General features: G+C 42.9%; 6 protein-coding genes and 1 long non-coding RNA gene across 8 annotated transcripts; 2 read left to right on the top strand and 5 right to left on the bottom strand.

The window, feature by feature from the left end:
- Window positions 1-9,576: 9,576 nt before the first annotated feature.
- LOC120790159 (myoblast determination protein 1 homolog) lies at window positions 9,577-11,629 on the top strand. The gene is made up of 3 exons (XM_040127510.1): window positions 9,577-10,110; window positions 10,713-10,785; window positions 11,382-11,629. Exons 1-3 carry the CDS (start codon window positions 9,577-9,579, stop codon window positions 11,627-11,629), a joined length of 855 nt encoding a protein of 284 aa, XP_039983444.1.
- A 1,100-nt stretch (window positions 11,630-12,729) lies between these two features.
- Window positions 12,730-27,252, bottom strand: LOC120790167 (troponin T, fast skeletal muscle isoforms-like). The gene is made up of 12 exons (XM_040127521.1): window positions 27,042-27,252; window positions 21,074-21,091; window positions 20,753-20,773; window positions 19,963-19,981; window positions 19,813-19,858; window positions 17,740-17,856; window positions 17,547-17,624; window positions 16,210-16,323; window positions 15,991-16,100; window positions 14,712-14,802; window positions 13,892-13,932; window positions 12,730-12,927 (listed from the first exon to the last, which is right to left on the bottom strand). The coding sequence occupies exons 1-12, from the start codon at window positions 27,250-27,252 to the stop codon at window positions 12,891-12,893; spliced, it is 903 nt and encodes a 300-aa protein (XP_039983455.1). The 3' UTR covers window positions 12,730-12,890.
- A 12,166-nt stretch (window positions 27,253-39,418) lies between these two features.
- LOC120794578 (lymphocyte-specific protein 1-like) lies at window positions 39,419-71,728 on the bottom strand. Of its 2 annotated transcripts, XM_040135765.1 has the most exons (14): window positions 71,494-71,728; window positions 62,808-62,948; window positions 58,933-59,188; window positions 57,699-57,835; window positions 57,263-57,512; window positions 55,403-55,531; window positions 53,981-54,004; window positions 53,785-53,826; window positions 53,042-53,073; window positions 52,550-52,634; window positions 51,934-52,074; window positions 51,131-51,229; window positions 49,409-49,514; window positions 39,419-39,721 (listed from the first exon to the last, which is right to left on the bottom strand). In XM_040135765.1, exons 1-14 carry the CDS (start codon window positions 71,550-71,552, stop codon window positions 39,696-39,698), a joined length of 1,527 nt encoding a protein of 508 aa, XP_039991699.1. In that variant the 5' UTR covers window positions 71,553-71,728; the 3' UTR covers window positions 39,419-39,695. The 2 variants fall into 2 exon arrangements, with proteins under 2 accessions (XP_039991699.1, XP_039991708.1); XM_040135774.1 differs by lacking the exon at window positions 62,808-62,948.
- Window positions 71,729-77,136: 5,408 nt separating this feature from the next.
- On the bottom strand, window positions 77,137-78,410 carry LOC120795526. The gene is made up of 3 exons (XR_005708237.1): window positions 78,337-78,410; window positions 78,161-78,254; window positions 77,137-77,841 (listed from the first exon to the last, which is right to left on the bottom strand). It is a non-coding gene; the product is annotated as an uncharacterized LOC120795526 (long non-coding RNA).
- A 5,760-nt stretch (window positions 78,411-84,170) lies between these two features.
- foxr1 (forkhead box R1) lies at window positions 84,171-87,905 on the bottom strand. The gene is made up of 7 exons (XM_040130382.1): window positions 87,647-87,905; window positions 87,273-87,365; window positions 86,415-86,665; window positions 85,728-85,796; window positions 85,223-85,350; window positions 84,723-84,955; window positions 84,171-84,265 (listed from the first exon to the last, which is right to left on the bottom strand). The coding sequence occupies exons 1-7, from the start codon at window positions 87,765-87,767 to the stop codon at window positions 84,237-84,239; spliced, it is 924 nt and encodes a 307-aa protein (XP_039986316.1). The 5' UTR covers window positions 87,768-87,905; the 3' UTR covers window positions 84,171-84,236.
- Window positions 87,906-89,287: 1,382 nt separating this feature from the next.
- On the bottom strand, window positions 89,288-96,232 carry LOC120795995 (V-type proton ATPase subunit d 1). Its single transcript, XM_040138288.1, has 8 exons — window positions 96,003-96,232; window positions 93,663-93,834; window positions 92,578-92,756; window positions 92,345-92,424; window positions 91,923-92,000; window positions 91,463-91,639; window positions 91,012-91,089; window positions 89,288-90,652 (listed from the first exon to the last, which is right to left on the bottom strand). The coding sequence occupies exons 1-8, from the start codon at window positions 96,127-96,129 to the stop codon at window positions 90,491-90,493; spliced, it is 1,053 nt and encodes a 350-aa protein (XP_039994222.1). The 5' UTR covers window positions 96,130-96,232; the 3' UTR covers window positions 89,288-90,490.
- A 7,512-nt stretch (window positions 96,233-103,744) lies between these two features.
- On the top strand, window positions 103,745-109,098 carry LOC120790178 (high choriolytic enzyme 2-like). Its single transcript, XM_040127530.1, has 9 exons — window positions 103,745-103,798; window positions 104,005-104,017; window positions 104,136-104,186; window positions 104,660-104,791; window positions 105,936-106,056; window positions 106,728-106,906; window positions 108,133-108,214; window positions 108,657-108,781; window positions 108,994-109,098. Coding segments are annotated over exons 1-9 (759 nt in total). The 3' UTR covers window positions 108,996-109,098.
- The last annotated feature ends 34,501 nt before the right edge of the window (window positions 109,099-143,599 follow it).

Here is a 143,599-nt window from a genome sequence, read left to right on the forward strand (position 1 = left end):
GCCCCGCTTTCCATCTAATTTATACCCTGACGGCCTCCAACGACACACAAAAGCATTTTATAACTGACATTAGCGCCTAGCACGAGGAGGGGAAAATATTTAAGACTTCTGTAAATGAAGTTCAAGACTTATGATGCGTTTTAAGGCCTTTTTAGTAGCAAATAAATTCCCTGCTTTTTAACTCTTTTCAAGATGTGCAGATACCTTGTGTTTGGTGATTTCAAGGCTTTTCCAAGGATGTGTTTATATATTTGTCCACCACTGTGGTTACAGCGGTGATGCTACAGCTACTGTCCCAGTAGCGTTCATTCATTGCATTACTCCCCAGCCTGACCTGCTTTTCCTGCCCCGACTGAGAGTTAAAGTGTAAAGAGTAAAAGTGAAACTTCTTGTGTTTTGTGCAAGAGGTGAAAAAAAAAAAAAGCTTTTGAAAGCAGCTTCGTTTAAAAAAAACAAACAAAGCTGTTTTAGTTGACGTGACAGGATTTTAAACTCTCTGGCTGGATGTTTTCTAACCAAAATGCATGTTTGGAGTCTTAGCTAACGTCTCCCCTCATTTTTTAACATACACAGGCTTGAATGTTTGAGAAGCACATTTTCCAGCCCAGTTGTTTTTCTTTCTGTTTGGTTCAATCTGATGATTAAGGCGGGAGATTTGCACGTACATCCGAGGCCTGAGATTGTCCGATTGCCAGTTGACTAACATTGTCCATTCAATGCTAGATGACTGATAATTTATAGTTAACCCTGCAGATACGATGTGACGACCGCGTCTCAACAGCACTGCCGGGAGTGAAAGGGAGAGGCACAGCATGGTTAACCAATCTGTTAGCATGTGTTTGTGTGTGTGTGTGTGTGTGTGTGTGTGTGCGCGCGCTTATCTGTGCGTCCCAGCAGGGTATTTACATCCTATTAGAGCAGTTAGTCATGCCCATCACAGTGTGTCCAGAGGTCAACCACCTCGCCATGCAACAGGAAGTAGTAATTCCCAGTCAGGCAGCGGCAGCGTTACTCAGCCTGATCAGAGAGAAGTTGTACACCTGTCAAACCCCACCTTCAGTCCTCTGTCGCATCACTTCGCGACACAGCAGCTGTCTGCAAACACTGCCTGAACTTTCTGGTTTAGTTTGGTCTCCTTGGATTGGAACCAACATGGCCTCTGATCATTTTAGCTGCTCTGACTGTTCTGCACTGGTTGACTCTACTTTGTCTGCTCACTACCACATGTTTGAACCAGTTTTTGTGTATTTTATGCATTTTTGAATGAATACGTTACGCTTTTGTTTTTGGTTTGTGGTTTGTTTTTTTTTGTTTTTTTTACAAATTTCACAGAATTTTCCAGCTTTTCAAGAAGCAGCTGGCTCCAGCAGATTTTGATTCTGTGTTCCCATCCACTTAAATACTGATCGACGCAATTTACAGTAAATGAGGTCTTCTTGTGCCACTGACAGCTCAGAAAATGCATCTGGTCATGAAGGGGACAGATAAGTTGCAGATAATGTGCCAGAATCTAAAAAATGTTCACTTTTCACTTTTTTTGCCTGGTTTTAATTTAACTGTATCGACGTCTTCACCTGCAAATGTCCAAATCAGTGGTTACTGGGTAGTAAACAGGTTCATCCATGAATGGAAGTAAAACAATAAGCTTTTACTTATCCTCCCAAAATATTAAGCTGTCGGCTACATAAAGCTGATAACTTGAGAAATCAAGAAGTGTTTTTACTTAACTAAGTGTGATACTTGTGTTGATACTACATGTGTATTTTTAATTATACCAACATGTATGTTGTATCATGACAATAGCAGTAATGAAAAATAACTTGGAGATTATAAAGAGTATTTAAATTGAATTGCAAGAAAAAAACTAACGCTAACAGGCACTCAAAGTTGTGTAAGTTTGTTAAACTGCAGCAGTGAGTCTCTTCAAATTCTGCAGGCGGCAGGAATCAGGAGTGATATCCGCAGGTTAAAAAGTGAACAAGCACTGAGTCTGCTGTCGCAGAATAACGAATCCGTATAATAATCCGTATCAGTATAATTTACATTTTAAAATCCAAAGTTATACATGATGTGTTTTTCAAGGCTGCTAAGTTTTAGACTAAGTGTCTTTAAGTTTGATCAATTCAAAGGCCAAGAAAAATATAGTAATGTATAAATGACTGAATGAAATAATTCAAGAAATTATTCTGGAGTTGTAAAGAAAACTCCTAGAGAACAGCTTTAGATCTCCGTGTAAATGAACTGTGGGAAATAAAGCGGTTTTTAAATGAATAAAATGGTTTTTACAAAACAATACAATCGAACAATTGAATGTATTAAACAGCGAAAAATTTCCAGGTCTCTTCAAAATTTCCCAGGGGGGCTGCTTGAACTTAAGGCTGAGCTGTGCTTTAAGAAACAAACTGGTTCCAACAAAGTGTTGTCTGAATACATCGCAAGGCAAAAGTCATGGACAGGAGTCATAAAACAGAGGAGGGGCAGTGGTGTTTGGTGTGTTTGTGTTTGGGGAGTCCCTCTGAGCCCTGATCCATCTGGAATCTTCATCCAGGTCCAGTGGGCTGTCGCCCTGTTCTGCCTGTCCCAACATGTCCGCTCGGAGCAGATAAGATCAGATTGAGGTTTCATGGTTTCGTCGTTTGAGCTTTGATGAGGACGCCGACGACAGGTGACGGGAGCGAAGATTTACTGTTTGTTTGTTTTCACTTGAAAGAAAAAACAACAGCAGCAGTTGACGGAGACAGACTTTAACAAAACATTTGAGCTGAATTTGGTGAATCGATTAAGATGATCAGCACAAATCAATCAAATCCGTGAACTATCAAGTACAAAAACCAAACATCTACACCTTCAAAAACGTGTTTGTTTAGTTTTTTTTGGGGGGGGGGTTGTGACTGCTGAGAAAAAACTACAATGAGCAAAGGTGTTATGGACTAAATGATTAATGTCTCTATCATAATTATTAGTTGCAGCTGTTATAGACAACTGTAAGAAATCTAAGAAATCACCAACACAACAGCAGAAGATGCTACTCCCCCCTCCGCCCCCCTTCACTACACATAAGCTGCTTTCACACATGCACCGCAACCCTGAACTCCTCCAGACATTACCCGGGGGATCCGTATGTGTGAACTGGACATTAGATAGACTTGACCCCGCCAGCTTCCGAACTACAAAGTCCATGTAATGTCCAATTCAACCGGTGAGTAGAGGTCATTTTGCAGGAGAATTCACATAGATTCACATTCACCAACATGCCCAACATGGGCATGTTGGTAGTCCTTTGCGCTCTACCCAGGCGCCACCCCTCGCCTAAACCAAACTGAGTATTTCCAGTGGGTGTGAACGCGTCTCATACGGACAGTTTCAGGTCGTGTGCTGCGTGTGTGAAAGGGCAACTCCGGACAATGCCTGGACCTGATTCTCCCAATTCACATGTGAAAAACAGCTATAGACTTTAACAGCCTAATGAAAATATCCTTTCCTGGTACCCGACGCCATAAACTTATCTGGCATCGGTCCCTGGTAGGACACCGAGGGTGCTTATGAAACGTGAAGCATTTGTTGTAACACAGAGCAGACAGAAATGGGATTAAGGGCTCCAGCCGAACTCGAAAAGCAAAGAAAATCTAGCCTGGGGAAAGACGATACGATAACACGGCCAGCTGGGAAATGACTGTGATGGTTCAGCAGAGCTACAGAACAAACTCTCCAATTTCTCTCTTACTCTTTAGTCCAAAGTTCTGTTTTAAAAATGGGATTTCCGCTACTTTAGAAAGTGACTCCTGTAACTGATTGGCATGAATGGGGTAATTAAACTCTGCAGAATGGATCTCTTTTTATTTTAGTGAGATTCAATGGTCAATTTTCATCGTTTTAGCTGGTTACATTAGAATGGAAATAGTATTTAATTTAAAAAATACTTCACTATGGATTCTTTTCTTCCCTGTGTTGCTTCAATAGCAGTTCTACTAAGATCAGGCTGGGCCTCTCATATTTAGCATACATTGGAGTCACAGAGGTAATTATCAGTTTCCCCAAACACGCTCCACCAAAACATAATTAACTAGTGATGTTAAACCCAAAAGGTAATTTAAAAGCACTGTTCTGATGTCATTTTCAGAATCCCCAAACTATTCTAAGACTCTCAGAATCATCTAATTATCTGGATGAATAAATAAAAGATTTTTAATGTAAAAAGATTTTTGACCTGTTTCCCAACTTCCACCTCTGTCTCCAAATCAAAACAAAGATGCCAGCCCACCGGGTACATGGAAGCAGGTTAAAAATAATTTTTATTGTGCAGCTTGCCTCAGGCTGTTGGATTTGTACCTCATATTTTATAGCTTAACACAGGCTAATTTTACATTAGCTTTGTGTCAACTGATGTTAGCCAAGCTAATGTTACATTAGTTCTGTTACCTGATGTTGAGCGCCAATAGATCACCTCAGACAAATTTCATGTGAGCCTTGTGTCCTGTTTATCGATATTGAATTTGTGGTAGCTTACCTCAGGCTAATGTCGTGTTACCTTTATGCCATTTTAGCTGATATTTTAGTATCTTAACTCCATGTGCCATGTTAGCTGTATCGGGTCACTGGTAGCTCTACGCAGGATCAGTTTACGTTAGCTTTGTGTCAGCTGATGTTGGATTGGCGGTGGCTTGGCCCAGCAAATGTCACATAAGCTTCACGTTCTGTTACCTGATGTTGAGCGTTGATAGATTACCTCAGGCAAATTTTACGCTAATCTTGTATCCTGTTACCTGATATTTTTCCACCAGTATTTCAACTCAGGCTAATGTTATCTTAGCCTCGTGTCTTGGTAATAAATGTTAAATTGGTGTTAGCTTTTCTTACACTAATGTTATGTTAGCTTTATGCCCTTATATGTTATAACCAGTAGCTTGACGTGGGCCAATTTTACATTAGCTTTGTGTCAACTGATGTTAGCCAAGCTAATGTTACATTAGCTATACGTTCTGTTACTTGATGTTGAACGGCAGTAGATAACCTCAGACAAGTTTTACGTTAACGTTGTGCCCTGCTAGCTGACGTTAGATGCTATCATTATGCTAGCTTTCTGTACTGTTAGATGATGCTGGGTTGGCTGTAGCTTAGCCCTGCTAATATCACGTCAGCTTTATGTCTTGATCTATTATAGCTGTAGCTCCGCTTGAGTAATGTTAGCTACCTTCTATGTTTTGATAATATTTCTTTTCCACTCTGTATCCTCTTTGCAGAAATGTATTATAGCCGTCATCATAATCTCACAGTGTGTTTGGATGTTTGCAACATTTTTGTTTCTATTGAATTCTTTCTTTTCACGTCCTTTTGTTGACTCCAAGTTAACTGGCATGCACGCAATAAACACTGAACACCAGTCTATCTAAATATCAAAACAAGTGTAGAAGAAGTGTAGTAAGAGAGAGAGGAGAAGTGTAGGGGAGTATTGTTCTCAGCATCACACTCATACATGTGTGATTTGGATTTCGAGGAATTAGGGAGGTGTGTTGAGGCTCACATTTAACAAGAAGTCTGGAAAAAAGAGCATTTCTCCACAAATCAGCACAAAAACATCAAAACACCCGTCGACTATTGCAAGATCAGGAGGAACTTGATCAGAATGTCGGTCTGACGTAAATAAACGCTGGAACAGAAAGTTCAGTTGCTGGTTAAAATAGATTTTTGGCATTTTTCTGTTTTTTTTTCTCATTGGAACTGTAGTTTTTCTGTGCTAACAAAGTAATTGTTGTTTAACTTTGCCAAAATCATGACGGTTTCAATTTCTAATGGCAACTGCTGTAGTGGATTGAGGCTTGTCTTAGACTACGGAAAGTAAACTTCAGAAACACACTTAATTTTTTTCAGAAAGACCAAGGAGAGGAATGCTGAGTGAGATTTCCACCGAGTTACCCTGTGGAACAGAGGCTAGCCCGGATGTGACAAAGACCCGACTTGGATATTCATTGGTATTTTCCCATTGCCACTATTGTCTTTGGAAGAAAATATATAAGTTAATTATGTAAGTAAGAAAATAAAATATAAATATTTAAAAGAAATAAATATTTAAATACGTTGGTGTAAAATGGGGTCCTTTCCCCCCCAAAGAAGAGAACAGCCAGTACATAATCAAAATGAATGCAGATGTAAACAGTCAAATTATCCTTAAGGGGATGGCAAATGTAAAAAAAAATGAATGAAAGCTTGAAATTTGTCTTCAATGTTCATCCACTTGCATATGTGTGTGTGTGAGGTACTGATATACGGTATGTAATGTGTATGAAATAGTACAGCGTAGGCGGTTTTAAATTGTAGATGTACATTTATCCAGTGTATCGCTGGTATTACGGGGTCTGACAGCTGCTGGACCGGGATTGATCTCTGCCTCGATTAGTGTTGAATCAGAGGCAGTGGCCACAGCGACGGAGGAAAAGTGACTCTGTTCTCCAACTCTAAACTAACCTCAGCCAGTTTCAACATGTTAACGCGTAAGTGTAAATGCAGATGGAACCATGACACTATTGCCATGTCATTCCCATATCCACGCGCAACGCTCGATACAAATGGCGTTTGTGATACCCACGGATGAATTATGAGAAATTAGGCCCCTGGGCGAAGACAAGGTAAAAGGCCCCCACCCCTCCTATACAGGGCCCCCGGACCTAAAGTCTGGTTGTTTTGCTTTTTCTTTTGGTCATTTTGAATCTCTTTGGGACAGTCACTTAATACAGGGGAAGCTTGTCATGGACAGAATGCAATTTTGCAACAGTTTGTGCCACAAAATGCCTCTTGGGATGCCGAGGAATAGTTGGTCAGGTTTGTGACATTGCCTCTGATGTACTGTACAGTAAAAGACTGTCTACATTATGTGGGATATTGTTGACTCACCGTGTGAACATGCTCCGGTACATCTGCATATAATGGTTAACTATGGTGGAAAAATTCAAATTTATGCCAAGGGTGACACCCTCATCGCAGCATTTGATTCCGCTGCTATCAGGTTCGTGTTCTTTTGGTCCTTTTGAATGCGTCCCAAAGAACGGAGCAGGGTGTGAGAGTCGGGGGGGGGGTATTCCAAAATAAGAAGGGCACTTGTCTTATATTTCACTTTCATTTTCACGCTGCTAAATTTAACGCAGTGCCCTCCCATTAAGCCGTGAGGAGTCTGCGCTCTGAGCTGCTCTGCCCCACATCCACGACTCTACGCCTCCGAAGCTGTGAAAAATCTCACATTTACGAGACAACGGATAAACACAAAAAGACGTCAAATGAAAATATCCAATCTAAACTGTACTGTTCAGTCTTAAACGAAGACCGGGATTTATGTGAGACTTAAATCAGCCACTATTTGGACAGGTGGAACCCAGCATATTCTCATCCAACAAAACAGCATAAACTTCTAAATTCCTATCTTATGAAAAGCAATGATTTTCTCTCTTTTTTTAAACAATGATACCAAATAATTTAAATCGTCATCCAATAACAATAAAAATTACCATCACACCTATTCAGGTCAATTTTCTGGCAGTTTTTTAGGGTTTAAGGTTGGTTAAAATTTGGTTATGGTTGTGTTATTTTAGTTACATTTAGATTACGAGTTTGGTTAGATTATGACCAAAGTGTAAAGAAATCTAGTCGACTTTAGACCATAATCTGCCATTTCTCTTTGTGCTGATAAGTGCAAATTTGCCAAGAACGGGCTCAGTAGAAGAGCAATGTTATGTACAGTATATCCATTTAACAAGTTTCTACATAGGAAGAAACTGAGACAACACCGACAACAGACAAAAAAAAAACAAAACCCAAAAAACAGATGACCACTTCAAACAAACTTTAAAACAAATGACAGTGATTAGTCCGTCTGTGAGCTGAGATCGTTTCACCTGTTTGGACAAATTGTCTTAAACTGTTGCCCAGTGATGACCCTAAAACCCCTAAACCCCGTCCTCCTCAGATCGGGGACACGACTGCTTTGTGACATTATGACCTCCTCAGCAGGACAGCGGACTGGGGCACTTAGCTGGTCGCAGGGATTTTACTTTTTCAAAGAATCACAAATGCATTAAAGGTAAGTACACACGCACTCGTGTGAGTAATTAACAGGACTGTTCAAAAGGTTTTATTAGATTTATTATTTGTATTTTTTAATTAGAGCCCGAGGTAGCATTTAAAGACATGAAAACACCATAGAATCAGATAGTGTCGTTGTTGAACTGTCTTAAAGCATCAAACATCTGTATGTGGTGAAAGACTGTGCTAAAAACACCTATAAAGAAATAAATAAATCTTATTCCAGTGGGATTTTAAACACACAGGGCTTTTTTTTTTTTAATGCTCAAATTGATAGAATGACTATTGCTTCATTTCTGCTACTCTGCCACTGTTGCTATCCTATTACTGTTAATGAGAGTTATGACGATGACTTGGTGTAGATACAAATCGTTGGAGAAGCGCTTCACCAACTGCAACGCTGCCGCTTCAGCTGAGGGCTGACTGTCTGCTGCTGCAGCGCGAGCAGACGTTCGGTCTCTCACAGCTTGTCTCAGGACTGGTTTTTACATGTATGTTATCGTCACATGTGATTAGCAGGTGAAAATGTGACAAAAGCTTAACAGGTGGTTATAAAAAGGGCCTGAAAACTGTATTGAAAGTTGAACAGAGGTTCTCACACGTAGCTCTCTGAGGGCTTCGGTTCAGTTGCTCGGATAATGAAATTATAATTAAACTGCACTGCAAACTGTTTCTTTTAAATGTGTCATGGATTGAGGTGAGGTATGGCTTCTTGAACATTTGATCCACATTATCCTGTAACATTGTGATGAGCCATTCTAGTTTCACACTGAGTCTCAACCTTTTATTTTTACTCGAACAAGTTTGACTTGAGTTCACAGAAGACGAACCGACTTCCTAGAACATCAGTCCTGGATTTTGTTTCTTGATTTAAGAAAAAAGTTAGGAAAACTTAAACAATGCAATTGAATGACCTTATATATATATTTGTGTATGAATCAGTCAGAGAGGAATATTTATTTATGAGTAACCAATCAAACATTAGACTCAACTGCAGACTGAATGAGTTGTTAAAATGGACTTAATTGCTTTTTTTTATTGCTTCCTTCTTGTTGGTGAGTGTCACCTCATTGACCCCACCACACCCTACACACACACACACACACACACACACACACACAGAGCACACCTCTCAGCCCATTGGTCACTTACACCACAGACCCGCCTACACATGCACTCCTTTATAAAGATAAACCAAAGCCCGGGGAGCTGAAGTTACACAGTTACACAGACTGGCCCTTTAAAACCCTCACTTCTCTCTAGACTGTTTATACTTTTTGTACTTTTCTAGTCATATCAGCTGATTTCGACAGGAGACTGTTAAGCGAGAGCTCTCTTTCTCTTCCCTCCTCTTTTTATACTTTTATACTCTTTTTAGTTTTAAATAAACAAGACATTTTTGGGAGACTTTCTTCTTTCGTGTTTAGTTATTAGAGGGACTTTTGGAGAAGCTTTTTTCTCCTCTTCACCCTCCTGTCTCTCTCGGGGAATCCTCTGCAGAGGCCGATGGATCTGTCCGACCTTCCCTTCCCTCTCTCCTCGGCCGACGACCTCTACGATGACCCCTGCTTCAGCACCAGTGACATGAACTTTTTTGAGGACCTGGACGCTCGGCTGATGCACGCCGGCCTGCTAAAGCCGGACGACCATCTTCATCACCATCAAAACCACCACGTCCCCAAGGATGAGCATGTGAGGGCTCCTGGGGGCCTCCACCAGGCAGGGCACTGCCTCCTGTGGGCCTGCAAGGCCTGCAAGAGAAAGACGACCCACGCCGACAGAAGGAAAGCAGCGACGATGAGAGAAAGGCGGCGGCTCAGCAAGGTAAACGACGCCTTTGAGACCCTGAAACGCTGCACGGCCTCCAATCCAAACCAGCGGCTGCCCAAAGTGGAGATCCTGCGTAACGCGATCAGCTACATTGAGTCCCTGCAGGCGCTGCTGAGGGCCGGCCGGGACGACGGCTTCTACCCACCACTGGAACACTACAGCGGGGACTCGGACGCCTCCAGCCCCTGCTCCAACTGCTCCGACGGCACGGTGAGTCCGAGAACAGCTGAAGCGTTAATGTGCTGCCTCGTGAAATGTAAAGAATGTGTCTGGGTGTATTTATTTCTGGCCGCCGCGGTTAAATTTTGATGGATTTGAAATGTCCGCTTCAAATGCTTAGAATAAGACTTAAAATAGAATTGCTATACATTGGTTACAGTTTGGAAAGAATTTGGAAATAAAAGCACAATCAGATTTTCAAACATATAGCAGACATTTGCTTCAGATGCATGGCTCAAAATATATTTATCAATTTACCAGGGCATCTGTTTTATTTTGTGTTTAACCTTTGATACGTCAGTTCTTTTTTTGAACTCTGTTCTACTTAGTTTGGTGTCAAAAACTAGCAGCAGGTATGAGAAGATCAACAGTTGAAAACCTGCCTGGCTTTATACACGTCTCAGATTGTGTCAACTTTTGCTGATAAACGTCAAAAGAAGAGTAGCGTTGATGAGGTGAAGTCTTTTTACAGACTGAGAGGACTGGATGTTGAAAATCACAGACAGACACAGAGTCTTGATTTACTGTTGGAAAAAAAAACAAAAAAACTGCGTCTGCTGGTTGATGACCGACGTTTGCTCTGTGCTTTGCAGATGGATTTCATCTCCCCGTGTTCGGCCAGGAGCGAGAGCAGTGACGGTTCCTACTGCGGCCCGACAGCAGACGGTCAGTTTCGGTTTGGGGTTTTTCTAGCTTATCACGACGTGTCTTCTCGGTTTCTTTTTCTAGTTAAATATGACTTGTCTCTGATAGCGTGTAAACATGTCTGCTTTCTCTTTTAATGTATCCAGCTACTTTAATATGACCAGTGTGTCCTCTGAAACGACCATAATCTTCTTGAAAATGAGTAGTTTCCTCATAACAGATGTGTCTTTCAGTATGAGCAACCTGTCCTTTAATGCCACTTGTCTCTCCTTTAAAATGTCCACTTTGAGCGTCACTCTCAGTATGACAGCTTTTCTCTTTAGATATTTCTGTATTTACGACTCGGTTCTTCGTTAAAATGACTGGTCACCTTTGTACCTAATACAACACGACAGATTGGTCCTTTAACAAGACCAGTCTGTCGTTTAATTTAACTACGTTTTGATCAGTTTCACGTCTAATGTGACCAGTTTTTACTTTAATGTGACTATTCTGTACTTAAATACGACCATTGCCTCTTTCAGTACGACCTGGTTGTTTAATATGACCAAAAAAGATTTTTTTAAAAACTAAACGTTTTAAGCAGAAAGTAAGGTTTCCTCTTTGTTTTCTTACAGATTCCAGCAGCACCAAACCGTCCCTCATTTCCAGCTTGGACTTTTTGTCCAGCATCGTAGAGCGGATCAGCAAAGACCAGGCTGTGGGCCCCCCGGGCGACACATTGGTCCCCCGGGGCCCCGGGTCGCCTCATGACAGCCCTGCAGTCCCCGCTCTCTACCGGGTGCAGCCAAGGACTCAAATTCCTCAGAAAGACAGACTTATCTCCCACATTTTTACGGAGGAAAGTGCGGATGAAGCCTCGTGAAAAAAACAAAAACAAAAACTGAGATATTCCTTCTACGGTTGGAGCTGAGATATTTTTCTAGAATCCCTCTAAATTGGTAAGATTTTGTCTCTTTGTGTGGGTGAAGACTTTTCTCCTGACGTTTCAGCCGTGTTCTTTTCAGACCGGTTCTTCAGTTTTCAGCCTCCTGGGTGAAATGAAGGCTGCTGCATGTCGGATGAATCTAAAGAAGGAGCAGAAGACTTTTTTTCCCCCCCTGATTTCTGCCGCAGACATAATGACCAAGGACCATTTTGTAAATAAGAGTTGCTTGTTCATAGTATGCACAAGGGATGCTGGGTTTGTTGTGTCATGTTTCTATGTATAATTTATGAGGGAATGACATTTTAATAAAGAAATATTTATATTCTGACTTCCTCTCCTGAGTATAATCTTTCCATGGCTTTTAGCGCTAATACACATACATCTTTAATGCAGCCTGTGTTCTAAGGCCGGACAAAGTGAAATGTTTTCTTCAGGCATCTTGGGACATTATTGGGGCCGACCTCTTCGCCCGTCCTCACGAAGGAGGTTGTATGAATTGGAACGAGTTTCGTGATTTTTTTTTTACCCAGTTATTCCGTTTCTGATAAAGCTTTGTCAGTAGTCATTCATTGCAAAATATTTCAGAAGCAGATATTTAATTTGGAATCGAATGTAGGCTCAATAATAATTATTATTATTATTGTTTTTGTTATTATTATAATGATAATAATAATAATAATGATAATATTATTACTGCATAATTAAAAAATAAATGTGTAGTATAATATAAAGCAACAGTTCTGGGGGATTTTTTCATAATTCTTCCAAATTATATAAAAAGTGTATGTATACAATAAATATTTAAAAACAAACCATATTTTCTGGGTTTTCTTTTTTATGTTGGAGCTTTACTGCACGAACCTCTGGTTTGTTCACAGGAAGCTAATCAATTAGATCGATCAGATAGACACCGATGGACAGACATGGACATGCAGGGTGGATGAATAATTCTGGCACTTTATTGTCTGGACCGTCACATTTTTTTTTTATTTCATTTTTTTTACTGACATTTTCAACATTTCTTTCTCGGGGCTAAATTCATCCAGGAAAACCATTTCGCTCGTGCAGACACGGGCGGCGAGGCGTCCACTCGCTGCGGTCGCTCCGGAGCTGCGGGCGTGTCCCCGGGGTTTCGAGCCGCCGCCGTGGCCGGGGAGAGGCGCCCCCGCGTCCGTCCTGACCGGCACCGAGGAGCCGCTCACTTCCTGCGGCGCGTGGCGGCTCCCTTCTTGCTGCTGCAAGGCGCAGAGCGCAAAATAAAACAAAACAGAGTGAGACCCGCACAGGGAGCCGTTAAAATGCCCCAGCATACCGGAACACCAACACATCAAGAGGCACACCGGGGGAACACCGGAGGAGCACCGGGGAGCAGAGAAAACGAGGAAAAACTACATTCAATCTGACCCCTTTCGGACCGGTTGAGACACGAAAGGGGTCAGATTTTCCCTTCGGAGCTACAGCGACCTCCGGTGTCCGGTCGTCCTAGTCCAAACCACGGAACCGTACCGACCGATAACCGATGACGGTTCAGTGAGGAAAAACAAAAAACAGGCAACTGGAGTCGGTGGGAAGCAAAACGGGACCAGGAGTTTAAAAGGGGGGAAGTAGGAACGAGATGTGTGTGTGTGTGTGTGTGTGTGTGTGAGACATGAGACAGACATGCAAACAGAAAATCATGCAAGTTGTGCACAGACAGACTTTGGACTGGTCACAAATTAGAACCACACACACACACACACACACACACACACACACACACACACACACAAAAGAACAATAATCAAACAGTTAAAAGCAAAAAACAAAAAACTGACACCACAGTAGCTCCAGTGATTTGTTATTTCATTTGCTGACACTTGACCTCGTCGTGCTTCTGTGGAGCCTTTACGAGCAGAAGACAGACGTGTCAGAAATGGTTTTATGGCACGTTACCGTGCAGCTGCCAGCAGCTGCGCGGGCTTGTCACGGTCTGTTCTACTGTACTGTCGCTAATGATCGGTTTTATACCGCAGCCTTCGCTACGGGAGGAGCTGCAGGGGTAACCAGTAATTACAACTGCATTATAAAGTGTTATAAACCATGTCTGCGTCGTCATTAAATGCTCAGTCGGGTGACTGATCACTTTTGCTTTCGACATCACACACCCTGGGCTTTTAGCATGCGGACCGAGCAGGCAGCCGCTGCGTTGCGGGCACTTACTGTTTCTGCAGCTCGTCGATGCGGTTTCGGAGAGAGATGACCTGCAAGACAGACAGCCGTGAGGTGTGGGACAGGCGTCGGACAGGTGCGTCCCGCCCGCACACATCCGGGTACCCCCTCCCCCCAGGAGTCCCCAAATCCGTCTAGTACTTCCCCGTGTGCGTGGCGACCGGGGGGTTAGTTGAGGGACCGGCAACAGGACCGGGTGTGACCCGATGGTCCGGAGAGGGTGAGAGGATTTTAGCGGTGTGTAATTAAAAAATAAAAACACACACACAAACATTACTGCAGGAAATTCGTCCTTTGCTTATCTGTGATTCGACCTGTAAACACAAATGATCTTCACCAAAAAAAAGAAAAAGTAGTAGTTTTGATTCATCATATCAATGTTAATATTGTAATTTGTATTTCTCATATTTCTGTGTTTTACCTGAAACAAAATAGATTGTTTTGTTTTTTTGTTTTTATTTTGTATTTTCACCCATAATGCATAGCAGACAGTGTACAGGCAGGCGGAGGGGGAAAGGTCCTAACACTCAAAAAAAAATAAAACCAGCCCACTAAAACCCACTAATGCCAAGACCTGGGCTCTAACCCCGGTTCACCCCTTCGCCCACTAGCTAACTCTGCCACTGCGACAAAATGAGTCATCGTTCGCCCACCGCCGCCACCACCACCACCGTAACCCGGTGAGGAGGTCTGGCGGTCCGGCCTGGGTCACCCGACCCGAGGACTCCCGCGGCAGGCGAGGAGAAAACTCACCCGCGTAAGGGGAGGAGTGGCAGATGCAGCACGTCCCCGTCCCCACTGGCCCACTCACCTCATACCGCTGCCTCTTGAGCTTCTCGCAGTGGTCGTACTTGATGGCCTCCAGGTTGTGCAGCCACTCCCACAGCTCCTTCGCCTTGTCCCTGACAAACACACACACAGCAGGGAGCCACAGATTCAGGGGCGGAAGCGTTAGTCGTTACGGTTAGTACGCCCCTGCTCGTTATATTCAAGTTTTTTTAAGAAATAAATACGAAATTAGGTAGCATGGAAAAGCGGTTCAGAGTTTCACGGAAAGGCTGATAAAAACATTTCACGACTGCTTCGTAACCGGTAAAGATGTTAATTCCCCTGACGTTTTGTGTTGCACATTGGTTGAATTGCCCACGTGCCGGTGTATTTCGGCGGCGCTGGGGAAAACCCTCACTCTTGTGTTTTAAACTGATGACGGGCAACCAATAAAAAACAACTTTACAGCTAAATACCAGCTCACTTTTTGCACATTCATGAGGAAAGTTTCCAGGAGACTAGCCGGAAAAATACAAGACCCGTAAAACGAACCAAATAATTTGATGAATCATTCCTGCAGGTTTCCCAGAATTACCGATCCGTAAAAGACAAACGGACGGACTTGGGGAAATCCTTTGTACCTCTGAGTTCACAGCGTAGAAGAGATAGGAAAGACTACTTTTTTAGCCACGCTAGCAACATAGCTCTAGGGATTGCAATGTCATGTCTAGCTGACTATCATATGGGTTGTGAAGCAATGTGAGACAGACACTCATGCTCCCCTGAGGATGAACCGATTGTGACCAAATTCCTCCCAAACCAGCGACATTTCCATCAGCCTGAATTGAGACCGAGTGCCCCTGATCCCTCAGGCCCCCTGAGTCCTGTAGGCCTGTGTGGTAATTCATACATGGCTCCGGGTCATGTTGATTGATCAAACATATTACTAGAAAAGTTATTGCTATATAAAGCTGGGAAGACCTGACAGATATGTGATATAAATGTCAATAAATTCATGTCCTTAATAAATAATTGTAGGCCTTGTTTGCCTTGTTTTTTCTGTCCTTTTTCAACCATATGACCGTGAACAAGGTACTTAAAAGATCTCAAATTTAATTTGGTGAACACTGCAGAAATGATTTCTCATGTGTGGGCGCATGAGACTAACTTTTTAAGCAGAATTCATGTTAGTAGGTGATAGATTTATCTGCTCACTGAACATTTAAATTTCACCCCAGAGCACAGTAACGAAGGCTCTCTGTGGAGTAATTGCTGTAATATCTGTACAGGGACTTTTCTCCTTGTTTCCTCCTGTGGGTTACCTCAGCATGTCCTCGCTGAAGTTGTCGACGGTCAGGGGTTTGCATCTCTCTGCCAGAATCTTCTTCTTCTTTTCTCTTTCCGTCTGCTTCTTGCCTCTCCTCATGTCAGCCTAGAAAAGTCCTACTAGTTAAAAACTCCATGTCTTCGCAGCGCTTTGTATGCAGTTGAAGCAAAAATGTGAAATCACATCAACAACAACGAAAGAAATAAAGACCAACCCTCTGCAGGAGGCTGCTGAAGCCCGATCCAATGTTGGTTAGCGCTATCTTCTTCTTGGCTTCATCCTCAGCCTTCCTCAGGGCGTCGGCCTCCTCCTTTCTCGTCCGCTCAGCCTGCAAAATGAATTTCAAAATGTGTCTATCTTTTATCAACCCCCCCATCCTTTTTTTCCATTTGTCAATTATGTCCACGAAAAGTGCAAAGAGTAACTTAATGTAAGCTGAAAATATTTTTGCTGCACTGCAACGGCGGAGTCATCACCTTGCTGCAGTTACGTAAAAATGTACTCAGGGTATGGTCAGTAATGATAATAATAACATCTTTATTTATAAAGCACCTTCTAATAACAAAGTTCCAAAGTGCTTTACGGTAAAAATAAAGAATAGAAGTAAATAAAATCCAAAAAATAAAATAAAATCAGAGTAAAGTGTGTTGCACTAGTGAAGCACGGATGACCTATTCTAGCTGTTTTCTAGATCGTCAAGGGAATGAAATGACCTGATCTTGGTTAAATGTCTCAGTTGGACAGAGTAGGACTGCACACGTTTGTCACCTAAGCATCAAAACAAAACTCTGTGTCAAAAATTACATCTAGGTAATTGGTCTCTTTTTTGAACATTATTAGACAAGGCTCCCAAGCTAGATGAGAGATTGTAGAGGCTGCTGGTGCTTTGGCCAGCGGGTGTAATTATAATTATATGTGATTTGGAGTCATTCAACTGCAGGAAAACTTCCTGGACATCCAATTCCTTAATTTCAGCCTGGGCTGGACATTATAAATGACACATTGGTGATGCCAGGTTGTATCGTGACATACAGTTGTGTATCACCGGTGTAGGAATGAAGACTGATATTATGTCTATGCATCGGGAGCATGTGTATAGTAAATAAAAGGGGGCCCAGAATAGACCCCTGGGGGACCCCACAAAAGAGAGGAGCACGAGGAGGACGCATCTCCAAGCATGACTGCGGAAGGACCTAAGTGAACCAGTCCGGAGCCACATCACTGAAGCCAACATAGTTTTTTTTCGACAGTACACTCTGACATTCCTGCCTGGGCAGATGTGCAACAGATGTGAAATTTTAATACAGCAGAGGTCAGTGTGACACTGCTTTTCAGCCTGGCGTTAAATTACTCTTACACGACCCTTTGTGTTCTCCACAGTAACAAGTTCTTACTTGCAAATGACTGCTGTTTGAAATCAATGAATCTACTTGAAAAAGTTCACTACTGCTGAAAAAATGGAAAGAAATGAAGTTACAGACCCAAGTGTGCCGTGAATGGCGCCATTGCAAAAAACACTGTGACAATTCAACAGAGGCAGAAGCTGCGTACCTCCCGCCTGGCCTGCCGCTCCTTGTCCTTCTCAGCACGAATCCTCTGCTGCTCGGCTCGCTCAGCTCGACGCTTCTCCTGGAAAAAAGGAAATCAAAAGACAGGATGCAATGCTTTCTACCATATGCAGAAATCAAGCCGCATAGCCGGTACTGCTCTGATCTCTACGTGTTTTATTTGGGTAAAATCTCACAATTCGTTCTTTGAGAGCAATGAGTTCCTCTTCCTCTTTCTTCCTGCACTCAAAGTGAGCATCGATCAGCGACTGCAGCTCAACCAGGTCTTTGTTTTGACGTTTCTTCTGGATGTCCTGTAAGAAGTAGACAGACGAGCCATGAATAGAGAAATTTGGTCTGTGAAGGTTAATAAACTCTGTAAAAGGCTGGAAAAGAAGCAGTTTTCCGCAGGAGGTTTTTGGTTTGTTGGTTTTCAGTTCATACGTACGTAACCTTCACTTGATCCACTCCAGCAGCTCAGAAAAGATTTTCTGTACACAAACATATTTGTTCTACAATCTCTAAACTCCAACTGCCACAGCAAGATGGTGCTGCATTCATGGACATATCAGACGTATTCTAATTATGGGTCGGGTACACTGTAACAATCCAATAAAGTGGTCGAAATATGAATTTCACGTGACACCCATGACATGTCATTGTCAGAACTGGTAAATTAATAATAAGGGTTCATTAGTTAAACAACCTTTTCACATCCTGCCTGGTCCCAGTTTCTTCCTTCCCGCCCTTTTCTGGTCCCGTGACCTCTGTTGTTTCCAAGTCTGTACTGTCTCAATCTCAATTTAATTCAAAACAGTTGTGTTTCAAGGTTCATATAGGTTGAATTTACAGTGATTTGGATTTTTCCTATGCGAGTTAACTATTGGACTTTTGGATGGGATATCTTAGTCTTATCTAAGTCTCAGATTTGGATGCACAAGCAGTTTTTTTTACGTTTTCTTTTAGACTCTCTAACGGAAAAGTAAACGTCTCGGGCAGACCTTCAATCCAAGGTGAGCTGCTGTTTATACCTTAAAGGGGAACTGCACCAGTTTCCCACATCAGTGTCTGTTTCCAGATGTTTGGGGGGGGGGGTTACTTTTGCATGTGTGAGAAAGTAGTATGAAGTCTTTAGTGTCTCCAGAGGGAGCTGCGTGAAGTCTGGTAAATGTCCTCAACTGATGTCACTTGAGTCAGCGTCGGTTGGGTTTGAAGACTACAAAATTGAAAATTAATTAATAATCAGGGGGTTGGAGTTTGAAAGAAGTGAGATTACCAGACTCTGTAGCCTGCTCTTAGGTGATCTTAGGCTACATTAGCTGCTACTAGCGTAGTATCTGAATCTCCGCCAGTAATGTTTGCTACCGAGTTGCACTGTGGGTAATGTAGGCGTCAGGTCTTGACAAGGAAGAAGAATGTGTGTAGTAAAAAAGAATATCTCTAACAATATCTCTGGTTCTGCTGCATCGTGAGTCAGACAATGTTATAGGATTATATGATTTTTTTTTAAAGGCCAAACTTGCCCTTACCCTGCTCGCTTTTACTCTTGTTTACTGTTGTTGCGATTCGTGATATGGTTGAATAATCCTCACCAAAGTTCAGGTCTTTGCACCATTGCTAGGAAACTAGGTAGACCCCCATTTTGAGATATGCAGGGAAAATGGCAAAACCCCGTCTCCTAAGAATGACGCTTCTGTACAACTAAACTACAACAGAAAAATTCTTACATTCGTAAGAAACCTAATTAGACCTGATTACGTTTTCTATTAACACACTGAGGATATGTTGTTTATTTACGTGTTTGGAACGTTGCAAACATGTTGATACTGAATGTACGATGTAAATTTGTTGTACATCAGTGTGCAAACCAAACCAGTATAATCAGAGACGTTCGAAGTGCTAATCAGGATCAGTACGCTGTGTTATATGTCTAACAGAATGTCACATTACACTATCATGACACGTGCAAAGTATTTTTTTTTTTTCCTGTGGTAGCATTCTGACTACATGATGGACCACACCAATATTTGACTGGATCTGATCTCAGACCACCTTGTTCAGGTAGACAAAAAGCGTACAAAAGCTTTAGGCGAACTGCCTCTGGATTTGGACTCAACTGCTATTGTGGAAGAAGCCGCGATAACGCATGTCAGTCGTACACTGTCGCATAGCATGCCATGTACTGTAAACATCAGGTTTGAAGGGAGAAGGGCACTTCAGTTAACTTTCCCTGGACAGATATATCGGTCAACAAAAACACGTCAGCTTACGTCAAAGTCCACTTTTTCGCCATCAGGGATCTTCGGAGCACTGTGTCTGTTGAAAGACATAAGATGCAAATTGTACCAACGAATAACTTACAGGTATAAAGTGTGCGAAAACGTAATGTTTCGGCCACAGCTCGTAGACAGTGTACTCACTTGAACCTCGGCTTCTCCTCTGGTTTTTCAGCATCAAAACAGCAACAGGGAGAGAGGAGAGATATCAAACTGTTAGAGACACAAAAATGGAAGGAGGCGAAGTCCAAAGAGTAGCTGGTTAATCGGGGGAAAAAATCCATGTGGACAAGCCGAGTTACGTCTCAGGGCCGTGAGTTGTTTCAAACCTCCAACAGATCACCGTAATGTGAGTGTGAGCCTTAACTTTAGCAATACTTTCCATCATCAGTGGCCTAATTACTGTGCGTTAGCCTCTGCTTCAAGTGTTTTAAATGCACAGCAATACTGTTCGAAATCAGTGCTCCTGAAGTGAGAGCGGACTGCAACTTAAAACATCAGTCATTCTCTTTATTACTGTGCATTTTGTCTTTCAAGTAAAGGTTAGTGCACAGGAACGAGGCCACTGTAAAATAAGGTGTTACCTCACTTATCTGTTTCACAATGTTAATTTGTTGTACATTAGTGTGTAAATTGAACAAATATGATCAGAGACACATAAAGTGCTGAGTCATACATCACAACATAAACTATTTAATAGTTTAATTTTCTGAACATACGTCAGCGCACACTTTCACAATGGGGCACGGAAGACTTTGACTTTGTAATTGCTGTTAATTGTTTTTCGAGGTAAAAACACAACTGGGGTTGGGAGGTTTGTAATTAGCTTTTTATATTTTTATGGGACCCTCACACTAAAAAACAACCAAAAACAGACAACACGGGAGGAAAACGCAGGCAAAGCAACAGCGACTCAGCAGGAAATACAAACTACCATCTTGATCTCCCTCCTCCACTGGCAGGACACATTCATGCAAAAAAGAGAAGAAGCAGAGATGAGCAGTGGGGCCCGTAATCATGACTCAGCATTTCCGAATCCTTCACCCTGTCCTTCCACGTCAGCTTTGTTGGCTGACGCGGTGACAAAAGCGAAACAGGCTTAATTCTGCTTTGCTCTCAAGGTAGATCCGTGAAAAAACAAATCGGACACAGTTTGAATTATTCATGTGTGAAAGGTTTGAAAGACTCCCCAGCCAACGGGGGAACAGATAACAGGCCCAATTAGAAGAACAGAGAAGAATTCAAATCAACATACCTTCCTCTTCATAGGCCTCTGCATGCAGCAAGCGTCCAAAGGGCAGAACAGAAATCATTAGTGAAAGGAATGGGCAGCCTTTTGCTGACCACTTTATGGTGCACAGTTTATGAAGCACATTTACCAGATTGGGGTGTTCAAGTTCTTATTGCAGAGGCACTGGCAGCCACTGCACAAGTCCCATGTCACGCACTGATCCTGCATTAACACCGCAGGCGGCTCTTTGATTCCTCTCGTTTGCGTTTGGTGAGGAAAACTCACTGCATGTTTCAGACTGCATATTCAAAAGGACATTCATGTGAACTTCTTTCGAAGTTCATTTCCTAAATGACAGCCTTCTGATTACATGTCATTTTACGGCGACGGATCGTCTTTATTGGCTACATTACAAATCCCCAGTTATGTTCTATGCTGCCACGGACCGATAACATAGAATGGACATTAGGTGGATTTCACACCAAACGTGTTAGCATCCAACATGCAGACAGAGCTCTTTTTGCTGTGTGGCTGTGCTCTCTCAAATAGCACACCACTTTCATACAGTATTATATCACCTTTTGGCCAAAAGTGGTGGAAAGTAACGAGGTACATTTACTCAAGCACTGTACTTAAGTTCAATTTTGAGGTACTTGTATGTTCCTTGATTGTTTCCATTTTATGCTGCCTTATACTTCTACTCCACTAAAGTTTGGAGGCAAATTTTATATTTTTTACGCCACTACATTTATTCGACAACTTTAGTTACTAGTTACTTTAGAGATTTAGACTATTAATAAAACTAATAAATTATAATGCATAGATGAGGCTACCCAGCAATATATGAAGTCATTAAAATTAGCGCCACCATTACCAGCTGCAGCAGTAGTGCTGGTCAGTCAGTGCATCAATAATTATAAATCAAATATCCCATCCATATTGTTCTAGAATGGAGAATTCTGCACAATGGATATTTTGATCTTTGTTACTTTAAATATATTTTTATCCTAATACTATATATACTTTTACTACTAGTTTCAATGCACGACCTTTACTTGCAACTTTTTTTACACTGCTACTGTAAAATTAGCAATATCACAGACTAAAGAAAACATCTGAGCACTTCTTCCATCATTGGTGCCAAGTGTTCAACTTGTGTCCAACACTATAATTACGCCGTCCTCAGCGGGAAAAAGGCAGCATTGGTTGCTCAAACCATTGTTTGACCTGTGTTTTCCTGACAAGTCAGAGTCACTAAGATGGAAGCAGCGTCACATTTTGACACCTCTTTAAAGCCTCGTAGGGCAGGAGGTCGAGTGGATGGTTCGACTTTTAAACCTGGAGGTTATTGTTTGTGTCCCTCCCTGTCCTTAGCCAAGTAAGTGGAAGATCAGAAAGTGCTCGTGAGTTGTTTTAGAAACGATTTTAAGGGTTGTTTTGGGAAGCACTGATTAATGACCTATTATGACTTATTTAGTTATTAAGACTTACTGAATAAAAAACTGGTGAATTCCAAATAAATGCCCATTTTTGTCTGGTCCTACTCAATATTTAAATAGACAATTCTTTGCTAACCTAGCCATGAGAATTCATGGCGAAAGGCTCGTTTTGGTTTGTTTCTTTGAGTTTCATCTGGGGTCTTTCTTCCCGATAGTGGTGAGTAACTGCAACCCAAAACCCTCAACCAACAATGTACCAGACTCTACCTTTCTGAAACAGCAAAACATGATTTTCCTAAACCGACAGTGCTGATCAAAGCAGTGACGTCGAAAGCACTAGTTTAGCAAATGTACATTAAAACATGGGACTTCTGCAGTGACTCCACCTGGATGTAGATACAGTTTGCAGGGATCATAAAAGCATCTGAACTAAACAAACATTTCCATGGAGGGTTTCAATAGTGAGGATGATTGCGTTGCATTGTAACACCCCAATGTAAATGCTTTAGAGCAGTTTGCCAGTCTCACTCTTCATATACACAGAAAAAATATGCTAAACATGAACTGAAGGGAGGTGAAGAAAAATGGCTTTTACATGACTGAAATTACCCATCATCCTTTCTGCTATGGCCTTGAATATGCATTAGTTTGCCAAAATGCAAACACTGGAAATGGTCACTGACGACAAAAAGAGACACAAAAATGGATAGAAGGCCGCAGATGAGACAGGGAAGTCGATTCATGTAAAGGCACCTGATTTTCTTATTCTTCCTTTCAACATTTATATGCACAGCTTATTCATAACACACATCTGACACTGAGCACTAATGATGGAAACAGGAAACAATAATGTTTTGTTCTGACTGCGTGTCAGCTAACAGTGATGGTGATGTGATGCGATAACTGTGGACATTCTATAAAGCAAAGCCCAGATGTTTGCTGCAGTGCACTCGGAAAAACAGGGGTTCACTGGGGTTCTTCCGAGAAGCCCAAAGACACCAAAAGGCACTTTGGGGTTCTTCACTGGAACAAGCCTAAAGTGCAACACACACTGGCCTTGTTGTGCCACAGCTATCCGCAGAGTGAATTAGATAAAAGAGCTGGTTTTCTGGAGATGTGATGCGGGTCGATGTTAGGGAATAGGGTAGTATCACGACGTTGATGCTGCCAGTGTGCCTGCTTACATACAAAACAATGGGTACAAGGGTTTCGGAAGTGTTTGGACATGTCCTTCACTGCTGGTGCGTGTTGACACTGGCATGAATGAACAAACTGACGATTTTGCTATTCTTAGAGTCTACAGCAGTGACGTTATAATTGTAAAAATTTGTTTTGAGGGTTATTAAAAGGGTTTATCTTGTTAAATATTCACAGCAAAGAGCTCATGGCAATACACCGGTTAAATAAAGATATCTTGTGTTCAGTTAAAATTTTGACCTGAGGGTGGCACTGGGAGAAAGGTCATAGATCATCCAAAATGGAAAGGGCTCAACTTCTGGGGAGCATTGATGTGCTCAGTAAATTTTAATAGCAATCTGCCAAAAAAACGTGATTGATGGTCTCCTAGAAATTACATTTTGAAGGAAATGTAATGCCGACAGGATTACCTTTCTTTTAAACATGATGAGGAAATGTTAATTAATGCATTTGGCAAGTTGCAAAAATGCTGATTTGTATTAATGCATTTCACTTGTTTTCCACCCAAAAATTCAATTTTGAAAAACTGCATCCGCTTGTAGAGACTACAGTATTATTAGACACTCGCAGCACCTTGTTAAGGTTAGGGAAAGTTTGTGGCCTGGTGTAATACAGAAAATGTCCACAGGTACTTGAGACACAACTTGTTTATTAACATTTATCCAAAACCACCATCTTTCCTCAACCTTAACCAAAGTGCTTTTTTGTTGCCTAAACATAACCACCGACGGGACTGTGGATTCAAACCCTGGTCTCTGGTGCCACGGTCTAGTGCTCTGTACACCCGCCATCTACCCTGCCACCTCCAGGTGGCTCTGGTGTGGCTCATAAATGTAGCACTTTATTCATTCAAAAAAACGTTGCCAGCAATAACATTTGTCACCACAACACAACTGGGAAAAAAATGTAGTGACATATAAATGTTATTTCTAGGAGACAGGGTTGCCACGGTATAATAGAAGAGGCCAGGGATCACCAAAGGTTCTCTAAAGAAACACTGGGATTTGTTTCTAGGTACAATGAATATCCACATCCAAAATTTATGGAAATACATGGGCTTTGGCGAAGCCCATGTCAGGCTTCCCTTAGGTTTTTGTATTTGAAGCACATCTGGGGATTTTGTCAATTCGTTTACTTTTTAGATTCATTTTTTTTGGAGATGGATATGGCGAACTTTTAAGGGTTGGAGAGGCAACAAATCAAAAGATGATTATGGAAAGAGCCAGTTTACTCTGCAGTGTCTGCATCTAGGACTCGTGCAATAAACTCTCATTTCCATGATTTCCCAGGCCATGATGTTAGATTTGTTAGGGTTGTCTTTACAGTCAGGTCATGACAACTTGTTCTCCTGCACAAACACAAGCCCCAGCAGTGAGTGGAACTGATCTGAATGGATCAGTATGCGTAATCCGGACTGTCTTTGCAACTTTGTGTAAACCCAGGCTTTGGTTTGAAAGGGTTTGAATATGGATGTCTCCTTATGTAACCTATGGTGGATACTGCCAGCAAATTTAAGCCCCGTTAACCATTATGTTGACTTATGATGTATTGCATGTTTATGTGTAGGAAAATGCAACACGGCGAAATCATTCCATAATTTGTAGGAGATATGAGGTACTAGCTAGCATGCTACTGTTAAATTCTATCTAGATAACACGTGGGTTTTGTGTTAAGAAAACCTCTCCGCTGCAAATGCATCCTGAAACTTCACAAATTCTTTATTTACTCTGCAGATTCACTTTTGTCATACTGGGCAGTTATGAAGAGGAGGGAACTCCAGTGGAAAGGGCTAAATGGAAGCTAAAGCGAAACTAGATTAGTGAACCTGCAAAAAATACCAAACCTAACAAGACAATTGAGTCTTGAGTCATCACATTTTTCTTTCATCTAAAACAAGAGAAGAAGAAATCTGCCAGTAGAGTGTGAAAGCAGCTCTGTAGAGTATTGTTTAATGCAAAGACACCACCAGAGAACAGATAATATGATTCTGAACTGGAGATGGGAAAATATCTCCACAAACTGGCAGATTTCCTTCCCTGTGTCAAGGATAAGAACATTTTCCACTCCAGGTTTAGTATGATTTGAGTTTCTGCTCTTTTCTAACATTCCTTTACAATTTGCCATCACTTTAAATCCAGCATATCTATTCTGCAAACAATTATGAATTATAATTGACTAGTTATTAGGAGTTCCTTCCAAACAAGAAGAGCAACAGTAGACTCTTGTTGCGGTAAGATAAACTGCAGAGGGTCACGTACCTCATTTATAGGCAAATTTAACGCCAAAAAAAAGAAAAGGCATCTCAAAATAAGAGCTGAGAAGATTGAGGCGAAACAGCATTACATTTTGCCGTGAGTTGGATGGAGTCAATTAAGATATTTATAAAGTCACAAATTCAAAACACTGCATATATCACCTACATAGTTCACATAATCTTGTTGGATGACAAGGCCCCACTGCTGGAACAACATTATTGTTAGCAAACATAGCAGATGAATGTAATTTCAGCCGTCCAGTCAAAAATGACTGTTCTACATTAATGCAATTACTCAATCTAATGTTAATTTTAAATGAAATTTCAATGTTAAAATGAACTTAGCATTATTTTTCATGAGCATGAGACCAGCTGCTGTTTGAAGACATCATGTAGCAAAGACTGTTCTCACCCTTTCAAAAGCTGGCAACCAAATGATAAAATATTATGGGGACTTTGTTGTGCAATCTATTAAAGGCTGTGTGTAGATTTTTGTTTAAAATTTTGCTGTGTTTTGTTTTTGGTACAGCCTCTGGGGAGCATCAAATCCTACACAAGTTTTAAAACCTTAAATGTGTAAAATCTAGCTTCATGTCTTTTCCACAGACCACTGAGGTCTTGCAGTTGACATCACAGCCTGTATAGCATCTGCCGTAGGGGCAGCAGAAAATAAACGTCTTGGCACAAATGGCGCACTGTATAACTGTGTTAAAGGTGACTGCGAAGTATCCTATTAAATCATCTTAACAACTCACTTTGTTGGACAAATATAGTGTAAAAAACAGATACAGAAATAGAAGAAGTTTCTTTTTTTTATATTACCAATTAAAAAGGTGGTAAAGAAATCTACAGATGAAGAGACTATAGGTTGGTTAAACTTTACAAAATCTGGGAGTCACAAAACTAACAAGGCTTTGCAGTGACTGGGAATTGTAAGAGCAAAAACTCAAATCATGCTGAGTTGTCCTGTACGACTCAAAACTTTGACTTGTCAAGCAGGATATGTTTTGCAGCATGTTGATGTCGACAGGACTGACTACTCTAGAGCAGAGTGCTGAATGTCCTGCATGAGAATGGTGAACGGACTGCCCATGCCACATACCTTCCTCCTCATGAACCACCTCCTGCACCACCTCCTCTGGCTCTGGTTCTGGTTCAGGCTCTACCTCTGGCTCTGCTTCTACCTGGGCCTCCGCCTCAGGGGCTACTTCTACTTCTACTACCTCCTCCTGGGCTAGGGGCACGCAGCATGCACCAAACCGCCGGGGAGAGGGAGGGTGTCGGAGAAGGCCGTTAATGAAGACCACAGACATTACAGAGCCATTAGAAACCAAAAGTGAGAGATTACTTTAGTTACAGAATGGATGGATGTTTGAGCGTGGGATAGCGCTGCTGGGGAACAGAGAGAGAGAAACAGATGATGATGAGAGAAAGTCAGTTGACCTTTCATACAGAAGCCATATTGAACTGCTGAGGTGGAAAACTACCTGAAGCACAGACAGTTTTGTGTTGATGTTGTGTACGTCAACACAAAATCCTTAAAATCCAGCCAATCCTTTGACAGCCAAAGGGAAACTGGAACTGACAGCTCAGGTGTAAGAAAGCGTCATTCATATTACCCTAAAGCTTTGTAATAACTCGTACCCCTGAAAATGATTGAACTAACAGGAAAAACAGCCCCTAATCTGACTAGGAGTGTTCACACATTATTCCAACGTGGTTAGCCCTAGTGCTAACCTTGCAGAAGATTAGTGTAAATATTGGATTTATTTTTTAATGGAACTGCAACCCGAATTGGAATTACGAGTGAATTACGCTGACGTGAACAGGTTCTCCTACTTGGGTGCCTTTAATTCATGTTTAAACGGTATGAAGTGAACATGGTATTAGCCTGCAAATGTCTCGGGTTTAAGGGAAATTATGTTTCTTAGAGGCCACTAAAAACAGAAATATTGAATAAACAGTAATATTAGATTGTTTTTCAAATAACTACCGTCCTTATCTAAACACGTGAAGCGAGCCACATGACATACTGTTGAGAAAGTCTCTGTTCCAAGGCTGGAATTTCACTTATTAGCATAGTTAGAAATAATAATGTTCATTTTGAGCTAGTTTTTCTTACTTCCGGAACAGAAACCAGAAACTCTGGTCTCACTTTGGCTCCCTAAGACATCGGAAAAAATTTGCGGGAGCTGTAGGTTCTTGAACGTTAATGTTGTTAATTTTGTTAAAGTCACGAAGGGTTCAAATTCTAGCAAGTAGCAAGCAGATGCTAATTTTTCTTAGTAGATATAGATATTAAACCCGGGAACACGTTTCACTTTTAATGTACAGAAAGACCAATAGAAACCCTCGATAAAAGATTTCATTGAGTCACAAGCTAGTAGAACGACGGCTGGAGTGCTAGCTAGCCAGTATTAAACTAGTACTTCAATGAACTCCCTATTTGTCTTAGTAACTCCCGTTTTATGAAAAATAATCCAGGTAGGTTTCCACCTCCACTGTTTAAAATATGTCCGTTGTGTGAACGAGGTCAATGACAGTTGCATTGATGCGACAGTAACAGATGACCATGTAAACACGTCACATGCCAAGAAAATAAATGTAAAGAACCGAGAGGCTCGAGCACATTTTTTTCTTGACCATGTGAATTGAAAAATCACTCAGTCAGACAGAGTCCACCTTAACTTGGAAGTGTTTGACAGACAGCTGGATGTCAGTTAGCTTTACGCCGCAGTAAACGGAAAAAATAAATGTCCCGCACTCCCTAGATTACAGATGTAATACGAGAAAAGGTTCAGCAATAATAGCCATGCACCCCCACAGAAAAGATAATTATGATATTGTGAAAAAATGGCTATTTTTAATGCAACTGTGGCTAATTAGAGAGACAGCGCTATCCTATTCAACTGAGACTATGCACGGTATCAACTTTTAAACCAAAATCAGGTTTCATGGCATCACTTTGCATTGAGGAAATCCTGCTAAGACTCAAATTAGATGTGTGCGGATATTGAATATCCTGTATAATGAGCAGGTGTCAGTGTCAAACACTTCACTTTAAGGGTGAAAACAGGCAGCTGACAAATTAGTACAGTGGAAAAAGGTCTTAAGTGTCGAGTCGATTCAGTCGTCTTTACCTTCCTCGTCTTCAGTTTTGGAAAGAGAGAGATGGGACAAGAGAAACAAATATTAACACGGTGTCATTTCATTTCATTACATCTAAATATTCTCTGAGCTGACATTTTTTCCAGTGGTGTGGGTCAAGTTACCCACATCAAATCAACTGACATAATACCAAGACATACGTAAATGCTTTGCAAATTGTATAAATTTTATTTGAAGTATTGAATGTCATAATTTCAAATGAAAATGGAGATTATATGCATGGATGGATTACCGAACAGGCCTAGTGGGCACAGGCACATGGGCCCAAGAGGTCCTGGGGCCCCTGGGCCCGAGCCTCTGTATGAAGCCATTGTTAATATTTCTTGTTTAAAACTCGATGAGCACACTTAGAATATTTGCAAAGCAACCTAAAAGACACAAAAATGAGCTAGAATAGATACTAAACCACCTAAGAGACGCAGAACAAGATGAAAAATGACCACTAAGAAACTCAAAACAACCACAAAGGGACACAAACACTATCCCCAAGTGATGCAAAATGACTACAAAGAGGAAAAAATTACAGTAAAGAGACACGAAACAACCACAGAGATATAAAACGACTACAAAGAGATTCAGAACGCCCACAAAGTCTCGGTCTGGGGGTCCTAGATAGGAGGGGTGGGGGGCCTTTTACATGTCTGTGCCCAGAGGCCCATTTTCTCATAATCCGTCCATGTTTATATGCCGTTTGTTCGTTGTGTCGAATTTACAGTACTTGAAACAAACGTGTCTGAAAGGTCGTCACTTACCCTCGTACTGTTCCCTGAAATACACAAAAAAAAAAAACAAGACGTTCAGAAGTCATGTATAAAATCCAACCGGCTTATCCACAGCAGTTTGTTTTAAAACCTTGCGTAAAACACACAAGACGGTAGAGTGTGTCGATACTGGCAGTGTGGGATTCACTTACACTTCCTCAGTGTCAGACATGGTGGCAGCAGACTTCACACCTGAGAGGAAAGACAAAGAGCCCTTTTAGCTTTTCCCAGTGATGGAATGTAACTAAGTACATTTACTCAAGCGCTGCACTCAAGCACAGATTTGAGGTGCTTGTACTCTACTTGAGTATTTTGTTTTCCTGCCGCTTTCTACCACTGCTCCATTTCAGAGGGAAATATTGTGAGATTGTAAGATTTTTGCATACAAAACATAGGAAGTGCTTATAAAATGTGGTAATTTGGTATAAATTAAAGCGCCCGACAGTATATACAAGTAGAGCTGAAATGATTAGTCCACTGATGGATTAGTCGATTGACGGATAATTAATTGGCAACTATTTTGATAATTGTTTAAGCGATTTTTCATTTAAAATACCAAAGATTTCATGGTTCCAGCTTCTCTAATATGAGGATTTGCTGCTTTTCTTAATCATTTCAATAATTTTTAATAATTTTTAATCATTTTGATGGTTTTTTTTCCCTCTGAATTGTAGAAGTATAAAGAAACAGAAAACAGAAATACTCAAGTAAAGCACAAGTACCTCAAAACTGTACTTATGTACTAGAGTAAATACACTTTCCACCACTGATAGTGAAACTATCGTCACCGAAGCATTTTCACACTTGACTTAAATTGAATGTAAAGGGGAAGAAACATTAAAGGGTCAGTTTACCCAAATAGCATAAAACAAAAACCTCACCTCGAGTTGTATCCTACCATGCAGACAATCTTTGGTTTTATTCGCCCGGGTTTTGCGATATCTGTCTCCTTTTTCTATCGAGGTGCTCAGGGCATTTTAGAATATAAAATTTAAAATTACAACAGCAGCTCTTACCCATGATAATCCACAGATAATTCAAAACCGCTCAAAATTTGTTCAAATGAAATGTGTTCACATAAAAGCCCAGTGATATCACCCATACTGTGACCAAAATAGCTCCCCCGTTCATTCCTTCTCTACTCCCTGTAATACACACGAAGTACTTTACTCAGTAGTGAGCATTCAATTCAGGTTTCGGACACTCGAGAATCGTCACCTTTTGACTTCATCAGCGACACGACTGTAATTCTTGCATTTATAGAATACGACACATTGTCTTGATTGTTATCAGAAAGTACTTTGAATGTGCCATTTAAAGCTTATATATACTGCATAAATTCGCATCAGAATACTTTTTGAATTGCCATTTGTGAAATTTTTTTTTTACAGGGCGCTATATACTGCATAAATTTCGCATCAGAATTCAGCTATTCAGATATGGCTAAAGGTAAATATAACACACTATACAGTAAACAGGGAATGATTGTGGATATAGTGGTTTTTTTAATGTTATTTTTTTTCCCCTGCCGTGAGTAGCACAAACTAAACTCCATTCACCTACGTTGTATTGGAGACGAGACAGAAATCTCAGATAATCTCAACACTCCGTCAAATTAAACCAAAACCAGTTGCATGGTTCGATACCACCGGAGTTAAGTGAGAAGATTACAATATTTTTTATTCACGATTTGAATAAATCAACCCTTGTGTTTGACGTGCTCAAAAAATTACACCGTTCAACTTGAAGCGTACAGAGCAATCGTATTTCACTGTTGGTGCAGACAGCCCACCAGATCTGCTTTGATTTGAGCTGAAACTGCGGCTGCTCTCCTGGATTCACCAACAGCTTTCATGTTGCCAAAATCTGGTCTCAAATAAGGGAAATGCCCCTTTAATCAGCCGAAGTGTGAAACAGGCCCTGTGAAGCTCTGCTGACGTCCCAACATCACTGCCAATTAATTCAGGAGGGGGGCGAGGAGCAGCTCTGTTGGAGCCAATGAGGGAGGATTTCTGCTCACTGTATATTCTATATACAACTGTATCATATCTGATATATATATATATATAGATAAAGTGTCTTTGGATGACTCCTTCACACTTAGTGGTGGGCACAGCTGCAGAGGACTTGGAGGATTAGTTCTGGATCATATTTCTAACCATCAGCTGAGGAACGGCGTCCAAATAGCTGCATTAATCCCTCAGCTCGGTCCAGCAGGAGGATCCTCTGCACTCAAACAGCCAATCAGCATCCACCTCCGACGAACGAGCTTTTTGATCAACTTACAGCTGACAGCGTCCCCGCCTGCGTGTGTCCAGCGGTCACTCGGTACATACCGACACTTCAGCACTCTGTATATTTAGTGGACGGTCACTTCATTTCTTCAGAATGAGAACAGTGAATGCTGAGAAGGGCTTCTGAGTCTTTCTGGAACCAAGACTCGGCGCTGAAACTGAAAGACTGATCAAACAGGTGACACCGCAGAGGAGCATCCGCTCCCGAGCCAATCGAGAGCAGATTTAGATTGAAATGTCAACGGGAGACGGATTTATAGACCAATCACAGTCTGGGTGAAGGTTGTGTATTTTGCTTCTGACAGCAAAAGACAAACTCAAAACCTCACATCTCTAAAATGTCAGCCAGGTTTTCAGGTCGACCACGGTGGCTATGTGGAGGTATCAGTTTAAAGTTCAACATACTGAACCAGAAATCCGACAATTCAGCATCTGTTCGTGTAAAACCTGAGCCAGATGCTAGGTATGTAAGTCTGTGAAAAATGCCTGCGCCTCGTGCAGATATTCACAAGCTAACATGTACCTGGGGGGGTAGAACATGCAGGAGACAAAGACCCAAGATGCACCAAAAAGTGGGATAAATATAAGAAAATTAGAAAACAAATTAAATAAACAATCTGTGTGATTTCAGGCTTTGGCCTTTGAAGAATCAGCATTTGTTTGGGGCCCAAGACCAGAGATAAGCAGTACATTTAATTGTGATTTTTTTCTATGGCGTACATGTGGACTGCTCATCTGTGAGCTAAGCCACAAGCACAGCATCCCCAAAAATTCTGCCCATATTGTACAATTCGGCAGGAGACAATGGACGTCCTCTGACAACCTTCAGTCCCAACGCAGCAAGTACGCTATGTGGACGAAATCTGGGTAAAAATGCTGTTTTTATATTAAATATTATAATCTAATTGTGGTTCTGGCAGGTAAAAACGGTCAAAACCAAAATTAAAGAAATAGAAAACTTAAGAACCAAATCACAGCAGAATTTCCATTTATGGCTGTAAAACACAGCTTCCAGGAGTCGAGCACTCCAGCATCACATGAAGTCAGGATGCAACCTGCTCTAATTTCACAGATCACTTGATCTGATTATACGTTATTTGCTTCTGATTACTTATATACATTCATCTGTTTCCCTCCAGAGCTCTAAAGCTTTACTCCATTGACTTTTTAAATTAAAAACATCCGATTGAATTACACAAAATGACATTTTTATGAACTGGTTAATCAATCTGGGCCGAGGAAAATGGACCCCAGCTCTGGAGCCAGACTGTTAACCATCTCAAACATAAACTCCACATGTCTGATACGCAGCAGAACATGTCTACGTCTATTTCAAAAGTCCCTCCTGAGGTTACAGGCTGCAGTGTTGGAGGACAGACGATGATCTCTGTTTTCTGTCTGTCATACAACACCTGGGGCTCTTTTCTCCTGCTGCACACAAATGCAACAAGAGCCCAAATCTACAACCAGCAGATTTTGGCTTAAAAGGAGAGACAAATAGTCACCAACGTGCTGTTTTGTGTTGATAAGTGATTTCAGGGCTGCAGCCTGTCTGCGGCCGTCTTACCTCAGAAGGGAAGAGAAGCTCCTCTGACGGTGAAGATGAAGATCTGTAAGAATCTGCAGGCTCCGCTCAGAGAATAAGTCCTTGTGTTATAGTGATACTTGAGCTCATCAGGCCCTTATTGGCTGTGGGATAAGAGCGAGGTGTGTGTGTGTAGTATATATGTTTATGTGTGGAAAAGGTGGGGACAAGGGGGGGGGGGGCAGCCATGACCCTTGAGAAGGAGATGGATGAAATACTGTGGATGGAAGAGGAGAGGGCTCAGGTTTTGGAAAGGAGCAGCTGAGAAGCCTCTGTTACTAAATTTACGGTGATAGAAGGCTGAGAGGGGGCTTACACATCAGCTTGGCATCCAGACAATGGAGGGAGTGTGTGTGTGTGTGTGTGTGTGTGTGTGTGTGTGTGTGTTTACCCGTCAACCAGTGATTCAATCAGTCAGACACTCAGAGTACACTACAGAGTCACAGAATAATAGAATAATAATAGAAATGGACTAAAAACAGAACGCTCACTAGCAAACAGTCAATTTAAATGTGATTTCTGGAGCGATTAAAGTAGACAATACCAGTTTTAGTAAGTACTAGTACCATTCTTTTCAGATAAACCTGCACTTATATCCAAACTTGTCCTGTCTGGGCCTACAGGTTTTCTGGAGTAGTTTTCTGTAGTCCACCCTACCTGATAGGTCTCAAATAGGTCTACTCATCCACCCAGTCGGATTCATTCTGGCCGGATAAGTAGTTGGTATAGGCTGCTTTTGGGTCTCAGTTTTGGGCCATTGCAGAACTGGTGCCCCCCTTGAACACAGCTGCAGGGAGGTTTTCCATCAGCAGAGGCGATTCAAGGCTTTGCTACCAGACTGTTCGGCCTTGAACTGATGGTGTGTGGGTGTATTACCACGGATGTTACGAGACAGGGGACGAACCGCTTAAAGAATCCTGAATAGAGTAGTCTGTAAAAAGGCTGATGGCTGTTGTATGACACATATCCCACTTCTTCCCCCCCAGAAGCCAATTGTCTGCTTTATAAGAGCCAAATGGGAAACATATCAAGCCAATTGTGTTGTTTCACTGACGCAAACACAAACTTGCGCATGCGTAGCAGAAGTACAACCTTTGGAAAAAATTGTCTTAAACCTTATTTTTGGGCAGTCACCAAACTTTTTGGGTGTTTTTTTTATTATCAGATTTGACTGGTGATTCGGTACGTACAGTATTTATGTCCCGGTGGCTCTCCATCCATTTATCTAGAATAGGGCCTGGTCTTGTTGGTCCAAAATAACTGCCCGGGGACACTGCCAAGATGGCTGCCGAGTGGCGAGGTTTGCCCAAGAGGACTTTGGTATTACCAAATTTTTATTAAATCAAATACATACCATCACACAAGGACATCATTTCCGTTGGGTATTGGGGTTGGACATGTCCCCCTCACTTTAAGGTTTCAGTTTGATTTAGTCACTAAAATGTATCTAACCGTCCCGGTGGCAAAATCCAGAGCAAAGTAGGGAGGAGTTATTACCCCCCGCTTTTAGGAATTCCGCTTTACAAGTAGTGAATGATTTGCAGACTTTTTTGCCACTGGTTTTGCCTCTCAGGCTTACATACCTTAAAGGCTAATGCTCCATCCACTGGTTGGTGGAGGTTATACCTGCAGCAGGACAGGAAGACTTACAGGCACTACTAAGGGCCGTAGAAATACTGCTAAGTCCTCCTCAAGCTTTTCCGGTAAAAATTTAAAGAAAAAGGAAAAAATAAGAATGTATGTTATTGCACGCATTCATGAAAAAGTCAACGGTGACTTTAAGCACGAGGCAGGATATGATGGCTTTATCAACATTTAACCGAAACCAAAGTGATTTTTTTGCTTAGATATAATCTAATGAAAGTCCTGTGCTTTGCGTACCCACAGTCCACCCGACTGGGACCTCAGTTTTACACAAATGAAGCACTCCTTGCACTACAAAAAACACAGCAACTGACTATAATCCAGGAAGAACTTAATTTTCCCTCCAAATGTATCCGGAAAAACAAAATTAGCATTAGCATTATTTGATGTGATCTCTAGGAGACAAGTCTGTAACATCCCACAGCTGATAGGCCATAAGCCACCACTAACCCTTGTGTTGTACACACCAGTGTAGCCCACTGCAGGTCATTTGATATCACATCGAAGGAAAAACATTAAACTCATTTCAGGCAGAGACACGTATGAATTGAACATATATAGCAAACGGTGTCGGCGGAGTAATGGTGCAGTCGGACGGAAATCAGTCTGGCAAAATTTACCAGCACGGTGTGGCCAAAGGAAATAGCGCGGGTTGGGTTTTAAACATAAATCGTGGGAGCTAGCACGGCTAGCGGGCTAACAAAGATGTAAACTATACGGCGTTTTATCAAACATTTTACTGTCATTAATCCCCGTCACTGTCATTGCACTCACTACAGACAATCAGTATCCCTTCTTCTTTGTGCTTGAGTAATTTTGCCATGCAGTCATGAAAGAAGATGAACAATCAGACGGTCCTGATTCTGGACGGTCACAGTAACACCACACCAGAGCTAAAATTAGAGTGAATTTTAGACTTGACTTTGTCAGGAGGACAGAAACTGGAGGCTTAATGGATATTACCAATGCTAATTGTTTGCTAACATATTACATCCTACAACAACTATTTAAGCCAGAGGCAGGGTGGTGTCCCCACAGGCTTGTCCTGAGAAAGGGGACAAGCCTGTGGGGACACCCAGAACTTTATCTGGCCATCACACAGGCTTGTCCCATCTCTGGAAAAGCCTGTGGAAAAGATCCAAGGTGCATAAATTCTCACTGACTGAAGTGCTGCTGCTCAGCGCTGCCACAATACTGCCACCGGTGGTCGGAGACTCTGCTGCAACAACAGCAAAATATTGATTGTCAGTGATCATCAGTGCTTTTTTTTTGCACCTGCTTGAAACCAGACAGTTTCAGAGTTTTGTTCAATTGCACATGACAAAATACACAAAACTATGCTACGCAGTTACATATGTTTGAAATATCTACTGCCTTGTTAGCTGACCAGTGCAATCACAGGCTCCCACTAGAGGGCCCTGAGCGGCTACACCGGTGGGGTAACTGGTGTACATGCCTTGCCTGAAGGCAGATTGACAGACTACCCCATCGTCATTTCAAAGCAGCAATCACCAGGCCCAGCAGACCCACTTCATCTATCTATCTATCTATCAAGACCGATGTGCGAAGCTGCAGCAGGGTGGTTATTTTCCCTGAATTAAAGGTACAGCATCACTGAGGTTGTAATGGTGAACAACAGTTTAATAAGGGCTGGGTTCAAAAACAGTGAAGCCAATTCTTATTGATGTCACGCAAAGGGCTCATGCGTGTGCCCCTGCTTACATACTGGATTCCCCCCCGCTGGGGTGACAAAGATGACCACCTTCCCTCAGGTGGAGATGGCTGCCGGCTGCCTGTAGGGGCTGCAGCTCAGCCATCTCAGGTGGCCTGGAAACCCCCATCTGCCCCTGCAACACACACTGAAGGCAACAGTTTTATTTTTGGAGTGGCCACGGGCACTGTGGCTCGCTCCCTAAGGCTCTAGTTCACTTCAGGATGGGACGGCCCTGTGGCACTCTGAGCCGGAATTAACAAGCAGAGAGCAGTTTGTCCCGACAGCCGCTCGCCGAAGGTAAACCGGTCAAACTCGGTGTCTGTTGAATGACAAGCTGGTGGTGCTGCAGCGTGTTCCTGACCCGCCAGCCAGGTGCTAACCTGCAAAGGGTGCATAGGATTTGATAGTGGCACGTGCACGATCTGAAATCTTAAACGCATGATGCATATCAGACATTATATCCATGAGAGGAAGAGTTTGCAATGCAGCGTTAACCGTGTTGTATGTTTCTGCACAATTTTGTGCCGTGGTAGATAAATGTAAGCATGAGTCAGCGATGAAGGAAACCTGCCCACCAGCACATTGATTATACTTTTATTCCTTCTTTGGCCTTTTTATCCACATTTTGTTGTAAAAAGTTATTGTCTCTACTCCTCCTTTCTTATGCTGAACAGATTTGCAGCCTGTCCAGCAAAACACAAGCAACACCTGTTTCCACCTCAGGTAAGCGTTGCTCCAGTTCATAATGTAGCAACCTGATAATTAATGAAGAGCTCACCCTCCATTTTGTTTGATTGAGGTCCTTAAAGCTAGATAGATAGAGGTCATGGCACAGTTTTATCGCAAAGCTAATCTTACACTTTCCTCTTTTGAGCTGCTCCAGTGGAAGCCTCCCAGATATCCAACCCCAGAGCCTTAAAAGGGGGACTACTCATGTGTCAGCTGGCGTTCTTGTCACTGTAACTCCAGGAGTCACTTTGTCAACAGGGATTCATATTAAACATTTGCTCGAAACCAGACAAACATCTCAGGGTGTTTAAATTTCAAGACAGGGACCACACCTCACAGGAGGCATTTCTATGCCGGGGTTTCTATACTTCAAACATTCGAGTCAGAGATTGTCAAACTTGCAGAAAAACATCCCATTAGATACGATGATCCTGCTTCTCTCTGATCAAACCGACATAAACATGACAAAAAATAAAAATCGAAGAGAATCATTGCTCCGAAACACGTGGCTAAGCTCACAATCAGAGCAGCTCTGAGAGGATTTGGTCCCCGGATCGATTTCCAGCAGACCGAGGCTGTTTGTTGGAGAGCAGGACAGCAGGCAGCAGGTGCTCGGTGTCAGGATGTTTGCTCTTATTTCCCTCCGTCCAAAATTAGACCATGGCCCTTTTCTAGTGTCCGCTAAAGATACTCCAATATTCACAACAGGAAGGGAGCAATTCAGTTCATGTTGCCGCTCGGAACAATCAAGTATATTATATAGTAAATAAAACCAATTGACTATCATAAAATGTGAGTCACATTTGAATATTAATTATCTTCTGAGATATTGTTCAGGTTTTTCTTACAGTATGTGCATCAAAATTCAACTCCCTCAGCAGCTCTGACGCAGCTCTGTCTAATATAATCCTGGATAAACAGGAATGTATGTTACATTTATTGTCGGTTAATTATGCCTCTGAACTTTGACCTCCTTCTTTTTGTTTGCTTGTAACGTCAATGACCAAGGAATGTGAACCCAATTAACTGCTGATCACGTTTTAAGTTTCTTTGGTTATCAACATTAGCTAAATGCCGACACCCCTCCCCCCTGCATGAACCTGGTCACCCTCCTGTATGTTTCAGTCATCTTTCTTTGGGTTTACTTTTATTTCCTGCAGAGGTCATTTTTAAATTTTGACAGTCTCCTTGAGAGACTATTTTCATAAGTAGTTTGTCATCACTTCAAAGTAGGCTTTCCATAAGCGACGGCTTTACGTGCCTTTCTATTTCCAATATTGACACTTCTTGTAGCCATGCTGCAACTTCAAGACCCAATTAAGATTTTTGAAACCTGCTAATGAGCTGGTTGTCACGAGAGCTCATTGTTCTATAAAGTCATCTGCAGACTTGTCTCAAAGCCATTAGCATGGGTTAAATCAGCCCAGTTGTTAAGCAGCTGAATAAACTATTCAGACGACACAGTAGAAGACGGTGAACCCACCCAGACAGTAAATTACAATGAAAGCAAAGACACAAACTTTCTAAGAGCTAAATATTGAGGAATCAAGCACCAGGAAACCTTTTAATTGATTTTATTTCATCATATTCAAAGGTATACCACTGCTGAAGTACATTGAGAGGATGAAATGAATATCTGTCTACTACAAACAGAGAAAAGACTCACTTTTTGCTTCACTACCTTTTGTAAAATGATAACAGAGTGTGGAAGGAAATCTGTCATCACAACAGGATTTACAAGCATTTCCAACCTAAAGCTTGAAATACAGAGAACAGTGAAGTGATTAGTGGCTAAACTTTTGTGCAGTATCAAAGAATTTTTCTTTAATAATCCAAAATTCCTCAAAGTCCAACATGTGTTTCACAAATCCTCATAGAACTGTCCAGCTGTAAAAGAAAAATAATTTATTATCAGCATTTATATTAGTCATATAAACACAATAAATTGCCTTAATCAAATATCATTCATATCTATAATTAATAATAAAAAAACAGACTCAGATTATTTGGCCAGCTGCTGAGATGTCTGGCATTAAAAATGTACTTTGTGGCCTGACTCAGTTTTGGAAAAAATTCCTCAACATTTCCAGCTCCTCGGTGATTGAGAACATCACATAACACGACAGGCATCTCATCAAATTCCTGCTCCTAAGTCTTAATAATTTAGTTCCAGTCTTTAGCAAGGTGATGTGTATCTTCCTCATGAGACATTTTGTGGATCTTGACTGAGATTTTCTCTTTTTTGGGGGAAATTCTGGCTCGAAGAAACCAACTTTTACATCACAGGCCTGTTTGAGGAACAATTTGATTGTTCTGAATCTGCTTTGCTTTTATCATATAAGTAGATTTTCGGCCGAAAATAAATAGATTGACAAGTCTCATCTGTCTTGCAGGAATCTGAAATGCTGATGGAAGTCAGCTATAGTAACGGGCTGGAACCTGACCTCTCCCAGCAATATCCTCCGCCCTTATTGCCAAAGCCAGGCAAAGACAACGTGAGGCTTCAGAAACTCAAGAAGAAGAGAGCCAAGAAAAAAGGCAGTCTATCTCAGACGCCCGTCCCCTTTCGCTCCTGTTTGTCACCTGTCAACGAAGCGAGCACAGACCTTGAGCACAGTGACCAGTCCAGCCCACCAAGATCACCGGATTCAGTCTACACTGCAGACTCATCCAGTTTCCCTTTTGGCTCCCTTTATGATCACTCTGCATCTGCATTCCCCCATCCTCAGAGCAGACCCCATGGCCAACCTGGCAGCTTCCCCCCTCAGTCCTCCACAGCTCAGATCAGGACGTCTGAAGAGCAGGTGGCTCCACTGTACGAGTGCTCATCTTTTTTATTTGATGACACAAATCCTTTAATGATGTCACCTTCGGCTTCACCTCCTCCATCACCACCTGAGCACGTCCCAGCACCACCTCTTCCCTCTGCTTTCAATTTAAACTTGACACCAAATTCCCATGGATCAGTAACAACAGTCTCTCCATTTGCTGTGTCGCAGTCCAGCTCTAAAATATCAACTCACCGCCTGACCCTATCCCCAGCCACCCCCAATTCTGGCCCAGGCCCGGCACCTTCTCAAGTTGCAGACCTACCCCCTGTTCCAGTGCTGCTATCATTTTCAAACACCCAGGCACAACCTTTTATTCCTAGCCAGAGGGAGACAAACTCCAATTCAAAGGACGGTCCTCAAAGCCAGACACTGTCTTGGACTGCCAGACCTACCAGTAATGGCAACTTTGTTCTAAGCCAGATGTCCCCTGAGATAACTGCCTCAAAAATTTCACTTGCTGATGCAGTGAAAGAGACAAGACCTGATGCCCTACAAACCAGGATTTATACTTCAAAGGCAACTTTCTATGAGATCTCTAAACCTCCCTCCATACAGGACCTCACAGAAATAAACCCAAACTACCAGGGAGCATCATTATCTGCCATATACAGGAACAAAACAGCTGTGTCAGTGGTGAAAAATTACCAGAAACAGTCTGTGTCCAGGACCCAAAGTGGAAGACCTAACTCCCCCTCTTGCAGACCGGTATCCACACCCATTTTTGAAATATCAAAACCTAACCCGCTTTTATTTTCTACAAGTTCTGCTTTCAACTGCTCCCAAGATTTACAGGCCCCTGCTATTCCCAATGAGACTCTGCGGCACGAATCAGCAATTCAAACTAGTGGTATACGCAATTACAAAGAGATAGAGATTCAACATACTAAAAGGAGTACAATAAATCTAAGTGGTGCCAATACTGAGCTGTACCACAGAGAGAATTTAGCATCAAGTATCACTGCACCTGAATCTGCTGTGGTCAAACCAACACTGATAGAACCCGTCAACCCAAAACTAAAAACAGACCAAGTTACAGATACTGAAGCTTCGTCTCTGCCAAAGGTTCCATCATTTATTTCTGTACCAAAGACTTTAAATCTCAACCCTACACCAGCGATTTCAATGCAAGCACCAACAAGTCCAAGTCCCCTGTCGTCCGCTAATCGACCTCCTGTGTTCAAGGCACGCAAGTCCTTGACATCACTATTGGAGACTCAAATGTCATTAGCGACCTCAAAGCCCAAATCACGATCCACATATTATGGGCTTACTCCAGCTGAGTATGTTGCCTACGGTGGGATTAGGACCCTGGCATCACATCACAGCCCTGTACCCTGCAGAGTTAATGAAATCTCTTCAAACAAAGCACACTCAGGATCACACATCTCAAAGTCTGAAGCAACAAAACAACTCAATGGGCATCAAGATCTTCCTTCTTCAGTGGATGTTTCTGCTGCTCACAGTTTACAACCACTGTCATCTCCAAAGGATTCAGAGTGTCCAGCTGAATGGATGGTCTCCTGTAGCAAAGATGTGTTTGAGGAAAGTCACTCTGAATTTCACAGTATTGGAATACAATCACTCAAAACGTCTAGCGTGGACACAATAAAACCTGAGTGTCCTCTTGGCTTGGCACAGAAAACAATGCAACAATCTACAAGTGATGTATCCACACCTAAAGCCTCATACTCTGAGGCTCCAATACCAATGCCTAAAGCAGGTGAGGTACACACACAAAGTGTGGCACTACTTTCTATAGAGGCAGCACTAAATACAACTCCTTGCCTGACTAATAGCAGTGGTGTGTTGAGTTCTTTCTCACCCTTAGTGAAAATAGATTCAAATGCAGAAACACAGCATATTGCAAAAGGGATTGATTCCATGGAGAATCTTCAGAAAACACCAGCAAAACGAGAAGCCAAAGTCACACATGCAAAACAACAGCCAGGACTAATAGAGATAGCACTGATCCAATCTTACCAAAGTGCTGTTGGAGTTGGTCCGTCAACAGCCAATGGATTCAGCGTTCAACCCACTGCCAACTCTGACCGTAAAAACCTGGTTTTTCAATCCCTTGCTACAGAGTTAGAGCCCAAATTCTCAGGGAATGCCATGATAAATGGTGAGTTCATTTTAGGAATACAACGAGCCACCAAACTGGTTTCAGAAACACCACTGCCTAGTAAAGTGGCTACTGAAACCGTTTTGACTAAACAAAGGGAAGAGGTTAAACAGCAAATCAAAGCAAGCAGTGAGTTTATTCTACCCAATAAGACAAACGTAGGGAACATTTTGCATTCTATGGCTGCTACTGCAGAACATATCCTTGACAAAAAAAGAACTGAGCCCCAAACCTCAAATATATTCCCTAAAGAACCAGTTGCTGCCAACACAGGATCTATGTTGCCACATGAGCCGGTCACAGCTTCTGTATATTCTGCACAGCCCAGTATCTGCACAGTATCTGCAGCCGAGCAAAGCACAAAATTCATACAGCAGCTCAGTGCGGAAACTCAAATTCACAGTTATAGTCAAACAGTAGAAAACAAGATCCATTGTCCCGGAGCAGGTCTCTCTTTAAAATTGTCTCAACCACCAACTGTACTAAACCCATCTGCTGTGAATACCACACTACTGGGTAAGTCTACCTCAGAAACCAAACTCCCAGGCCTATCCATTATTCCAACCAAATCACCAAATATTTCAGACATTAAATTCCCTTTAGAGACAGACTTATCAAATGTGCCAACAAAAGAGCCCAAAATGCCAACCAAAATTAGTGAGAATGTACTTGGAAACACACAGAGCAGCATAGGATCGAGTGGCCAAGATAAAGTAGTTCAAGGGGCAAATGTCTACACAAATTCAAGCAGAACTACAGTGAAGATTACACAAGCCACTGAAACCACTCTTAATATACCTGCCAAAGATGTGATACTGTCTAGCCACTCAAATATAGAAGCCAATCTTCCGCCTTATGCTACTAGTAACACTAACAGAGTCATCAGCTCAACAGTAGAAACAGAACGGTATCCACAACTCACTAGTGGAAAAGTAGGTTTAGTGACTGGGAAAATGCAAGCAGAGCATCTTCCCACAATGCCTATTAGAGCAGAAAACATTCAAACAAAACCAGCTTCTAATCATTCACAAGGAAATGTAGCACCGACCACGCCTAGCACTGAAACCAAACTGTCCAACGGATCATGTGCAGGATTACTAACTGTCAGCAAGTTTTCAACAGACACAGTCTTACCTGGGCAACCAGGAGGTCTAGAGGTTCAACACAGCAGACCTGCTGCAGAAACTGCAAACAAATCCAGTTTGGGCAGCAATGTTCACAGTATTCCTATCACTGAAAGCAAAGTCATAAAAAAGCTTCACACAGAAACTGTTCTACCAGTGATGACAGATCCAGCAGTGAGCAGTAAACCAATATTTAATACTGTGCAGGTCAGTAAAGCCATCGTCCCATCTAGCCCTACCATGAGGCAGGTCACACCAAAAATCACTCAGCTGAGATCAGAGAGACCTGATAGTCGATCTACAACAAAACTACCCATTGATGCAAAATCTGTTTCTGGCTCTGTTGCCCAAACAAGAGACTACGCAAACTCAAAAGCAGAAAGCAAACAAATCGCCAACCTTCTTGCTGAGCAAAGATCCTCTGAGACATCTGCACCTCAAATTACTACTAAAATTGTTGTAAAAGAACAATCCCCTTTCATCCCCTCTGTTACTACTGTAACATCCAGTACTGAGAGAACAAATTCCATTTCCACTGGTCATATCAAAGCTAACATATCTAATATCAGTGTAGAACAGCAAACCATTACAACGCCAGGTCATATCATTCTGTCTGAAGATAATGTTCAAACCTCAGCAAATTTAGTGAGCTCTCACACTGTAAATGAAAAAAAGAAATCTATAGAAACTAATGCTCATACTGTAATTACTCAAACACTCTCACACCCGGCTTTAAGTAACTACCCTGCTACAAATATTCAGCCAAATATTGATCAATCAAATATTAGTGAAACCACCAGAGATTTTAAAGCCCTACTTAGCCCTCCTACCGTAACTAAACGTTGGACTGCAACAAGAGCTTCCCCTCTACCCGAGCCAAGAGTGTGTAGTACACCTATACGGACCTGTACTCCAACCTTACCCCAGTGCTCTCAAACTCCTGTCTCTTTGGACCATACTACAGAACCAAAACCCTTGTCAGTCATGAAAGACCAGATAAACCCTCCCATTACACCTCTTCCAAATAATACACCTACTGGCACAGTTCAGCCTTCTGCTAAGTCATTCACAGAGAATATCTTAAAACCAGAAATAAAATCACTCACAACTAAGGACACTTCGGTCCCTGAGGTAAAAATACATTCCCAAACACAACAGGTAAAAACAAACATAGCATCATATTCCAGTATGGAGGGAAAACTCTCCCAAATGAAAATCGAGACTAGCGCTCCCATCCATTCTACTCATAAAACCAGTAAACCTACTCTAAGAGCAAAACCTTCCACTAAACAGGTAGAGTCAAGACCTTCCTCTGCCACTACAGAAACAAAACCTTCAGTGGTAAAAACCGATTCTTCAAAGTCGACCCCTGATCTGGTCCAGATTAGCTTGCAAACCAATAATGTTCAGCCTTCAACAGAGCTACCAGCACAGAACATTTCCCCTGCAAAGCCAGCAACAGATACTGTCATGAAACAGTCCATAGTTAAAGCTGCTGTGATTGACTCTGCCACTCCTGCCTCTCTGCCTCAGGCCTCAGTCTCAGTCAAAGCTCCATCCCCAAACAGAGGAACATCACCGCCATCTCAGCAAAAAGCTGGACTCAAAGACAAGGACGTTCTGAAGGCCAAAACTACACCGGCACCGACAGACGCCCTGGCAGCCGAGCTCTCCACGAAGTCAGCGACATCAGCTGCATCTTCAACTGCTGACAAGAAGGTTGTTACAGCGGAGACATCCCCTGCATCTGCTGAAACAAAGGCAGCCCAGAAGCCAAAAGGCCTTAAGGGTAAACTCAGTGGATGGATACGGCTTAAAAAACACATGGTTGTTGAGCCGGAGGAACCTAATTTTCCAGAGCAGGAGGCCAAAGCTCATGTCGATGCCAGTGGCAGCAACGAGAAAACAGATCAAGTTGGTAGCGATGAGTCGCCAGCAGACCAATTTGCCAATCAAGATGTGGTTAAGAACAAAGAAGGTCCCAAGGCGCTGAAGATGTGGGACGCCCTCCTCTTTCAGATGTTCTCCACCAAAGAGCGAATAATGCACCAGATCAACCAGATCACTGCCACCAAGAAAGATTCAGACAAGAAAAAGGCCTCTAAAGACAATCAGGATGAAGTTCCCTCTTTTGTCAATCGCCTGCCAATTTTACTCTACAGCCCCCGTTTTGATGCCAGGAAGCTTAAAGAGGCAGCGGAGAAGCCACTCACAAAAATAGCAGCAGTCTTTGAAAGGGGGCTGATAAAACGCAAATCTCAGGAGGACGAACGCAAGGACTTTAACAGAACAGCCAGAGGATTCGGTTCAATGAAAACTATGGATGTGTAACTTGAGCCGACGCAAAAGTATGTTTGAGACTGGTAAACAATTACTCTGTGGGGTAATTCATCATCAGATAGAAAGATGCAATGGTCTGAGCCAGGTGAGCGAGCCTCTTAGAAAAGGATTCATATGAAGAGAATTTGCAAGAAAATAGATGTAAAACCATTTGTGCATTTCTCCAATAGAATAGCTGAAGTTAATTTTATAAATCAGAGCTGCAGTGAGGAGGCAGATTACTTTTGAGGGGGAAAAAAATTAAAAGGGTGTTTGATTAGTACTTAATGCCCATCTACTTGACCCAATACTAGAGCAAGAACACTGCCATTGGTCTTTAAATTTAAACTTGGAAAGTAACGAAATTTAATTAAAACAAAATTCAGCCCTACGTACAATAAGTTCATACAGTATATGTCTGATGTTCTCGTAAATTGTGGGTATTGAAGATGTATTCTTTTTTTTCTAATCAAAGTGAGGCTCTTAGTGTACACCGCCTGTAGGCAGTTTTTTTGTTATCTGTAATGAATAGGGCTTTTACATTCCTGGACAACGGGGCAGATGGGTTTTGAAAGAATGAAAACAGATGAGTGAAGGGTGAAGGTCTAGTCAGAACAGATTTAGGTTTCTGCAAGTCAGGTATGGAAGGAAATGTGGTTGGACATGTCCGGGCTTTTGATCAGGGCAGGAAACTAAAACCACGCAGGCTGGTACGTTTTGAGGCAGGGCAGCATGTTGACGTCAGTATATGTTTTAAATTCAAGTCATTTTTTATTATTTATTTATTGCGTTGCTAGCTGCTCGAGGGATGGCAGTGTTGGGTCTGTTTGGCGGCTGGTCCGCCTCTTTGGTCTTGACTGAAATATCTCAACAGCTGTTCGATGGATTGCCAAGAAATTGTGTACAAATATTCATCCAGACGATGAATCCTATGGGCTTTAGTAATCCTCTGACTTTTCCTGTAGCGCCGCTATGAGGTTGATAGCCGTGGTGTAGCGTGAAATATTTTGACAACCAACGGATGGAATGCAATGAAATTTGCTACAGATATACATAAGTCTGTAGAAGATTAATTCCTAATGATTTCGGCGATCCCCTGACTTTTCATCTAGCATCTTGCTGTAGACTCTCGGTCTTGTTTCCAGAAGACTACGCAGCAATGGGAGGTCAGGCTGCATTCTGACTGTGCAAACTGACACTATAATTGTTGTTTGGTGTTGATTTAGACCACGACATTATACACTGCCCAGCCGTAATACATCCCAGAAACAAATTCGTGTTTCGTCATATCACCGGTGTTGTGTAAAAAACTCTCCACTTTTTCATGAAGTTAAAGGCTTCGAGCTCTTCTGCCAGCTGAGGAAAGTCTCTGAGATTGAACGGGAAAGAATTGGGGTTGTTTTCGTGTTTCCCTGAAATACATCTTTGAAAAGTTATAGGTATGTATGTGTGAGGCTGTTTGCCTAACGTCCAGAAAGTTTAAACTGGATAATTGTTTTTCATCCAACAGTGATGATATGATGATATTTCCAGCCAGTGTAACAGATAAACGTAGTGACCAGCATTGTTCTGTTGGTGGATAGTGGTTTCCTGCTTTAAGATGTGTAGTCCAGGCCATGAACAATATTACTGGGTTAGGCGTGTAAGTAGGATGTAGAAGTGAATACCAGTGAATGATGACGATAATGGTGAAGAGGCCTGCTGTGGGAGGACAGACTGAAGGAAATGGAGTGACGGTCGGAGAAGGAGGGCAGACATTTATATGTGGCATGTGATATTCCACAGCGTTGGAGGATTTTGCTGCTGCCGTAACAGGTACTAGCATGTTCTTATAGAAGTGATTTTGACCCTTTTTGTCTCTGTATTGGATTTGGAAAATTGTTGTTTTCCACGAGATGACCATCACGATGTAGAATTTCTTTTAGTTGAGGGGGACTTTACGCCTGTAAGTTAACCATGGCTTCAATTATTACAATGCTTCTTAAACTATATTATGTCTCTGTTCACTGTGTGATTCTCAAAAATGCATAAAGCTGAATGTGAAATTCGTGTCTTGTATTTTTCTTTTTCTTTGCTTTTGCTGGCACTGAAAATACCCTAAGAGCAAGTTCCAACCGAACTAATTACAACTACCTTAAAGGTTTAAAAGGTCCTGGTTAAAGGATGAGGCTGGTGTTGTTCTATATTGTTGTTATTGTCATCAAATCCTGTGAAAATACCAAAACCAAGAGTGTCACGTCACCCAGCACTTTCTGACTTCCCTGTTCACTGTTTGTGGCTGTTGGCCCAACCCCTTTAGTTCCCACTGAAGCGATGTAAATCTTTAAAACTGGCTCACAGATATGTAGTTCAATTTTTTTTAAAAGGCTAAATAATTTCCTGCAACAGCCGGGCGCTGTAGTTTTTAGCAAAAGTTAATCAAACAGGAGTGAATAGTCATTTTGTTGGGGGCTATTTTCCGCTGCGGAGTAATCCACATTTGGAGCTACTGGGGCAGCAGGACCGTGTATGTGGGATTAAGGCAAAATAAACTACAGTGTGTTTGTGTTCGTGGTGATGAGGGAACGTGTCGCCCAGTGCAACAGTGAGGCCCACTAATGTGTTTTAATAGTTTCTGGACAACAATGGAGCTCTGCGGCACAGAGGGATAAGAAATATCGGGCTTTGGATCCACACACAATACTTGTAGGAGACGTTCATTTTTGGTTTTGGTCTCTTCATGGGATTTGTCATCCCCTTTTAAATATACAGTAAATCTTTTTTTTTTTTTTCTTTTTAATTCCCACACTTTTTCATAATTATTTCTCAAAGGAAATTCAATATTTCAGTTCGCTACAAAAGCAACTTCTCTTTCGGTGAATGAATTAAAACTTCTCACCGTCTTTGCACATTTATAAAGTCAGAACCAGCATTAGTATCTCGAATTCTTTGTGTTTAAGATGAGACACATCCTTATTTATTGATTTAGAGTTAGTAAGAAAATAATCATGTAAGTACATGTAAACTTAGTAATAATTACAATAAAATGTATTTGTATTCCACGTTTTTGAAAGAAATGCAAAACATACAACACATTAAAAAAAATAAAAATTGATCTAATAATTTCACAGCTGGAAAACATTATTTCCGTCTTCCATTGTTTCCCTACAGAGTTGAGGTTGAGGGGTTTTTCTCTTACCTGACTGAGAGATCCCGTCTTCACCGCAGCCGCTGTCGACAGAAACCTTCTCATACTTGCCGTGACCGGTCACCACAAATTTGTACCTTTTACCGGAGGAGCTCTCCTGAAATTCGGTTGATAAGACAGTATTCTTAACAGACAAGTTCACAGACACTTTGAGTATGATTCTGCTTTTCACTCATCTCCTCCAAAATCTTTGGAGTTTTTTTTCCATCGTTTCCAGCTTTGGTATCTTAGCGGATATTTGATATTTGTTCCCCTTATATTCGTGGTAAACTTTTGCAATATCTGCCAAAAAGTAACAACTTTCTTCCAATAAATAAAAGATCTGAGGTTTAACGCCAAAACTTTATAAAATAGATTTTTGATTTCAGCTTAATTTTAAAGACAGAAGCTAAAGGACTCTGACTGATTTATCAGTTATATGCTTGTGGATCATCAAAATGAGGCTACGTCTACTTGTGATCCCACATCACAGGTTAGGGTGTTACGAGTTGTCAGTAGTTCAACTCAAGAGAGGTTTTTCCTTCTTAGGGATTTTTACAGGCCTAATCATTTTGTTCCCCCTACGAGACCCAACACAAACCATAGCGGGTCACATTTCATCCTCACATTTTTGCAAAATCTGAATATTTTTTCATGGTCTAAAAATTCTCCAATGAAAATACTGTGAGGAGGGAAAAAAAATCACACTTTGCCCGAACTGATCATAAAATACCTCCACACCGAGGCCTTAGCTGGTGACAGCGGGGTCACAAATAGACACTGCCTCATTGTAAGGGGGTCACGAGCCAAAAAGGTCAGAAACCATCCGGGGGTCCCGCTCCCACACCGGGAACCACAGACTGAAATCCCACAGACTTAAATGACTGCGGATGAAGGAACAATTGCAGAATCACTCATTTAAGCTGTTGACTTTCGGTATAAAAAAGTTAAAAAAAAAAAAAAAGTGGAGTCTTTCTTGTGGTCACAAAGTAAAAAGTAAAAAGTTTAGTGTTTAACAAAATACCCTTGAGCCAGTATCTGAACCTGTGGTGCTCACTTACTGCAGGCCACTGTGGGAAAAACACTGTTGGATAAAAAGAGTAGTTCACCAGCGCCCGTCACCAGATTTTGATGTGAATGCGTAACTTCCCATCCCTCCCAGACGGCAACGTGTCCCCAAGATTCTCCCATCCTTTTTTCTTGTTTAAAACCCCGCCGCGTTTAATTTCCTGCAAATACAACAATATACAAGACTGCCATCTCTGCTTTGAGAGATCCCAGTGTGAATGAACTGTGGGAGTGCCGCTCCTGCCCACAGGGGGGCAGGCTTTCACCGGGCGTTTGTCAGAGCGGAGCTGTGCTGGTTTACACCAAGTGAAGAGAGGCCGGGGCGTGGTCGCACCAAGCCAGAGAGGAATAGTGTGGCCTGAAAAAGAGCCATGAAAATAGCCCGAGAATTCCCTGACATACAGTAAAGACCGAGAAACTTATCAGACACGTTGAAGGGAAAAGCCCCTGAGAAGAGAAATAATTGACAGAAATGAACAGTTATTGTGAATCTCACGTCGCGGAATTGAAACTTGGTGGAAAAAAGGTCGACGCAAGGGGAAAAATGTTTTGCGCATCTTGCCAGACGCGTGCGGCGACACAGCAGGTAATGTATGACAGCAATGGCACATTTTCAAACAGGTATTTGGGGGGTAATTTAGGATCAGGTGGTAAATCCTGACTTACTGCTGGTTTGGAGGGTGAGCTGCACCTGCTCCCATCCTCACTTCCTCTCACCCACTGATTGATGAGATCAGCCACACCGACTTTTAAACCGTCCGCATCCTGAGACAGAAATGAAGACATGGTCGCTTTTGAAAAAACAGATACCCGGTTTCATGCGTCTCCGAAAATGCCACCTACATCTACCTTGTGTAGAATGAAGAAATTAAACTTTTTTAATTCTATATGGGACGGGTGGTGCCCTACGTAGGCCTTACAAGGACAACCACGCCTCCCTTTGACACCAGCTTTCAGCTGAGTCAGATTGGTGGGAGGGGGAAATACAGTAAAGATCAGCCTCACACCAATCTGTATTTGCTTTTGTGTGTTCATTTTCCTCCCAAACACAGATTTGTGGAGGTGTGTGTGTGTGTTTTTTTTTTTTTTTTTCCAAATGAGCCGAGCTATTCCACACTGTAAAAAAAAGACGAAGCCGAGACAACTCAAAATTTTAAGGCAACAAACGTCGTAGAAATGTGGAATTAGTCAGTCACTCAGTTAGTGTAAGACTAGCTCCGAGCGACTACTCCTTATGTTTTCGTCATTAGCCGCATGCTGACCCGACGTGGTTGGACGGCGCGTTTGCCGGTCTCCTCTGAGATGACGCGTGAGATGGCCGGGAGCCCAACAGGAGGCTCATCAAACATTACGCTACACACCTCCTCAGTAGAAATGAGAAGAAGGGGCAGTAGTTACTTATCAGGCGGGATGTGAAAAGTTAGATCACGTGACTGGCAAAGTTGACTTCATCAGTTAACATGCTTAACCTTAGAGGCTGTGACGGAGATGGCGTTTTGGTTCCAGGCCTCTCCAGCCTCGAACAGGTTCTTCTTGGAGGCGACAGGTTCAGTGGGACTCGTCAGGTCTGTGAGAACCGGAACGCCTGACCTGCCCTCCTTCGAGGAGACCTGTAAAAAAACGAAGTGAGATTCAGTAAAGCTCAGATGTAACATTGTGATAGTTTGATGCACAGAATTTGAGGCATTTCCTCACCGAAGGTCAGAATTAAGCGCTGGGCCCTTCACACCCATGCTTTGGCCTGAACCTGGGTACAGAAGATCTGGGCCGTGTCCGAAATCACATCCTTTTCAAGTGACTACACCAAAACACAAGTCTCCTCTCTGGTCATGGCTAATTTATTGGGAGAATTTGGCCAGTAGTGGGGAGGTATGTTTTTTTAAGAGCCGGGGAGAAGAAACAGGCCTGCAAGAGTTGCTCATATGATCTTAAAGAGGAAAAATGCACTTGGCAGTGTTGTGGAAGAACTGTCAGGGTGTACCAAAAAAAAAAACCCAAAATCCCCAAATACCTGCTCATTGCTTAATCAATGAAAAGGAAAATTCCCATTCCCATAAAGAAGTGGGTGCCTCAAAGGGGTTTTACCTCGAGCGCGTGTGTGTACTGCTCCAGTTTCTTGTCAATCTTGGAAACGGCAACGGGCGGCAGCGTCTTCTTTATGCTGTTGGTGCTTTAGAAGAATGGATAAACGATCGGATCAGTCCTGGTGAAAGTACAGTACATTTCTTCATATTTTTTTTCGACGCACATGACCCAAATACACCAGAGGGCAAGTTTGGAAACAACAAGTCCCGCTTCTTCCCCGTGGGTCGTCTGTTTAGGGAGAAATCAGATTTTACTCGAAACTGCGCTGCACTGAGGTTTTGCTCCTGCAGACCGCGCTGGATTTTTATCCCTGTGTGGCACTGGAGGCCGGCAGACTCCCAACGGCTGAGCCAAGCTCATAGAAGCAGCAACAGCAGATTTCTGCCGGGTCTGGTTTGCCGCAGCAGTCACTGAGGGTGACTGTCCCGATGCATTATCAGACTGCTCAGTCATGCTTTTAAATCTGTCTATCGAACGTAAACACAGACTCACCTTTTCCTCAGAGACTCGGTTCTCTCTATGATCTGAGGGAAGAATGAAGACAGTCGGTGGTTAAAACTCACACTTGGGACAAGACCTACATTAACGCTGACTTTTTTTTATTGAGGCAGGCTGCAGTTCAGACTTACACACTGACAAAACGTGGTTATTAGTACCAAATAAAAACTGATTTTTTTTCCTTTTTTTCCATAGAGCATATGTTTCTGCTTTGCAGAAACATTTGTTTCTTTACTGACTGGTTTTGGGTGGTTTGACAGAACCCCTCAAATCTGGAACGAACACGGACTAAATTGAAAGGAGCTGTTCAAGGAAGAGACTGTGTCTGTTCATTTGACTGGATTTTAAAAGACATGAGGAAGGAAAAGACAATAGAGAATAACAGAGGCAAAGGATTGGCTAGTAGTAGGGACCTGTAACCTCGAATGGATTATGAAAAAATGGACCCCTGGGCAAGGCCCCCCACCCCTCCTATATAGGACACCCAGACTTATTAAGACACAAAATGATTACAAACATATATTTGTTTTGCATCTCTTTGTTGATGTTTTGTGTCTTTTAACTGAACTCTCTGAAAATATCTACAGTGACATCAAACAGAGACCCGGGCCCAGGGCGCAGAGAGGTCAGGGGCCCCCTGGTGGGCCTGTTCGGTCGTTTATCCACGCCTGCAACCTTCGTACTCTTTAGGCAGCTGCTGACCTCCGACCCCGACCGTGGTCTATGGCTGTACTCACCGTGCATTTACCGTCTGTTGAGACTCTGCTGTTGACTTCATCCTGTAAAGAGAAGCGTGTGCTGAGTGACTGATTACTGCAGGCTCCAGCAGCCCGGACCTGCCCAGTTGAAGTGACCGTCAGTGCAACCGCTTACACGCGGCATGTTTTCTCCCGTTTCAAACGTGAAGTCAGCTGACACGTGCACGCTACTTACCGGGTAGAACTGTATGAGGAGTTTCTGGTGGGACAGCAGGGAGCATGAAAGACACAGATCGAGAGAAAATTATTTTACCACGAGCAGGTCATCACGGGTTATTGGGAAATGCAGCTTTACAGGGAAGCTCCTTCAGATTCTCCGTGGACGTTACCATCGATCTAAACAGTGACAAACATTCAGTCCAAAAACGTCTCCTCCCTCAACCTCCAAGCTTCGCTTCACTAAAATCGAATGGGTTTTTTTCCCCCGACATTATTTAATTTAAATAGGTTTGTTAAAAAAAAGGAAAATATAGACATCAGATCAGCATATGGTATCTGCATCTGTCTACTTCATCGGTATCTACATCAGTCACTCATTACATATTATGTCACTCCACCAATTACTAGACAGCAAAAGTAATAAGTTACATTACTCGTCTCATTACGTGCGTTGCTCGTCACAGCTGTGCCACAGGTGCCGTTACAACACACTCCAAATCCTCCACATCCCCACGTCACATGTTTTGCATTAAACACATGTAGAAACAGAAAATAAAAAAAAAAATAAATAAATAAAAAAATCGTAATCCCTCACACTCTCATCACTGAAAAACACAGTCACACTACTGTAACGTGTCACTGGCCAGAAGATGGGAATCTTATTTCAACCGCTGAATTCTTGGTGCAGATCAGCTTCATCAGCAAAGAAGAGCGAACTTCTCTCAACTGAGCCGATCTGGTCTATTTCCAATCCCCGTTGTTGAATCCTGCCGCAAAGTGGCGGCTTCGATTCAGGGAGACTGACACAAAACCCGATGTTTTCTGGAAACCTCTATCTTTAGTTTTGTGTGTTCGTGTGTGAGTGTAATATGGCCCTTTTTTTTTTGGAGCAGGTCTCCTCCTGAACTTCCCTCAGCTTGGTGGCCTGCAGCCTCCCCCTGACCAGTAGCTCATTTTGGACAGTTGCACACATAGCCCCTGTATTTTACCTGTAGCCCCACCAGCCTTTTTTCCCCCCACAGTTTCATTGTTTCCTACATAAAATGTTTCATTCCTTTTTTATCAATTTGAATCTTTTAGTTACTAATCGACTTAACGTTTAATAAAGTTTAACTATCTTCAGCCTCGGAAACCTTGTCTCTGTTAGTTCCTACTCTGTGTTTTATTCGTTCGAAATATCACTGTCTGAGATGGTTTAATGCCCGAAACCTGGTCACGGAAAAATTGTCCTTTAGTTTGGAGTTAAAAAAAAAAAATTGACAATACCACTGGTGGTGACACAGAGGCTGCCAGTTCATCTCCACTACAGTCACTTTTGGTTACTTTAGACTTACTGATACCGTTTTTAAAAAAAAAAAAAAAAACATATAGTACCTTTCATTCATATTTGAATCAGGAACACTTTACTGTACGGATTGCTTTTGGTTTTACGAGATACCTTGAATGTTGGGCTCATGGGGCCGTAGCAGTTCAACGGCTCCTCGCCTTCGCTGCTGCTGCTGCAGAGAGGACCTGCAGATCCTCTGCTCACCTCCTCGCTCCTCCGGTCTCCGCTTTTCACCGATCTCTAGGACCAACCAATCACACAAATGTCAACCGCTTCGTGGGCAGGGATGTGATCAGACCTGATCAGAAAGTGAGAGCGGGTTTTGAGGCATCAGTCATTTAGTGCTGGTCCAGATTTTCAGTGCCATTCCATAGTGAAGTTCCTTTCATTAATTCAAACGTGGTCACAGGACTGGGTTTTGAAACTATTCAAGCACTGTTATTATTATATAATCTCAAGAACAGTTTCCCCCTATATTTGTTCTTTCTCTCTCTTACATTAGGATTTAAACTTTTCAACCTTGTTCACACTTTTCCCCATTCTGTGTTATTTGGTGGAAAAGACTAATAAATCACCGGCAAATTGCTGGTGCTAAATGTTGGAATTTGTTACAACATCTTACATGTGGGCCAAAGCAGCTTTATTTTCTTTTATTACTTTCAGATTTGGAGCCAGATTCTTCAAACCTTGAGTTTTTATTTATTTATTTATTTTTTTAATAAGCATGCATGTGTTTGATTAAGTATTCTATACAACACTTGGAACATTTTTTGAGTTATATCAGCACACTGCTGCTTAGTAGCAGAGGTGTTTTAATGAATAACAAAAGTCAAAAGTTCTGAATCTCAAATACTTGCACTTTTTAACACCCAACTGTGTGAAAGTGTTGGACGAAACTCACAACATATGTTTCAGAGATTCGGTCACGCGGGTAAAAATGTAAAGTTCATTCTTATGATGGCACTTGGGTGAGGACATGTGGACGCCAAAGGTGCCCTGTGGAGTTCTTGACTAGTGGTAGCACTGTGAAGCAATGTTTTTACAAGTGGGTCGCACATTGGCACCATACACAATGGCTGCACTGCCAATGGTTTCACATTATTCCACTGATCTGCAGGTTGCGGCAACGCGCCAAGGAACACAGCAACGCGCCAGAAAAGGTACCAAAGGAGAAGATTGCAAGTTAGTAAAAACTGATATAAACAAAGCAGGTTTCAAATATTATGAATGTTTTATGAAGAAGGAAATTGATTCAACATGTTTGCTTAGAAGGAAACTTCAAAGGGCACGTTTAATATCAAAAATGTTTATCTGCTTCGGAGTCTGAATGTGCTAAACACATTTCATGGCAATTTGCTCAAAAGATCATGAGAAGTCTTCTGAGCAGAACCGATAATTTGGCCTGAGAATAACACTAAACACTTGCATATGGAGTGTGAAAAAAGGAAAGAGTTCCTCCTCAGGGGAGAATGAATGTGCTCAGTAAATTTTAGGGAGATTTCCCCATTAGATTTTGTTGCGTCTGGTGCATAAGTAAAAATTGCGTTGCGACTGTGGTGCTAGAGGAAGAGTCATCTGGTCAGCAAAAACATTATGATTCAACCTCTGGTGACCATGACTATCTACAGCGCAATTCATGGAAATCAGGCCGTTGCTTTTCAATAATACTTCGTCACTGGGCTAAAATGTTGGGCTATCGGAAATTCTGACCCGAGAAAAAGTCGGGGAATTTCCATTAATGATTGGGAGTCATCCTCCGGTGACCACCGGTACCCACAGCAAGTTTCATGACAATCTGGGTGGTAGTTTGAAACATATTTTGGTGTGGACTAAGATGATGGACCATAGAAACACCAACCAACTTACAAATGTTGTCTTTAGGGCTCTTTACTGGTGGGGCAAGAAATACAGGTGGTAGTAGTAGTATGTAGAGGCAGTAGTAGTAGTAATAGTAAAAGTTAGAAAGCCAACCTTGTCTGACATCTTGTGCTCTTCCTCCTCCTCCTCCTCCTCCCTGTGTTTCTGCTCCCTCCTGAGGCGGAGGACTTCCCTCTCTTCATGTGTGAAGCTCAGTTCCTCTTCCTCTGGGTCGTCTCCATCTCCGGGGCTCTGTCGGGTGTCTGCTGACCTCCACTCCTTTTGCAAAGTGGGCTGCACCTCTTCCTCCTCTTCCTTCAGCACCTCCTTCTCCACCTCCCCATCCACCCTGCCGGCCCCTCCGCTGTGGAGGAGATGACTGAAGTGGTTAATAACGTGAAAATGTCACCGATCAGATCCAAGGACGCAAACACAGCATACACTGAACCGAGAGAAAAACTCTAATTGTGAGACAACAGCTAGGGTTTAATAAAAACATGTTGCCTAAGAAAGGGGGGAGATAAAACCAGACAGTGAGTGGAAAACACACCGTGGCCTCATCGTGCCTGCCGCCAAGTAGGACGTCCTGTCTGCTGGTTGGCCTGTAGCCTGCTGCAGTCTGGTGTCCTGTGGCAGAAAGACCGACGAGCTATATGACGTCCTGACTTCCTTTTTGTTGCTGGACACCTGAAATAAGCCAAAAGCGAAGCAGGTTAACGTGTTTTTCTACAGCGATGACGATCCCTGTCCAGATGTACAGGAACGTATGAGAGGCAAACAGGAGTTGCGCAGTATTCTGCAGATTAACTTCAGCCACAGGTTCAAACCTTGAAAAACTGAGTTTGGAAAGTCTGTTTCCAGATGCACTGCCACAGCTCCATGGAATCATTTACAACAGAGTTTCAAGCTCGGTCCTGTTTCAGAGCGGTCATTCAGGGCAGGGTTAGCTGCACATTTTTTGGTGATGACCCCTTCCAATAAAACAGTGATGCTGTTGGTTAACACATTTGCTCAGTTTATTATCTCTTCCCTTATTATCTGTTAGTGTTATTTTAGTTATCTTGTTTGTTACAGTGTAAACTCAGCACACTTGTAAACCGGGGCTCTTGGTCTTTAACGTATTCTTTCTGAGTGTAAAAAGTAAAAGGTGATAAAAAAGGTTGAAGTACTTGCAGATCATTTTAACTGTAGTCCCGATCACTGCCTTCACTTTCACACTGAATATTTAAACAACATTAAGTGTCTACAGCCACGCTAGCAGCTCTTTGAGGCTGTACTTCGGCACAACGATGAAATTAAAACAAAACCTTGACCCGATGATCACGCTGGCTGAAAAGTTAAGGGCTCACCAACGTTATTACGGTTCATCCTGAGGGGAACCTGAACGCCTGTACCAAAGTTATTTCAGTCCGACCCACTGACCAACATTACCATCCCTAAAGCTATGCCACTGGCATGCCTAAAATGTAGAAATAACCTGCTAATACAGCAGAGTAAATTACAGTTACATCTATGATCATTATATCGTTACTTGTCCCTGGTGGTTTAGTCCAGTAAACCTAGTCCAGTAACAATGTATTGCCGCATGTCAGGAAAAGGTTTCACTGGATCGCATTTTATTCTCGTCGGGAAACCAACTGGGATAGCCAAATTTGTGAATTTGAATAAGGTGTTGATTTAACATGAACATCTTGAGACTTGCCAAGGCATCACACACATCCAGAGACACACACCCTCATTCGAAAGCCCCAGTACTGACAGTGTTGATCCGCTAGGCTTTGTACCTTCCCTGGAGTTCTTGTTGAAGCCTCTTGGGATCTGCTGCTTCTGTCAGGCTCCCGCGCCCCCTCTTCATCCGCCTGCTGTTTCGCCTCTTCAGGCCCCGGTTTACACTGTGGTGCTGAGGGTGTCTGCTCCCTGGCCTTGCAGTCATCCTGCCCCTCCTGCTCGTTGCGGTTCTCCAACCTGTGACTCCAGTCGCCGAAGCCCTCGTCCTCCTCCAGAACCAAGCAGCACCTGGGCTTCAGCTCCTCGTCCAACCTGAGGAACAAGTGGAGAACAGTCACCTCAGGGGACTGACTGAATCTAGCTCCTGGCTAGAAGTAGTGGGATCCAAAGCCGTCTTCCTGAGATGGGATGAACCCTCCCATTGAACGTCTGAATCCCGGTAGACACATAAAAAACTGAGAGAACTAAGCATGCAAACTACTGCACTGTGCTGCTGCGTGACACACACCAGAGGAAATGAAGACCATATGTAGTTTACGTGTATGTTGGGTTTGACTGCAGCTCGTTAATAGTTTGGTTAAAAAAAAAAAAAAAAATCAAGAATATCTAAGATTTTAAAGCGTTTTTAAAATTAGACGTATGGTCTAAACATTGTCCTCAAAATTTATAAAATACATGTATTCTAAATACCGGTGGTTCATAGTGTGATCAAGACTTAATACATTTCTATATTCTGGTTGTAGGAAGAGTCGGGGAAGAAGTGCTCAGAACTCATATCATAGTAATAGATGTGTTGCTACACGTAAAGGTCCTGCATTCAAATTTTTACTTAAGTAAAAGTACAAAAGTAATTACCATCGAAACACACTTAAAGTACCAAAACTAGAGTACTCAATAATGTGTATTACTGGATTATAATTATGATGCATTAATGTGTTCATCACTTTAATGTTGCAGGTAAAGGTGGAGCTAACTTTAATCATTCTATATACTGCTGGGTAACTTGTGAATTTCCTCCTGGGTATCAATATAGTCTTTTCTTGACCTATGATAATAAGTAGAATTAAATGGAAACACTAAGGTAAAGTACATGTACCTTAAAACTGTACTTAACTAGAGCACTTGAGTAAATGTACTTAGTTACTCTGTCGATTTTGTTCTTCTTAATGGCTTTTGATTACTTGTATTCTGACTCATCCCGGGATTTAGGTTAAAAAAAAATCAAGAATATCTAAGATTTTAAAGCATTTTTAAAATTAGACGTATGGTCTAAACATTGTCCTCAAAATTTATAAAATACATGTATTCTAAATACCGGTGGTTCATAGTGTGATGAAGACTTAATACATTTCTATATTCTGGTTGTAGGAAGAGTCGGGGAAGAAGTGCTCAGAACTCATATCATAGTAATAGAAATGTTGTTACATGTAAAGGTCCTGCATTCAAATTTTTACTTAAGTAAAAGTACAAAAGTAATTACCATCGAAACACACTTAAAGTACCAAAACTAGAGTACTCAATAATGTGTATTACTGGATTATAATTATGATGCATTAATGTGTTCATCACTTTAATGTTGCAGGTAAAGGTGGAGCTAACTTTAATCACTCTATATACTGCTGGGTAACTTGTGAATTTTCTCCTGGGTATCAATAAAAGTCTTTTCTTGACCTATGATAATAAGTAGAATTAAATGGAAACACTAAGGTAAAGTACATGTACCTTAAAACTGTACTTAACTAGAGCACTTGAGTAAATGTACTTAGTTACTCTGTCGATTTTGTTCTTCTTAATGGCTTTTGATTACTTGTATTCTGACTCATCCCGGGATTTAGGTTAAAAAAAAAATGCATGTTTATATGAACTGTGACGACAGGTTGGACTGTTACGAACATCTGTGGCTTTTGAAGCACGTTTACTTTTGTCCAGCTCACTTCTTACCAGGCTTCACCATTTGCCCAAATTTTTCTTCTCTGGCTTCAGAGAAGAAAAGAAAAAACAAAAAACTTAAGCATAGATGTCTTTCTTTTTTTTTTCTTCCCTGTCTATTGTCTACAGTCCTCTGGTTGAAGAGGATGGCAGACAGGGCCTGCAGCTTCCGGCTCCATGGCAACCAAGACGGTAACCATGGAAGGGCCAAACAGAGGGGCACAGCTGCCTCCTGTTTCAAGTCAGCTCACAGTTTACAGTATTATCAGTCCCGTTTGCTTGTCAATCGCCTAGTTAGCAGGGTGTCACAAAAAAAATACACATTTCAGTGCAATTCGGTGGGACATGAGGCCACAATTTTTTGGCGTGGATGGTATCGCCAGGCAGCCATTCATGAGTAGTTTTGCGTTTTGGCAAACACCTTCTGAGACGTGAGGCAGAGGAGAAGAAAAAGAAAATCCTGGATTTTCTTTTTGGTTCAACGTGAATCTTTCAGCCAAACGCGCCTCACACAAAATTCACCCTCTTAAGCAAGTTTGGTCTATAAAATGCCTGAGCCCCCAAAATGTTTACATTTTTCTATTTAATATGCAACAACAGATTTATCAACCAGAATTAACAGACTGAGGCTGAAGATGGTCTGGCTATCAAACCATCTCAAATGGCTCCTGCACTGATATTCTGACCACTGGTCTTGGTGATTTGAGTCCCCAACCTTAACCGGTTTGTCGAAGCGTCACTGTCAGCCTGCTGCAGAACTAGCAGTCATGTCGGTAGTGTTCAAATCTCCAGCCAGGAGCAACCCTGAAGCTAATGACCGAACCAGTGAGCAGGGCAGTATCCGATGAGTGAACTGCACTTCCCTTCACGGTGCCGTAAACACGTCCGCGTCAGCGGCACACAGTCTCAGGTGGCGAGGACATTTCCCCCTGAGAGACGTCCTCTAAGCGTCGCACTGCTGACCAGACAGCCGGAAAACTGGTGGTGCGGCAGCTTTCCTCAGCTCCTTCACCTGCAGCATCACTGGGCAAGAGCAAGTCTTTTCCCCTGTAATCAGCACTGCAGCTGATGGAGAACCAGCCCGGACATGTGGGACGGTTCACATCCGACCTGTGATCTAAACGCAAACAAATGTTTCGCCCCCACCACCAGAATTCCACAAGCAGGACTCGGGGCTCAGGTCTATCAGCCCCAAAAGGAGAAAATCAAGCATTGCTGGAGAACGACAGGCAACCCGGCGAATCAAATTTTCTTCTCAATGGCTTCGTACTGATCTATAAAGCTTTGATAGATGATTTATTAGTCATTAGTAACAACTCGTAAACAGACTTGTGGATGAACAGCGGCTCACCAGAAAGATCAGTACCTGGGACATCTTGCATGGGCATCCCTGTGGATGGAATCTTTGTTTTGTACGATTATTTTATTTTTTCTTTCACTTTTCGAACAGTTACAGCGTAACGTTAATGATGTTCAGCGTGAATTTCTCCCTAGGTTTGAGGAAAGGTGGTGCGTGGATGTTTGGCACAAACCTAAATTATGGAAATACTCGCTCCAGCTTAGAGGGTTTTTGTGAAGCAAAATAAAAATTAAAAAAAAGTCATAGTTATGTGTCAGGTGAAAAGACTTTGTTCTGTGATTCCATTGAGATTGAAGATTAAGTTCATCTCATGTTTTATTATGTCACAAAACCTGAATAAAACCTGCATAATGCTGCCATGCTCCCTCTTCTCTTTTACTTTGGGAGAAATAAAGATAAAAAAAAACACTTTTAGACACTTTGCTTTAGTTTTGTGCAGTTTTCCGTATAGTTTTATTTGCTACAAGTGAAAAATGTACAAGAAAATAGGTAGATGGAAACTTATTTCTAGTTCGAAGCATCTATGAATCACCTGTATCCCTTTGAGTGAGACTGTCGCGAATCTACATCACAACAAGCTTTTTCAGCTCTGTTTTCTAGTCTGGATCTGTGAGACAGCTGTAAAGGCCGCGTCGCACTCACCCGGCGTTGTGCGTGAGGCCGCTGTGATGGGGGGGCGCTGGCCAGGAGGGGCCCCCCTCTCCCCTCTGCCTCTCCCTGGCCCTCCTCCTTCGCTCCCGCTCCACCTCCTCAGCGTCCTCCTGGCTCCGCTGGGCCGTCACCCTGCAGTCGGCGTGGACACCAACAGGCCGTCAGCACACACTCTCACACCCTCGAAAAACAGCCTATGGGGGCTCGGTCAACATCCCGGAGTCTCCAGCAGCCCCAAAACATTCCCCGAAAAAACCCCTGTATGTGAAAGGCTAGCGGCAGTACCAGAGAAGCGGCACTCGATCACTTGAAAAGCTGGCGGGCCGCTCTGCTGCTGAAGACACATCGACATACTGTTCCTCCACACCGAACGGGGAAAGCCATTTCCTCATGCTGCTGGCGTTGTGCATGACGGCAGTGTCAGGTTGACACAGGAAAGAAACAAACACAAACTGTCGCCCCAAAGACGGAAGCACTCTATTTTCGAAACAGCACTAAATGCCGTGGCATTAAAGGCGCTGTACGTAAGCTTTTGCTGTCGCTACATAGCCGGCGTTAGCATCAACAGCCGTTAACTTACTAGAGGAAATCTTGGGAGTTCTGCATCAAACTTCCTTCTTTCACTCTCAAAGAGTTGTCCACAGCGGTGGAAAGCAGCGCCCAGTGTTAGCTCTTGTTTAGCTTCTATTGCTATCACTTCTTTCCTTTTTCTGTAGCTAGCGTGCCAAGCAGCTAGCCCCGGCCCGGACCGTCCCGTCCCTTAATACCGCTGTGCGATTGTGAGTGGCCGTAGCGTCCAGCCTGCCCTCAGTCCAGCGTGAGAGGATGAAGAAGCGCGGATTCTAACCTCTCGTCTTGCAAACGCGACGACGGCTGAAGCTCCTGCTAGGTAAGCAGCTGTTAATGCTGACGTTGGTCGTGTAGAGAGACCAAAAACTTACACAAAGCACCTTTAAGATTTCTTTCAATCGGATCGTTGATTCATCGTACCATGAAAGACAGATCCAGACCGAAAGTACACAAAAGTTTGTGGACAGAGGGTCATATAACTCAGGTTGATTTAGGCCGATATAAGTCAAGAAAGGAAGATTTAAACCAATTTGTCACCCAGCTACGCATTATTCACATTTTCTACTTTTTATTTGTCCAGTACAACAGTGAAAAGCCTCTATGGAAAAGTTTATGTAGCCTATGAGGAATTTTCTCAGGTAAGTGGATTTAAAAATCAGAGGAAAAAATGACTTGGCCTTCTCTTTCATAAAAAGCTCATTCACTTCTTCTGTCTGATGGGTTTTAGTTTCCAGTGGGCAGGACTTGATAACAATAACTCTTTTTATTGTCCACGCACATCTGGTGGAGCTTGAGCCAGCTGCTGTGCTGTTTCACTTAAATTCAATCTCTGGAGAGAAACAAAGGGAGAGAAGGAGGAGGCGAAGAGATGGAGGAGGAGCAGGACGGAGGATGGAGAGAGGCTTTAATCCTGCAGACCTTATTGAAATGATTGTCCGAAATTTGGAATAACAAGAACTCTGGAAATGTTCAGTCAGCCGTCTGATTGTCTGTGAGTTTGAAATTGTCTGAAAACAATTTCTGAAAACAGAAACCGTTGTTGGACTTTGGTTGGGTACAAACAAGTTTTCCAAAGTGTTATGTCATTGTTTTAAAGGAAAATTCCCATTTATTTACAACTTGGATTCTCTTTTTTCTCTTTTTTTTTTAATCAGACATGATGACATTGTACAAGTTAATTGCTACGATCTGGGAACACAGCAACACTGCTGAAAGCACAGGACCTCAGACCGTTTTTAGACAAACCGTATTTAGAAGTAAGACAGAACTGAACAGGAAAATCCGTCACAACTTCTCGGCTCGGCTTTGACTTACTGTACTCGGCGTTAATACCAACATTTTTTGCGCACTCACTTTCCCTTTTACCTCTGAATGAAGTGATTTAGGACTTTTGGCTAAACTGCCTACAACCTGTGCTGTATAAATGATCTAGACTCTCGGCTCCTGGGACTTTGCTGGAGTGATTCCACCGTGTTCGCGGATATCAGCAATTTCTTTCTGCAGCACAGTCAAACCTACACCTAAATACATGTTTACTCCCAAAAAAAAGGCTTCTATGTGACAGTGTTCACTAAGGCGTACGTTTTGACAATGACGATCGTGGTTAGTTACCTTTATAACTGATATTTTATTTATTTTGCCCTTTTATAAGGGACAAACGAGGAAAACAGAAGTGGTACAACCCAAAAACAAAAAGGAAAAGGAAATGAAAAATGTTAACTAAGATGAATGTTTTGTAGTGTTTCTAACACTATATTGACTTTTTCTTCGTTTTGAAACATTACATGGACGACAAACATTTTATTACATAATCAATAGAGCTTGATAAATGGAAACAGAACAGAGAGCGAGGAAGAATGTTACTTCTAGTTAAGAACAGAACTCAAGCAACTGGAGTTAAAAGCACTGCACGGAGCAGCGTCCCTCTCGTTTCCGACCCCCACTCCTGCCCTTGTTCGTCTCCCGCCACTGTGATTGTCTGCCCCGTCCTGATTGGTTTCACCTGTGTCTCACCGTCTTGCCCTTCCCAGTGATTTAGTCTCTGTGTTCTCCTTCTCCTCTGCGCCAGTTCGTCAAACGTCCCTGGTGTCAAGCGTTCCGGCATTTCTCCTAGTGTTTAGTGCTCCTCGTTTTTCATTCATTACAGTTTACTCTGTTCTTCTGACTAACCTGTGTACCTCTTTTTTTCTCAACCCAGAGACTGTTTCCGAGTCGTGCCATCGAGTCCTCTTTGAGCATCTAGAGCATTGGTGTTGTGCGCCGTGACGCTGGGTCTGTCGAGAGGCCGATGCAAACGCACGCAATTTCCTATCAGACCGGATTTTACCGTACCGCTTTTCTAAAATTCTGTTGAGTTGGCTGAGAATAAGACCCTTAATTTGCATATACGTCGAACTCTTTTATCTTTGGCAGGCAACCATCTTTGTTTGGAGGTCTCACTCTGTTTTCTAAACCCCAGCTGTCTGGTAAAAGCAGCTCGTGAATTTAGTGATGATGAGAACACTGCGGCAACATCGTAGGACAAAAACAGGCCTAGAGCCTGAAGCTAGTTGGTCTTCATTAAAAGAATACGTCGTACATGCGGACCTTTCATCTTTGTACTGGCCAATTGCCGGTCAATTAAATGCGACGGCCTTCACCCAAGACTAGGATTCATTTTCCAAACATGTCAACCCTTTGCTTCATCAAACATTTTTATCCAGTAGATCATCGCAAAAAAGCATCTTTAATGTCCAAAAAGCAATTTAAAGCATGAAGGAATGATGAGAATGTCATGGGTTAAGGCTGCCGGTGAGGACACTGGCCATGAGCGGCTGTGAGTCAAACATGCCGCGGTCATTATAATGTGGGAAGGTGACCTACATAAGATTGTGTTCACTGGAGAAGTAGTAGGATCCATGCTGGCTGGAATCGGTCTTTAGTTTGCTGTAATACGATTTGATGTGTGACAGGAGTGTTTCAGCTTCTCGGGGGTTGGAGATCGGGTGTGTTTGACCGGACCTCATCACTGCTGTCTGAAATGCGGCAAGGGGAGGGAGTGTGAATGGTTGCACGGTTTAGCCTGGGGACTACAGATCTCGTGTACTTTGCAGTTTAAGTGAAATAAACCATCTCCCCAAAGCGTAACATGAGGTTTCTAGATCGGCCCCCAAACTCAAAGGGATCAGTGGGTGCTGGTTTTTCTCAAAGTACCTCACTACATAAGTAAGAGAGGTAAGTAAGAAGGACACATCAGTGAACAGTAGTTTGCTTTTATGCAACCATTTTATACTTAGACACTTCATGTGTCTTGGAATGATGGGACAGCCATCTGATCCAAAACTTCAGTTTTGCTCTCCAGTACTGTATCCATTAGGTACCCAGTATTTCCAAAAAATACTTGGAGTATAAATGCCAGCTATTACTCCCTTGTTCCCATAGTCTTGTACCTTATCTGTACAACAGAAAGACACTGTAAACCAGGTATCACTAAGTGTTAGAGTAAACACAACATGACGCATTAGAGATGTATTGAAATCTAAAATCTAAATGTAAATGCATCCGTCTCTCCGAGAGGGATTTTTTGATCCGAGGGTCGGTCTCCTGTGGTAACGACAGCTGAAGTGACATTGAAATCCCACCGAAATTTGCCGTTGTCCTCCCTGCCCGACCCTGCCTCCTTGAAACTGCAATCGTACGGCACCAGTTAAGGTGTGGTGACAAACGTCAGTCCCGCCTGGGTTGTGTTCACAGCCGATTCATTTTTTTCCCCCCAGTGAATGCAAACTTTTATGTACCGTGCAAAAGTCACAGGCAGGAGGTCAGGGTTCATGGAGGGCGAAGAAACCTGCAGGACTTTGACACTTCACTGGTTCACTTGTCGGTGAACATTTTACTGATAGGTCCAGCGTCAACATCTTGCATCTTGCCACATGTGTAATTAGAAACGCATCATTGTCATGTTAATAGAAAATGTAATTAACATTATAACATTCACGGCAAAATGAGATTTCCTTCACAACCTATTTACTGTTGCAAATAAGTTGTGTATAAACCTAATTTTGAGGAGACAGGCTCGTCCCGTCACAGATAAAGTGACTGGAAGAAAGCGGCTCAAACAATTTCCTGTAAGTACATACAGTCATACAGAAAGTCTGAAGTGCTGCTGTAGCATTTATCTGATCTCTGATCAGTGTAACTGTTGTGCATTGGAAAGTGCCCTGATCAAGCCCCTCTGAGGGCTTGTTGCACCTCTCCATCACATTGCCTGTAGTTTAAGTAACGTGCATATCCATTTGTATCTTTTGCATATGTGTAAATTTTAAAAAAAAAAGGAGTCAAATCAAAATCAAAATCAAACCACACTGCTGATTGCTCAATGCGGGCGAGGGAGCAGAGTGGGAGCCCCCTTTATCTCACGCTAATCGGTGGATGTAAGTCATCTTGTGTCTTTGTTTGTTGACGTCTAGTTGGTAGGAAAAGCGAGACAGATGCAGTCAGATTTGTGATACACTGTATAAACTAAGTTTAACGAAAGCGTTTTAGATCAAGTGCAGATTTGATCCAGATCTTAGACACTGGAAATGAAAAGGGAGGCCTATCGTTGTGTTGCTGTTGTGAGTAGGGACAATCTCTAAAACACTCCATGACGTCCCAGTGCTGAATAAGATTAGTGATAGATTAATTTAGAGAAACAGAATATTTCAGAAGTTTCAGAATATTTATGCAGAAAAACAGCTACAATGAGGAAAACATTGTAAATCTCGAACCCACAGCTGGAGCCGCAACCCTGTCTCCGGATTACATTTTCTATTAACAGAGAGAGGAAATGTTGTTAATTTATGTGTTTGGCAAGTCACAAATATGGTGATGCTTTCTCCAACCTTGACCAAAGCATTTTTGTCGCCTAAACGTAGCCACAGACGGGACTGAGAATGCGACACGCGGCCTCCGGTGTGACAGTCCTGCTCTCTGTGCGCCCACCTTCCATAAATACAACGGCCTCCCTCGTCTATCAGAGGCCGACGGGGGAAGCGTATCGCTTAACCGAAGTGGATGTGGATGAGGCACGTCTGCCCTGCTGCATTCACACAGTTACTGCTGCCGCAGCGTATTGTCTCCGCGGCGCAGTCTGGCGTGCGAGGTATCTCCGGGCTCTGCCGGGACCTTCAACCCGATGCTGTGAAGCATGAATGTGAAACGAGCAAATTACGGAGGAAATCTGTCTGATACGCATCACTTTTTCCAGCATTTACACAATGAGGCAATGGAGGCCTGGGGAAAGGCATTTTCTGTGTGTGTGTGTGTGTCTGTGTGTCTGCTCGGTGGTGGGGGGGGGGTGAGGACTTAGCCAGATGATGTCATGGCCATTAAGGAGGTTGCAGCTATAAAAGAAGCCATTGAAGTCAGAGCTTAGTGTCATTTTCAGTGAGGTCACACAGAAATGTTCCACCGATCGCCGAGGACACAACAACCTCACTGGGCCATGAGGGGCAGCAGTTGGGAGAGGGGTGCACATATGAAAAACAACGGCAGAAAGTAGGCTGCCGGGCCTACTAGAGGAGGGGAATCGTCCCAGACTGTGTTAAGTGCCCAGACGGGGCCAAGGGGCACCGAGCCGTAACAGGGTGCAACCTCGCGATATCAGGTGGCTCAACTGGAAAACGGGCCGTGGTGATGGATGACAGATGGCAGTAACGCGTATTCATGCACCCTGCGATTGACGCCGTCGTGTTGTAGGAATCGGGTCCCGGGACACTGACAGGTTGCTACTGGTACTTCAGTGTAGTTAGGAACAACTGGGCTTTTTCGACGAGAGGAGAAACGACTATACTAACTGTTTAAGTATATAAAGTATAATTGTAAATATTGGGCACCTACAGGACACAGTTCTGGGAAACAAGATTGAAGTTTGAAAATGTTTTTAGGTTCTCATTACACATGAAAGATTAGCCACGTTTGATCCAGGTTGTATGACCACGTGACTTTGTTATGTTGGAGTTTTTCCGGCTCAGATGACAAAATACAAACCTTTCATAGCCGCGCACTTGACAAGAGCGTGTTTCTCAACTTGTCTTTATTCCAAATCATACAATGAAGGAGCAAAGATGACGATACGTCCCTGTAGCAGTGACTTTCACAGATGGGCGAGCAAAGCCAGGGAACCAATAACCCCCCCCACACACACCCACACACACACACACTTTTTATGACAGTATTAGCTGCAAGGCTCTCTCACATTCAGGGCCTGTCCCGTCTCATGGTTTTGTGCTGCCTGTCTTTCCTCTGCTGAAACTCTCTCTCCTGCATCTCTCTGCGCTCCGTCCTGGCTGAAGAAGTATTAGGATTATATCAAATGTGCAGTATTGAGGAATAATATCTTAAAAAAATCAAATAAAATTCGCTTCTGTGGTAAAGTATAAAGTGTTTACCCTTAACTGACAATGACACACTCCAGGGACAATGCAGGATCTTGTATCTTCCTGCCTCAACGTTCTGTCTCAAGCTTCTCAAACTCACTGCCGATCTTGCACAGAAAAACCCTACAGCTTGATTAACAGAGAGGAAAAGACCTTAATAAGAGAACTAGAGAGCGGAACAGAATTAAAGGGCTTAGGTGTTATGGTAATTCATGGTTAACTGTAAAGCTTTCCTAACAAAGGGAGCTATTAAAAGCTGCTCCACGATACACACTAAACCCTCGTCGTCACACACCAAAGTGATTAGTAAGACAACTTAGACCGATTAGAGAAGATCAACCACAGTGCAATCTGCTCGTTTACTCACTGCTGCTACCTCTTAACGCTTAGGAAGGAAAGACGCATGTGTATAATAATGTAACAGCAAGAAGGTTCCGGGTTCTGGATTCTGGGTTCTGCTGGAGTTGGCAGGTTCTCCCCCTGCCTGCGTGGGTTTCCTCCGGCTTCCTACCGCAGTCCAGAGACACGCAGGTTAACTGGCAACTCTACGTTTCCCGTGTCTCCATATGTCGGCCCCTGTGATAGACTGGTGAACTCTCCGGGGTGTACCCCGCCTCCCACCTGGGAGGGGGGCTGGGATTGCCACCCCCCCCCAAAAGGATGAATGGTATAGCCAATGGATGGATGGAGGGAAAAGATAAGGCAAAGGTGACAGATCCAGGCTGGAGGTGAGGTGGGAAGAGCCTGTGAGAGGCTCAGTCGAAGCAACCTTCCCCACTCAGCCACTCCAGCCCCGAAACCTTAATATCTCCTGAATGAAACAGTTTTTTAAAATTACACCGTGCTTCCGTGAAAATTAACTGTTTTCGTGGCTTATTCAAATCATTTTACCCAAGTAAAAGTAGCAATAAAACACCTAAAAATACCCTCTTACAAGTAGAAGTCCGGTGTTCAAAATTTTACTCAAGTAAAAGTATAGAAGCAATAAGTATCAAAAGTAAAAGCACTCGTTTTGCAGAGTGGCCCTGTCAGTGTTACTTTATTATAATACTGGATCGTTATTATTGATGCATTAATATGTAAGTGGTACATTCATGTTGTAGTTGGTCGAGGTGGAGCAAATTTTAACTGCTTCGTCTACTCTTGGGTAGTTTAATCCATAACAATGCATCAAATCTATAAAGTGATCATATGTTTAAAGCGTGATATCTTAATCCTCCAGGTAACCTGTGACCAGGGGCCACCTGAGAAATAAAACTCAAAAAGCCGAGTAAAAAGAACAGAGTTCCTTCTCAAATGTAGTGGGATAAAAGTCGAGAGCAGCAGAAAAATGAAAATGCTCAGGTAAAGCACAAGTCTCTCAGAGCTGCACTTACGTAGAGTACTTGAGTAAATGTGCTTAGTTACTTTCCACTGCTGGTAAAAAGGAAAAGTTAAAAGAAGGGGGACACTAAAGTAAAAGGCAAATATTTTGTATCGCAGCAGTACTTAAGTAAATGTAGTTAGTTTCCACCTCTGGTTTATTCCTGTTTTCTTATTTGATGATTTGATGCATGAAATCTTTAAATTACATTCTGCTTTATTCCTGATATTCCCTCAAAATGGATCAAGTACCACAGAACACACCTTTAGCAAAGTGCTAAATTTATCCTGCAGGTACGAGTAAGAAAGTAAACAAACAGAAGCGTTAAAAAGTGTTTTCCTCTCACCTGATGAGGTTCTGCAGCAGCTGTCTGCTGGAGCTCCTTCTTCTGATGGACTCCGACATGGTGGACTGGGCTGCTCCCGGTCTGCGGTCCTGGGTCCTGGGTCCTGGGTCCTAGGTCCTGGTTCTGGCCGTTGTGTATAGCCTCGGCTCCCGCTCCTGGATCTGATCTCGGTTCTGTTTCTGGAGTCTTGGACCTTTCGTACAGCTGTTCTCTTTTTCTTCTTGTTCTGTCTCTGTAGCTCATATCAGCCCCCCCCCCTCTCTCTCTCTCTCTCTCTCTCTCTCTCTCTCTCTGTGTGTGTGTGTGTGTTAGTCGCAGCTCTCTCCTCCCTCCATGTGGTTTTCATTGAAGCATTTTGACCCCCCCCCAAGCAACCACCCACCCACCCCCCCCTCACCCTAACAGGGGTCATGTGACTCTCCCCAGGGGGAGAGTAAGATGATATCATAACGGTGGATCGGTAACCTTATCAGATGCGTGCATATTGTGAGGGGAGTGTCAGGCTGTGCACTGTAGTGCTGCGTGTTGAATGTTACAGGTGAGATCGTTTTGTTTTTTTTCCTGATCCGTTCCCAGTAGCAGCGGAAACACCTGGCGATGTGTCCGAGTCAGTCAGTGGAGACGGTGAATAACCGTGAATGAGAGTCATGAAAAACTCCCTCCCTCCCTTCTGTGTTCGTCTCTTCGACATTAATGTTCCAGGTGATGACTTAAACTCTTCGTTGTCCGGCGTCGCCAGGTTTGGATGAAAGAAAGCAGCAACAAATCGGGGCCTGGAACTCAGGCCAAAGGTCATTAAAGCGGCCCAGTTTTTAATTTTGATACAGGACAGAGTTTTTGTATTTATACTCTACATACACGCAGCTAAAACCAATGCAGTCGAATCCAACAGTCCTGCAATAAATCCTCCATCATGGTTTGTGTTGAAACCGTTTCGGGAAGGTGTTGATCATTCGAAAGAAAGATGCGGTCTGTCGATCCGCATTTCGGTCCATCGCCGGGCGTTCCCCTTGCTTTGTCCGCCGCGCTCTAATCAGCGAGGGTGGGCTGAACGACTGACGCGCACCTGTTGTGCGACGGCGTACGATTCAACCTTCAGAGTGATCACACGGCGGAATCAGCACCTCTTTAACACAGTTTGAACAAAAGCAAAAGTAAATTATAACCCTCAGGAAGGTGGATTTATTGCAGGACTTTCGCATTAGACTGCACTGGTTTTAACTACTGACAACTGATTCCTCTCAGCATGAACTGAGCATGAAGGGGAAAAAAAGAGAGAAAATCACAATTACAGTAATGAAAAGTTTATAAGAGAGCTCATAAAATATAATAAAAGTCTTTTAGATAATGCTACATTAAATGTTAAACGTTTTTTCTCGTGTGATGGAATGATAATTTGGAAAAGTTTAATTTGAAGTAAATTAGAAGTAATAGTTATAGGTTTTTATTAATAATGAGAAGTTTCGGCTTAGTTGTAATCAGCTGAATTGACATTTGGTTTGGACGATCACTCGTTGCTACCGCTTGGATGCGAGAGTGGCAAATTTATTGGAACATACCTGTACGTCTTGGTTGGTGGAAACCCACCAAATGCTTTGAAAAGTAGCCCAAATTATCACAGTCTGCACATAATATCGTTTTGTTTTTTTACCCTTCCAGTTAAATAGAAAGCTGGTGGGAAACCACCTCGTCTGGCAGCACTGGTGGTGTTTTTATATTTACTTTGAAAGGCAGGAAGCAAGGGGAACAAAACAGCAACCCAGGCTAACTTTTTTTTCACGCCAAAACAATCCGCCAAGAAACGCAGGCTCATATGTACAGTAGATGTTCGGAGCGCCCTGCAGAGTGGGCCTGCCTGGCGGCCGTGGGCTAATGAGCTGAGCGCTAGCGACGAGAACCTACCGCGTAGAGAGAGAATCACTCAGTTACGACTCCGTAAGTTGTTCGGTATGTTGAACGACCACTGCAGGAAAAACGGGGCTCGACTCCACCAAAATCTTAAGGATCACAACTTTTGCTTTTTAGGGAACTTTTATGGTTTATATCGGATAGTGTTATAAAGTGTGCAAAAAAGGTTTAGGTGAGGATGCTTTAGCAGGTAATGTCATGAATAGTTTTTATTTATTAATTATCTTGATAAATAAGTTTATCAGTTAACTTGAAGTACCTGAAAGTTTTTCACAGTTCTTTACAAACGTGTTAATTTTGAAGGAATTACTAAAAGAATCATCAGAAATGACCGTATAGGACAAACGGAGTCCAAGTCGAGCTTGTGCCCTCTGTCTTTATGGTAACTTTATGGACGGCGGGGTCTGGTAAAGACAAAATTAAAATGAAAACATCATCTTGGAGAGAGTGCAGATAATGCTGTTGGCATAAAAAACATAATCAACGCAGCAGATAACAGATAACTGAGAGGAAGCCGTTGCCTCTGCTCCGGCCGTGTGAAACTCAGACGCGAGCGGCAGCCTGAGAACGAAGCTGGAGGAATAATGAGCGTGGTGGATCTGGTTACTGTTCAGCAGGTTATGAATAAGAAATGGCAGCTCAGAACAGGAGCAGCTGCTGGAGGCGACGAGCCGATCTGCTCCTTCCGGCTCCAAATACTGAGGCCCATCGCTGTCAGAGCACCGGGGCTCAAATCTACCGCACCACCCGGCCTGTTAGTTTGCCTGCTTGTTTGTTTGTTTGTTTGTTGTTCGCTTGTTCATTTCTGTTTAGACACTTGAGATAAGAGGCTCGGCTTCTGAACACAAAGACAGAAGTGGAACTTTTCTCTTTAAAAACTCTCTCCGTCTACCAGTCCAACACACGCAGATGTGCATTAGGTCAGCCAGGCATTTCCAGCCAACACTGATTTACACACGCGCACGCACGCACACACACACACACAGCTTCGCCCACCCCCGAAATCCCACGGGAGCTCGAAACACTCACAAACACTCCACAAAACGGTCGCCAGGGCAACACTCCCACAGCACTTAACAGAGTCTGACTGTTGAGACAGCTCGGTATGAGGCTGATGGTGACGCCACCCCGAACGCCAACTCCAACACTTTCTCCATTGTTTTCCCCGAAGGAGGAGTTTTAGTGTTTAGTTCGGAGAATTATGAAAACACAACACACACTGTGGTGCAACTGCCCCGTGAAAACCTCGATTTTCAGGCTAACGTGAGTCGAGGGATACTCCCCTCAGCTCTCCGTTGACTGATTATCAATATACACTGTGTCAGTTTCACGTGACGGTCACGGCAGCTCACGGATTTTCCATCTGTTGATGTACAGAACTGTGCGAGGGCTTTAGGCGACTTGTAGGGAGGCGTCTGATCGGTCCCAAATTCATTCTACAGCATGAGACAAGGAGCCCAGACGTAGAGCCAGAGTCATAAAGAACTTCCTTCGGGGACAAGGGAAACAAGGAGTCCAAAAACAGATGGTCTGGCCCCCGCGGAGGCCTGATCTCAGCATCATACCAGTCAGTCTGGGACCGCATAAAGAGACAGGAGACACTGAGACGGACTAAATCCACAGAAGAAATGTGGGAAGTTCTCCAACACGCTTGGAACAACCCACCTGCCAAGGACCTTGAAAAACCTGTGTCTAGATGTACAGAGGAGAACTGGTGCTGTTTTAAAGGCAAAGGGGGGTCGCAGCAAATCCTGATCTGATTTAGGTTTTTTTTCTGTTTACTGCACTTTGTATGGAGTTAACTGAGAAATAAAAACTATTCACGACATTATTGTCGAAAGCTCCTTCACTTTACTTTTAGTGCCTAAACCTTTTTTGCACACTACTGTACATGGACTAAAATATTCCAATATAAACCCAGAATGGGCCATAAAAGTTCCCTAAAAAGCAAAAGTTGTGATCCTTAAGATTTTGGTGGAGTCGAGCCCCGTTTTTCCTGCAGCGGTCGTTCAACATACCGAACAACTTACGGAGTCGTAGTTGAGTGATTCTCTCTCTACGCGGCAGGTTTCGTCGCTGGTGTTCACACATACAAGGGATTCACGGGAAGTGATGCTGCGTTTTTAATTGTGTCTCACTGACATCAGCCTCACTATTGACTCCTCACTCTCCAGCGGCTGCTTCAGAGCTCGATTTTTCCGCCAATGGGATCCAAACGTTTCCTGCTCCCGCTGCTTCCGCTTGAAAGCGTTCAGCAGGCGAAAGTCAAAATTCAAGATAAACAGAAAAGCTTTTCAGTGGAAATGTGTATTTTACACGGCGCACCTCTGGTTCATCAACAGCATAATCAGAAGGACGTTTTTCCCATATTAAACATCTCTATATCTGTATGCATACACTCAGTGTTTCTCACCAACATGCACTGTGTGAATCCTTGAGGCCTAAAACCCGTATCGACTGCATTTCCTTCAAAATAAAACATTTAGAAAGCTGATTTTCGTTATTTTTTATTTTTATTTTGAATTGCTGAATTGTTTATCCCTATGTTTATGCAGTGTTCTTCCTCGCCTTGGTTAGTACGTTGCTACATTTCTCGGTGTAGAGGCTATTGCTGCCACCCGCTGTCAGTCAGCGGAACAGCACGACACCAGCAGCTGGAGAGTGTGTATGGGCGCTAGTGGAGTGCCGAATACAAACAAAATGGTGACCCCCCCCCCACGACTTTGCTGGCCCCGGGTGGTACACTGTAAAACGTCCCACGGGAACTTACTATAAATGTAGAAGTTCTGTTAATTCAAGTCAATTCAACTTAAACTTATTTTCGGACCACGTCAGAGTTTATAAAGATGAGTTGCTCTGACTTGAAATGATGAGTTGGAGGAATGAACTGCTGAAGTTCACTCAACTCGTCAAATGAAGTTTTTAAAGACACAAAACTCGCATATTAGCGGGTGTCACAGCCTTTATCATGTGAGGGGTTAAACTCTCCAGAGACTCTTTCCATGATAATGACAACGACGCACACGGTGACGAAGGTTGGTGCCGAATTCAGTCCCGACGCCGGGACGCCGATAATTTAGCGGAGTCACCGGGAGCAGACTGACATGTTGTCTTTGTACTGACTCCGGTACAAAGTGGCTCCAACGGGAGCAGCTGGAAGTTCTTCCCGTTCAATTAAAAGAAAGGAAAGCTTCAAGCTGAGAAAATGACCCGAGGCTCTACACAACAGCAGCCCGCATTAGCTGTGATGAATTGGATGTTGAAGTTCAAAAAAATCTACCAGACTAGGCCAATAAATTAACTAATTAAAACAAAAAAACATTTTAATTGAGCTTCTTGGCTTAGTGTTTATGAAAATGATGATGATGCTTAAACTAATTCCTCTCCAGTGACACTTTACTTCACCCCCTCCGTGTTTAGCACTTATAATGCAGTAAACCTTTAATAAACGGTTCATGACACGGCACGATGAAGCCGTTAGTTGCCCCGGTTTCATTACTGTATTTGTCAACAGCTATAACTCCTCCTCATAAGTGGATGCTGCTGTATAAACAGACAATGAAGGACAACAGGGAAAAAAACGCTGTTGTAATAAAACAAAACGTCTTCATGAGAAGGAGTCGTAATTGTTAACAAATGCTGTACATTGGTAAACACTTAAAAGGTCCTTATATCTGCTGACAACTACATTATAGGGTGTTAGAAGCCATTTATTTAATGTTTGTGTATTTCTTATAAATGCTACAGGGGGAGGGTGGTTACCTCATCAATCACCAGGTCCTTCCTTCAGACTATCAAAATATTCCAACCGATCTCTCTTTACTGAAATGCAGTCATTGTTTAGGTCCGGTTAAGTCTGACAGATGAGTTAATTTAACCAAAGGGGTCAGGATCAGTTCACACAGTATACGGAGGTTCAGCAAACAGGGCTGATTCGCTTTTGATTTGCTTGCGTCGTGCAAATTTCTCCCTGGAGGTTGAGACATTTTCGACTGGAGCAGATGTCTCTCCTCAGTTCCCGTCACCTGGAGTGAACCTGCCTCTGCTCTTTCCATTAGCTTTGCTGGTTTCATGCGGACTTTGCATCGTATCTGGGTCCACTGCGTGACCTGGTGTTTTCCTGTTTCCTCTTGTATTCCCCCCCCCTTTTCTTTAAAATCACAGCTAGGATGACAGGCGTGGTGCTGTTCAATGAGTTTACCGTACAATTTCAAAACTTCCGTCTGAAGTCCTGGCTCGCTCCGAGGTGAGTCTCTGAGGTGTCGGCTGTGTTGTCCGCCCTCGGCCCAAACCCGCCGTCAGGCTCTCTCGCTGCAGTAAACATCGCCAGCTGTCCCGCAGAGACGGCATCATGAGCAGGGAGGCAGCCGCGGCTTGGAAGGAGACACTCCCTCGGGAACAAGGCTTTGTTTCGGTCTAACAGTCAGTCTGATTGATGTACTGATCAAAACATTTGTTTAAGGAAGGGTGTAGAAAATAAGTAGTGACTCAGTGGAAAGGGTGGGGGGGGGGTAAAGCACAAAAAAGGACACTAATCATAAGGCGTCCTGTGGCCTTTTTGAGTTTACATGGTTTGTTATGACTTTAATGGAAGTCGTCAACCCTCTGCCAAAGTAATTCATCTTTTTTGGCACTTTTTTGTGACTTCTAATCCGTTTTAATCTCCCTTTAACTCAAAGCCTATTTTCTTTCCCTGCACCAAATCACTTGGACAAACATATTGTTTTAAATTATAAATAAATCAACGAAAACTGAATACCTGTAGCACCACGTACTGTAGGTCGTAACCGTTTCTGAGCCAGCTGGAAGGGTCAGGGCTCAGATTGTGCGGCTCGTCCGGACCTCTCCGGGTTCTGAGCGTAAAAAGCCAGAGTTTTGGGGGGAAAGAACTGGCAGCACAGAGAAGTCCGTGGTATTTTCAGTGTCACAACTCACCACCGGAGAGCACAGCATTGTGAGAATGAGCTGCACTTGGACTGTTCAGCATGTGCGTTTGAAACAGGCCTGTGTGTGAGGACGTTTCTAGCCTGGCAGAGGCAGAAACTTCTGCCACCTGGTGCGTATCCAGCTGCACTGCATGTTAGAGGCCAGAGAAACTGAAGGAGGCTTTTTCTTTCTACCATGTAATTTATTACAATTTATGTATACGTGACATTACTACCAACTGTTTGCCAAACCTTACCGTAATGTCTTTGCCTCTCTGGGTTTTTAAAATGCATTTTTCTTATTATGCCAGCCACCGGTTTCGTTTATCTCCATATCCCAGTCAATTTCTTGAAACAGGTTTGTCCTTTACAGCTGCATATCATGTGTACTTCTTAATATATTATTATATATTCAAAAAAAAATCCAAAAATTAATATAAAACATGATTTCTACAATTGGCATCATTAATGAAACAAATGTCCATTAATTAGAGGTGCCCTTAGAACTTTTCTTGTAAACAAAAGTTTACTTTCAGTGTTGTGTGTCTCTAACAGATTGTGTTGAAGGCACTTTCTTTCTCATCAAACATTTGCAAAGCTGATTTTTTTAAATAGTTCAAGTTCTACTTCGTTTACATCCATGTTCACCAGGTTGTAGTCTTCCTCCTTGATTTTGCTGGTGCATTTTTACCAACTGTCGGACGACCGGAAACCAGCCTGAAACCACCGACAGGACACGTATGGCGCCGGTTGCGAGCACGATACAAACAAAACGGGGACCAACTTGTGAGGACATATTCCAGCAGTATTAGTGGTCAAAAACTCCACAGGGTACCTTTAAAATAATAAAATCATGACATCGTGGACATACGTGTCCGGCAGGAATCAGACAAGAGCAGGGGTCACCAACTTGACGTTCATGATCAACTTGTCGGTCTTTGAGTGGCTCAAAGTCGATCGCAAAGTACTTCAGCTGAAAATCTGTTTGTTCATTTTCACCGGTCAGAACTGAGCGTCCTACGGCCGCAGTACACTGGAGTATACTTAAGTTACTACCATTCAAAATAATCACCTCCTGCCGTTCTTGTTTTTCCCGTTAGAGGCTTTTAATTCGTCAATCAAAGAGGGTGGGCTGCACAAGCGGCCGATACATAAAAAGCACCCAAGGAGTTTGCCTCTCAGAAGCAAAGGGGGTAATAGCGGAGGTTGCGGAGGGCAGTTGGGCATTAAAAAAAGATCTGACTTTGACGGGGAGGATCAGGCGTTTGCTACCCCTTGTCCTTTTTCCTTTAGATATGGCCGCAGTTGTTCCCACCAATCTTACACATCGGAGTCTGTTTCCAGGTTTGTGGGGAGCACGACCGCATATGTGAAAACAGTTGTATAAAACCTTTTGTGGCTCCAGAGGGAGCTTATTGAAGCCCGACAAGCGCCTGGCCGTCACTGTGGGCAATTAAGGCAGCAGGCTCTGATGGGGTTGAAGAATGTGTAGAATAAAAAAGACAGTTTCTCTGGATCTGCTGCAAAGACTTTGATCCCTTGTTGTTTTTTTTTACTGTCCTTTGTGAGTCTAGCGGTGTCATAGGAGTGCAATGCTGAATCGTCAGAGTACTTTCTATTAACAGGAAGCAAATTTTGTCTGTGAACCTGACTAGACCTTAACTGCAGTGGGGGTCAGTTCAGAAAACGGTCTCGTGAGTCATTCTTGAAACAGTCCCATGTATTTTGGAGGGTAAGTATGGTTTGTCTCGGTGACGGCGGGACCTAATCAGAAGATGCTCATATGTGCTGTTTTGAAAAGCAATGACAAAGATTATTTGGTTTGCAGGACATGTTTGTGAAATGTTGAGTTCTTGGTTTTGTTGATTTATTAAGTCCTGTTTTTTATTGGACCTCAGGAACAACCCATTCGGAGAAATGACACCATCATCCGATTTCCACAAACTACTGACTTCACTGAAACAAAACCGTCTAGTCTCAACAGATTTAAATTGTTTATTTTGTATTTTGTTCAAGACATAGTCTATAAATTCACACACACACTCCCCGCCAACACCGTCCCGTTCAGAGAGACTGGGTTTCTGAGACTCTTCCCTCCTGGAAAGGGTTCTATCGCTCGGTCATAACGAGCACATGACACATCTGTGAAACATTCATCGCTGAACAGCTGCCAGCTTCATTAAACACAGTTAGGGATCAGCCATTAAAAAACAGAAAAATTCACTCACAACTAACTCCAATATCCTTCATCCAGCTCTTAATAGATTCCAGATCTCCTTGAGCTTGTTTTAATTTATATTTTTATCTGTTTCCAAAATTAGGATCTAGGATCTCATTTGTCCGAGACGTTTCGCTCCCAAGATAGCAGACAGTAATCCCAACAGCTTCTCAGCACACTGACGCTTCGGTTGTACTGGACACGCCTTGTGTGTGTGTGTGTGTGTGTGTGTGTGTGTGTGTGTCAGCCTGCCAACACTGAAACCCACTTGTCCCGCTGACTGTAGTGATTTACAGTGATCACTGACCGGCATCAGGTTCATCTCCCGTGTTTCCATTACAACATGGACGTGGTTCGCATTGAGCTATGAACAGGTTTCTGGAGTGGCCCGGCTTCCATGTTAATCACTCCATCCGTCTCTACTTAGCCTAATGGTGTGAAACGTGCACTGCGGCCACGCATATAAGAAATCACATCACAAGTTCTATTTTTCCTTAAAGGGCCAGTTAATGGATTAAGTTCACCCAAATAAGGAAACGCAAATAAATGTGTAACTGAAACCAGCCAAAAATAACAACAACAAGAAACTTTTATCACGAAATACGACAAAAAACTAAAGCGGGAAAAGCAAATCGTGTGATATTGCATCCAAAATTAGTTAATTGTGACTGCGTTGGTTGCATTTTGATTTGCGTTACTTACTTTTAATTTGTGTTTGAGTTTAATCAGGGATTTGAGTCTGATGTGTCTCTGCTGTATGTAATCAATTTTGTCCGTTAACACAAATGAAATTGTAGATTGTAGACAAAACAATACCCGCAAGCCAAAACTACTGTCGTCACAAAATACGACAAAGAGCTAAAATGTGAAACGCCAAAAAAAACGTGATTTGCATCCAAAATCAGCGTTGCTCAGATATTCTTTGCGATTCTGAGCTGGTGCTTTACGGTAAAGTAAGTTAAGACATTTACAGTTGTCTAAGTTACTGGTATTTGTTGAGAGCAAACGCTAGCAAGCTTGTCAGCTCATTTCTTAGCTGGTTAGCTACATCCATGCGAAGCCAAATCAATATGGCACAGCGCTGCGTATTTTCTCATCTAATGCCCAGTCTCTGTACTCAGGCAACCCTGTGCTCCACTTCCATGTTCCCCCTGCAGGACAGATGTTGTGAAAGCTCAGAAACACAGATGATGTGAAAGTCTGTCTATTTACCTTTTTTTCAGAAAATTAACTGTTCATCGTACCATGAACTGTACTGAGAGCAAGGAAACAGGAAAAAAATTAATAAATAATAACATAGTAAGGGTTTTGCTCACTTCTCCGTGTTTCAAGAGTTAAAATAAGCTGATGACAGCGTCCTCAAGCCCTTTGCCCACTCTGCAGACAAACTGCAGAGCACATAGCTTTCTTAACAAGCTGTGCCCTTAAGGTTTCCAGTATGAGGGGCGTGAGAGCGACTGGCTTTAAGTCCTTAATGTGGTTCACGGCTGCTGAGGCTGCAGGGTCGTATGGTGGTAGCCTGAGGCTGTAGCATTGTCGGTAGTAGTTTTTTGCAGGCACTCACGACCACTACCATGTTCAGCTTTTTGTCCGAAGACTCGTATTCTTGTCACAAAGCTACGGAATCACAAAGTCTGGCCCTTGAGAGACTTCTTATAGTGAGACGGATGTCGAGCTGCTTGAGATGGGGTCTTAACCCATTTGGTGTCAACTAAGAGGGAAATAAAAACTCACCAATGGATGAGTTACTGGGCTGAATACATAAGAATAGTTCATAAAAGACATGACAGGTTTGCGTTTGGGTGAGTCTTTACCGTCTCTGTGCAGTCCAGTCCAGACCGTAAAGTTCCGCGCAAGAACGGCCGTGTCCAGGTCAAAGCTGTATTTGAGAGCATTTGAGAGTTGCCCCATCATTGTATAAATCCCTGCAGTGCTGCTGGGCCTCAGACCATGTCTTCGACTGAGGTATAAATTTATAACCGTAGCTGTTGTCGCTGCGCTCGAGACAGACGAAGAAGAAACATCTTTCACAATCGTTGCCGTAAACCCTTTCAAGAGAAATGTCAAAAAGTTACAGCAGAAGAATTTGATGCATTCAACCAGTTTGTCCTTTTTACGAAATTTGAAATAATATCACGCAGAGGGAAAATGTTCAGCAGTAATATTAAATACATGCGATATGAAGGAAATCCGCTGAAGATGAAAAAACACTGTTACACTTTTTAAAAGGATGCAGGAACAGTCTCACATTACTTTGTGCTGCTGTAACAGAAGGAAGCACAGCTATCACCGTAGTTTGGCTCGTCTTTCGCCCAGAAGTAGTAGTTCCTGTTTCCTCCACCAGACCAAATCCAGTCCTTTTTCAAACCCGTATTGTCTTTGTACAGGCCGATCCATGCTTTGTATTGCCATAAGTTCCTAATTTGAGTGTAATTTGAGCTGTGTGGACCAAAAAAAAAAAAAAAAAATCTAAATTTTTATTTTCACAATGATCTGTTAGACTACAAGTGATTAAAAACATTTTGGTTTGAGGCTTGAGGTTTTGCTCATTTGTCATATTTTACCCTTTTCCTAATCCTGTATTTACCTGAATGCTGTGTGATTAAAGGGTATTTTAAAATCAGTGTGCAGTCAAACCTCTCGGTCTCATTCACTCTCAAACAGCACAGAAAACAACATGTGAGCAATCCATCACTGCGAATAAGAGGCTACGGTTAGAATGAAGATCAGATGAGAAACGTTGACATTTGGAAACAAGACAAGACTAAGAGTCTGCAGCCGTGCTCGCACTAAATGTTAATGTCAGTACGCTAACGTGCAAACATTAAACTGAAAATGGACGGGTATTTTAAAAAAAAGAAATGAAAAAAAATCTGCAGGTAGCGAGACAATAAAACAATTCACTTAAGTCCAGATTGAGTAACATGCGTCTTTGAAGGCTTCACAGACAAAACACAAGCACAGCGGTCAATAGCAAGACAGGATTTTATGACGCTGGGTTTGTCCAACAGAGAGCAGTGATAAGTTAGGGAAATACAAATAAATAAAAAAGTGAACTGAATCAAAAATGTGCATGTTATGGGTTGTGTAAAAAAAAACCAACAAAATTTAATATCAGCCAATATGACTCCAATATCAATTTCTTTTATCTGCCTCAAAAATCCTGTATCAGTCGGGCTATAATCCCCCCCAACGCTGTGCTAGGCAGCCGGCTGAGTTACCTGGTCGCCATGGTTGCTGGCATACAGTCAGCACTACAGTCCTGCTCATGTCCCGACTCACCTTGCTGATAATTTAGGCAACTTAGCTAGTTAGCTTGTAAACCTAAAACACAATGAACCAGTGGGGAAAAACTAACGATTCGCATCAACGATATGTTGAAAACAACCCCAGCTCCTACGTAACCAGACAATCCAACGTGATCATAAACGCAAAAGGAAGAATTTACTGAGGGATGTTAAAGTGACTGGTGACATCGTCACACTGGGCAAAGAAACGTCACCTGACTAAACATTTTGTGGTGTGAAAAATCAACAACGTTCTTGTTGGATCTCCAGATGTTGGCAGGAATTAAACGAGATGCATTACGTTACAGAATTCACGAATGATACATAACGGAGAAGAAATTAATGTGTATATTAAGTTTTATTCATATATTATTTATGCATTGATTTAAACTTTTACAACTGCTGTCACAGCGCAAGCAAACTCCGAATTATATCTGAAACAAAAAGAAAACAGTCATTAGTGATAAATATTTTCAGCCTGTCGCCCACAACAACTAACCTGATTAATTCTTAAGATTTGAAACATTTTGACTAAAATCTTTGTTACTGATCAACACCTCAAAGGGTGAAATGAAAAGGACTCATTTCAACAACTTTTTAAAATGTGTTGCTGTTGCACTTTGGTGAAAATCAAAATCAGCATTGTTCAATATTTACGAACCCCAGCAGGTATCAAGTTAGTCTGTGGGAATTTGTCGGCTTGAATTAATAGTTACTAGCATCCGATTACTAAATTAATTCCCTGAAATTAGGCTAAAAGTGTTGGGTCACTGTATCAGTAAGAGCTGAGGCCACAAGCTGTTGTGGTTAGTTTGATCCGTGAAGGAGGATCGCGGCGTTTGGTGATGGCGACGGCTCGTGCCCTCAGATGAATGTTTCGCCACGTTTCACCTGGGCGGGACATGCTCCCCTCCAGCTGCTTGAAGGTTTCGCCCGTCAACGTGCAGATCTCGTCCTTTAGCCGGCGTTGGCCGGCCAGGGTCAGGTGCCAGAAGCAGGACTTCCTCTTTCCGTCCCTGCACAGCTGGTTGCAGGTCTTGCGGAAGCTGTTGTTGAAGCACAGGTTGTGCCGGATGGTGTTCTTCCAGCCGTCTGGAGCCGTCTGAAAGAAGGGGAAGTGCTCTCTGGCAAAGGACAGAAAGGAATATGAGCAACATAAAGGGAGCTCAAACCCCCAAAACGGGCCGTGGAGCAACATGTTAAAAATCGCACACAGGCCCCTCAAAAATGTTGACATTTTGGAGGTTTCTGCCTTCCAGCTACTTCAGAAATGTTTGATTGGTGCCATCTAATTAATCAACAGAACGTATTTCATATAGTCACAGGAGATAGGACCTTTGACCTTTACACAGAACTGTCGGGCGTGTTTTACCAAACTATCAAATTATGACCTGGTGAAGTTGTAAATCTGCTGGACTTTGAGGCTCCCAGTGTGGCTGCTCTTGAGCGCCAAGGCGATGAGGATGCAGTAATTCACCGGTGGACGAGGCCAGCATCCTGGCTTCAGGGTCTTAATGTCCTGGAATGAAAGCCAAAAATTACATATTCAAAACTTATTAGAAGCCCATTCGTTCCACGTGCGCTGCTTGTGCACGGAAGTTTTTGGTTTTAACGTTTCCAGGACACCAGGCAGAAACCCTTGCAGACGCGTCGGCCCAAAACCTACACGGGATCTCCGGGAAAATGTATTTATTTCTAAAGGATATTTGAAGTGAGAAGGGAAAAGAGAAAAAACTTGGGCCGATCATTTTGTGTTAATGTACAACCTCATTGGTAATAGCAAGAAAATAACTGAGAAAATAAGGTTTTTAGGGCCTTTAAAAAGAGATAAAGAGGCTCCCTTGCATCCCACTGGGAGGAAGGAACCTGGGCCAGGTCCGAGCCTAGTGCCCTCACCCTGGCTTTGCTGGTCCTCCCCTTGCGTCTGCTCTTGGCCGGTCGGCAGGACACGTCTTCATCCGTGATCTAACAGTGGAAGAAAAAACACTTGGTTTGAATCGGTGCATCGATTCCTGTGACGGTCTCGAAGTAATTTACACCTTTTCTTTCTAAAGCAACAGGTCGAGGATGTCATTTCATGTGTGACCTCACCACCGGTGGAAAGTACATTTACCTGTGAGGTACTTCTTCACTGCATTTCAGATGTACTTTTTAGTTTGTTACACTTTTTACTCCCATTATTTATTTAACAGCTGAAGTTGCTAAATACTTTTCAGATTCAGATCTTACACAGCAAATATAAATCAGTCAATAAAATATGACGCATTATTATAGATAGATATATATCTATACACACACACACACACAAATTAAAATCAGAATGCTGTATTTTTACAGTGTAGCATTACTATGTGTAAAAATAAATTCTATGAATACTTCAACCACTTATCCTCACTTTTCTCTTTTTGAATATTTATTGCATGTAGAACCAGTTGGGCCAAACGTACCCGGTTTACAATTAGATTCACAAACCAACCAAAGTGTCACACGGTATATGCAGATTAAGACCGGTCGCACGACACGTACTGTGAATGTGTGATAACTCACATACAGAACAGAGCGTTTGCCGTGTGAACACTGTACCATGTAGCCAGTGGAGGAGGAGGAGGAGACGGGGAGCAGCAGTTCCTCCTGGAGAGGAGCGTCGTGGGGGGCCAACGCGTGGAGCTCTGCCGTCGGTGGACGTTGGGTCTCTGCGGGCCTCGGCAGAGGCGTCTGGAATTCCCCCGCCGGTTCACAGAGAGTCTGCAGATCCGCTGCACTCCCTCCGTGCTGGATCGGGCAGGCGATGTCGGGATTCACCAGCAGCCACAGGTTTGGCTTCACAAAGGTGTCTGACGAGGCAGAAAAACCGCGGCAGACGTTCAAGGTGCTACAAAGATCAGGTTAGTGGAGTTCCCCCGAGCACATTAAATCAGGGACACCATTTCAGTAAAAAGCAAAAACAAGCATTTCTAATTAAACAGAGCTTGTTGCTGCTTATTTTCATCATCCGGCGAGAAAGGAAAACAAATCGATGTGAACTGTAGGTCTTAACGATGCCAATTTAATCATGTCTGGTTTTTCTTTTTTTCCTCCTTTTACAGTAGCAACATTAAAAGCTACATTATGAAATTTTAGGCCCCCGGCGGCGCCATGGAACAAAGCTTTGATGAACGGGCCCCCATTTTGTTTTAAGGATACACACAATGCATTGTGCTGATCGACACTGAAATTCCACAGGATAATTTTAATAGAATATTAGAACAACATTCAAATGTGTATTTAAAAGCTCTGCCAATATGCAGTACTAGAAATTGGGACCAAAAGAAAACAAAAAAACTGAAAAGCCGTCAAAGGTTAATCACGCATTGAAGCTACTTAACCAGACAATTTGCTGATGCTGAACTAGCAGGTCATTTTATTAAAAAGAACCCAGTGTGTTTTGGCCTCCCTGCTCACCTGATGTTTTGTCGTACCAAATGAATTCATCTTTTCTCCTTGAAGCTCTTGCAGAAGGCCTCTGGACCACATACTGATCATTCAATTTGTCGTCTGTCATCAGAGGCAGCCCGTGAAACACAAACGTCACACAATGTCAAACTGCACATTTTGAACTTTGAATCTGTCCGTTCAAACTTCAGACTCCTTCCACTCTTCCTGAACGTAACAGGAAATCTTGAATGGAACTTGATTCTAAAAGTCAAACCTTCTCCATGACAATCTGCGTTTTAACTGGGACATCAGTGACGTCCCACAGGGTTTTCTGTGCTACGTGGATTTTAACCTACATCAAAGCCCGAAAAATTACAGAAAACAAAAATTAAAACTGTCACCGTGGTAAAACTGGTCGGTGGTTGTGGCCAGTTTCAGCTCCTTGTCCATGTCCCAGTCTGTCAGGCCCACGGAGCAGTGCAGGTCAAAGAGCTGCGCTCTGGTTTTAAGCTGTAAGGTCATGGCTGGACGTGCTTCAGCGGTTTGTTCCTCTCCGTTTTACAGCAGCTCTGAGAGGCTGCGGAGGTTTACTGACAGGCCCGCAGGCTGTTGGTACAGCAGCTGGAGCCGAACAGCCTGATTGGGCTTAATTAAACCTAAAGCGAGTTCAGCCTGTGAAGAATCACGCTTCACGGGGAGACGTTTGTGCCTGTAGAGCTGCTACATTTGAATTCAGTATAGCTGAATTCGTTTCATACATCAAACCGAGTCGTAATTATGAATTTGTACACCTGTTGTCACGTGATCGAAGTCCCATACCTGGGTCAGTTGGTGCCAACTGAGCACATCTGCCGAGGAAGAGCATGAGATGCAGCTAAGAGCTCCAGAAAGAGCAAGGAAGTGGACCTTGACTTGTCAAAATGAAAAATTGATCAACAAAAAGTCAAGTTCAGATTGGCGTTAAATTCAGGGGGGGCTTTCTGAGGCACAGGCGTGAGGGTATTTTCAATGTTTGCCCTTTAGAAACGGCTATTGCGGAGCTTTTTGCAGGGCACTGGAACGGCTCTGACTGACCGCAGAACATCAGGATTGTCCTACGAGCAGCCGGCAACCACTGGCTTCTCCGCATCGTTTTCCTGTGGGGCCAGGTCTCAACTCAGACCCCTTAATTTAAGGGTGTAGGGAGGGAAATGTCAGTTTATCGGTTGGCCCTCGACTTTGGTCCAGACTGAAATTTCTCAACAATTATTGGATGGAATCCCATGAAATGTTGTACAGACACTCGTGGTGCCCAGAGGATGAAGCTCTCTGACTTTGGTAATTCCCTGAATTTTGCGCTAGCGCCATCGTGAGGTTAACTATTTGGGTTTTTTTTTTAAATTACCTCAATAGCTACTGGATGGACTGCTACTGAATTTGGTACAGAAGGAACTGAACTGTAGTGATTGTAATGTGTAGTTAGTGCTAATTAGCACATGTCGGTTTGCCAACACACTAAACCAAGATTGCACACATGGTAAACATTATACCACGTTAGCATTTTACTTTAGCCTTTACTTCAAAGCATTGCTTTGCCTAAACATGGCTTTTGTAGCATAGCTGTAGACTAAATAAGCAGAAATAAATCTGGATTTTGGTATTTTAAGACTTTTTATCTTACAAAAAGTTCTGCTTCTGCTTTTATGTGTGAAAAAGCAAACATCGGACTACTCTGACTAATTGTCCAAGCGTTAGAGGGATCTCATGTTTTTTGAGCCTTACATTACCATTGCTAATTTAGAAAAACTTATTCCTCCTAAGTGCAGCCCACAACAAAAACATTTCAGGATTTGAAACCATGAAATTTGCCACGAGGCAAATCTTCAAAAAGAACTTCCTCCCATTAACCTCATTAACCTCACCAATCATTAGCACATCCCAGTCCATATACCACACAAAAACACAAATTGTATTTTCAAAATCCCTCCCTTTACTCTTCTTTGTTTTACTACACCTGTCACCAGAATAAGTTACTATTTCAAAGCCATTTAAGGAGTCGCTCGCATTTCTCCAGACCTGCGTTAGTGCAGTTTAGTCTGTTTATTTTTAATCACATTTACAATACACATTTCACAAGTAAGAAACAGAACAAAACAGCAATAAATCAATTTTTACAGCATGAGAAAACAAAGTCATATTGTCTTCTTTAAATATCTATTTATCTTTCTATATTTTAAACATTACTTCCGTCATATACTCACAAGATTTTGCCTCATTCCAGTACGTTCATTAACAAGACACTTCACACATGGGAACAGGGACGGTGAGGACTGGAAGCTCCTGTTCAGTTGTTGTATTTTTAATATCTAACAACAATCTAGTTAAGACAGCAAATCAGGCGGGCCTCGCACATTTCACTTTGTTAGTTTTGGGGGAAAACCACAGTAATGACCAGACATGCTGACAAAACCTAGCACTACAACAGAAGTAAATACAGGTTATATAGAACCTGGTGGTGGCTGACGCTGAGAAGAGAAATGTTTTCATCTCCGCTTTGAGCTGGACAGGCTGAAGGTCAGAGGATGTGAGCTTGTCTTTTTACTGATTTTGGTAGGTGATTCATCCAAAACATAAAGTTTACTGCACCTTTAGTTGTTCCACGTGCCTGAATATCAACATCATGTTAGAAAGCTGGTTGGTGTTTGTTGTGCTGGGAGTTCTGGGGAAAAATAAATCAAGTTTCACCTCTTCCATGGGTTTTCTGTCTGGACCTAGTAAACTGCAAATTCTTGTTCTGGTTTATTTTACCAGCTGATGTGTCAGACAGACACGGCGTGCCGCCAAAAACAACACGCTGAGCGTCATAAAGTCTGGACAATCAGAAGGAAGTGTTTGAAAGTCAAATGAATCGCCTTCTTTTCGTTGTGAGCTCATTAAAAAAAACAGAAACAAAAAAAAAAAGCAGCAACCACCTCTGCTGGACAAGGCTTATGTGATTCTCCTCCTGTTAAAAACTTTGTATTGAAGTTGAATATGTGTTTTACTTTGTAAGCATTAATTTGCCTGACCGGAAATAACATTACAACAAGAGACTTGGGTGTCAAGAAGCAATTCACACCTACGAGGGAAGGATGGAGAAAATTTTGCATCAAACCGTCAGAATCTTTAACACCGAGCTGTGACTGGAGACACCGTTCAAGACATAAGACTGAATGAAATGACGATGGGAAAGAAAAAGAGGACGGCGAGAGGGAGGAAGAGTAGGGTTAAAAGATAGGAATGTAGTTGTCGATCTTGGCGCGATGCCGCTGGGCGATGCACTCGGCGATCCAGACGATGTTCCTGCACTCCTGCTCCTTCAGCTTGACGTAGGCGTAGAAAACACTGAAGTGAAACTGATTGAGGAAGGCCAGCTTGTTCAACTTCACCTGCAGGGGAAAGGAGGAGAAAGAGAGCAGGAGGAGAAGGATCAATCGCTGTACAAACAGCACAAAGCTTATAACAACAAGGAAACCCCTCATTAATTTACAGGGCTGCAGAAGCAAAGCCAGTGTGATGATCCCGATTATCCTTCTCCATGTTTAGGTTGTTACTACACAACGCACCAGTGCCATAAAACACGTGTCAATACACCTGCACCCCCTGAGTTCAGTGCAAGTCTGCACAGAGAGGGGCCTCAACTCCGAAGAAAGCCCCCAGAACATTCACTCCCTGCATCTGCACGTCAGACTAAGTAATTAAGCTTCTCCGCTTGGGCGTAAAATGTGTGTCCGATGACATGGGTCACCTCGTGCTCAAAGAAGCGATCCTCCAGGGTTTTGTCTCCCGGGTTGCTCCCGGCGCCCTCAAACAGCAGCTTGTACTCCTGAGGACATGAGTAAGGAGATTCAGACATAGTCACGGGCTTTTTACGAAAAGAATAGTCTGCATGATGAACCTATTATTAAAGCATTGTTTCGCAAGAACAGTGACTTAGACACCGAAGGGAGAAGAAAAAAAAACGGGCAAGAGATATGAGACACTGGAGAAACACAAGTGAACAAGACATCAAACAAAACCATGTTGGTGGATTTACAACAGTCTGCAGGACCGAATGATTCACACTATTTAGCAGAAACACTGGCTGGGTTCACCTTTGCTGCATAAAATCAGTGGGACTGACACGTCACTAACATTTCAATTGGCTTTATTTTATGTGTAAACGCTCGGTTTTACGGGCCACAGGTTTTTGGACTTACGGGATAGAAATCGGCGACGGTCTTGACCTGCTCGTAGTCGTCTGCCCGGGCCAGCTGAGCGAGGCCTTCTGGGTAAAGCTTGCCGCAGTGGGGGAAGAGCTTGGCGCGGTCCTCCTTGGACAGTTCTGTGCCGAAGGAGTTGATGGTGATGATGAAGGCTCTCCTGTCGGCCTCGAACTGCAGCAGAGACAGGAAGGTCAGTGCGGCGACACATCGAGGGCAAAAACACACTGAGCTCATGCCTCTGCACTGGTTAATCAACCTGACAACAACTCAACGTTTTCATGCACAAACTTATCTCACTGCCGTTATCAACCTCTTCAAGTCCACTGCTGCTCTTATATTATATACTACTTTTTTGTTAAAAAACAAACAAATAAAAACAAAAAAAATGCATATTTGAGGGGCACACGTGTTTGTTTATTTTCACCTATAAAACAGGGCACTGAGAGAGACTCACCTCCAGAATAGGACACATGGTGTCGGCCGTGGTTCCTCCAAGGTTGGAGCAGAACTTATAGAAAGCCTCCAGATAAGCCTGAGCAGTTGAGACACAAAATGTATTTTAGGAAGCTCACTGATAATAACAATTAATAATAATAATAATAATAATTATTATTATTTTAAAAAAAATCAAGACAAAATATAACTCCGTGTATTCTGTGTAGCAATTAGCATTTTGTATATTTATATTTATATATATATTACACAACAAATTAAAAACTGCATCTTTGCACTCACTGATTTGTTGCTGGATTGATGAGTTTCTCATGATTTTAAATCAACATTCTGTTTTCTCTCTATTAAACTGACTTTTTTTCTGTTTTGTTTTTTTTAAAGTGCATTATGGAGTAAGTTTGTCATGACTATGATATGCTTTACCTTGTAAAGGGTGTTACGAATGATTTCAATGTTCATCTCGTCCAAGTCCTGTTCAGATATACAGTCCTGGAAGAACGCCGCTGAAAAGAAGAGAGAATTTACATCGAACCAACAGAAAGTAATGTTGAATGTTTCTTTAAGCTTTGCTGCCACCTCTTGCCCAGCATGACACATTACTCCTCGGGTTTCACATCCTCCTTAGTTAAAATTCCAGTTTATATGAAGGTACGTACCCAGGGGTGTGTCCACCAGGATGGCGTTGTACAGCTCGGCGGGGGTTTGGGCGATGTTTACCGCCTCCATCTGCTCGAAGCTGCCCAGCGGGTGACACTTGGGCACCAGCTCGGAGATGGCCCGCTGGTGCAGTGTGCCCGTGATCAGCAGGATGACGTTATCGATCATATAGCTGTACCTGAAGTCACACGGAGGAGGGACCAGGATTTAGCAGGACAAAGACAAGAGGCAGACTCATCTGGCAGGTGGCAGAACGCCGCTTCAAACCAACGCTGACATCTGACAGCTGCCCAGAAGAGTGTGTTTATCTTCAGCATTTTATAAATGTGTATGTGTATATACGACCGTGTGTTTACCCTCTTTCATTTGTGTATTCTTTCTTGTGAGACATGACCATGTACAGATTTTTTTTTTTGGGGGGGGGGGGTCAAAGCGTAAAGACTCTCTAAGACTGACAAAGGTGAACACTAACTGAATCTTCACTGATATTGACAGGCAACCTCTAACAAGTTACAAGTTTCCCCAAGCTGGTGAACATAACGTAAATACATATGACTTGATGTTAATGGGCTAAAACATCAGCACTTTAATGAGGCTTTCACGAGAGGGTCTTTGTTCACACTAAGAGTCAAAGGCTGTTGCGTATCCACCACTTTACTCCAGCAAGGTGAAGCCTTCTTCACAGGATCACTGATGTGGATTATGGATTGATGGGTGTACAGGGATGACTTTATTTCCTTCGTTAACTGCTAGCCATTCACCTGCTGGTCTCGGTATTTTACAAATGTTCAGACAGCAACCACCCTGGCTGATAGAGCTGCGGTAAAGCCATCACTGCGATCACTCATCAATCTATGGTTGTGGTTTTCATGGTTTACACAAAGTCTCCTATATGGAAAAAACGCATTAACTCTGTGTGTCAGGCTGAATTTGGGGGAAATGGGCGTCACACAAGCCATCCAGACATCCTGAGTTTGACATACACTGCGGAAAAATAATTTATTGCGACTTTAAAGCTACAAAACATTTGTGACCAATATTATGGGTCGGGATGTTTATTTCAACACGACAGCTTCTTGCTTACGTGATGAAGTCCATGAAGCTGGCCAGCGGCTCATACGACTGGTTCCTCATGTGGCGAAACTCCACCACCATCTTCTCCTTCAGCTTGTCATCAATGACGGACACGGTGAGAGGCGACGCCTCGTTTGCCAGGAAGCTGCCATAGTCTGTGCTCTGCAGGTGGAGCTTCAGATCTGCACCGGAGACGCGTGGAAAGAGAAATTACAGCTGATCAGAAAACCTCTGGTTGGTGTAATAAGGGGTTTATCCGACTGCAAGAGAAGTGATCTAGAGCCAAAATGGTTAGTCCATTAATCGATTAGTCATTCAAAAAGTAATCAGCAATTATTTTGATTAATAGTTTACTTGAATTTCAACGTAAAAAGCCAAATAATTGATGGTTTCAGCCTCTCAAATTTGAGAATTTGCTGCTTTTCCTCCTCATGCAGTAAACTGAATCTCTTAGGATTATGGGCTGTTAGTCCGACAGAACAAGTACTATGAAGATGTTGGGAGGGCATTTACCCAGGTTTCTGATGTTTTATAGACCAAACAATTCATCACTGAATTGAGAAAATAATCATCAGATTCATCAATAATGAAAATAATTGTTAGCTGCAGCCTTAAATACTGAATTTTACCTGGTCGACAGTAAACGCTGATGTCTCGCAACACTCTCTCTTTTTCTATAAATCATTTACGCTTTATGTTGCTGCTGATTATTTCTCCTATAACTGTAATGGCAAATTCTTTACGTGTTGCAGTCTTCTGCTAATCCTGCTGTTACCTGATGAGGACTGCGGACAGACCTGCGCTACTTCACTGGGAGGGTGTAATGCATGGGAGATCCATGCTGTTCCCTGAAAATCCTCTGTGCGGGGTGTGCTCCAACCAAGTAACTCAAGTTTAAGTCTAACTTTATTCGCCCCTATACTATAGATACGTCAACTGTATAAAAATCCAGCTATAAAAAACCCGAAAAAACATGTCTTTAGGACCTGAGTATATAACTGACAAAGCAAAGTCAAACAAAACATAAAAGCATCTATTAGAATACCGAGTGTCACCAGTGTCAATGGTAGCCAGTAGCACAGAGACAAACATAAGAAACTTTGACAGCTATCCGCATGTGAATGTTGTAGTTAGGGCTGCAACTAATTTTGATTCCTTTAATCTTTATTCAATTATTGTCATCGTTGTTTAATCTGGCGGTTTTTTCCTCCAATAACGGATTAGCTGTTTTTCTATAAAAAAAGTTGCCTGAAAATGGTAGAAAATCCCTTTCACAAATTCCCAAAGCTCGAGGCGACGTCGACACGTGTCTTCTTTTATGAGACAGCCCAAAAGCCAAAAGTATTCAATGTACTTTCCCAGAAGACTAAGGACACCAGAAAGATATCCACGTTTGGGAAGCTGGGACCACAGAGTTATGGCTGAATAGTCGGCGACTCGTTGTTGCAGCTCTAGTCAGCCACTGGATTTACTCTCACTACGATACAAAATACACTTTGCACAGACTTGATATTGCTTGTAATACAGAAACCATCACAGTGAACATCAGGTCTTTGTTGTAAAAGTTACATTATTGTTGGGTAATAGCTGGGACTTTCTGTATGAATGCGCACTGAAAGAACAATACTATTAATACTTGATGTAACGTTTGACATTAACCTAAAAGGAGGACCACTGTGGCTGATAAACTTATTTTCACTCTGTCGATGCTGCAGAGATGCTGAGAAAGTACTGTTTGGGAAATGAACCACAGCCTTGAGAACTGCAGCCGTATCAAAGAACCGCTGGTGTGATGTTTTACTCGTATCTAATGTCTGCTTAGCTGTAAACGAAACCAGGGAGCGTTGACTGCATTAAAACCTCGGTTTACATTGATGTTTGCCAGAAGACAGCCACAGGAGGTTCGATCATAACCGCAATGAGACTGTGTGAGCGTCCGTGCAAAGGAGCTACAGCTACCGAAACATGTCATTTTGTCAAATCTCTTCCCACTGTAGTTTCACTGCCTCTAAAAAACAAAATGTTGATCAATAAACGACTCAACCCTCGACTGCACTGACTTATCTTAAGTTAGCATTATGCTTGCTGGGCAACGAGCTTAAAGAACGGATTTTAGAATGATATTTCTCCTTTAAACTGTACAAATTGTGGATGTGAAGCTTACCGACTAGCACTGAGTGACATTAATACAAAATGGTATGTTGAATATCATGATTAAAGGCAACATTATCGTTGATGTCAACCGAGATAACCGCTAACTAGCTTTGAGAACGGCACCTGACGTTAGCTAGTGGGATTAGCCCCGGTGGCTAGCTATGATAGCCGTTAGCTATCATCCGTTTTAACTCACCTTCCAGGGTCTCGCACTGAACGAGGTTTAAATAATCCGCCTGGGACAGTATTCCAGCTTTGAAGCCCCTGACTAGCCCCTCCAGGTAGCCGTTGTCGACGTTGAAGTACAGCTCGGAGAAAGGCATCCTGTCTGGCCGTCAGCTCCGTCTCTGTCGCAGGAGAACCGTCCGTCCGGCTGGTTAGCGTTAGCATCAGCTGACTGAAACCACGTGACCGTCACCTGATCAGTCATCTGTTCCCTCTCTCGCTTAGTGTGTGTGTGTGTGTGTGTGTGTGTGTGTGTGTGTGTGTGTGTGTGTGTGTGTGTGTGTGTGTGTGTGTGTGTGTGTGTGTGTGTGTGGGGGGTCATTGCATAATTTGTATTATCGTCACTTCTGTTGCTATTAGTTTTAACTATCCATCTATCTATCTATCTATGTATATATATATATATATATATATATTATTTTTATATATATATTATTTTTTTTTTAAAATTTAGATATATTTATTTATTTATTTATAGATAGATAGATATTTGGGTAGCCACACTAATGTTGTATTACCACCGTCCACTGGAGAAAGCTTGGTCCGCCTGGATTTTTGGATTTCGTGTGACACAAAGCGTCTCGCCAGAACAGCCTCAAAAGGATCCACACGAACAGGCTGAGATTAACAAATGCGTTTCCGTTGAAAAAGGCTAAGTTGACGCACAAATGATGACATACGAGTTGTAAATCAGAGGCAGAGACACAGATTTACAGATACAGATCACTCTGCACTCATCTGTGCATTGTTTGTGAATAGTACTGGGACTGTTTTAGCACCACAGGCATAAGTTGAACCAGCATGAGGTGTTTTGCTTTGTCCTTCTGAGCAGTGAAGGGGCTTCTGGCAGCACTCTTGACGGTTGCCTCTAAAGTTAAACACCTCTACCAGACCGAGGTGTATGTTGCGTATGGTGGGTGCCGGTGGGCACGAAAGGTTGTCATGAGGAAAAAAAAAAAAAAAAATGTCTATGAAGGGGTGCCATGGTTTAAAAAAGTTTGGGAACTTTTTTGTGTAGACTCACTGCCCAAACTCAGTGACCACACACGGTGGTTTACTCCTCGAAGGATCCCTATCTCTCACATACCTTGTTGTTAATTTTATTCTCTCTAGCGCGAAATCTGACATGTCACATCGTAAAAACTTCCCCCATGTTCTAACCTTGGCCCCCTGAACTCAAGTCATAGCTAATGTTGAGAACTGTGTTTAGGGTTGAAATAGCCTCCGGAGGAGGGAAATCCTCTCACTCTGTGGGTCTAAAACGTACCAAGAGTACAACCTACAAATGATACCAGTGCACACAAGCTGTTAGTGTTCAAAGCTGGAACAGTCCATGTTCATATGTTAACAACGGATCAAATGTTTACTGTGAAGGGGTGTCTAATAGTGAAAAACCCCACGGAGAATTTAAAAACTCCAAAATAACATCAGCAAGTCTTAATCCAATATAGGAGACATATTGTGTTCAGCAGTTAAAATCCTGAAATGAACAATATTTGCATATTCATAGATTCTGAATTTTTCTGCGAGGGAGGAGTAGATGTAATTTTAAGATTTTTTTTTTAACAAGTTAATTTCACTGTTGTGGGGGAAAAAAATCCATCAGACAAAAGTTATTATTCCAGGTACAGTATTTTATATACGTCCTGAAATATGTCTTGGAGGAATCTTTACGCTTTTGTAAAGTGCTACACATGGTTTAGGCCAGCAGAGAGCAGGGCATGCTAATTTTAGTCATAGTATTATGAGGGAGTCAGTCGACAAATGTAATATTATATTTACACTGCACTACCGAGTGTATTACACAACGTGTAGTATTTTCAGCTCATTGATTATATTTATCTTTTTATGTAAAGAAAAGCACCGTAATGATAATTAATAACTGATAACTGATGTGTGTGAAAGTAGTTAAAAGATAAACTGGTCATTTTTATCGAATAATAACTCTGAAGAATGAAAGAACAGGAATTAGTGACACACGAGTAACTACCAAACAGTTGGAGTCTATTTGAGATGATCATTTTCAGCATACAGCACCAGGCACCATAATAATTTGAAGTTTAATATTAGAAATAGAGAGGAGACTGACTGACTCCAAGTTTGTCCGTGAAATTAAGTCAAAACAAGAATGTGAAAAAGGTTTTAGCTTTTTCATCTTTTTGTGCAGGAAAAATATAAACAACAACAACAACAACCACGATAGTATTACCACAACTACTATTAATACCAATACTAATAGTATTAATAATTTTGGAGGGCAAACTATAAATTGATCCCAACTTCTAGTAAGCTTTTAAAAGATTTTGTGACTTTTTTCATTGCAGAATAAACCTGAACTGTGCTTTTGCGTCTGGGAGTCGGCAAACATGCGTCGGCATCACGCACACGATCGTAACATCCTTTAACAGTTTTGTTAACTACAACACAAAATTGTAAAAAAGCTTTAAGTGCGTCATCACCATTCGTTTAACGCAACAGTGAACGCTCTGACAGCTCGACTGTGAATTACTGGTTCGCCCTTTTGCTATTTTCACTGAAAGCAGCCGAGCGTGCCGACACACCCTTTACCCCACTTAACACCTTTTAGCGGGACTCTTTCCCGCCACATGTACACGCATGGCGTTAGAATATTTGTCTGATGGTACTGTGCCAAAAAACAAAACAAAACAAAAAAAAACCTCAAAAACCCCCCACACAGACACGTTTACAGACATGTGATGAATTTTACACGTGTTACTGAAGTGATGTTGGGTAAGACACGGAGCTGCCAAGGCCAGAAACTCCAACTTTGGGAAGCAAACTCACAATGGAGTCCAGGAGTCCTTCGATTTACCCGCTGAAATCCCTCTAAACAGAATCGTGATGCGAGAGGCGGTCATGAAAATGTTGACACGCTAATCAGAGTCACCTTTAATTATTACCGTCAGCTTGTGGAATATGGCACATGTGAAGCCAACATGTGCGTGATACAAACAAAATGTGTTCAGGGACTAAAACTGTGCTCCGTAGAGCTACTGGCGGTGAGAAACTTCGCGGGGCACCTTTAAGCTTTGTGAGCCAGTGGTGTGTGTGTGTGTTGTGTTTCTCTTTTGTTTTGTTTTGCCCCGGGCTCCACCTGTCAGGTCCACAGAAAGGCTGCTCCGACCCTCTGACCGGGGGAGTCCGCCGGAGCTGCACAGAGACTGCCGGCGCCAGCAGGACTCAAACAGCGACTCACCTTCCTCTGCACGAGTGTGACACCGGGCTGAAGCTTTGATCAAAGCTGAGACAGCAAAGGAGAGTGTTCCAGGGACAGAGATTTATTTTTAGTGACTAAAACCATATTCCAGTTTTTGCACGCTTTAATGATTTTGTGTTTGAAGAGATATAAATACAACCCAATCCCAGTCGCAGCTCAGTGAAACTACAGTAAATGTAATTTTCAGTGTTAGTGCACTAATAATTGTCATGTCCCGTCCTGCCTCGTAGGTCATGTCTTCATTGATTTCCTTCGCTTGCAGTATTGGCTGTTTTTGTTTTTCTTGTTTGTTTGTTTTCTGGTGTCACTCACTGTCCCCGTCATTTCGGGTCTCACCTCTTGCCCTCGTGCGTTTCCCGCCACTGTTATTTTCTGCCTTGACCTAGTGTGTTGCAGCTGTGTCCCACTGTCCCGCCCCTGCTATTGTACTTAGCGTTGGCGCTCCCTTCCCTCTGTGCCAGTTCGTCTTTGTTCCCCTGTGACAAGCATTCAAGCCATTTTTCCTAGTGCCGAGTCTTCCTGGTTTCGTCCTCGCCTTTGCCTCATCCCTTTTGGTTTTTGTCTGCCTGGAGGTTTAGACTATCCCTGGCGCGACCTGTTTTTCTAATACTGTCTCTGGTTTGCGGAATCCCGCCCTCTGCATTTGTGGCTACCTGTTGCTTCAATAACACAGAAATTTAGGCCGCATCTCGAATTCTTTTGTTTCACGTACGGTAGACAAAAAGACCATTTTTCTAAATAATGTGTTAATTGGTCGTGTAGAATAGATTAAATCTATGTAAATAAATTACCTTCACATTTTCTTATCCTCTGACACCAGACCCTTAACTTAACTGGACTTACTGTTTAGCTGTGGCGGTTTGACAGCACCTTCCTTTGCACACGGGCCGTACCAGAATACTAAAACTGGGACTAAAAAATACACCCACACTGACAGCTAAGACAAAAATCCTAAGTTGAAGTCAAATGTTCTTAAAATGGATGAATAAAAATGGATGATAATTATTTAGTATTATAAATAATATTTAATTATTCATATTTAAATCATGTTAAAACATTATTTAAAATAAAAGAATTTCCACCATTTGTTTCCAGACTCCTCTCTTTCTCTGTTTGTCGAGCTTCTTGGGCTGAAATACCGTTTGTCAGACTGCTCAAACGGCAGCGGCCTAACAGCAGCATGGAAGAGCAGCACATGGAAACGGCGCCCGAGTCCATACAAAGGGCTGGGAATCCCCCGGTTTAGTGAGGACGAGTCGGGGCCCTTGAACCCCTCGCCACTGCCAGACAGTAGGAGATGACAAGGGCGTGGGTTTGGTTATGACTTTGGGAGGGACGTTTTCTGTCAGACAGCCAACATGCACAACTTGCCCTTTATCTCTTTTTCTCTACATGCACACGAGCGCACAAAGAGATCACATTTCCCCCGTGTTAGCTTCTCTGCATTGGCTCCCTGTAAAGTTCCGGACAGAATTTAAAATCCTCCTCCTCATCCTACAAAGCCCTTAATGGTCAGGCACCATCACATCTGAAAGAGCCTGAAAAAGCCTATTACCCCAGTAGAACACTGCGCTCCAGGAACGCGGGCTTGCTTGTGGTTCCTAGAGTCTCCAAAGGTAGAATGGGAGGCAGAGCCCTCAGCTGTCAGGCTCCTCTGCTGTGGAACCATCTTCCAGTTTGGGTCCGGGAGGCAGACGCCCTCTCCAGGTTTAAGAGGAGGCATAAAACCTTCCTCTTTGATAAAGCTCACAGTCAGGGCTGCTCGGGCTTGTCTTGAACTGCCCCCTAGTTACGCTGCTATAGGCCTAGACTGCCGGGGGACTTCCCATGATGCACCGAGCTCCTCTCTCCTCCTCCTCATCTCCATCTGTATACATTCATATGGCACCAATGCTTGTTACTAACTTGACTTCTTCTTCTTCTCTCTCCCGTAGTTTTGTTCTTCCTCGTCTCTCTCCTCTCTCCTCCTGCCGCTTTCTGCAGGTGTTTCTGCCCCTGGTACTGCAGAGTCTGGATCTGTGACTGCAAACCACCTACTGGCCCCATGATCCTGCTCAACACCCACTGCTACAATCATTATGATCATCTATTATTATTAATTATAATAATATCTATAATTATTATTGAGTTTTATTAGTACTATTATTCACCCTATTATTAATAGTTTTATTATTAGTCTCATAATTGTTACACATCTTTATGTTATACCTTTATGTTACTGTGCTTTGCCCCCCCCCCTCTCCCTCTCAACCCAGCCGGTCGGGGCAGACACCCCCCCCCATGAGCCTGGTTCTGTTCAAGGTTTCTACCTGTTAAAGGGGGAGTTTTTCCTCGCCACTGTCACCAGGTGCTTGCTCATGGGGGAATGTTGGGTCTCCGTAAATATAACTATCAAGAGTCCTGGTCTAGACCTGCTCTACATGGAAAGAGCCCTGAGATAACCTCTGTTATGATTATGATTTGATGCAATAGAAATAAAACTGAATTGAACTGAATTGAATTGGACGAGACTGTTGGTGGTTTTTCTCCACACAGACGTAGATTTTCAAAGCAAAACAGTAACAGGAGCTTAAAAGGGAGTTCGGGAGTAGGCCAGATTTTCAAAATAGAGGCCCCCAAAATGGCAACAGGAACTGACCAGGGGTCTCTAAAGTTGCCGAAAATGTTCAAAATTAAAGCCCCTAGATGGTAATTGGTAGTTACTGGGAAAGTGCCGGTCTAAGCAGGATTTTCTAAATAAAAGCCCCAAAAGAGAACGAGCCCTACAGCTGGCTTTATGAGAATTAAAGACATTCAAAATAAAAAATATCAATGCGTACGGTTTAGCTTCCAGCTATTTCCAGCTTTTCCAGCTCTGTTTTAACTTTTTAGCAGCCAGCAATGCAGTTTCGCGTCAGCTTCTTCAGAAATTGCATTCTCTATTAGTTTTGAGTCTCATTTTATTTAATTTGTTGCTCTTTGTTGTAGTTCTCTGTCTGTTTGCGGCCGTTTTGCGTCTCTTTATGGTTATTTGAGATTCTTTGCCGTTGTTTGATTGACTTTCCAGCAGGAAATCTTAACAGGCGTTAAGTAGGCGTTAACAGAAGCTCTGGGCCGGTAAACTCATTCAGTAATCCTTCCATGGAGCTCAGCTCCGATTCATTTACTAAAACATGATTGGTTTTGATGTTTTAGTGATGATGACTCATGTAGATGTCCAAATAAAAACATTCGATACTTTAGTGATGCTTGATGTGACTAATTACAGAGGATGGCAGTTATTTCCCAGAAAGGTAGCGTGGCTTCTTGGGAGTATCCGGAAACTGAGGTGTAATTTCCCACCAGCAGCAGCTGTTGCATTATCTGATTCAATCTGATTCATTCTGGCGACCGATCGCCGGGCCCGCCGACCACTGAGCCGAGCGCTGAGCTTCAGTCGCACCGCTGTACCAGCAGCAACCTTTCCTTTATATATGAGCGGCTCTGTCGCCAAAGGCCAGCGTTGGTTACTAAAGCATCGCACTGAAAAAATAAGGTTTTGGACCTGCTCTCCACACATTGTAAGCAGTATCCGGAACTGAGGTGTGTGTGTGTGTGTGTGTGTGCATGCGCCATGTAAACCTGAACAACAGGATACTTATATGTCATACAAACGCGCCCAACAACAACACGCAGCCTTGCCACATTCCCGAGTGAGTAGGGCTAATCCTATGTTCTTGTTTGCGTGCAGTCCCTCGCAGACTGGAAGACATTCTTTTTCTATGTTAAAACAGCCCTGACACGACAGAGGAGCGTCTCGTACTGACACTAATTACTGTCCCGTACTGTATTGTACGTACTGGAGGTCATGTAGATTCACCTTTTTGTGCCGGATTTTGTTTTTTTTCGACTCGACTGAGGTTCAGAGGGAACTATTGGGCTCTTCACACCAACGCATTCATCTGGCAGCTATACTTAATACTGATTAAGATTTTGCACACAAAACATATGACGGTCTTACAAAGTACGATGTAGTTATATGTTTCTTTTCCTCAACTGACTTCCACAGTTAAATGTTGCTTACACATGAATGCGTGAGCCATAATAATCCAAAATTTATAATACAGAACAGTATAAAACTAACAGGGGGCAATTTTCTGCATAAGTATGTGTGATACTGCTGCTTTTACTTAAGTAAAGGATCTGAATACATCCTTCACTCAGCCCTACCCTGGGAGAACTGCCAAGGTTTTATTGATGCCTGAGCTGAAACAAATTGGTGAAACCTCAGCCACACCCTGTAAGGGCTGCCTATAAAGAGCGGGGAGCCGAGCACCTGCTGCATCCAGCACCAGACCCGTGGTACCGCAGGTAAACTCCACTGATCTCCTTCTGCTTCCTTCTATTCGTACATCACTGTTTTTATCATATGTGCATCAAACCTCTTCGTTAACAGCCACTGTTCAGAGTTTCCTGTGTTTTCAGTGTTTATAGTGTAGCTGAAGAGGACCACCATCATGACTCCCGTTCTCCTCTTGCTCCTCTTCCTCTCGTTGACGGCCATTCCTCCAGTAAGTGTGACTCTTTCAGCACTGGGATTGTGATGTTAAACACTGTCTGCTGTCCTGTGAAAATAATGGATTTTATGAGCCTTTAAGTTGAAGGAAAATTGTTGCCTCCCATAAAAGAGCAGCCACAGAACCATCTGCCAAACAACATCTGAAAACAGTAGGAAACAGGATTTTAATATCTGCAATTTCTTGCTTTTGTGTTGCAGGGTGCGACAACAGGTGAGTTGAATATTGGAGACTTCCCTCAAAATATTAACACTGAAAATGTGGCTGATTCACACGTGAAACTGCTGCTCCTCGTTTCTGACATCCTCTCTTTTTCTCTGTTTGGCTCCAGACGGATTTTTGGACACCTCTGAAATCATTGAAAGAGCCAATGCTGACATAGGTAAGACAGAAGTTTTATATAAAATCCAACTCTTCTGGCTAAAGTAGAAATACATTGGTGGCAGTTGGTGAGAGATGCAGCTGATTGCAGAGCTGAAACAATCAATCGATTAGCTGATCGACAGAAAATAACTTATCAGATCTGACGATTTGCTGCTTTTCTTCCTAATATATCATTGAGAATTGAATATCTTTGAGTTTTGGACTGGTTGTCAGACAAAACAAGCAATTTGAAGATATCACCTTTAGCTCTGGGAACTTGAAAAGGACATTTTCCACTGTTTTCTTACACTTAGAGACTAAATGACTAATCAAAGAATCGAAAACATTATGGACAGATTAATCAAATATTCCAAAAAATTGTTACGTCATTGATTTTCATATAAAAATGAGATTGTCTTGCAAATATGAAAAAAACTCTAGATTCCCGGTTTTAATATTAATATTATTGCCTGTTTCTTTATTGCTCTGCAGCAACAAGCCTGACCTACGGCGACATTGTGCCGAATAAAAACAGGAACGCGGACCCCTGCACGGCCAGAGGCTGCAAGTGGCCCAAATCGGGATCCCACGTCATAGTGCCCGTCGTTATCTCCTCCAGATACAGTGAGTCGCCCTTTGACCCCCCAAAAACCAGCCTCGTCAAGGTCAGCTTTGTTTGGTTCCAGATGGAACTAGGAAAGTTCCATCACAGCAGAATGAAGAAGTATTGTCTTAACCAGTGGCGGAAAATGACTCAAGTACTTTACTTAAGTACAATTATCAGGTGCTTGTACTGCTACTTGAATACTTCCGTATCATGTTACCTCCACTCGTCCGTATCCTGGAGCAAAATATTGTACTTTCTACTTCACTGCATTTATCTGGCAGTTACAGTTACTAGTTACTTCTTCAGGTTAACGTTTAACATAAAGAACAAATGACCAGCTTGTAAAACACTCCACCTTCTCGAATGTTAAACCAGTGGGTCTAGTTGTGCTCCTCATCACAGGTTTTAGATGTCTGACTTGTTGGCAGTTTCACCAAAGAGATATTTACGCTCTAAATTTATGTAGCAGATCTTTGTTTTGTTTTTTTTCATTCCCATCAATCATCTCACGACCCCTCAGATTTATCTGGTGACCCCTTTTGACGGACTTTTTTCACACTGTTATAGTAGTTCTTTCACTTAAAGGATTCAAGCACTTTTTTCAACCACTGGTCTTAAAATAAACAGTAAATGTTGTTTATACATTGAACTGGAGACTGAAAAGTTATTTAGCAAATTTGGGTTCTTACGCGTGGTGTCACAACATTTACATCCACTGGTTTAAGAAAAATGTCTTAATAGCTAATTATTATCTTTTTATTTCTATGACCATAAAAAAAAGTCTAATATTTTGTCCCATAATTTACATTTAATAGACTTCAAAGGTTAGTTGAATCATTCTAGAAAGTTCAAACTAAGATCAAACTAAAACTGTGATAGATCCATAGCGATAATAGTGAAGAGGAGGACTAACGAAATGAAGACGCTGACTCAACACTATTCAAAGTGAGGAAGAGGGAATGATTTATCATTTGCGGCACACGCCCCTAGTTTGTACCCACTGAGCTCTGTGTTGACCACCCGAGAGAAAAAAGGGGAGATTTTGAAGTGAATCCGAACGATCTGAAAAACTGTAAATGGAGTTTACTGTGCTGTGGTTGAAGGAGGGTAAAGGCTGTTTAGGGCGAACACACCTCAGCAGCCTGTACTTTGTCTCTGCAGGCAGGAACGAGCAGATGGTCATCATTAAAAGCCTGTTGACCTTCCAATGGTTCACCTGCATTCGCTTTGTCTGGAAGGGGCCCAGGCATAAACATTACCTCTACTTCTTCCCTGGAACTGGGTAGGACCACACGCATGCACGCACACACACACACACACACCAACGGTAGCATGAAGAGACGCGACTGACACGTTCACACACACACTTTTTCATTTGACGAAAAGGCCTCCCCCGGGAGTTATTCAGCGTTGGAGGTTTTCCCCTTGCTCCGGCTACCAAGCTCCTCCACATCCGCGCCCATGTTTTGACCCGTGATGGGTTTTTCATGTTTTCGTTCCGGCAAAAAGCCCCAGTACGACAATGTGAAAATACACCATTACGAGTGCATCCAAAATCCCACTTAAGTAAAAGTACATAGATATTATCAGATAAAAGTATCTGTCAGATAAATGTTGTGCAGTATAAAGTATATTTCCCTCTGAAATGTAGCAGAAGTATAAAGTGACATAAAATTGATATACTCAGGAAAAGTAGCCTGCAAGTACCTGTTATTTAATTACAGTACTCGAGTAAATCTGGCAGTCAAATTTTAACCACAGCGGCGGTCAGCAAACAGTTTTCTGTTTATTATGGTTTTGGAAGGAAAGACGAATGATGCCAACAAGGAAACAAGAGGAAAGAGAAAGATGACGTGCATCCATTTGGCCAGTTGACTTCAAAATTTCCCAACCCACGCAAGAGGCCAGGAATGTGTCAACCATTGTGTGTGTGTGTGTGTGTGTGTGTGTCAGGTGCTGGTCCCACCTGGGCCGTCAGAGCCGAGGGCAGGCGATCTCCCTGAAGAAAAAAGGCTGCTTGTACACGCGCACTGTGCAGCACGAGGTTTTCCACGCTCTCGGTTTCCACCACGAGCAGGTCCGCTCAGACAGGGACAGATACGTCTCCATCCTCAGCCAGAACATCAAGCCAGGTTCGCTCGCCCACAAAAAAAAAAAAAAACCCTTTATTTCACAGTTCTGGTTTTATCTGCTATACAACGATGGAACAATGGAGTCCCGGTTATTAAACTCAGAAGCTTAAAGTATGTATACCTTTATTTTATCTCTTCTTTCCAATTCAGCTGCATATTAAGAGGAGCAAAGAGTTATAGGCAAATAAGAGCAAAAACACAATAACAAGACTAAGAGCCTACAGCCATGTTAGAGGCTGTACTTAGGGCCAGCGGGGCTTTGAGATACATGCTACGTTAGTGTGCTAACATGCTGAGAGCCACAATGCTAATAAACCGACGCTAAGCAGGTGAAATGTTTACCACGGTCCCCGTCTTAGCTTGGCAGCTAACAATTGCTAATTAGCACTAAACGCAAAGTACAGCTAAGGCTGATGGGACCGTCATTGGTTTTGCAGGTATTTGGTCTAGAGCTGCAACGATTAGTTGATTAGTCGATTAATCTATCGATGTTAATCTGCAACTGTTCTGCTATTGAACTGTTTTCTGTCATTTTTTTAAAGCAAAAACGCCAAACCTTCGCTGGTGGCAGTTCCTCAAATGTGAGGCTTTGCTGCTTGCCTTTGCGATGTCTGATCGTAAACTGAATCTCTCTGGGCTTTTGACTGCCGATCGAATACAAGGAGCTACCTGACTACATCGCTTTGGGCCCCGGGAAAAAATAACCGGCATTTTTCACTATCATCTGACATGTCATTGCCAAAAACAATGAACTGATTAAATCAATAAAATAATTGTTGGATTAATCGATAAGGAAAATAACTGTTAGCTGCACCCCTAATTTGGTCATAAACCAAAGTAACGGTGTTAGGCAAACTGAAATTTTCACCTGATGATGGCGCTAGATGACAAGTCAAGGATCAAGGATAATTAGAATCTCAGCGGAATCGTTAGGGATTCATCCTCTGGGGATCACGAATATCTGTAGCGAATTTAATTGGCAATCAATTCAATACTTGCTGAGCTATTTCAGTCTTGACCAAAGTGGTGGGCCGATCGACAAACACTGACGTCCGTAAGACGCAACAGCTTTGTTTCAGACGTAAAAAAATTGCATATGGCGCGACAACAGACTGTTCGGTGATCGTGAGGTTTGAATCCGCGCGGGAAAAGAAACTGTTACTGCAGGACGAAACAGATGAAAGTTGTAAAAGCTGATATTTCCGATGTGCTCTCCGTCCGTGCAGGAAAGGAATCAAACTTCAGGAAGGTGCAGACTAACAACCTGGGTACTCCCTACGACTTCAACTCTGTCATGCATTACAGCAAGTGAGTGTTTGTGTGAGCGCGTGCATCTGCGTTCACGAATGTTTACAGAGCTTAGATATCATCTTACCTGAAAGTATTTGAGGGAGACACATTTTTTGAAAGAGATTTAAAAAATATAGTTCTTTTGTTTTGTTTTGTTTGTTTGCTTGTTTCTTAAAGCAAATATAAAATGTAAACAAGCCCAGATATGTAGCAAAATTCTTAAAATTGATGGCAGTTATTATGTTGTTCTACTGTAAGACATCATATTACATTAAAATAAAAATAAAAATAAAAATCCAAAAGAGCTAACAAACTAAGTCAACGGTACATCGGGTAAAACTCCAAGAGTCAGGGATAACTGCAAGAAAGCTTTTATTGAATAACGAGCCAGTGTGTGCTTGTGTTCGTGTGTGTACAGCTGAATATAACAAAAAACGTTGTGTTCTGTGTCCTCCTGTAGCTACGCCTTCTCCAAAAACAGGAAGCAAACCATCATCGCCAGGAAGAATCCTCACATGTCCTTCGGCCAAGCTAGGTTCATGAGCGCTAACGACATCGCCCGCATCAACAAGCTTTACCAGTGCTGTGAGTGGACAATGAACACTTGATTCTGTAAAAACTCCCTGCACTGCTAACGTACGTAGGGACACAACAAATACACTGACTGGGCTTCCATGGGACAGCAGCGCAGTAGAACAAGGGGGAAACAGGGTTGAAATATTAAAAATCCCAGATTATCACCTATGGGTCAGAACCTCATATGTTTTGTTGTTTTGTTTTTGTTTTCTCCCATCCAGGATGGTCACGAAGGAAGTAACGGATCGGCCTCCAGATACTTCAGTTCCCGGCACATCGCGCTCAACAATATTACTTAAAAGCCCCAGCATGTCTGAAGCCTCACCACACGTGGGGGTTAGCACTCGCTGGTCTTAATGTTTTCTGAAAAAAAGGGTGACGGTGTTACATCTCTTTTCTGCTGACCTCACACCAGTCACCTTTTTCTTTTCTCTCTTTTCTTTTTTCAAACCATTTGTAATTTGATTTTGATCATTTACTCACCTCTCCGTCGATTTCATAAAATAAACAGTATAGGATTTCGGTTGTGGTTTTACCGAGGGGGCTCACACGGAAACCGAGAGGCCGTGATTTGTTCGGGTGATTGTTCATGAAATTCTAATTTGCCTGATGGCAATAATTAATAACATTATCAGGACATTGTCTGAGGTTTCTGTTTTTGTTTCAATATTAGACATTTAGCCTTTTATAGCACCACCCATCAGTTACTTTGTTAACATTTCTACACTTCAATAAAGTAGGCAAACAACAAACGTGTGATTGTTTTTTTCCACCAAAAGGAGGCGGTACCCTGCCATCGTCTCAACAGGGATGTACGGTGCAGCTGGGATCACGGGTTCTCCTCAGCTTGTCAGTGCTAGTGTTTCACCTCCACGACTCTAGTCACAGAAAAAAAAAAAAAAAGAAATGGCAGGTTTCAGAAGGAGCGGTGTGCATGTCATACACAGCGGTATGTTAACATAACGGTAACATAACATTAGGTCAAAATGCAGTTATTTCAGTGGGGAAATGGTATCAATCACACTACTGGAGAGTCTTCAACTCTGGATACAATGCATAAAGAGAGCCCATGTTTTATGCTATATATGGGAACATGGCACCGGCTATTTCTCAGCTGTGGTTGAAGAATTACTCAGATCATTTACTTAAATAAAAAGTACGAGTACTACAATGTAAAAATACTCCACTACAAGCAAAAGTCGGGCATGCAAAGTAAAATTAAATAAAAGTGCGCAAGTGTTTTCAGCAAATCTCATTCTGCAGAAAAGAAATATATTAATATATATAGCATTATTAGATTAGTACTGATGCATCAAAGTGTAAACAGCATTTTAATACAGTAGCTGGTCAAAGTGAAGCTAGTTTTAACTATTATATTGTAAAGGTTGGTAGAGTTGTCCAGTGGTTCCCAACCTAATATAGAGAAGAGATGCAATCTTTTTCAGGAGGTTTTACAACATTCTCGTCAGCCGAACCATTTATTGACTCAAAACCGGATTTTCTGTCACGATGAAGGACACTCTTGGGTACACGGAGAGCGACATATCAACTCCGGCTCCACCCTCCATCGGGCAGCTGGCATCAAGTGAACGGACAGTCACATAAACATGTAATCTCCCCGGCGCTCCCATTTGCTGGTCTCCCCCTCTGCCTCTCTGCTGTCTATTTGACTGAAGTGACTCATCGCTCGGTAGCGCTGGGACTCGTCTCCCAGCTCAGCGCGCTCTCATCGTTTCCCTGGTAAAGGCTAAAATTAGGCGAACTTTTAGTGCCAGCAGAAAGCCTCATTTTGAGAGGCGTCCTTCTCATCTAATGGGTTGCAGGCATTCACACACTCACATGTGGGTTCAAATGTGTACAAGCACCGGCAGTCCCTACGGTCTCTGACTCTGTGAGTGGGGGTCTGCGCAGGAGGCAGAATTTTTACAGCCTTTAGTCACTTGGTTAAATATTACATGACTGTTCAAGCCCATGCGATCAATGGCCCTCCGAGGCGTGTTTCCTCATAAGCAACATGAATAACTGAGCGATTATTCAACAAGGAAGAATACGGACGACATGTCAGTGCTGTTCCGATGCGAGGTAGAGCAGAGTGTGTTAACTGTTGACAAAACGCGAAGCGATCCGATGACGTGTACGGTAAATTATTTTTCAAAGAGCTAATTGTTTGTGAAAAGAATCAGTTTGAAGGGTGCGTCCGTCATTATGACTCTGAGCTCGACCATTTTCCACAATCTAAATAACCGACAAACGCTCCGGCTGGTGATCATGGTTTACTGTTAAAATGACACTGACTTCCTGGCAACAATTAGTCAACAATTAGTCAGCAGGTTGCTGTAAGTCATACCGCAGTAAGGTTACCGCAGAAAGAGCCGCAGGAGGTTTTCTGCATGCTGTAAAATGAACCACGGCATGGCCATGTACAGTAGCAGTAATTAAGGTTAGCATACAATCGGCTACAGAACTACCGCTGTAATTATTATTGTTTTTATCAAAGCAAAATTCCACTGTTGGCGCACGTCAGAACACCTATCACAAGAGATTTATTGGAACAAAATCATTTTTTTTTCAATGTACTTCAGGTCCTCACGTTTAAACTTTAAATTACCACACAATTCGTTTGGGTTTTTTTTTCTGCCCATACTGCCAGCCATTTTAAAAAAATCTAAATATTTATAAATCAAAGTGTACTTGGCCAGTTTAGTGTAGACCTGCAACGATTGGATCGATCGGAAGGAAATTCAGTGGCAGCTATTATGATAACCAGTTTTTATCACTCCAGTCACTTTTCAGGCCGGACTGTCAAACAGTTGCTGGTTTTAGCTTTAGTTGCAGCCTTAGTATGGTGTGTATGCTCATTAACACTCTCAGTGTAAAAACCGTAACAGTATGTATGTGTGTGTGTATATATATATATATATATATATATATATATATTAATTCGAAAGTCGCTTTTTGTCCAAAGCAATGTACAATTGAGGTCCGATCCAAACGGCCTTCGAGTACCCCAACACTCGCCCCATGTTTCACCTGCCACAAAGCAGCAGGTGCATGAAACACATACATACGCAATCGATCTAATGGCTTTGGAAGGCTTTAACAACTTTCAGGTCACGGGAACATGCCGTCCGCTAAAACAAAAGCTAAAACAAACCAAAAAAAAAGAAATCATACGCGTAAGGTTGTCATTATTTCAACTTTTTAGGACAGCCGATTGGTTTCCCTTTTCCTGCTGATTACAGTGGAGACGGCCAGAGGGGCGTTGGTGCATATACACAGGTGTATGGCTCATACCCCACCTGTGGGCTTGGTGATTTACCCTACATGTACCTAAAAAGAGCCACACATGCGTATCAGTCAACCAACAGTCCAGAAGCCAAACATATTCAGTTGATTCAGTTCACTATTCCCTATTCAGATATTCTAGAAGGTAATAAAAACTTTGTCATATATTTTGGAGAACTCGTGTCGAAGCAATTGGGCGGATGGTGACCCCACTGGGCCCCAGCTGGTTCCTCTCCTTTAATTTCCTTTTTTTTATTTAAAGACAGTTTTTACAGTAAATGTTACAGTTAAGTCAGTTAAGCCACAATCTCTAAAGTCTCAAGATGTGTTCAGACAGAACAGACAGGGAATTTTAGACGCAGCTCGATTGGAAGACACTGGCGGGTGCTAATAGACATGAATTCACACGAGTCAAAAATGTTTCATCTTGAGACTGGAAAAGCATCAGATCCTTACATATGAGGTCCTGGTTCTAAATCCACAGAAGAACCGTGGCGAATTCTCCAAGATGCTCTGAACAACCCGAGTACCGGGAACCTGAAAAACTGCGCGCAGGTGCAACGAGGAAATCTGGCGCTGTTTTTCTGTTTACTGCACGTTGAATGAAGTTAAACTGATCAATAAAAATATATATATTCATCGCAATATGTTTGAAAGCATCCTCACTTTACTTTTAGTGCCTAAAGCTTCTGCTTAGGACCGTATATCTACAGTACTGCTGCACTGAACAGCATAACTTGAACTCCTGATCACTTCGGTACAAAACATGGAATGTTTTATTAGCCTTCAACAACAACGCACCGTTTCCCGTGAGGCTTTGACGATGGAGACTCATGGGCTTCATCCGCTGGACCTCCAGGGAATTCCACCGCGGGCCAAGTGATGGAGTCGCGGGAGACAAACACAGGGAGACAAAAACACAGAAAAAAAAACAAAAAAAAAAAACCACACAAAATGATCTTTAATGGAGAATTGGTGCATGATGACATTTTGTTTAAAGAGTTGTGCGATGTAAATGTTGATGTTTGAAGACACTGAGCTGCTCCCGGGTCAGTCCGACACTCGTTTAATTTGTCTCCAGGTCTCAGGAGGCAGGAATGTGTCTACTGCAGCCGAGTGGGAGGCAGAAGAAAAAATAAAGAGAGAAAAAAAACGCCTGTCTTCCTTCTCAAACAGTGACCTTTAAGGTGGCGAATGGGTGTGAAGGTATGATTTATACAGAAGTGTGTGTCTGTGTGTGTTTGTGTGTCAAGGATAGTTAGGAGCTAGGGAGAAAGATCACACACACACACACACACACACACACACACACACACACACACACACACACACACACACACAGGTTGTGTGTGGCGTGTGGAAGAGTAAAGATGAGCGGCTGGTATCTTAGCAACAGCACGTTAACAGAGGAGAGGGGAGGATGCATCAGGGAAGGTGGATGGTATGCCAAACTACTGAGACTCTGCACACGCACACACACACACACACACAAACACACAGACACACGCAAACACACACATTCATTCATGTTGAGGCTCACTCCTAATAGGGTAGTTTGTTACCGGAGCTCCTGGACAGCGGACAAAAGCTTTTCTGTTTGAGCTACCTGATGTCGTCATCTGAGCAACGGAGAGTTGTTTTCTGGGCTTCGACACCAGTGGTATAAAAAAAATCTCCTGTCGTGCCATAATATTTAAAGTATTTAGGGCAGAAACCCTGTGAAACACTAAGTGCATTTTTATCCACCTGTTCCTATGTTGCATTTTCAGTTCGCACTCAACAAATTGAGTGAAAGTGCAGAAGATCTGAAAAAATTCCAAATATCGCAAAAAAGGTTTTTATGCTCGACCGAGGTGGAAAAGTTTCTGTATCAGTAAAATCAAAATGGGACAAAGTGCAATGGAAAAAGACACATTAAGCATGAGACCCAAAACGTCCACTGAACAAACGAAGATCCGCGCAGAGCGACGAGGAGACGGTAAAGTCTCTCATATCAATAAATCAAACAAACAGAAACGTGTTATTAACATCGTGTTTTCTGCAGTGTTGTTCACTGAGGTTTGACTGGAGCTCTTTTAATTATGTCACCTTTCTTGCTTCAATGGCACCCAGCTGGAGAAGAATTAGCATCACCAGCTGTTTATCTCGTTGCCCCTAATATTTGCATAATTGTAGTGGAAGGAAACCCACATTAATTAGTACTTTCTCTTGCCGATTTTCTGAAAATGTGGGTAAAATTCTCACTACGTCTGGACGAGAACCCTTAGCTATGTTTTCCGATCATCATGGGACGCAAACACTCTCCACTGCTCGTTGCCACCGTTTTCCAATGGCCGGGGGCACAGCCCAGAAATGGGTCCTGTAGCTGACATTAAAAGACATTTTCAAACCGATGGCCCAGGTGAAAGCCGATTAACTGCTGCACCACAGCGGTACAACCATAAATATCCAACATAGCCATGGGAATCACAGAAATAGGCAATCCAAGATAGGCGCTGGGCTCCCTGAAAATAGTTAAGTTCGACAATACTCCTCTAAAATTGACCAATCAACACATTGTATCTTGCCTTACAAAAAAACCGAAGTGTAAGAACAACAATTTGTCTTTTTATCACCAGATTTTGCCCCCCCCCCACTGACAGAGCCACACTAGCCGTTTACCCCTTTTTCCAGTTTTAGTGCTAAGCTAAGCTAACTCGTTTCTCTTCTCATCCACCCCAAATACTAGCGCAAATACATTTTGGCCCATCTTGTTTTGATGGTGCCCCCTCACCTCTTCCTCCCTGCTTCTGTCAAATTTCTCCATCTCACACCTTCACACACACACACACACACACACACACACACACACACACACACACACTTCTCAGAGGTGTTTCTCAATTCCAGGGTGCGAATGGGATCGGCTTCACCAGGGACTGGAAAAAAATTGATTGATGGATAGGTGGATGGACAGACAGGGGGAGTTGGGGGAGGAGGGATGTGTGCGCCGTGAGGTTCAGAGACAGTGGTGCTGTGTTGTGGAGCAAAGACGTCAGGCGGGTACAAGATGGATGGAGGGGAGTGTTTCCGTCTGAGCACCGCAAACATGCAGCGCCTTGGAAACACGAAGACGGGAGCAGAGGAGTGATGAGAAATGGAGGGTGAAGGACATATGAAAAGGTAGGTGGGAAGTTGAGCAGAGGGGGCCAGAGGTTCATGTGTCAAGAGAGGAAGAAGCTCCTTCACACGGAGCAATATCCTTCTCCCGCTGGGTGTCATTACAGACTTGGACCCTCTGATCAGGGGCTTTAAAGACTCCACAGGGCCACACACGGCCAAGCCGGGCACGATCACACCACAGTGACACCATTATTAAAGCGCCGCATTTTTTCCCCCTCTCTCCTGCTGCGGTTCCCAGCCTCCAAGCTCCAACCTTCACCACTTTGACATTTCTATCTGTTGGGAACTTAACGAGGGCACAGAAGCAGCCTGCCAGAACAAAGATATGCTTGACTTCAAAGGCCTCCAGCTGCACTGTTTTCAAGGTAATTTATGGTCTCTCGCTGAGTTTTTAAACCAGGAAGTATATATTCTTTTGTGCTGTATGCTAAAAAAAAAAAAATCAACTCAAAAAGAAAATTAATCTGTGCAAATTGGAGGATTATTTGATTTATAGGCTGGCAAGGCTGAACAAGATCCAGGCAAATCAAATTAGTAGTATAAAAATGTATTTGCAGTGGTAAGGTAGGTGCATAAGTGAAAGAAAAATCAAGAGAGCAAATGCCGTAGCAGGAGTGTGAGGCGGTGCCTTTACTCACACCTTGTTAATTATTCATTTGAGGGAAATTGTGACAGAGTGAACAACAATTCAGCGGCACAGTGCGCCTCGTTATATCTGAACAAATCATCCATCCCTCGTACGTGTGTGCGCCCATGCGTTTCTATAGCTGGGTTATATGTGAGTGCGTGTGGGTGTGAGAGCGAGGATGGGAAGAGCTGGCTGCCGCTAGCCGGATCTGGGGCTCGATCTGCAGCACAGCCTGTGCTCTCACACAACACACACTCTATAATTGGACTCAGAGGAGCGAGGAGAGCCGCCTGCGGGCTGGGGATTATGCTGATGTATGGCATATATTGCCATCCTAACGTTCCTATCTCATACCCTGGGCTCTGTTGTAGGCCTGCGCTCGGTGCACCGGCAAAGTAACATAAGGGTAGAGGAGAAAGGCAGCCTTGCCTAAAAAACGTAACGGACCATCAGGACCAACTGTCACGCTAGAGGCAATCTGTGATGTCTTGACACAAATCAGCTTTTAGCCTGCTGCCTTTTATTTCTGGAAACACTTCAATATCAAACAACAGATCACTCCTCTAGGGCATAACACAAACAGACAAACACAGGGACCAGAACGGATCCAGAACGTGGCTCATTACGGGGCCTGGAAAATTTCTGGATGGGCGTTATAAAAACGACGTGGGTTGAAAAAAACTGGGATAGCAGAACTTTAGTACGCCTATATGGTGTTCTCAGAACACCATATAGGCATATCGACGAGCCAGTAGCCGCGTTTCCATCGCCGTAGGCGGCGAACATATAACTCGCACGACTGGTCAGCTGTTTCCGCTGCCGCACTGCTTTTCGTTTGGTTTTTCTTAATGTTTTTATCTATATGAGCGCGATTCTGACGTTTTCCTTCGATACTGTGTACGTTGACAGTTTGAAATAAAGATTTTTTTTTAAAATTACATTTCCGCTCCACTGAAAAGACGAGAAACGACGGCAGACGAAAACAGGGGATCAGCGCGGAGCGATGAGGAGACTAAACGTTCACTAGCCAACTTTTCGTGAGCTACAACAGCGGGGTCTACGACCAAGCAGGGAACGGGCGTGTTGCAGGTGGAGCTCGTATTAATGTTTTCCCCACACAGACACCGACCCTGGAGAAGTTACAGTCTAACTGGTTTTAACTTTGAGGCCTGGCCACACATCCATGTACTGTTGCGATGGTTTTGTTTTGGCGCTAATTCGGTGCCACCCTCCCCCGTGACGATGGCGGCATCCGCTCCTCCAGTCTTGGTTTTCTGAAAAACTACGCAGTGGACATTTGTTTTGCCATTGCTAGGTTAACTGTTAGTCACCGGGCTACTCGATTTTAAGCTAATAACGTTAGCTAGCACTAAGTCGCTGCTAGCTCGTTTCTGGAAAACAACCAGTTTGGTGCACTCTCGCTACACTGTGGTGAACTCAGTGATTAAAACTGACTGTGAAATAAGAAAATAATCCTGCTCTTTGACTCTGATTTTAGAATGAATATCACCATTTTGAGATCATTTTCATTAGTTTTAAAGCTCTGTACATTTTGGCTCCTGATTTCTGATATTTCTAATCTTTTAACACCACATTCTGCACCAAAACCACTTCGATCTGGTGCCCGAGAGCTATTAAAAGTTCTGCTGTCCAGGCTCGGAACAAAATGAAACTGTGCATTTATTGTTTTACCTCCAATATAATGGAACAACCTTCAGCATCAAGCAGCGCCACATTGTAAAAACCTGTAGTGTGATAAGTGTCTCATTGTCTGTTTTACTGTATTGTATTATTTTTAAACAACTATGTAGATGTACACTCAGCTGGCAGTTTATTAGCTACACCTAGCTAAAACTAATGCTGTCTAATACAACAGTCTTAGCAACCTTCATGAAGGAGGATTTATTGCAGGACTGTTGTATTACACTGCATTAATTTTTTACAAAGGTGTACCTAATAAACTGCCAACCGAGAGATATAATATATAGATTAAATGATTTTATTTACCCGAATTACACAGTTGGGAGTAGGATACTTTTTTTCAGCCCCTGAGTAGTCTCTAAGGTTCGGCAACCTGTAGGTAGCCTGAGAGGCAGAACCCAGGGCGAAAACGGGACTGCCAAGTGCTCAGTGCACCACTCGATGCTGCTCCTCAGGCTCACTGCTCTGAGCACAGGCTAATATCCGAAGGCGGCTCAGATGAGCGTACGGACACTTTCAGCAACTCGGATCTTCTCTCATCTGGACAGTGGCTGGACAGTAAGGGAACAATGTCACTGAGATAATCCCCCCAAAACAATAAAAATGAGAACTGATAAAGAGAAACGATGACCTTAATATTTAATTCTGCAACTAAAAATATCAGTGTTGTGAATCACAAAACCTCCACACACCTAGTATATCATGAACAAACTGAACTCTGTGTCCTCGTCTGACTCATCTGACCTGATGCTGAAGTTCGAGTGGATTCACATGATGAGAGCTGCAGCTCACCCCACAAACGGAACATACCATGCGTTTGATTTCTGAGCAGCTCGCTCTTCATCACGTCCGGCCTTTCACTTAAAATTCAACTCATGTGGTTGTTTAATCCATGAATTCATTTGAGTGTGAATGGCGGTGTGTGTGTGTGTGTTGCGGCTGAATGGCTGTGCTCAGTATTCACGCTCTGTTATAGGGTGCAAAGTTTTGCCACAGCAGAGAGCACAATTCATTTGAGCTCATTATGTGGCTGAGGTGGGCTGGCTGCGAAGCTGTCATTAGTCTCAGATGGAGCTAATGAGAGGAATGCGTCTCCTCTACAAAGCTCCTTCAATACCTGGAGGGGCTTGGGCTTGATGGGCTCTGCATACGGGAGGCTTACCTCGGGACCAAAACTGTTAAAAGTGTGTAGAGTCAACCACTGCAAGTGCTGATACTTGGTCCCTAAAGCAAGAAAAAAAACACAAACAGTGGATAAAACATATTAGCTGTTCAATAATGTTGTCGAAATGTTCTTATTTCCAAACATCAACAACCAGGGGTGAAAGGCACTTGTTCTGTACAACGTCACTACATTTTTAGAGGGAGGTATAATGATCTTTCTTACACTACATTTGAAAGCTATGGTTATTTCACTTATTGCATTAAACATATGATTAACTCAGATAGCATGATGCTAAACACAAACAACGTACAACTAAAAGGATGTTTACACGCGGATCATTTCCAGAAGTTACTACAACCTGAAAGGAGCCGTTCTTCGTAATCGATTCATATGTAAACTTTGCTGCTAATTCTTAGGTATTTTTAATTAAAGCTAATCCATATTTTCATATTAATAAAATCAAATGACAACGTGTAATGTGAAAGATGTTGCTCATGACGATGAACCCACAGAGAACTAGAAATCAACTCTGCAGTTCCTCTCAGCTCAGTGGAATATTTTAGTGTCTTTCAGCTCACAGTTTTGGCTTTCGCGGCCCACGACTTAAATGTAGCGATTCACTCGCACCGCTCTCACGGCGTTAGTCTTCGGCCGCAGCAGGCAGCTGTTTTCCGAGGAAAACCTGTAAAAACCCGCTGTCCACTACCTGCTCAGCGGATAAACAACAGCAGTCAGAAACAGTCAGAGACCAGCTGGTGAACAAAGCGGAGCATTTAGTGGCTTAAGAGCCAGATGCTTCCCCAAAACCAAAAACAGAGGTAAAGGAGAGAGAATATTGGACCTACATTCATCATGTGAACACAAACATGAAATGAAGAGAAAAAAATGCTAATGTTGCTCCATATCTGCTGCATGTGCAAATAAGCACGTTGCCGTAACAACTTGAAGAGCTTTGTTTTCAGCTTGTCGCACTGCCCAGAAAAAAAAAGAAATCAGTTAATGCAGCATTTTTTGCAATTTGGCTTTGCTACTTTATTAAAGATTACCTACAAATGACATATAGAAGTACTCTGACTGAAACAGTAATAATTTGTGCCTTATATGGTTTTCCTCTTTATAGGCAAGTATTTTTTGTTTCAAAAGTTTAACTGCTGAACTAGACGTCTCCTACTTTACTGAAAAGTCAACTCTCAGGGTCTGTGCACTGGAAGCTGCACATCTCACTTGTGTCAGTTGTGTACTGGGCCACAGTTAGCTTTCAGGCTAGTTGTAATGTCACAGAATCATCCTGTACGTAGACGTGTTGAACTGGATTTAAGGAGAGCAGGTGTGTGCAGTGTGAAAACGGCCTTCTAGAGTCAAACCCGCACTGCGCATACTGCAAATCATTCTGCACAGTGAAGGTCAAGCCTCCAAGTGAAGTCACAATAAAAAACATTTCTGAGTAGAGGGGGGCTCTGAGTAAAGGATTGGAATATTTCTTCCACCACTGACAGCATTTTAAGATCCAGAACAACTGCAGTGGAGCTATCATATTTTTCAGGGATCTAAAATTTCAGCGATATAACACCCAGGTTCGGAGTCCGTCCCTCTGAATCAAACAGTGGGTTTGTTTTCCTCTAAAGCCATTGTTTTTGACCAGAACTCAAATCACACTGGGGGAAATCTATCTGAGAAAAGATACGTGGACTCATTTCTACTCCCGCCGGGGTAGGAAAAGGACCAGAATGCAATGTGTGAAATACAGTGACCGCCACAACAGTCTCTCTCCAGCCTCAAATGTTGCCGACTTACTCACCCTCTAGCCACGATGTGAAGCCCGCAGCCGAATACAGCAAGTTCACACTGTGTTCAGACTGACCATAAGGCATCCTGGGAAATGTTGGAATTTATTCGAGGATGTAGAAGCATATGAGGCAGGTTGAGAGAAACAGCAAACGCTTGACGTGGTCACAGAATCCCTTCCTGGAATCTGTGGCTTTCACACGACTGGAGATGATTGTCATTGTGAGAGTTGCCTGGGATGAGGATTTTCCATGATTTCACGGCAGGTGTTCTGCATTTGACAGCTAAGTGGAAACACCTGCTCTGGCATCCCTAACTGGGGTGTTGCCGGGCATGTAGTCCATCAATGATTCTACGGCCCTGGCTGATTTATAGTTGATTTACTCTGTAATGAGGTTTCCACTGCAAGAATTTTGGATTTTGTGTTTGTGCGCGCATGCGAGAAGATCAATTTAAGTGCCCGAGAGTCTTGATGACCAGCCAGTCGATAGTTGCTAGCTGAGGACAGTTGAGGCGCAACAGCTTCAGATGCTCCTGTCAGTTCTGATCAGTGTGATGGAGCAGAACGCAGGGGACGGGGCGGCAATGTGCCACAAGGGTTACTGCAGTATCAGAAAAAACGATAGCTGTCTTTGCCAAGTCTCAATTTGAGAATATATTGCCATGGATTGGAAAAAGTATATGAAAGATGAGGCCCAAAGTTCGCTTCTTTCTTTTACTTTCTTTGCAGTCAAGTCAGTTTTGTTTATGAAGCCCAAAATCATAAATTTCCCTCCAAGGGCTTGTCATGGCGAAGCAAAATGTAAAACTGGCCAGACGTTGGTGTCTGGAGTCAGGCTGAGTTGTCACTGCAGTGTGCAGGATGTCTGGCTCTCCCAAAATACGTGTTTCTTCAGTCTCTTTCTTGCACCTTGAATGCGAGACACTGAGACACAAGTGAGAGAATAACCAGGGTTCACAGTGACGATGCCTCTGTGATCGAAGACAAATGCAAGGGGGCAATATTTACTGGTACTGGTGAGAACATTAAACATATGGAAAATTCAGTTAGAGTAATACATCCATACGGTTTTATGGCCTGTCACATGCCAACACGCTGCACAGAATATATACTATGATAGTATTTAAAAACAGGATTTTGCCGAAAAAAAGCGTATTTTCTGTTGCAGTGTAGTTGTATAGAAAATCATTCCACCCAGTGCTTGTGTTGGTCTGAAAACAGCTTCAGACCGTAGCCACCAGCAGAGCTGAGTTTTTGTTCTGAGGTACAAAAATATGCAAAGCCAGCAACTCCACGTGGAGCACAGGAATTCTGTGACGCTGTTGGTATGCAGATTCGATGTGTGAGCCAACTGCTTGTCGGGCAACAATATTTTCTCACACTTGTCCACACGTGTAAATAAGACAGACTTTGAGTGGTAAGATAGGAGCTTTGACGGAGCCAGTGTACCCGTTTAGCCCCGCTTCAGTCTCTGTGCCGAGCTATGCCAAATACCGTGAGGAGTCTCTGTATTGAACACACAAAGATGAAACTGAGCTTCTCAAAAAAAAAAACTCCCAATAAGGCTTGTGCTATACTTTGCCATCCGCGAGTACGCGAGGGTCCGCTAGGGCCCAACTGATGTTAAGTCCGTCGTCAGAGGATGTAAGCAGAGGCTCCGTGCGGACTTCCGTGTACCCTCCAGTTTGTTGTGTCCGCGTGGCCACTACACGACATGGGCACCAACTGCACATGGTCCACACCAAGCGGACTCCAAGTGGACTAGAAAGTAGTAAAATAAGTACAACTACGCGTCCGTTGCGTCCGCAGCTTTCCGTGTCCGCGGCCGCAAGGGATTATAATTGAGGCTTAAGAAAACATACAAATACTGTATATTTTCCAAGAGGTTGTTCGAAGTATTAATTTAACTTTAACTTCAAGGAGGGAAAGTTTGTTTTATAGAGCATATATTTGCTGCGAAATTAGACAAAGTATTGCAGTCAGAAGTCAGCGTGGACTTTGCTTGTTGGTCAGAATCAGCCTCGTGAAAAATAAATATTCATGAGTTCGTGAGTTTTCCCATTGTTGCACAGATATCAGTCAGCGTTTTCTGCAGCATTCTTGGACCATTCTGGAAAAGTAAAGCAGCACTCAGATGCACCATGTGTTGTGTGGTGGTTTGAGGCAATCTGTCTTTGTTAGCATTAATTCACACGGTAGCGTGCTGGCAGCGGGCCAGCCTATCAGAGAGCCCCTGGAGAGCAGCGTGGGAGCTCTGTCTTTACTCAGCAACAGCGAGGGATGCGCACGGTCCACTGACCTTGAGAAAACGGGAATTTTTCTCCTCCTCTCCTTTTTCTTCTTTTATTCAAGTGATTCTCTGGACATTTTCACGCAGAGTAAAAGACATCCTAGAGGTTTATTTCCCACTGAATTGCCTTGATTTAAAATGACCTAAGGGTCCTGAAATTTTCTCTATGGGAGTTTATTTTGGACTGGACTGGATTCTATCATTACGAAAAATGGGAAAGTAAAAAGGAGAAGATAAATAAATTTGGCAGCTAAGTGTATATTTTAGTCAGCAGGGAACTGACCATTCACTAAATCCCTCTTCCAAATAGTGGTCGCCCACTCATAATTTAACAAATCTAACCTAGCATGGCAGGTTTGTCAAGGATTGGCTTGAGTTTAGAGGGTCAAGTCATTTTGTTTCACCCTTCCAAAGCCAAAATGCAAGAGCAAACTGGTTAGGACTTGATTTAAGAGTGGGATTAAATTAAAACGTACTACCTAAAGTTGTAACCTTACTTCAGAGCCTTAGCGTTAGCACATTATTTAGCTAACTACATTATTTTGTTGGGTTACAAGTGACATTAGAGCAAACCCTGTTGAGGACAGGCACCAGTCCCAGATTTTACTATATCAGAGTCTAGGGTAACGTTAGTGGGTCTTTGCTGGATTCAGGGACGTTTCATTAGCCAAAATCAGGGTTTGCCTTCTTCCTCAACACTTATTCTCTTGCCAAAGTTAAACATATTCTTTAGAAACTACAGACCATAAAGCACAAATCCAACCCTTTTTGTTGTTTATCCAAGTGATGAATCGTGTGTTTTTTTTGGAAAACATCTGAACATCATTATGTTATAAGGAAACAGCAATTTGTTGCATTTTTCTTACAGTACCGTGCCACATTACTAGGACTATCTAGCTACCGCAATATACGAACAATGCTACATGAATCATCGACTGCTGTGAATGCTGACTGTTTGCCAAGTATCTGTTTGCTTTAGCCTCAGTCTTTACTACACATTTACATGGCTCTGAGTCATCAAGTATGAATGTGTTTATTTATGTGTGTGTGTTTATGACACTTTTGCAGGTTTGGATTTTAATATGAGACGTCTGGACACATTAAAAAGTCTGCTGGAGGAGAAACTTCCAACCAACTAATGGCCCTAATGTTCTGTGACCCTTTACCAGGCCCTGCCAGTGTTAGTTACTAAAGCAATGCCTGTCAAGCTTTCCATTTTCAACACTGCACACTTCCATTTCACAGTGAAAACGCCGGCAGTGATACCACTCAAAATTCTCGGTGAGATTTGAAACGACGGTTTTTCAATTTCATCGTCATATCGCTAAAAATGGTCTTCAGTTACTTGATGGCTACGTACATTATATAATGTTGAAAGACTGAGACTAAAGCCAATATGTCTGAGGCAGAAGGTCAGCATCTTCATGTAGTATTTCACGGTACAAGAGAATTTCGAGGATGAGGACTAAGCTGTGAGTTTGGCAGACATAACGCTTTCCAACACAAGTTTGATTTGAGGTGCTCGACTGTAAACTGCCCTAAACCAGGACAGAGCTGCTATCGTTGCTCTAAACTCTAGCATCTTGGTCCCTACGCAGCGGCCGTGTCAGGCCTGAACAGGTATTTTTCTAATGTGGCCTGTAACCCCAGAAAATAAAGTAATAGCTAATAACGTGCCCCATCTCTACAGATGATAGAATCTGCCTGCCATTAAATCAAGCCGATCTACTTCTGTCTGATATCATGCATCTCTTTGTGTTTAAAAATGACCACGTGTTTCTATAGATTGGCCAGACAGTCTACATAAAGTGCTAGAACAGAAATTTTAACAGGCGTAGCAACAGCAAATAAAGGGGGTGCAGGGCTTAGTTAAGGGCCAAATTAGGCATTGGAAATCCACCTCATTAACTTGCGACAATTCTCGGTAGTCTTCACACTGATGATACAGATAAAGAAGCGTGTCTTCTGTCAGCGGATTTATGTTCCTGTAGTATTGAGTTTTTAACAGAGAGAGATGATACAAGAGATGAGAAGTCATGTTCCCTTATGTGTGTACAGAGACAATTTTCCTGTTTGTGGATGTTCGTTATCGCTTGCAGCTAGTGGTGTTCCCTCGGAGTGGCATTCATGCTGTCCTTGGGGGCTTCGCATTGTTAAATGTGTTGGGGCTTATTGTCTCATAAGGGACAAAACATCCTGTTCCGTTATGTCAGACTATATCTGTTTCCGATGACTGTGTGTGGATTTAAAAGACGGCTGCAGAGGGATCTGAGCTCCTCATTTTCTATCGCTTTTGTGCACGCACCACCTATTCATGTGTCAAATTGATGTTGTTCAGTCACTCCCATTAATTTTCAAACAGCATGGAAAAAGACATCACTTTTCTAGTCGGCTATTTCAGCTATTTAAAAACCCATCCGTCTTTATGTCCTTAATGTAATTCATTTAGTTATTGCAGTATTACTCCGGGTAATGATGCTTTCTAGCAGGGTATTTATTATGTCACAGCAGGTGAATTCTGTTTACATTCTGTGTTTCCATTATAGCGGAGAGGAAAAACATTTTTAAATGCATGCTAGATTTCTTCAGGAAGGTTTCTGCTGCTGGCGTGATTTCTGAAAATACACACCCACTCCCATCCACTCAAGGTTACATGTTTTGTCAAAATCCATCAGTGTGGAAACTGCATTAAAATTGTGTACCAAGGTGGTTCATTGCTAACAGCAGGTATTAATGGCTCTCAATCTGCCTTCTGTCTAGTCATACTCCAGCTCCAGAGGGAGCAGATTGTTATGCTATATGTTATAAGCTCACAGTTACCTGCCTGTTTGGTTACTCCCGGAGAAAAATGTAGCTGGATGTGAACTGCCCTTTATTATCAAAGGTAGTTAAGAAATTTGCATTAGTAGTCGTAATTAGCTGTAGTAAATAGTAAAACCCTGTTATACATGCTCGGTATTAAGTCAAAAACACAGACTTTGGACCTGAAATCCAAATTTTTTAAAAGTAGCGGTAAAAATAACACAGGATGACTAACAAGATGGGCTACAACAGCAGAAGACCACGTTGGGTTCCAGTCCCGTCAGCCAAGAACAGAAACCTGGGGCTGCAGTGGACGCAGACTCACCAAAACTGGACAGTTGAAGACTGGAAAAACGGAGCCTGGTCTGATGAATCTTGGTTTCTGCTGAGGCAGACAGATGGTTGGGTCCGAATCTGGTGTAGACAGCATGAATCCATGGACCCAACCTGCCTTGTGTCAACAGCCCAGACTGGTGGTGGTGAAATGGTGTGGGGAAGGTTTTCTTGGCTCCACTTTGGGCCCCTTAATACCAATCAATCATGGTTTGAATGAGTATTGTTGCGGACTGTGTGCATCCCTTTGGGACAATGAGCTGGGTGAACTTCAGGGGCCTCCCCAGTCTCCAGACCCGAATCCAGTAGAGCACCTTTGGGATGTGGTAGAACAGGAGACTGGCAGCATGAGTCTACAGCTGCAGAAAATGATGCGATCCGATCAGGTCAACATGGAGCAGAGAGATTCCAACATCCTGTGGAATCCAGGCCACGAAGAACTGAGGCTGTTCTGAGAGCAAAGGGAGGCTCTACCCGCTATTAGTGTGGCGTTCCTAATAAAGTGCTCGGCGAGTGTAGATCTTTTTCTCAGCAGGAATTCTGATAACATAATAACACAATAGCTGTGTTAGTTGTTTTAGTTCCAGGACTCTGGTGTTGTACATGCTGGCTTGCTGCTCAGTTTAAAGAAAAGCAGCTATGTTGTTCAGGGTTACTTCTACTCAGCCTTTTCTCAGAGGAAATGCCTATTTATTTTTCACTGAAGAAATGGCTTTAATTTGCATGATGAGAACTGACTGACACTTAAATGCAAGGTGCACCTATACAGTCCTGAGTAAATACCTTACAGTATTTTTCTCTTCAGTATTTTATTCTATTCTACTCTATTCACAGTGCAATCATACCTATTCCTTAAAGTCTCTCTGGTGGCAGGAGCTTTTACACGTCACGCGGTGAAGTCTGCCTTTAAAGTGCCCCATTTTAAACCATTTTACATCATCTTTTATGAAGCCATCAGCAGGCCGGTGCAGAGTTTCTTCCAGACATTAATCAGCAGAGAGTCTGAAAGGCCGTCAAACCAAGGCCGTCAAACCCTCATGTCACCCCCTTTTTTTTTTTTACGCCACATCATCCCTAACCTCTGCGATGTGAGAGCGTCTATCAGCCTGTGAGGGGATAGAGTTGCCGCCATCACCCGTCTGCCCCATCGCAGCCTGATCATCCAGGGAGAGACAACGCGAGACAGGCTGCCAGGGAACCCCGGGGAAATATCAGGATCCAACCTGTAAGAAAAAAAAAAAAAAAGGTTGAGAGACGAAAGGAGAGAGGGGGAGAAAGATGAGGTGAGGTGAGAGACAGGAAGTAAATAGCAGCGAGAGAAGAGCGAGAGAGAGTGAAGGTGTGAGATAAGAGGACGAAAAGGAGGTTCAAGGTGGAAAAGGAAGGAGGGAGGGAGGGAGGGAAGAGGAAGAGGAAGAAGGGAGGGGCAGGGGAAGGAGGAGAGGTGAGCTTAAATGGCGAAGCAGAGAAATTGCATTTTGATGGAGGCAAATTGAATCAGCTCTGCCATAGATGCCTCAGGGCAGAGAGACAGATTGAGGCGGTCATGTCAGCTCCGAGAGATTGCTACCTGTGTGTGTTTGTGTGTGTGTGTGTGTGTGTGTGTGTGTGTGTGTATGAGATGTGATGATTACTTGTCGTCACCATCTTCAACTCTTGCACAAGGATATTTATGCTCACACTGTGACAGCAGCACTGCCTGTCTTTGAGGTGAATGAACAGACACGCAGACACACACACACACACACACACACACACACACACACACACACACACACACACACTTCATAATAAAAGTAGGACAGGGAGAAACAGGAGAACAGAGAGGTGTCAAGGACAGGTATGTGAAATTGGCTGAGTTTTCAGCTGAAACACCGTCAACATGTACTAACAGGATTATGGCTGCTAGTGGGAAGATAGAGCAGCTCTGTCTGAGAGGACTCACAGCTTTGAATTTAACAGATGAAAAAAAAGGTCAAAGTCACATTTGAGAAATTTGGAAACTCACTCTCTGGCTTACCAAAGTGCTGTGTCTGAAATTCGTCATCTATCAGAAACTGTGTGAGGGAGAAACTAGACTAAGAATGTTAAAGGTGTAATCTAAAAAGCCAAAGGGAGAATCAGAAAGGGTGTCAGTCAAACAACATCTGTACTGAAAAAAGGTTTAATCAGGCAAAATAAGTGAATCCACCCGTGTGGCTGGACCCTGGGTGCGTGGAGCCATTAAGGAGGATTTATAGTTCTGCATCAAGGGGGTTACGGTGTAGCTACATAGCCCACATGTGGCTGCTGGAGCTGACACGCACCACCTCCAAACATTTAGCAAGTTGAGGAAAGCCTCGGTAAACCTTCACACAATTGATACACACACACACATACACACACACACACACACACACACACAATCGTAACACACACAAAGGTGTACCGACAAGAAAATTGCTAAAATCTATACTGAAACAATAAATAAATCTTTTTTTTTAAAAGCGTGTAAAAAGTAAAAGATGAAATAAGAAATGGTTTTAAAATACGTACTCGTACTGTACAACTCAGATTTATGTTGATCCACATGAATAAACCATTCTGACAGGCTCAAAAAAAAACACTATTATGACACTACACCAGCAACAATAGGTCAATTAATCGATCAGCTGATCAACAGAAAATTAACCAGCAACTTCTTTGATAGTCAAATGATCGTGTTAGTCATTTTTTTCAGCACAATGCCAAATTTTGCTGGTTCCACCTTCTCAAATGTGAGGATTTGATTTTGATTTCTTTGTCTTACGTGACAGTAAACGAAATACCTTTGTGTTACCAACAGCGGAAACATAAAACCGTGTATTCAGTGTTCTAAAAGTAATGTCAACTTACTGGATTTGACTATTTGAAAGGGTGAACATGGTCAGCTTCATACCACAGAATATAGGAAAGCAACAGACAAAAATACTGCACTCAAAACGGATAGTTTCCATCCTCATTGGCTTAAGAACAACATAACTTTTAGTTCCATCCAACGTCTGCGTCGTATTTGTGACACAGACCAAGAATTTGAAAAGCAGGCTATAATTTTGTCAGACCGATTTGTACAGAGGGGCTATGCAACAAAAAGTGTCCAGGATGCCTGCACAAACCTCCAGTCTGCCTCTAGGTCTGAACTCTTTAGGAAAAAGAAAAGAAAATCCTCAGGACAAGAGCAGGTTTACTTTGTCACAGGATACAGCTCTCTAGCAAATCCTATAAAAAGGATAACACACTCAAACTTGGAATCTCATCAAAAGTGAGCCTGTTCTTAGGGAAGTTTTTCCTGCCCCTCCTAGGATCAGGTTCAAGAGGGCCCCTACGTTACGGGGTACATTACGGGGTATCTTAGTGCCACGCCAACTTCCTGTCAATAATATAAAGACTTGGCTCCGTCGACCATTGAAGGGTACTTACAAATGTGGCTTTTGCAACCACTGTGCCAACATAAGAGACTGTAAGCAATCCAGTGGCTTTAGGACTCATATGGTGTATGACATCAAAACATTTATTAATTGCAGCACCGCCTTTGAAGTGTACCATTTATCCTGCACTTGGGCCTGCTTCTATAGAGGGCGTACTCAGAGACGACTAAAGGACAGAGTCTCTGAGCATAAGTACGCCATCAGAGACGCCCGTTTGGATTTCTCTGTGGCCAAAACGCTTTCATAGTGTACATAACAGTGATCCGGGCGGCATTATAGCTGAAGAAACCTGGAGACCATCGAAAAGAACGTTCAGGTCGGTGATGGCTCGAAACTACTAATCAAGAGAGAAACTTTTCATATATATCGTATGCAGGCCACTGTTTACCCCGGACTAAATGAAGAAATTGATTTCAATTCTTTTTTTTTGTAATTGTTCTGATGCATGAGGTTGGGTGCCTGTGGTGTTATAGATGGGTTTATGTTGTTTTTTGCCTTCTCTTCTATTGTTTGCATATCTATTTTTCCTGGTTTTCTTCTTTTTACACGTGTTGCACAGCCATCTGTTGGTCACACCTTGTCTTTGTCACCTGTGAGGTCGTTGGCTTTCTCCTCGGTTGGTTGCAAATATCTTGTATCTACTAAAGAGAGAACCGTGCGCCGAGTGCTACGCCCCGAAAAAGGCTGATTCGTGTCGCTATGCATGGGTTGTTACCGGGCTCATTTTTGACAAGCGTGGTCTATGTTTTCTATGAAATTGCCATCTGATTAAAAGCTTTTTAACTTTTTGCCAGAAGAGTGCCCAGGACCTTTCTTCTTTTTTAATTTTTTTGTGTTCCTACCAAAGACCACCTTCATCACACTTTGTTTGAACTTCTGAGCTCTCTCCTTTTTTTTTCGGAATATCTTCCAATTCTGGACTGTTGGTCAAACAACAATTATTGAAGATATGATTAATCAAAAAAATCATCTGCAGATTAATCAATAATTAAGATAACTGTTGGTTGCAGCCCAAAGTGACACTGCAAAGGCACTTGGGGGATTATTTCTTGATCATTCAAGTTATGTAGCTACATAGTTTTCCTGTATCGTAGCTTGTGTGACAAATCCTAGCTTTTACAAATGTAACCATCCAAAGGTGGGACTCAATTTGCATTCTTGTCACCTAACATTGACACACGAAACATGCATAGGATAAAACTTACATAATGTCCCAAATTTCTAACGTGCTTAAAAGATACGCAAAGATACACCATTCAGCCAAAACATTGAAACCGCTAACTGGTTTTAATGTTGTGGCTGATCGGTGTACGTTAAACTTCGCTAGTTGGTTAAACATTTTACCCTTGTAGAAGTGCACATAGAGCAGTGAGCTATATATGACTCGTACAGGGAATATAACAGATGTCCCGTGACTGTCATTGTAAAACCAGAAAGTCTTGAGATTCCATCAGACTTCTGTGCCTTCCTGGAAAGTCCCACATCCACAGGTCAAGAATAATTGCAGCATGCAGGGTGCACTTTCTGGTCAGGATTTAGACTGAAGTCGAATGTTTCATGAAGCTGATGTGGAACTGCTTCAACCAGCAGGCACAGCAGCCTGCAAGACGAGGCACACCGAGGGAGAAGATGTAAGTCTGCAAGCGCTTACTAAGGGCCCCCTGGTAATGGAGAGTGACACTTGTATAAGTGTTTGAAGCAGCATCAGCTTCCATCACTGAAGAGTCAGCTGCCAGTGATGAAGCTGCTAAAGCTGCTGCTGAGGCTGAGGCACGCCCAGTGCAAGAGTGGGACAAACGCCGCTGCTCGGAACTGGTTTGGAGGTTGGTTAAAATCTCGAGAATCTGCTGAACGATCGTCTTTGGTGGTGTTTGGTGATGCCACCAAAGCCACCGTCAGCACCTTACAGGAGACTATAGAGACAGTGTCAAGGTGGTGCACCAGGATCTTTGAAAGAAGACAGGCAGCACAGTGGTGGTGCATGTGATCCACTCGTTTACCAATGTATCTGTGAGACATTAGACCTTTCTCAATACAGAGTACACCAAGTTTGGACTCGTACCTGGGAGTTCGAACTTGGTGAGTTCAACGCTGAAGTCGGGAGGCCTGTTTTTAACTGGAACAGTAGCGTTCCTGCTCAGCTCTGGTGATTGCACCTCCACTGTATCGGACTGCACTCTATATATATATATATATATTGATTTTTATTGAAATGCAGTGATATCCGTACATTTAAGTATATCCAAACAGGTCACACAGTTGTGCTGTCCACTTCAAACATGTATCCAACTTTACCTTCTTACAAACTGGTAGCAACAAACATTACATTTCAGCTTTGAGACCAAAGAGAAATTCTGTCATACATCAAAACACTGCGGACATCGGAGCCAGCCATAAAAAACATTTATAGACGATCAGTAACAACAATAATAGGCAGAAAAACCGAGAAGAACACACAAAAGAGAAGAAGGTGTAGAGGAAAAAGTGGTGACTTCCTCTGATTCTCAGAGGTTTGGTAATTATGTTAATAACAGCAGCAGGGGCAATAACGATAATAATAAAACTAGTAAAACTGGAATTATTATTTTTCATTTGGTCTAGGGGGACCCTTCAGGCAAAGAGGGAAAAAGGGCCACTATGTGAGCACATCCCAGTCTGCATCTCATCAAGATTAACATCATTATTTTGTATAACTGTCACATCAGGGGTCTGGCTCTCGTTGCTACCACCTGACCTAAAAACGAAATCAGTGAAATCGGAGCGGGAAGTGATCTCAACAATACAAAAATCTCAACAGTACATCTGAAGCAAATTCTTTCTAAGTAACTTGAAGTTGATGAATGCATTGTTCCTGATCCTGACTCACCCACATCACAGCGTCTTCAGCGTTTATCATCATCAACAACAACAACAACAAGCGATGGTTTTGTTCTTTCAGCAGTGCGACTGAGCCCACTGTGCATCTATATTTAGTTTGCCAGCCTGCTCCATAAAAACAGACCTAATGATGAAACTAGGGCAGCCCACTGTGACAGAGCCACTCGCAACCTGAAGCAACGCTCTCTGAAGTCCTTGATGTTAATAATAACAACCGCAAAATTCATTTTCCAACAACATGTTCTGCTGTGGAAGTTAAACCGAACACCTGAATCATTTCGCAACACTATCTTATTAAGCAGCACGTTGATCTAAAACTTGATATTTTTCCTACTTGAGTTTTCAAGATATATGGGAGAGATTGATTACTTATGGCTGCATAAAGTATAAGATGTTGAACCAAGACAAAAAAGCAATTTAAGATATTAAAAATCTTATAGATAGATAGATAGATAGACAGTCATCAAAAATGAAAAAAGCAACTGAATCTAACCTAAACATATTTAAATATTTGAAATATTCAGGAAAGTGAAAGGCACAACTTCCCTCCACGGAGGTTGAGCTGGAGTCGTGGATCGCTGCGATGAATAATTAAACAGAAGGAAATCAGGATCCCTTTAATGCAACCAGCCTGTTACATCACTGCCAGGAAGGAGCACTCAGTCATTTACTCATCAGCTTACTCTATACGCATATTCCCATTTTCACGTTTCCTCAAAGGCATAAGTCCGGGCTGAGGAAAAGAAAGTCTGCGAGCTTTGTATGTATGGATACACACACACAGAGTACCAGCTACACTGCATCACCACTCAATCAACCAGCACCGCAGGATCCCAGTGGTACGGTGAAAGGCGATGTGACAGATTTTTAAATGAAAAGAAATCGATTTCTATCCTTAGTCTTTGCTTTCACTCCTGCTCTTATTTGCTCATAATCGTAATTAACAAGAGGAAGACATTTAAGCTTTGTTTACTTTTCTGTTCGCCTACATCAGTGTTGCCTAGGGGTTGTGAATTTTCAGGTTTTCGACTGACAGTGTCGCTCCTAGTAATTTGAGTGTGATATCCGCGAAGTTGGGCAAGAAAAAAATAGTTCATTCAGCCACACAGGCCGTCGACCGGCTGGGGAGCCAATGTTGTTAGCCATTTCTTAGCCCCATGACTCTGTACGCTGGCTAGTCCAGGTTATGATTCGAATCACAAGGTAATGTACCACAGCCGAGGTTTCTAGACTACCCGAACACCGTCTAGCGGAAATAAGTGCTAACGTTAGCGAGCCAGGCTAACTAGCGTCCACATCCAGAGTTAAAATCAAACATAACACGATGGACCCGAAATTACAATTAATTTTTCTGCCAGTATATCATGGTGTTAGTTTTGACTTGTGTTCTATCTGGTCAAAACTATAACTACCGAAAGTTAGAAATTTAAATTTTATTTACTTTTGACCGTCAGGTCATTGCTGTATCCACAACTAGATCTAGTGGAAATTAGTGTTAACATTAGCAAACATTTGCTTCCACTTTCCAAGTGGAAACTATTTAGCCGAGCTTGGTGTCTGCTGTAGCTAACCCTTGTATGCAAAGTTTGGGCACCACCGAGCAAATGACATATTTTGTTTATTTTTGAAGCGAAAAGGAGTAAATCCAACCCCTGCAGCAAACAGACACTAATATGAGCCTTTCTTCAAATGTTAATGTTCTGTTACTTTTTATTTCATGAACTCAAAAAACAGAAAAAAAAAATGTAATAGTCATTGTGGCCTGTGCAGAAGTTTGGTCGCCCTCCTTCATCAGTACTTAGTAGCCCCTCTTTTGACAGATATTACAGCTTGAGGAAGCTTTTTGTAGCATCTCAGAGTCTTTCTGTTTCAATATAGGAATTTTCAGCCTCTTCCTGCAGATCACTTCAGGTTTATTTTCAGTCTTACCTGCACACAAAGCAGATTTTAGATCAACCCACAGATGTTCAGTGATGTTCAGGTTGGGGGAGTGGGACTGAGGGGGCCGTTCCATCAGCTTCAGCTTGTGTGTTTGGAATGGTTCATGGTGGACTTCAAGGTCCGCTTTGGATCATGGTTGTAGAAGCCAGCCTCTTTTCAGTTTTTACTTTCTAGACTCCGGAATCTGCTGATATTTAGTGGAATCCAGTCTATCCTAATCAGCACAGTGTTTCCTGTGACACTGGCTGCCTCACGACCCAAAAAAATAATATTTCCACCTTCATGTTTAACAGCTGCCAAAGTGTCATGTTTCATCAAATGCTGCTCCTTTTTTCCCCCCCAAACACACTGTCGGTGATTGTGGCCAGAGAGCTCAGTTCTAACGCCATCTGTCCACAGCACTCGTTTCCAAAACACACAGTGAACAGTGCACCACCACCCCTGTGTCAGCGGAACCTTCCTGCAGCTCCTCAAAACCCCCGCAGTCATGTGGGGGTTTTGCCTTTCTGCCCAGCAGACCTGCAGTTTTATCTGGAGGTCCAGATTTTGTCCTGACTGCCACAGTTTCCCTTAACTGCCATTTCTTAACGACGTCTCAGCCTGTGGACACTTCGAGCTGGAAGCTCTCTGATATCTTTTTATAGCCTCCCCTGCTTTGTAACGTCAGTCGGCTTCATCCTCAGATCCACAGTCAGCTGCTTCGAGCAGCCCGTGGTTGTTGAGTGTTAGCGCAAGGTTTGGAGAGGCAGAGACTTTACCGTCGGCTGGATATTCCTAATGACAGTTCCTGACCGGCCTTACAAGACCCAACGAGTTCATTAAGGCCTTTGTGTTTTACAAGTAGAACAGCGGCCAAACTTTTAGACGTGCCACAACTACTATTTAATTTTTTTTTATTTTTTTTTTCTAAGTTCTGGAAATAAAAATTAAGGGATTGTGTTTACTTCTTTTCACTTCCATAAAACATGTAATTTGCCCAGGGGTGCCTTAACTTTCACACAAGTGTCGGTTATTTGGTCAAAATTGTAATCAACAAGAAGAAGAAATTTAAGCTTTATTTATTTTTTCTGCCATAAAAGCATATGTGCAGGAGCAACTGATGACTCGGCAGGTGTTGACATAATACAAACAAAAAATACTGTTCACTGGAAATCGGTGCTAACGTTCGGATAACTGGCTTCGACTTTTCAAATGGTAGCCAGTTTTACGAGCTTGCCAGCTTCCTTTTTCCCACTGGAACACAAGTTTAACAGCACAATGGGTCCTCCCAAATGATGAATGTTGTAAAGGGACAGATGTCTTAAATCTTTAATCTTAAAACAGTATGTGCTATGACGGCTCATTGAAAAGTTTTTTTTAAGCCTCCAGGAGACTTGAACCTTACAGACGCTGTCTCCAAATGTCCAAAAATGGTTTATTCACTTTAAAAAAATAGCAAATTATGCACAATGGCTGCAGTATTATCATAGATTATATTTACTTAAACAAAAAGTGAGGAGAAAATTTAAATTCAGTTCAGCGCTAATTTACTTTTTTTCGAGCCCAGAGTAGGGTTTTCAAAAACAAATATCACTGCAGTAAATTCAAAAAGAAAAGTCCAAGCAGGCAAAGGTCCAAAATTCACGTAACCCAATTAGACACAATATGATCAAGTACCAGCCCTGCATTCGACCTAGATTAAAGAGGTTTTTGGCTGGACTGCTTCAGTGGGGCCAGCCTTACAAACGCGAATGTCCGTGACTGACTGAGTGATGAGGTTACACCATTGGTCGGCCGAATGCCGCGTGACCGGGTGCTGAAGGTACACCATTGGTCGGCCGGCCTAGTGTTGAAGTTTCCCCTTTGGCTGTTGCTCTTTAATCGTGAAATGGGGCGAACAGTTTCTATTGCGTCATCGGGCCGTGTTGCCAACTTATCACCTTTGTCGCCATGCGACTCATGTCAGACGACGTCATGGTTATAAAACCAGGATTCTAGCAGAGCAGAGCAGCAGCTTGATCCTTGTTCCTTTGTCTGACAACAGAAACAGAAAAACATGTAAATGAGAACAGCTTTATTTGGAATTTGGCAGAATTAAACTACTGTATATGTGGGCGCAGAGAATAGGAGAGAAGCAAATGGATAAAGGGCTGAAACAGCCTGACACTAGGCAGAATGCAAATACGCCGCAATGACATCAGTATTATGCTAATTAGCGTATTACATTTTGTAGCGACATTTAGTGACTTTTCCAGCAGGCTTTAGCTACTTTCCATTGAAAGTAGTTGTTTACAGCGGTTCCACGACGATTCTAAACTACGTCTTCAATTTTCACACATTGTCCATACACGGTCCAGCCATGCAGTATACTAGGTTTGGACCTAGCCTTGTTCTGAATTCCACTAAAATGGAGTAAGCTGTCATATTTTCTACAAGGATTCCCCTTTTCAATAATTTTTCTCTTCCTCTGCTTCACACCCTGCCATCATTTCCCAATACACCTCCCCCCATATCTACTCGTCTTCTTATTTTACACGTAGCCATCCATCTCTCCCTCCATACATCTGTCTCTCTTGGTGGCATCGAGCAGTAATAAAACACAATTTCAGGGAGGATGAAGTTGTCATGTTGCAGGCTTATCGCCGTATCCCTATTTCGTCGGATGAGAGGGTGCTTTGTTATTAACAAGGTTGCCTGGAGCTTCCTACACACTGCATCACCTTCTATCTGAAAACAAGTCTTAATTTTAACACTGGGGAAAATATAAAAAATCCAACTCTTCGGTTTGTGTTTATGATGAAATATTCCCATATCTGCCTCTTGTTGGTTTTCCACATCCTCTACTATTAAAATTTGTATTTTAAGAAATTACATTTCAGAGGTTTTTTGGGACTAGCAGTTGCATTTACAGCAGATGCTTTTCTCACTAATTAATGCCAGCAAAGACAACTCTGACATTCACTCTCCAAGAGCAACAGAAACACAAGCTCTCTCATTCCCACACTCACAGAAAGAGAGAGCAAGGCATTGGCGCTGTTCATCTCTCTGCTTGGCACATTTATGCCGGCTATAGGTTAACTGGCTGATCCCAAGCGGATGGAGGGATTGACGACCGCGAAGAGGCGGCGAGAGAGTGTGAGTAAAGGACTGACAGAGATGTGGAGATGGAGAGAAAAATGAAAAGGGGGGAAAAGGGAAAATGAGAGGGAGTTTGGGACCACTTTGCCGTCTTCTCCCATCATTAGGTGATAGCTGGGGCGGGTCATTAGCTGAGTCTGTCCTGTGCACTGGTCTCATCTCGCTGGTGCCGGATGAGGAACACCTGCTGAAGGTGGCAGATGGCAGAATAAAGAGCCCAGAAATAGTGTCCACGAGGGGGAATGTCAGATGATTCAGCTCCTGCCATATTTTAGAATTATCTGTTTAAAAACTGGGAAATGCAGAGTTTGTCAACGCTGAGGGGGGAAAAGGTGGTTCTCTGTCATTTGCAAACCTCACAGCAGAAAGGATGACGAGTTGAGAAAATTAGGTAGACTCGCATGTGGTGGTCAGCAAATACAAGGTCATTTTAGTTCCTTAGAAGCCAGGTTTCCATACAATTGCAACTCAAATTTTAACCGAATTGCCAGAAAATCAGCAAATAAAAACAACGTGAATTAATGCCCGCTTGCATCCAATATCGTCCCACGAAGGAGATGGTACTTCGAGAGTTAAACAACTGGTGACACTACTTCTCCAGCTGCGCCATTAAACATTTGCTGAAGAAAAGGACGTAACGTTCGCATCAATACAACAGTCTGTCCTGCTGAGCCTGGTTAAGCACAAAGGTTTCTACACCGAGGGTTTTTTCATTCAGTTGTTTGCAGTCATCACTAACTTTCTAGTGTTTCCGTGGATCTGTGTGCACAGCAGACTTTCACAAGAATATGCGAAAAGCGTGAACAGAGCCCGCTGTCTGTGTTGTCCCGAGCTTTGGCGGCTGCACGGCCGATTACCTTCCCTCGGCCAGAGCAGACGCATGTTGCCAGCATGATATCAGATCTGTTTAGCCTCATTGCGCGGCCCGTGCTGCCCACTCTTTTAATTCTATTTCTGCACTGTTGGCTAAAAAAAAAAAAAACCCACAAAGAGCGCGCCAGTTTGCCGAGAAGCATCCAGGATGCTCAGATGCAACAGAGCGCGGCAGCCTGCCAAACGCAGGCCAAGAAAAGCGAAAGCACAGGAGGGATTTAGTCAAGTGCTCATTTAAATATGAGCGAGCAACAGACTGTGGAATTTGAATGAGATTATAAAGGGAGACCGGGTGGGATGAATTTCAATTTGAGAGCATTACATGTATTCTCCCTCTGTCGCTTCAACCCCCTACTCCCCTGCCTCAACCCCCCCTCCCTCCCTCCCTCCCTCCCAGAGGTGAGATAATGAGTCCCGACCATGAGCAGGAGGGAGGAAGTTGGCAGCGCATTCCCCACACAGCGAAGCCCAACTCTTATTATGGCACGCCCGCTCCTCCCCTCCTATTTATCTGTGAACATACACACACAAACACATGCACGCATACCAGCAAACACACGTGCACCTACAAACACACACACACACACACACACACACACACACACACACACACACGCACACAATAGGATCTAGGTTAACAGAGCATCGTATCTGAGTGCTCACCATCTCACCACTCACCAACAGCCTTACTGCAGAGGTACACACTGCACATCCAAAAGCTCCATGATATATATATATATATATACACACACACACACACACACACACACACACACACACACACACACACACATATATATACATATATATATATGCACACATATATACACAGACACACACATATATACACACACACACACACACACACACACACATATACATATATACATACATATATATACATATATATACATACACATGCATATACATACATACATATATATATACATACATATAAGCATACATATATATACACATACATATATATAAATACACATATATATATACATATAAACATACATATATGTATATGGTGATGCTGATGATGGGGGGTAAAATACAGCAGCAGGTTGAGGGAAGACACTGAAGAAGAGGAAGATGGAGAAAAAACAGAGTGAAAGAGGGCGAGCGAGGAGGGAGGGAGAGAGAACAGACCTACAGAGGGGGGGGGTGGCGAGAGAGAGAGAGAGAGTAAAGAGGGAGGGGAGGTTCATCCAACAGCGCTGGTGAGACAGAAGTTTCAGCTCTGCGCTTCACACACAGCCAGAACAGGAGCTAACACACACCTACATACAGGTGAGACAACTCTTCTTCTTCTTCTAATTGCTCTTCCTCCTCCTCGCCTCTGTGTGGTGGCTTGGAGGCATTTTGCAAGGTGCGACGTGAGGCTGACATTCAGGTGTGAAGGTGAGTGCCGAGTGGGAGCGCGGTGAACTTGGTGCTCAGCCGCAGCCCAAGTTGGGAGTGTGCAGGCATGCAGCAGAGACACCGGTGCGCCGCCGGGGCTTTTGTTTTCGCGTCCCGAGGGTTGAGTGTCAACACAAACAACCGAGGCGAGGAGTCCAGAATGGGCTCTTTGCCGCTACTATTTCCTCCCGGTGCAGGAGTATCGTTTTCCCGACGAACTCTCGACACGAGCGGGTGGTAAGTGTCGCTGTAATATTAATGGATGCTTCCCTTAAGTGTTGCATGGCGTGCGCATGCTGGAGGGGGGGGGGGGCACCATACTGTCGGTGCGCGGCTCAGCAGTCGTGCCGCGTCCGAGCAGCATGCATTATTTATCCGCACTGGATCTCCAGAAACAGCGATACTCCAACAGGGGCGGCGGGAGCAACGTATACACTGAAATTTATTCGCAGGGTGTTGATGTCGTACGTGATCGCTGGGCTGATATGGCACGGCGAGGGGGGAGGACAGGGGGACACCCCGCGTCTCAAACGTGCCCCGCTGCGCCGCACTTGCTTTTGTCTCGTTTGGAACATCCTGCCCCGTCGGGCTGAAACAAAGGAGCATGGACGTCCCATGCTTTACTCATCCGTCATTATCTGTGGAGGAGATGGGGAGAGTCCCGCGGCGGCAGGGGGCTGCGAATAGGGCTGTGGCGGCGAGACCTCCCTTATCTTTAGATGGCTCCTCCACACCGCGGAGGTTGGTCCCTTTTTGTCTGCAGATCCAGTATCTTAATCCACATCGGTGTAACACACGGCCGCCGCGGGCTACAGATTCATCATCCGACTCAGTGTGTGCGAGTGTTACTTACAGCATCTGTGTGTGTGTGTGTGTGTGTGTGTGTGTGTGCGCGCCTGCATCCAGCTGCTTCTCTCCTCTTTCATGAAGAGCGAAGGCATCGCCTAATGTGGAGCGCGCAAACAAAGAAACCGGCAGTTACAGGCTCATATCTACGTTGCACAATATCGCACACACACACACACACACACACACACACAGCACTGCACACGCACGCTTCGGCGACAGGTGACGGGATACTCCGCCAAGACCCACCCCCTGCAGGCCTCGGACGGCGGTTCTGAAAAGTTTTGAGCGAAGGTTGCAGCTGTAGTCATCTTGGATGTAAAGCAGTGGGACGGATTCCAGTGATAAAGCAAAGTGACTGCAAAAAAAAAAAAAGAAACTATCAAAACATCCCGCAGTGTGCTCTTCATTGCCTGCATTATTCATTTAGCCAGTGTGCGGTTACATTCACACTTTTCATTTGTCACTGGAGCAGCTACCTGTCTGCATTTGTTGCTCGTGACCAATGTGAGTCTGGAAATAGACCTCGAGACAATTGAAGCCTACGAAGACCAGGCAGCCCATACATAATGACTGTTCCCGCCAGCATATGCAGATGTTTTTGGGTTTTTGTTTGTTTGTTTTTAGTCTTGACAGTGTGGAGGGAGCCCATGCTGGACAATGGGGAGGGTCGCGTGGCTACGCCGCCCCCTGACATTCCGCAAGAGCGTTGAATTCTCGCCATCTTACCGATAACTGGGGGTCGCCCATTTCTGCCGGTGAAAGAATAAAAAATAAAAAAAAATAAGAAAATAGATAACGGAAATAATTTTGGAATTAAATAGTAAAAAAGAAAAAGAAGAAGAGTCTGTTATGATGGGAAAAACATGCTAACCATAAGCCGTGTGACAGAATATGAGATAAACGGTTGACATTTTGACTTGCTAGGACAAACCACTGACTTACTATGAGCATTTTATAAAACATTTTATCTTATTTTGTTTCCTTTGAGTAGTGGCAGTAGGCTTCCATAGGAAACATTGATCAAAAAAACAAAAAAAACAGTCTGTCTCGTTAATTTAGGCAGAATTTTGCGCATAAAAAGCAGCTAATCGCAACGTGTTTCCTGCTCCGAACATTTCAGGGCGGGCGCGTGTTTGATACCTGGAACACATTTCCGTCGGAGTACTGCTTGAAGTGGTCCGGGGGTTCACAGTGTGAGAAAACGAGTCCGGGTCGAAGCCTCGATTACGGCTGGACCACGTACGGTCAAACGTGCGAGACTCAGGGCACGTCCCGTAAACGACTGCTCTCGACGGAAAGTCGCTCAACGTCGCTCGTTGACGCAATGCGCCGATTGGCATATCCCTGACGCCACCGCATCACATTTGCATTCTGCCTAGCCCGAGCTGGCCTCCGCCCTTGAGCCGCGTGCCCCTCTCCTACTCCCTGTGCTCACACGTACGGTGGTTTGATCCCGCCGAATTCCCGATAAAGCTGCTCTCATTCACACGTTTTTCCCGTTTCTGTTGTCAGGCGACGGAACAGGTCTGAAGTCACTTCGAAGCCACTTCCGAGCCGCTGCTCTGCTCTGCTGAACAAGACAACGGCTGCGCTGGGGTTTTTCGGCTGTAGTTACCAGTAAAACGATGACTCGAGGAGAAAGTTAGAAAGTCTGTGTCCGATGCCGTGCGGTCAAGTTGAATGAGACGCAGAGAGAAGCGCGGCTGCGAAAGGGGGAGCCCGACCTCGCACTCGCGGGGGCAACACCGGCGACCCTCTTCTACGGACCGTAGCTAAGCTGTGTCCAAAAAGTCGCTAGATTTGTCGCTAGGTGCGTTTCTGAAAGAACGGTTGCTAAAGGGGTCTGAAAAGTGGGAATATCTAGCGACAACGGCGCTAAGTTCGCGTCAACGCCTCATGATGACGCATTAGAAACTGTTTGCGTCAGTTCTTTTTGAAAGAGCAACGGCCAATGGGGAACCTCCAACATTCAGCGGGCCGACCAATGGTGTAACCTCAGCACTCAGTCAGTCAGTCAGTCACAGAGCCGGCCCCGCTGTTGTGGTCCAGCATAAGACCACACACTGCCCTTGCTAATGCCGTGGCCCCTTTGCCTACACCTGATGTTGAGGACCAGAAAGCTCCATGAAAAAGCAGAGGGACAGTTTTTCTTCGCATTTTATCCAACGCATGGACCCGATGCTTCAGTCAGTCTCTCTTGTCGCATGCTGTGGTTTTTCAGTGGTTTTAATAGGGTAAGGCATCATTCTGTTGTTTACTGTTGTACCAGTGGTAGATGTTACTTTTCCCTGAGGAAGTTCTTCTGATGTGAATTTCCATGGCTGAGTCATTAAAGTTAATTAGAACATTTTTTTCATTTACAAGAATGAATAACAAACCTCAGTTTTCTTCTATTTCATGCTGCAATTATTTTCAGATCCGATATGACTCTCCTAACATTTGAGCTGCGACGACGCCAAAAATAATTGGCCTGTTCTTCTCCCATACCGTTATGTAGCCGACACATTTCTCTCTCCATCACGCAATACTATAAAATCGGTGGTTCCAGAGCTTTTTTTTAAACAGTACCTCACAGTACGTCTTCACGGTAATTTAATTCCGTGACTCCCACTTTACACCCCCATGGTTCCTGGTTTAAATAAAGGTTAAACAAAGGAAAACATCAGTAGTACGCGGCTGAAATAACATAGCTCACAAAAAGAAGTTAAAGGCTACGTTACTGTGCAGATTTGCGGATGAATATTGATCTTCAACAGAAGAATTCATACAAATGAAGTATGGTCGGTTACATCAATTTCTTCCCTTCTGTTCAGAAATAAAATTGTAGGTTTTTGACGTCGTGCAGTGATTCTGTTTTTCGTTAACACGTCTTTGTCCCCTTGAGGTTTTCAGTATCTTTGCTGGCGTTTGGAAACATTTCCCCATTTCACAGTTTTTCATGCAGGTGAGGGAGTCAGGTGTGGGACGGCTAGTTTCCCCTATTCACCAAAAAGCCTTAAGCTAAGTAGTTTCAACTATACGGTCTGATTTTACTTCTTTTCGTCATTATTTTTTACTCCTGTGCATCTGGAAATCTCACGTACATGAAAAATGCGTTGTGTTACTACGACAACCGGCGACCGCGAGAAGTATAACATGTAAAAATGTAGTTTGTGTAAATCTCCT

Source organism: Xiphias gladius, chromosome 1 (assembly GCF_016859285.1).
Source record: "Xiphias gladius isolate SHS-SW01 ecotype Sanya breed wild chromosome 1, ASM1685928v1, whole genome shotgun sequence".
NCBI classification, from domain to species: Eukaryota; Metazoa; Chordata; class Actinopteri; order Istiophoriformes; family Xiphiidae; genus Xiphias; species Xiphias gladius.

What these genes read in the sequence shown, in the direction of transcription:
- LOC120790159 (XM_040127510.1), top strand. Translation starts at nt 9,577, where the DNA reads ATGGATCTGTCCGACCTTCCCTTCCCTCTCTCCTCGGCCGACGACCTC. An exon ending in CCAACTGCTCCGACGGCACG is followed by an intron (nt 10,111 to 10,712) that starts GTGAGTCCGAGA and finishes TGTGCTTTGCAG; the next exon opens with ATGGATTTCATCTCCCCGTG. An exon ending in CTGCGGCCCGACAGCAGACG is followed by an intron (nt 10,786 to 11,381) that starts GTCAGTTTCGGT and finishes GTTTTCTTACAG; the next exon opens with ATTCCAGCAGCACCAAACCG.
- LOC120790167 (XM_040127521.1), bottom strand. Translation starts at nt 27,252, where the DNA reads ATGTCTGTGGTCTTCATTAACGGCCTTCTCCGACACCCTCCCTCTCCC. An exon ending in TTCAGCGAGGACATGCTGAG is followed by an intron (nt 14,803 to 15,990) that starts GTAACCCACAGG and finishes TGTGTTTGTCAG; the next exon opens with GGACAAGGCGAAGGAGCTGT. An exon ending in ATCGACGAGCTGCAGAAACA is followed by an intron (nt 12,928 to 13,891) that starts GTAAGTGCCCGC and finishes TGCGCCTTGCAG; the next exon opens with CAGCAAGAAGGGAGCCGCCA.
- LOC120794578 (XM_040135765.1), bottom strand. Translation starts at nt 71,552, where the DNA reads ATGTCGGAGTCCATCAGAAGAAGGAGCTCCAGCAGACAGCTGCTGCAG. An exon ending in CTGCTGCAGAACCTCATCAG is followed by an intron (nt 62,949 to 71,493) that starts GTGAGAGGAAAA and finishes CGCCGACTGCAG; the next exon opens with GGTGACGGCCCAGCGGAGCC. An exon ending in CCATGAGCCCAACATTCAAG is followed by an intron (nt 54,005 to 55,402) that starts GTATCTCGTAAA and finishes CTGTCCCACCAG; the next exon opens with AAACTCCTCATACAGTTCTA.
- foxr1 (XM_040130382.1), bottom strand. Translation starts at nt 87,767, where the DNA reads ATGACCTTACAGCTTAAAACCAGAGCGCAGCTCTTTGACCTGCACTGC. An exon ending in CCTCCTCCACTGGCTACATG is followed by an intron (nt 85,797 to 86,414) that starts GTACAGTGTTCA and finishes TTCCACTGTTAG; the next exon opens with ATCACGGATGAAGACGTGTC. An exon ending in CAGATTTACAACTTCACCAG is followed by an intron (nt 84,956 to 85,222) that starts GTCATAATTTGA and finishes GTCCTTTGCCAG; the next exon opens with AGAGCACTTCCCCTTCTTTC.
- LOC120795995 (XM_040138288.1), bottom strand. Translation starts at nt 96,129, where the DNA reads ATGCCTTTCTCCGAGCTGTACTTCAACGTCGACAACGGCTACCTGGAG. An exon ending in TCAGTGCGAGACCCTGGAAG is followed by an intron (nt 93,835 to 96,002) that starts GTGAGTTAAAAC and finishes TCTCCGGTGCAG; the next exon opens with ATCTGAAGCTCCACCTGCAG. An exon ending in CCGTCGCCGATTTCTATCCC is followed by an intron (nt 91,090 to 91,462) that starts GTAAGTCCAAAA and finishes TCATGTCCTCAG; the next exon opens with GAGTACAAGCTGCTGTTTGA.
- LOC120790178 (XM_040127530.1), top strand. Translation starts at nt 103,745, where the DNA reads ATGACTCCCGTTCTCCTCTTGCTCCTCTTCCTCTCGTTGACGGCCATT. An exon ending in CGTTATCTCCTCCAGATACA is followed by an intron (nt 104,792 to 105,935) that starts GTGAGTCGCCCT and finishes TTGTCTCTGCAG; the next exon opens with GCAGGAACGAGCAGATGGTC. An exon ending in CAGCCAGAACATCAAGCCAG is followed by an intron (nt 106,907 to 108,132) that starts GTTCGCTCGCCC and finishes CCGTCCGTGCAG; the next exon opens with GAAAGGAATCAAACTTCAGG.